A 144179-nucleotide genomic window follows, 5' to 3' on the forward strand; every position below is an offset into this window, starting at 1 on the left:
GGAGGTGCTGATTCTCATCCCGAACACTTCACTCTCAGCTTCAAACCAAAAGATCACAACTTGATGAAATCAACAGAACCACATCATCTGCAAAAACAGATGTAATACGGAGGCCACCAAAACGTGCACTCTCAACGCTTTTGCTGCGCCTATAAATTCTGTCCATAAAAATTATGTCACGGTCGAACATCTTCTACAAGTCCACAAAGCACATTTAGACTGATTGGGCAAACACCAATTTACCCTCAACGACACCTGCCGAGGTTGTAGAGCTGTTCCACTGTTCCATGGCCCGGATGAAAACCTCAATGCCCGTCCTGAATCTTGAGATTTAACTTTCCGATGGCCTCCCTCTCCAGCACTCCTGAATAAACCTCACCATGGAGGCTGAGGAGTGTGAACACCCTGTGACCTTTCTTAAAAAAGGAGACCCTGTTCTGCCAATCCAAAGACACTTTCCCAGATGTCCATGCGATTTTGTAGAGGCGTGTTAACACCACAACGTTTGGAGCCTTTCGGATCTCATTTACCCCCGGGCCTGTCACTGCGGAGCTTTTTAAACACCTTGGTGACTTCTGCCTCAGAGATAGCAGAGCCAGCCTGAGAGAGCCCAGACAGATTTAAAAACATTGTATTTATCATTTAATGTTTCTTACATATGACATGTTAGCAGTACGTGCCTACTGCTAAAATTGCAATAGAGTATTGTCGCTCATGGTCATCCTGTCACGGTTTACTCATTTCATACTGTGTTTTTATCCTTTCTCTTAAATTCCACTTCCATTCACATACACACATTTTTCACTTTCTGCTCTCTTTCCATTTCGGCGTAGATGCTACATGACATACTGATGTCTTACTGCAGCTATTTTGTTCAATGACAGTACAATTTAAGATAATCTAATGCGCCTGTCATACGTCAATTTGAACACCAGATAGAAGTACTCTGTGTTTCAATGAGGCCTCCAGGTGCGAACCTTTTATCAAAGCAATGGGCTGGAGAGCCTCGATGATTCGAGTGTCCAAGACATGATGCCACAAGTCCAATGGATTGACCACAAAATCGATCACTGAACTGCGGACTAGGATGTGCTGGTTCCAAGTGCAAAAGTGGACACCATTATGTGTGAGCATGTTGTTCATTAAGGACAATCCATGATGAGAAACAGGAGATTTTTATTTATGTACAGCACTTTGTTTCAGCTGCTTTCCTTTTAAAGTGCTCGATGAATAAACCGGAGTTGAGCTGATGCAAATTTTGGACAATCGTTGGATCCAATTTGGTGTTTCAAAATTGTTGCCAAAATGTTTGGAAGACTCAGCATTTGTTATTGATGAAAGACAAATTATAAAAATATTGACTTTTTAAATATTGCTTTTTTACCGAAAAATGTGCAGTTGTCAATCCAACAAAAATGACAGAATACATAAAATGTTCTCAATAGCGTCAGGTGGTCACAAGCTAAGTGATGGAGAGCAATGTACAACGCGTTCCTCCTACCCTGTGCACTCCGTCTTTTGGAACATCTCTACCAGGCTTTGGAAGGTGGGGATGAGACAGTTATAGTCTCCAGTAACCAGCAAGTGCTTGTTGTAGTTCCATAAGTAAATGGCGGAATTTGCCACAACCCAGGGTTCCCTGATCTGTGTGCCAAGCTCCGCTGCTCGCAGGAAAGTGGACGTGGCATAGGCAGACAGATCCTGGATCCAGTCTCTGGTTGGAATTAGATAAAGGCAAATAACAACAGATATGTTTAATAACGTGCTCTCTAGTTACAAATAAATATCTTGTTGTAAATCATTACATTTCAAGGAATAGATATGCCGCTGTTTTACAATTAAATGAGATAGATCATGTTTAGTGTGGTCAATAACTGACAGATGGCATTAACCAGTGTCAGCTTGTCAATAGAGGGCGCTAGAGTGCAACCTGGTCACCTTGAATACGTAATTTCTAAGACCGCCACAAAAACATTTAAATGTATGCCATACAATATCCGCCAAATAGACTTTGTTTCAGAACAGTAACACTTCAAGCTTATTCATTAAATTATTAACATCTTTGTCATAATTGCAAGTTAAGTTTGTTTAAACATCACATTTAAATACAGCTATGTGACACAAAAGCTAACATGTAATGCCTAAAAGTACCATTTTTGGCAATACAATGCCATAGATTAAGAACTAGTTAAGTGATTTTGGTTAAGAAAACCTTTGAAAAATGTCTCAATCAGTTATTAAAGTGGATGGGACACGATTTTTACAAAATGTAATGTGTTGTATTAAACAATAAAATATCCATGTTGCAATGAACGATTTCTTCAATTTATACACATTGACCGAGTATTTCAATGATTTAGCATTACGCTTTGAAAAGCTTCCAGGCGGGCCAAAATTGTGAAGGCGGATATGACGTCATCGAGCCACGTCTCAGGCTATTAACCCATTAAAGACTAAAGCGCCTGTCTCAACAGCTCCCCAAAACCTAAGGTCGCCTTTGGAATTGAAAACCGGAAGATTTCCCATAAATCCAATACTTATAAAATTATTAATATATCAGCCCCTGTAGCAGACAGAAACATAATTCCAAAAGAATTAAATATCTTAGACATGTGCCTTTCACACAGGCAGAATTTATTATTATTTACTGTTTCAATCGATGATGTAAAAATAATGTGTCAGTGCAGGAGAAGTACCATTTTAACTAAAAAAAATAAAAAAAATCGAGTGGTAAATACCATCCTCTATTCTGTTACAAAGACGTCTATATCGTCATTGTCCACAAACCAAATCATATCACGTTCGACTGGTTGCACTGGTCGTGCGCGTCGTCTATATATGACTGCCGTTACTTATCGGGGCTCCGGGCGATCGACGGCGTCCGCCATTAGCCTACCTACGGCTCGAAAAAATTCCACGACATCCTCCGCGGTCTCGCGCCACCCTCAGGGTGTATATTCTGATGCATTAAATTGGCTAGGAGATGGAGAATTGGATTAAAAAAAGATACCGACGTATCCGCGCTCCCGGCTTTAAAGGTAGAATGACGCAACAGCGCTCCCGCCTCTAGTGGTAGAAATGCGGTTATGCGCTCCAGACCTTAATGGGTTAAGTAGTTCTGATTCATTTCGTGTCTACTTTAATTGAACAATAGAAATGAGCGACCAATACTTACAGCTTGTCATTGCCATTTTCAGAGCCTGAAGACGACGGCGCTGGGCCAGTGATGTCACGCACGCACTGGGTCAAACGACTAGTGGGCGGACCCAGCTCACAAAAATATTGAGTTTTCTGCATATTTTTTTAGGCCTTTTCATTATGTTTTATCTTTTATCGTGTCCCTTAAACTTTAAACTCTTATGAGCTGTTCTGCTTGTCATTAACATACTGGTCCAAGCAAATGTAACTTTAGTTGTGCTCGGCATTTACAATTAACAGAAAAATGAAAAAACAAGGGTCATGGTCTCATTTTTTTGGTCTCATTTTTTTTCCCATGGCTGTATATTGGATACCATGTGTTTTCACAATTTTGACCAAATAGGTGTTTACCTGTAAATAATCCAATGTGGATCTTCTTCAGACACACCTAGATCCTGTGGGAGGACTGCAGGGCTATTGAGCTGCACGCCTTGCATTTGTAGCTTTTGGGCAGTAGCCTGATTAGGAAAGACAATTGCACCTTAAAACAATAAACAGTAGTCCCTCGTTTATCATGAGGGTTACTTTCCAGAACCCCCCTCGATAGACAAAAAGCTGTACACCATTTATTTAAGTTAGCTTGTATGTAATCAGGTGGCATGGTGGTCGACTGGTTAGCACGTCCGCCTCACAGTTCAGAGGTCGTGGGTTCGATCCTGGCTCCAGCCTCCCTGTGTGGAGTTTGCATGTTCTCCCCGTGCCTGCGTGGGTTTTCTCCGGGGACTCCGGTTTCCTCCCACATTCAAAAAACATGCATGATAAGTTGATTGGACTCTCTTAATTGCCCCTAGGTGTGATTGTGAGTGCGGATGTTTGTCTATGTGGGCCCTGAGATTGGCTAGCAACCAATTCAGGGTGTCCCCCGCCTACTGCCCGAAGACAGCTGCGATAGGCTCCAGCATGCCCCGTGACCCTTGTGAGGATAAGCGGTATCGATAATGGACGGATGGATGTAATCAGGGTTGCTACAGTTTAAGGCACGTTTAATTCAAGACTTTTTGAGACGTTATATATTTAATATTACATTTAAGAGCAACTTCACTTACAATAGTCCCCACCAAAACCGCATGAGCTTTTTGGTTTTGCTGTGGTGATGGCGTGGTTACCACGAGTCAGTTACTTTGTTTGTTGTTACTTAATTTTGTGATTTGACACTATTTGTAGTCATGAAATCCTACATACTATGTGTTACCTTTTTTAAGACTTTCGAAAGATTGATTGAAGACATATTAATGCAAATTTAGGCCTTGATCTTAGATTCACTGATTCAATGCTGATTCAACTGATTCAAATTTAAAACTTTTCAAAGATCCGTGATTACCTTGTATTTTAAAGTGGTATCCGGTGGTCGACTCTGACATCCACCTCACAGTTCACAGCTTGCCTATGTGGGTTTTGTCTGGGTACTCCAGTTTACTCCCACAGTCCGTAGGTATGAATGGGAGTGTGATTGGTTGTTTGTCTATTTGTGCCCTGTAATTGGCTAGTGCCCAGTTCAGGCTGTAGCCTGCCTCTATCCCACTGTTGGGTGGGACAGGCTCCAGCACACCCACACACCAGTGAGGATAAGCAGTACAGAGAATGGACGGCTATATTTAAAAGTTTCATGCATAATTCAAATACAAAATATGCATGTGAAATACAGGTTTTTTTGTTCATTTGGGCTCGCCATAATTACGTTCTACACTGAAGTACCTGTGAATTTGAATGTTTGTGGCTTTAACAGGTGGGGTCTGGCCTGCCATGGATATCAATGAATGAACATGTTGACTTGGCGATTGTTGGCTAAAGATAGCGGCTGGCTGCTAACCCTTAGCTTGTCTGTTGACTGCCTCTGGTCGAGCGTCAGGTGTGGCAGTGCAGCTAGTATATGCTAATATGGAAATAGTTTATGATACATGTTTATTTTTGTTATTGTTTGCTCAACAAAAGCATGCATCTAACCTTGACCACCTGTGGAGGGAATACAACTCATTCTAAATAGCCGTGGTAAGCTAACAAAGTTGACGTTACTGGGAACGTGCAGTTGTGTAAGGAAGTTCTGCTTTGCAGTAGACACATTCCACGTTATCTTCTTTTTTCAGTGTGAACAAATCTCAAACTTTGGAAATTCTCTTGTCTTTCATGCAGTATTTCATCCCGCTCACGCTTATTGGTATGTACTCTAAGTCTGCATTAACATTAGTCTGTGTTGAAAAATGATCACCCCACATCCTGCATTACACATGGTACAATATAAAATTAGATGTATACCATTAAAAAATCTGCAATCCAATGAGACCGGAAAGAGTGAACCACAATATAGTGAGGGACGACTGCACAGAATGTAGAATACAAAACAGAAAAACTGAATGACCAAATTCCCTCAATCGGAAGTTCCATTTAAATGCATCTGTCCAAAATACACACATATGCCCTATGAGAAAGATAAACGTGTAGGGTTTATATCCAAACAGTTTCACACACCAATCAGTTAAGGTTATTAAAAATGATGCTCCCAATATAATTTTTAGGAAAGACTTGCATACCTCAGCGGTGATAAAGCATATTTCGGCTAAAAGGCGCAACTTCTTCGCACAGGGTTGATTTTCTTCATAGCTGCTCAGGTTTTCGGCAGGACTCTCTTCCTCTGAGCATTTTGATTCTGTATAAAAATTGGGCAGGATTTCCTGTTCAGCACATCATACTATTAACAAGGCGTTTATCGAGGCATTAGTATGTAAACTCATACTGACTCCATTCACCCAAAAAAATTATAAATGGCAATAAATATTTTTGATTCACTTTTTCCCCAAATTAATTAGACATATATCTAGATAACACATCACCCCTTTTAATCTATTAAGGTTCTTGATAACACAGATAAAACAAAACCCAAAATTATGGGATTTCATGGAGATACGGTGCAGTATTATGGTTTCATCACGGTTACCTGATTTGACATAACGACTTCTGACCCTGTATACACATGGCAAATGCTTGCAATAAAATGATACATTTAACTCCATGTTTAGTCATTACTGGTTGTCACCAAAATATTATTAATCAGGCAGAGTTATGAAAATCTATCAACGTGTGGAAGTAGCCCATAAACAGACAACCCAAGGCAGGTAAAAACATAATTGCCTTGGTAGAGGAAGCTAATGGAAGCAATAAATGAGTAGCTGAAGTGTGTACATCTTATTGAAATGGAAAATATATTAGCATTAAAATATATGTTTGATAGTTTTGTTCCTCGGTTAACAAATTAAATATGTGTGTTTTGTCTTCTGGCCATTTTAAAGCAGCACTGGGCAAGAATTCGACCTTAATGAAATTTTTTCACAGCTCTTTTGATGAAACATTGTCTTAAAAGTAGTTGACTGGGACTTTTGTCATGCCCGTCTGTATCGTTTTTACTGGCACTAGGCAACTTTGAGGAGGATGGGAGCAACCCTGGCACACAAAAAAAATCCAAATGTCCTGAATTTCTTTACGGCATACTCACTTCTTCCTTTCGCTATAAGAACGGAAGTCGATTCGAATGTCTGCGCGCTATTACTTGGCAGAAGCCCCCCAAAAAACAAAAGTATTGTTTAAACAAAAATAGATTCATTACCTCATCGCTATTCATCTTTCACACAGCCACCGGAAATAGAAATGTAATTCAGTCCAACTTGCAGGCCAGCAAGAACTCAGGATTTCACGACACTACGCGCTGGCACGCATGGGAAATGTGGTTGAATTTTGTCAAAACACTACCGCTTTTTTCCACAAGGCGCCACCATAATCAATAAATACTGAAATATCACATTGTTGCTTTAAAATGCCTTTTCTGAACTTTGATGATCTTTTAATTGAGCATCTTACTGTGACATTTGGACATCTTCGATCTTGCTTCGTCATAGAGCAAACAGAATCGACCAGCCACTCTGCACACATCCCAGACTTCCTGTTTTCTTGCAGTCTTTGCAAGTGTAGCCCAAAGCCTCAATCTAAACAAGAGAAGATATACTGTACACATGACATGTGAACATGATTGAATTTGGCTATTTGAAGTACAAAATCAATCACGTTTTCTCAAGTTGCAATGGTACTCAGATTTGCAATTAAACATAAGAAAATGGCAGAACCAATTCACACACAAAACACCTCTCTGTGTTGTCAGTGTTTTCTCCTTGTCGATCCAGGTATCCATCCAACTTCTGCACAGCTGCATAGTAATTATGGGCCTCAGCAGAGAGCTGAGCTATTGGTCCACACCCAACATTGGCTTTGGTAACTAGACAAAAAAACTCAATGAATCATGTTGCCAAGTTGTATTTTCATTAATCATTAGGAAAGTATTGTATGTAGAGGTTGTGAAAGCACAAAATATTCAATTTGTTTTGGTTGCAGTTTTTTAGACTTCAGTGACTGCCTATCACTTATTTAAAATGGATTAAATATGCAAAGTAAAAATGTACACAGCAGGAGAAAGCAATGTGTGAAACTCAATGCTCATTTCAGTCATGTCAGTGGCTACACAGCAAGACGATTAGAACACAACTCAAAAGAGAGCTTCTTGTTTAGATGTTATTCAGACATGCAATCGTCTCAGCAGCATTGGGGGTATTTGGTGTAGTCATTGGATTAAGGGAGGTTGGTGAGTGCAGTGGTTCAAAAGGCTACAGTGTGTAAATTATACAGTATGTGTGTGATATTGCTAATCCTTCACTCTATTTGCTATCTTTGATCGTTTTTTAATTAAAAGTAATATCCTATGGTGGAACGTCCTTTTGAATACAGCGATACCACAGTAAATGAGAAACAATGTTATTGTATGATTAAATCTATTTCTCCTAGCCTATAATGCTCTACAAACAGGCAATTGATGTCGCACATAAAGGAGAAATGTGATGCTCAGATGATAGTGCGACAAAGTGCATGCAAACTAGTGGAAGCAAATATGTTTGTGAGGTTTTTCAACTTCTGAAAAAAAAAGATGGAGCATTAGATGTGTTTAAAGAATTTCAATTCACAACTATGCGAAAACTGAATGTGAAGAAGAATTTGTACTTTTGGAAATGTTGTCCGCATTCAGCAGCATCTGGAAATCAGCGGGTGCCAATAGTTGACCCACAGTCAGCAGTAAGGGACGGCAATCTGTATTCTGTTGGGGCTGCCTGTCCTTGACCTGAAAGAAAAAGAGACAGAAATATTAACCATGTGACCACTGCATATTGTAAAGTTAATGTCAACAAATTTCCCGCCCCGTACAAAATATATGATCTGATTAAAATTCATTAAAAAAATTCTTCAACAATATAGTCAAATTTTTGGTGCACTTTATAATGAAAATATATATATTCAATGTTTCTTTATTAAAAATTGGGTAAAAATTGAGGTGGTCAACATTTGCCTCTGTGAGATTTTGTGCTTTCACAACACATCAACTTGTTTTGGTACCACACATAAGCAGTCAATTCGGTTTGAAGCCAGACCTGATCAACTACCACTGAATTATATTTAGGTGAATCCAAGAAGCAGGATTAGCATGACCTAACTATTTGAGCCAAAGTTGGTCCAAAAAGAAGCGATATTGCAAAGCCAAAAAGCTGTTGCGTCATCCTCATCATCACCAAGTTATGGTATGTCATACGATGAGGAAAAATAAACTAAATAAATATTATTGAAATTATGGTATTGTTGTTTTTGCAACTTTTGGCTTGTCTCATCGGGGGTTGCCACAATAGGGTCACTGGCATGCTTTGTTTGGCACATTTTTTAAGATAGATGTGTTTTCTTACACAACCCAGGCATTTTTTTTTTAATCCGGGTTTTGTGCCATCAGTGGCAGGGTATTGGGGCACTGGCCGGGAATCAAACCCAAGTCTCTTGCACGAAAGGAAGCAGCATGTACCATGACACTACCAATTGCTGTCTTTGATTTTATAAAGCGGACAAATAATTTTGAACTTAACTGTAGCTATCATCGAAATGCAGCTAAACGGCTTACACTCTTCTGAAAAAGCACTCTTTAAAAAAAAAAACAGTTAAACTGTTTTATTAAAGTTGGAGATTTATGTGTTAGGGAATGTATAGATTTTATTGGATCCTCCTCCATCTCCTCTTATTACAATAAATGCCACTAGTACCCTTTCCCTCCAAAATTCTACCTTGTGCAGCTTCCTGAATTGTTCAGATGTGTGACACAACCTGTTCAGATGTGTGACACAAAAGTGCTGCAAACCTGCTGCATAAGCATCGCGGCTTTATCCTCGGTACGAGAGGGCGTTTGATAAAGGTTTCTTCTGAGCTGTAGGAGATGGAAAGCTGACGACAATCTTTCTTTTTGTGTGCCATTATCCAGCAGCATGGCTTTCTGGAGGTGAGTCATTGAAGCCTCAAGGAGTCCGTCTTCCTCTTCAGTCACTGCAAGCTCGGCGTGGACCTGACATCGAACTGGGAACAGCATGCTGGAAAAATGAAATACTAACTGTTAGAATAGAAACTAATACCAACGTTCTGGACTAACAAACAAGTTAAAGTATACTTTTATTGTATTATGATTGAACCATGTTATGGTTAGCTGGTTGGTAGGTAGGTAGAGTAGGTAGGTAAGATGTAGCATATACCACTAGTGTATTCAATTCGAGTGCTGTTATCTACCAGGACCTCTGTGTATACCCCTATTGCAATTAATCTACTTAAAGAGGAAGCCAATCCAAACATATTTTTTTCCAAGAATATGTTCTATGGAAGCCCACTAGTGGAAACAAGGCATTATGATAAATATTGCGCGTTTTTTTTCCATCTCCGGGGGCATCCATTTTGTCACTTCTGTCGACTGAAAATGACATCACAACTGCTCAGGGCTCAGGCCAATAACGGCTGACCTGTTTTCTGAAGATGAGCCTTGATTAGTCGTTACCCGAGCAGTTGTGATGTCATTTTCAGTCGACAGAAGTGACAAAATGGCCACCCCCTGAGATGGCTAAAAAGGGGTGGATTTTGCTCATATTCCACAAATGCAATATTACTCAGAATGCCGTGTTTCAACAAGTGGGCCTGCTGGGAACATACATTATTCTTGAAAAAAAGGTTTGGGTTGATTTCCACTTTAATCTCTATTTTCATCCCTATTGCAATTCACTTAATTTAAGGCTGACAGTGGCCACAGAACAAGTCACTGTTGCAAAGTGCAGACTGAGTTATAGACCTGGAACGGAAAGGCTAAGCTAATGTTAGCATGTGTGTTTATCTTAAGCCCCGTCAGCCGATTTGCACGGACTCGTCCCCTGAAATGCGCAATAGATTTTTGCAGTTTTTCGTTAGCATGGTTGCTGCAGCTGAGGCTCTTGTTTCGAACACCACATTTGGCCCCTCTGTCCATGTTCATTTCATGTTCAGTTCATTGACATTTTTGGAGGATGTGGTTTGCCATATTTAGCCATCTGGCTCCCCTTATGACACCGTTCCTCCTCACCTCTTCAAGAATATGTTCTATGCAGGCCCACTAGTTGAAACAGGTCATTCTGATTAATATTACTTTTGTGGAATATGAGTTAATCAGCAAAATCCACACCTTTTTAGCCATCTCAGGGGGCGGCCATTTTGTCACATCTGTCGACTGAAAATGACATCACAAATGCTCAGGGCTCAAGTAACGACCAAGGCTCAGCTTCAGAAAACAGGTGAGCCGTGATTGGTCGTTACTTGAGCCCTGAGCAATATGCTCATAATGTATACACTGTAAAAATGGATGGCGGTATATGGCAAGCATCTTGGTCTTGGCAGCTTGGGGATTCCTCCACTCATTAATGAACAATGTGTTGGTTGGTTGGTTGTGCATTCGGGGGAGGGGAAGGTGGTAGGGAGAGGTGCTCACTTCCATTTTACACAATTTCTTCATGTAACGGATATAAACATAAAAAATAAATTACAGTGGTGGGGATATAGATAGTTAGCCTCTCATCTTGCTGCTATTAGCACCAAATAAACAAAACAAAAAAGAAAACAAAAAAACGGTTATACTAAATCAACTAAAGAATGAAGCCCTAAAAGATGCACATGTTATAGTAACTATAGATAAAATCAATGAAACTGGTTACCATTGCATGTCCTCTAGTGCTTGGGCCACCCGCGACAGAGGTGTCTTTACGTGTCTGCGGAGATTATGCTGCAACAGTGGAAGACAAAAGCTCCACTGGGTCGCACACACTGCCTGCACAGCTTGAGGGTCCCCCTCTCTGACCGCAGCCTGCAAACACTGATTTAGCTTTCCTATCGTTTTTAGCCGGGCCTAGGGGGAAAACAAAATCTTCTGAAGCAATTACAAGAGACAACCCTTCTATCACTGAGAGTGCTATTCTCAAAAAATGGGGATATGATGTCATTAGAATTCCAGTGCTATGTGATTATAGCGTGTCAGCATATGCAGTAATGAAGATTGTTAACAACAAACTTAACTCAATTTGAACAGAAATTTCAGCATTTACTTAAAGTACAGCCATCAATTAAACTATTAATTTTGAACTGCTTATCAAACTTCAAGAAATTACTGCTTGATTAATATAATATGTTCTGAGATGTGTCTGATGATGGAGCACCTCCACACTGGATTTGGAATAGTCATTCGTCTTTGTCTCTTTCTTTCGGAGGTTTATTTCACAGTTGACACACTCCATTATTATTTGTTCACCGATACTCTAAAAGGAGAGGACAATTGAAGAGTCAGTGTTTGATGTAAAAGAATAAAATAAAAAAAAGATTTGCTTTATTCTAAATCCAAGTAGCTATTTATACATGCAATATGGATATTTATGGCATCTTTCACTTTTCTTGTCATCACCTTCCCTTCAAAAATACACCATTAATATTTTGCTAAGAATAGTTTAAAAAATGATTATACTGTTTGTATGGATGTGTATCTTTTCAATGCAGGGCTGTTATGTATAGCATGGAGTCTTGCTTCTGCTTCAAGATTTTAGGACAATATTGGGCACTCACAATTTCCCCGGCTGACTTTAGCTTTTTTAAGCATTTGGCAGCGACTTTGTGACTCTTCCCTTGCAAAGCCAGCAGAGCCAGCTCCAGGAGGAAGGACACTCTGAAATCCAAGACAAAATATAATATGCAGTATGCAATTCAAATAACAACAAAACAGTCATTTGTAAAAAGTGACCATGATATTATATATCCATGCGACAAGAAACAGTCGGGTACTGCGAATAAAATTTACAGGCGGAAGCTCCGCCAAATTCTGGGCCACCTCCACCCATAGAAGCTCTGACATAATGGAAACCATGATCAAACCATTGTCTATTACAATTGTGGTATTAAGCTGTGCCAACAGGGTGGTCCTGAAAAAGATGGAAGTCACCCCTAAAACCGTCTAAGAAAATAGCAGCAAAGACACCTTTTCACCATGACTGTTGTACCATGCCAAGGCAGGGGTTCTTGCCCCTCCTGCTTACTGCTGAGTCAGGCTTCCGCCTCAGCCAGCACAGGTGGAGAGGATTCCAATCAGCCCAGCTGCAGTCACCTTCAATCAAGGCGGCTGCTTTCAAAAGCTGCTGAGGACAAGCAACTCGTGCTTGAACGTTGACCATTGTGGTTAGTCTAAAGCTGTCTCGTGCTTGAATGTTTATGCTACTCAACTTCTTTATTTCTGCAGACCTTGTTACTACTTGATCAACAGTCAACCGCTTCCTATCCTCTCCATCTCTAGACTCCCTACGTGCAACAAACCAATGTCTCCGGCATCATTATCGCGCCTTCTTCTCTGCTCTTCATTGGAACCAGGCCTTGGTCCTTCTCTAGACTCGAACCTCCTCCTCTGGACTCACGACACTCATGAACTCAGATTATTGTACAAATTCAGGTTCTAATTAAAAATCCTGTTGTGGACTCCTGGTCTGTGTCTCTGCTTCTGGGGTGCCGGGCACATTTGGCTATTCTTAATCGCTAGGGGTTAACAATGACGTCACACATACTTCTGGTGGGCAATACAATGAGGAATGATAAACATTCAATTTCATAGAGTACATTTTACTCTTAAAAGACTATATTTGGTCCCAGTAAAACAGAGTAAATTTATGTTGAATATTTTATTCTCAAATTTTAAAAAATCGAGTAAAATATTAAAATTTCAGAGTAAATTCTCAAATTTTGCTGTTTATTGGTCGCCCTCCAAAACCATTTTTAAAATTAATTGTATGTAGCTTTTTAAAATTAATTAATTGAGAGTGGTTCGAAATTAATACCTGCATTACATTTGAATACCTTTTGGGGCACCAAGTCACTTTTGGGTTACTTTAATAGGTCAAAATAGGTGGAAAAAAATTATTTGAATCAGTCTTACATGGACATGAAGGAGCCACACTAATAATAACAATTTGGAGTTTTGACTTTCCAGCTGACTGCACTTTAGTGGACTTGGCACAAGTACACACAACCACACACAGTCAATTCATGCTGGGCTTCTGTATAGGAAACACTTTATTTTCTATTCTACTGAAATAATATAGATTACACACAAGATCATATACTACTGTAAACTTAATGAAAAGAAGGCACACAAAGGTACTATACAATAAATAAGGTAAACATGGAAAATGTAAAGAATAATGAAGATGAATGAGGAATGGGTGTATGAATGGTGAATGGGTAGGCGCGTGATGCATACAAACGCCAGATTATACTTTCAAATGTAAATAAATATGCACCATCTTTAAGTCGAGTATATTGCAAGGGTGCACTTACTATGGTAGAAGGTTGGTCACGCTTGGCGATGATGAAGAGCCGTGATGAGGAGCGAATTGAAGATGAGGAAAAAGTAACAGTAGGGGGAAAAAAAAAACAGCAACGTTGCGACCTGTGGCCTTCCGTGCTCAAAGTGGCAGTAGCCGCTGGAGATCACGTCAGGTTGCCCATACCACAGCAGGTCTTGAAAGATAGCTACGGAGCACTTACAAGCCATTTTCTTTAGGAGAACAAAGTCTTTGACCTGGCTGAGAACTTTTCTGTGGGACCAATTAATTGATTACCAGCATGTGTTCTGGCGAAAGGTGAACAGTTCCATGCACTAAATTGAGGAGGATGTCCTGTCCTTATGATTTCCCTGGGGCGTTGAGCGCCATACTCCGAGTGGAAGAGTGGGACCTTTCAAATCCTGGGTCCTTCTGTAGCTTGTTTTGAAGCGAGGTGGAGGAGAAAGAAGGACTTGCATGCAGGTTGTGGAGTCATATTTGCTGCAAGTAGTATCACAAATTTCACTATTATCTGCATACTAACTTTAATAGTTTGGGATTTGTTATATTCAGACAATTTTCTTGTGATAAATTCTCTAAACAGTTTTGGCTGTCAACACGGGTAAACCAATACCATCTGAAGCAATTACAAGGACAAGCCTTCTATCAATGAGTGCGTAGTCTTAGGCACATTCTGCAGATGTATCGGTACCTGATGGTACCCACGCACCAGGTCCACCTTGGTAAAGATGATGGCACTTGGAAAGTGGGCAGAGAAGTTTGTATTAGAGGTTGAAATTTTGGGGGGGAATTCCATGAGTCACATGAATCAATCATGGGATTGGGATGGAACGGGACAAAAAATTCACGGGAGCAAATGGGAGTCCACGAGGAAGAGACTTTTTTTTCCAAAAGGGAAGCGGTATGGCGGTGGGGGCAGGACAGGATGGCAGTCGTTTTCACCAATAGGACAGGACAGGATCTGTTTGGTTTTTTTCTCTGGTAGTGCGATGGGAAAGGAATGAAAATCCAGTGCCATGTCACCCTGTAGTCTGTATGTGCGGGGAGGTATTTTGGTTGGGGGTCGAGGCATTATTAAGGCGGCCATCCATTATTAGCAATGGTCATCATGTGTGTGGGGGAGGTCCATGTGCTGTTGGAGCAGCGGTTGAAGCCAAGGCAATAGCAAACTTGACCTTGCCAAGGTCCTGATCATGAGCATAGGCCGGCAGGCCTGTAATGGTGACGTGGTGCTCCACACCGTGCTTTGCCCCAGCTGCCAAGAGCTTGGGTGTGGTGAGGTCAGGGAACTCGGCGAGCAGCTTTTAATACAGATCTCTGCCAGAGAAGCATGTGCTTGACAGGCAGAAAGCTCCAGCCCCTCCAAGGATGCAGTGGTACGTAATAAAAGAAACCAAGGCAGTTCGTAACACACACAAGCGGGCTAAAGGCACAGAGCAAGTCCACACTCAGCAGTGGTATAGATACAGTGACAATAACAGAGCCCCAGACGAAATACCGTCTACCAAAACACACCTCGGCATACCTGGTAATGTAAATACGTATGGGCGTGCCATTTGCTGCATCCATCCATGGACCGTGTTCGCATGTCGCGGTGTCTACCGGCTGTGATGACAAGATGATGCTTTGAGCGCAGAGTCTAACAGCAGAGAATTGGCCGGAAATGGAGTCGGTAATAATCGAAATCGTACACCCTTGGCCAGCACACATAGCCGCTAATGTGCGCTGGCCCCGGCATTTCCCTGGCCCCTTGAAGCTGCAGGGCTTGCAAAACTGCTTGGCCTTGGCACCAAATCTGGCGTGGTAGGAATGCAACCCGTTGTCATGTTGGCGGCGGGCCGTCACCGTGGCTGCGGTGTCTGTAGTGTCCACCGGGGATGGCGGCGGGGTCCAGGTGTCCTTGTTGGGAATCAGCCCATGGACGAACTGTTGCCAAATGGCGAGGAAAACCCTGTCCACCTCCTCAGCAAGTGCACGGCTTTGATGGCATCGTACGGTTGCTGATAGCTGGTTGGTGGAACCTCCAGCAACGCCATGGCTCTGGCTGTCTTCGAGGCATCCAACGCTGCCACCACATGGAAGTATTTCATAACATCCTGCATTAATCCTCTCAGATGGAACTGGGCCTTGATGTGCTGAAACCATGGCCATGGGTTGCGTTGCCAAAATAAGGACAACTCGACCGTTGCGGCGTTAATGCTTGCATTGGCCTGTGACATTACTGTTCACATCGGGGTCACCAATTGTGTAGACGTGGTGAATGACAAGACGAGGGGATGAAGGCGAGTAATGTCATTTTACCCTCCACAAAAAAAATGGCTGTATACAGCAAGCAGCAATCTACTCCCTTTCAACGCATTCATGTCTATTATCGCTTTGAAACCAGAAACATGTCATACTCCCTCGCCTCCCAGAAAGATACATGTCCGTGGTGAAATCTCTCCCTTGTAGGTCACCACATGTGTACAATTTTTAGGTACTCTAAACACCTCTGTCAATGGGCCAGACCAGGAGGAACTGGACAACAAGGACTGCATTGCAAATTTTTTTTAAATGAAAAACAGAAGGCTGAAATGGTTAGCATCTGGCTGTTAAATGGTTAACTGAAATGTGTTCAAATATTTTAACAGTGTCATTTAACTGTACACACAATGCACTGTTGTTATTATTTGTTCTTTAATCTCTAACAGGATATATAGAGGATTTCCAAACAAACTACTATATTTCATTTTTGAAGGGTGAACAGGCTAAAAAACTCTTTGGACGGATGCCATTGTTGCACAGAGAAAATGTCCAGTCACGCTGTGCGTCTAGAATCTGTTTATTCCTTCCAATAACATAAATTCCAAATTCAGTACTTCATGTCATGTCATGTCATCTCCCACACCGCTTATCCTTGTACAGGGTCGCAGGGAGTTGCTGGAGCCTATCCCAGCTGACTATGGGCAAAAGTAGGGGTGGGAACGATAATAATTTTATCGATGCATCATTTGGCGTATCAAAAATATTCTGAATCGATTCATCGGTATTAATAATCGATATGTAAAGTTTGACAAAAAAAACTAAAAGCATGTACAAGCGATTACATGCGTTTGTATGTCAGACGTCTGTGCTAGGCTAAGCTAATACGTGACAAGTTGGCGGAACAAGCAAAACCTCATACGAGCGGAGCAAAGTCAAAGTGTGAAATATACATCTTTGTTCTTCCTTGAGTTTTGTGTTTTAAAAAAGGTACCATTGTTTTACATACACTATAAAATGTAAGCCAATGTAGTGATGCATTGGAATCGCAATCGAATCGAATCATAGGCCTCTGAATCGTAATTAAATCGAATTGTGGGCCCCTGAATCGGAATCGGATCGAATCTTGAGGTACCCATATATTCCCACCCTTAGGCAAAAGGCAGACTACATCCTGAACTGGGCGCCAGCCAGTCGCAGGTCACACACAGACACCGTCGCTAGGCGGGAACCGATCCCACAGTGCCGGCACACAACTCAGGCGAGTGTACAAATACAGCATCAGCGACTTTCAGTACTTCAATGTAAATCAATTCAATGCACTCTTTTGCAGAAAGAGTGCATTGATCTTTTCCAAATCAAAACGATATAAATTAACATGAATACGGTCAAAAAACATATGCCTCTGTCAATTACCATACCTGACACTCACACACAGTACTTTGAGCTTCCTATTTAACCCTTTTGGGGCATATGCACCATGATGTGTGAGAACCAAGAAATGACAGTTCAAAAGAGAAAAACTAAGAATATTGTAATATGCCTCCAACAAGATATGTGATTTTTTTAGGCATGATCTATGAATATGAAATAGACAACGTTAAATATTGAAATACATATATATAAATCATAGAAAAAGTGTTTGTTTGAGCCAGTAGGGGACGCACCATACATACACGTGTTAAGACAGAATAGTGCCACCTTTTCCTCAATTTTTTCATGAAAGTTCACATTATAAATGGGATTTTATCTGGGCACTTAAGGTTACATACCTGTTAGCTGGCGGGATAGGTGCCCGAAGAGAAGGTTTTGTGGATTCCCCCAGGAGACTGAAAATCTCCTCAAGCTCATTCAAATCCTTTTTTGCAAGTTCATCCTCATTTATTTCTGATAACCACCTAAAAACAGAGGGAGAGTCCTTGTGTAAATAAATCTAGTATGTGTAAACTTCATTTGTGTGTTAAGAAATAAAAACTGTTGAGTCAAATTGCTTATGGTGATAGGCTGCAAAAAACATAATACTGAAATACATCAGGATCATGATTGGTTAATATTGTAAACGTAGATCTCATGTCATCAGTCTAAAAAACATAACTTTAATTGACACCACAATGTAAATGAAAATATGAAGTCACTATTTTGAGTGCCACAATTCAGTCACCAAAACACATGCAGAGAGAAAGCAAATAAGAAATGCATTCCAAATACTGGCACCTGTTATAAGGTTTATCAAAGTTCCTTACCTTTTAAATTGCAGCATTTTGTAAATGACTGTTAAGGTAGTAGACTGACGACTTTTTTTAAGGAGGATTTCCCTTTTTGACAGGTTATGCCACACCTATGGCAAGAGGGCTGAGGTTAAAATTCATAATGTCTTCTAGGATATGCTATAAATTACAATGAAATGCAAGAAGTCGCTTCATTCATATTTGATATGGCCTGTGTGCGTGTGCACGTGTATGTGAGTTCCCTTACAGAATCAATGTACTTGTGGCTTACTATACTGTACTATATACTTCCACAAACATGGGCCATTGATTGCAAACGTGATTTTCACACATTTTGTTTATGTTGCAATGCTGCAAAATTGAATACTGTATACACCAATGGACGTCGAGCATAGCTAAATCTTGGATGGAAAAAAATCTGAATTCAACCACAGGTTAATATGGGCCAATCTACTGTATTGTGATACAGACATGGACAAAATTACTAGTACTGCTTTGTTGAGGAATTAAACATAATAATAATAATAATAATAATAATAATAATAATAATAATAATAATAATAATGAGGAACCACAATTCCAAAGCAATATCTGTTTTTCTTTGCGTCATTTTCATAAAATGTTTATTAATACTTAAAATATATTTTTTTCCTTTCATTAACAGAGGGGTACCAGCAATTTTGCACAAGTGTGTATGTACATACGACAAAAAGAAAAACATGTTTTGAATTGTATACTTCCATAGTTTGCGATGCTTAGATTTACGATTGAGTAAAAAAACACAGTTTTAAGGCCACTGAACATATTTTGACTTAAATAGTTAATCAAGTTAAATAATGTTTGTCTTACAGTGGCTTACAAAACTGATTTTTTTTCTTCAGTATAGTTAATATTTTTACATTTTTCTTGCGAAGATATTTCATTGCATACCTGTAAACGGAAGACATTTGAATAAAGATGTTGGCAGTGTTTTCTGATGAATTCCTCTGTAAGTCTGGCATAACTTGCAGCATCATCAGTTTTCCCAGCATCCAAAAGAGAGTCAATTAGGTGCCTGAACAGGAGCAGGCAGTGATGGACATTATTAAAAAAAGTGTTTGCACATTGTTTTGAAGTCCAAAACAGTCAGTTGTCAGTTTTCTGTTCAAGGTGCAGTTGTATTTTTCTGCATTTTCATTTAAGATGAACATGAAATCCAGCCATAAAGTATAACTGACTGTGGACTGAGATACAAAAATGTTACCTACACTGCTTATCCTGTCATGAACTGTGAATCCAATTAAAACTCACTCACACCGCACCACACTGTTCACACATTGTACATTGTGTCCGGTGACCAAAAACAAAATTAGCATTTGAACCTGAGGTGTTTTCATGAACATGAGACAGCTTACATCAGCACACTTTCCCCCTCTATTAGATGAGAAGCTAGCCAATTAATTGGAGAGCCACAAAGCTGTTGCAGCACATGAAATGCTGCTTAATTAGCTCCGCATACCATTGCCATGAATGCAGAATGAGCATAAGAGTGCAATGGGGTACCACTTGCATCATGAGTTCAGCCCTCCAGCTGTGGTCCTTGTCTGCCACGAAATCCAGACTTTTGACCACCTGCCTGAGGGAGGCTATGAGGTGGCAGCACCGCCCTGGCTGTAGGAGAGGACGCACCGTCTGGAGATACAGTACTGAGGCATTGAACACAAGGTAGTGTGATCTGCCAGAAACAAAACACAAGCACAACAAAGAAAAACAACATTAAGTTTTATAGAGCCCATATACTGTAAGTATATATAAATATTATAATGTGTAAGCAATATATTATCTTGGTACACCTCTATTCAGAATTTGAATTGAGTCTGAAAGCCAAAGTATTGTGAAATGCAGTGAATTTCAACTATTTGTTTAATGAGCCACAGTAGAGAAATAATGCGATGTGTAAAAAGTAAATGTATGTTAATTTTAAATAGACTACTTTCGTGCTACTAATTTATCCACCAGAGAGCTGTTGTGTACTTGGGCTGGGTTTAACATACATATTCCCGTATGTATTAATTGGGGGTTTGCTCATTTGACCCTTTCCTTGACACATTTTGCATTTCTTATCCAAGAGGCACTGTTGACGTCCAAACATATTTTACAGAGAAACACCGGGGAATGAATAGACTTACAGTATATATCAAAGACCCACACAAAGTCATTTGAAATAAACCAACACTGTGCAGATGTGAATAAGAGGTCATGGTAAGTAGATATCATCTAATTATTCATTGTTTGCCATTCAAACATTCATGTTATGGAAATTAGACTAATGACACACACTAATTGTACACTTTCTACAGATGGTGTATTTATTCTGTATGCCTACTATGTCTGACTGTTCATGCATTTGGGTTCACCAGTATAAGGCAACTATCAATTGTCTTGAACGATTACTTACCTTTTCTCACGCTTTGAAATGTCAATTGCTTTAAGAAAATATTGCACATTCTCTTTAAAGTCTCCCTAAAACACACACACACACACACAAAAAAAACAGCACAACGGGGTAGTGAGAAGTCATCACCTCAAACATACTCAATGATTCAACTGAAATAGAAGCTGAAGCTAGACAACCACTTGCATTTCACCATGAATACAGTAACAAACACCGTGCTGAGTGCATACCTAATGTAAGTAACCAAAGGAACGCCACCCAAAAGCTGTGCCTAATGCACTGGACTCACCATGTTCCCTGTTGGTGGCGGAACTTTCAGTTGGCTCTGACAGAGGTAGGCTCGACACAGATATTGATCAGCTGGTGGACTGCCATCAAAGAACCTCTTCAGACAGGCTGCAGTTATTTCTAAACAACCCAGCTAAAACACAATTCAAACAGAATGATCATTTCTACAAGTTTATCAGTTTGTCATTTGAATCACACAAAATTGTTACATACATGCCTTGGGCACTTATACAGGTACACTTGCATAATCTAATAAACATATAAGGATTTCAATTGAGCTCCTGTGTTGCAGGTCTATTATTAGCACACAATTAAAGCTAAGATTTGCATTGTTATTATTTCAATCGTTGTTATACATGCAGAGGTGTCAAATCCAGCTCCAGAAAGTAAAAACCTCAGATGCTTCTCAACAGGTAATGTATAATGTGTGTACAGTTTGGTGTGGTGTGAGCAGGTAAACAGCTCCGTGCTAGCTGAAGCCAAACTGTGGCAGTGTTTTGAACCTGGATTTGACACCTCTCTATACAGGACACAGCCCTTGTCTCCTACCTCCAGAGCTACTTCTGCACAGGAGATGTACATATGTTGGTCAAAGCTGAGTGTTCCTCCTGAGTCAGCTTCTGTCATCTCTTCCAATTCATTGAAGGCTGACTGCAAAGCTCCGGAGTCTGAATACAAAGCAAAACTGTGCAATACAACTTCCATAAAGTATTTTAACAGTAAGTGAGCCTCAAACCTTGTTTCTTCCTGGCCTTAGCCAAATACTGGAGGACATCCAGGTCCATTTGTGCGTCTATTTGCAGAGCATGCAGTGTATAAACAGCAGAAATAGTCCGATTCTCAAACTCGCGAGTATTTTCTCTGATCACTCAAAAACTACAAAAACAATGTATGTTAAGCTATTGAATTTGAAATGACGTCCTATATCGTTTTTTTCCAGGTTAGTTTAATGACTTGAAACCAGCACGCGTCAGTTCTTAACCTGTTCATGCTAGATCAACTCAACTTATTCTTTAGTTGTATATATACGTTTCAAATATAGCACATTTCGATTATAGTGAATGCTATTTTAAAAAGCCATGCTGGCGCTCGCTAATTAAAACGTAAATCTTACGTCTAACTATACATCAAACTTGAAATATTTAATACATGTGTGGTAGAGTTTAAGTAGGAAAATGTATTTCCTTTCAATCTTATGCTAGGAGTTTTCCACCAATTTTGCGTCGATCGATGTTTACTAACTAGTTTGGTTGTGTTGCTTAGCAACAGAGCCGTCTGTCTGCCCTACGGTAAGCAAAGAAAGACAAAAGTGTCGCACATTTTTCAATCGCTTTGATTCTAATACCCAATTCCTGTCTGTCTGTCTGTCTGTCTGTCTGTCTGTCTGTCTGTCTGTCTATCTATCTATCTATCTATCTATCTATCTATCTATCTATCTATCTATCTATCTATCTATCTATCTATCTATCTATCTATCTATCTATCTATCTATCTATCTAGCTATCTATCTATCTGTCTATCTATATTACACGACTTGCAAAGAAAATATATCAAATTCCCACTCATTTTCAATATATTATAGGACAGTGACCTGGAGACTCATTAATAAGCCTCCTTGTGAGATATGTAGAGACGATTCAGTTTTTGGAAAAGGTTTTAAAAACATGATATGTGAAATAGTTATCCTCCTCTACAGGGTCGTAGCCAGAAAATGTTCAGGGGGGTGGCCAGGGTGACACAACACCTTACTGAGGACTGCATGCAGCATGTACACATCATTTGCATTGTTGTAGCCCCCTCTGTAACAGAGAAGTCATTGTTTATCATACCATCCACATTCAGGGTTTCATGAAATAAAATGCATACATATCCAGAACAATGCTTATCACACGCTTATCATATCACAAGCAACCACAGATGGTTAAAAACGGGTGGATTAATTTTTATTCCACAAACATAATATTTATCAGAATGCCTTGTTTCAACTGTGGGCTTGCGTAGAACATCCATCCGTCCATCCATTACCCTAACCGCTTATCCTTACAAGGATATTCTTGAAAAAAATATGTTTGGCATGTTTGACATTTTCCCTTTAATATAAATAACTTCTCAGTATACTGCATCCGTGTCAAAATGACTGAAAAATCTCAGATATAAAAATTTTCCCGTAGGTGTAGGGGTGGCCAAGCACATGGTGAGAGAGTGACAAATAGTTGCCCTGACCACCAAATAGCTCCACCCCTGTTTCTTTTCAGCTACCTTGATTTACTTTACAATGATTGCTGGATGAGTTCTTTCGAACACTATGGTATGGACCAGTTTTTCCCAACCAGGGTTACGCTCACACCTAGGGGTACATGAGCACATTGCATGGGGTATATGGAAATATTTAATCATTTATTTACAAGATGGGGCACGGCCGAACTGAAATCACAACAGCGGCGTGTGAGCTCAAATGTCAAATCTCAGATGACTGATGAAAAGAAAGTAAAACTGCTTTAGTGTGTCTGAATAATTGATTAGTGTTATGTTTCTGATATCTAAAGTTTAAATGCCTCTTTAATGTGGACTTATTCAAAGGTGCTTTAGTTTGTGGTGAATATTATGAGTTACACATAGCAAAGGCAGGTCTTTTTTCTTTATTTTAAATCGTATTACCTTATTTATTTTCAAGGCAACATATTCATTTTCATGAAAAGGCATGGATAGTTAAGGTACTCTGCTAGAAGTAAGAGTTTATTCTCCAATGCACTTCAAATTTCAAAGAGTCTTCACTATTTATTTCTATGTTTCATTTGAGTGAAGAAAAACAATGCCTCATAACTAGCTATTCAATCTACGGAAACAAAATAAAAGATTACACTTTAAAGAATGAGCAACCTGTATGGGTGAGAGTGTACTCATGGTATGACAAAATGTTTCAGGGGTACACAAGCATAAAGGTTATGTTACCGAGAAGTGTTTTCTTGGATATGCTGGAAAATAGAGGATTTGATGTGCCAAGATGAAAAAGTAGAAGGTAAGTCAGTGGGTGTTTTAGAAAAAAAAATAGTCTAGTGTACACATTGAATCAAGCTCATTTTTGTTTGAAGATGATGGAATTATTATATCAGTGAATCAGACCATATGAGCTCATCTGTCACAAAGCTGTACATATAACAATTTCCTCCTCAGTGTCTTTTAATTGGCATTATTAATACTGCATAGTTCATTTTCTTTGGCAGCTAGTCAATGCTCCTGAGTCTGAAATTAGTGTATGCTGTCAATATTGGTGGATTTTAATCGTCTCAGTAATATCAATTATGGCCAGAGCTGGTTGTAGCTTAAGAAAAACAGTTAGCTGCTCAGTCCACCCCACACAGATGGTCCTAAATCATGATGATTAGGTTTTAAAAATGAAAATGGCATATTCCTATCGCTCATTATGTCACACGCATACACCTGTTCTGCAACATAATTGATCAATATCTACATTACGAAGAAGCTAAAATGGCTTCAGTGGAGCGACACAGTGGCACCTCACTGACAAGTGAGAGATATTTTCTTAGTATTAAATGGTTCATGGGCGGCACGGTGGTCGACTGGTTAGCACGTCCGCCTCACAGTTCAGAGGTCGTGGGTTCGATCCCGGCTCCGGCCTCCCTGTGTGGAGTTTGCATGTTCTCCCCGTGCCTGCGTGGGTTTTCTCCGGGCACTCCGGTTTCCTCCCACATTCCAAAAACATGCATGGTAAGTTGATTGGATACTCTAAATTGCCCCTAGGTGTGATTGTGAGTGCGGATGTTTGTCTCTGTGTGCCCTGCGATTGGCTGGCAACCAGTTCAGGGTGTCCCCCGCCTACTGCCCAAAGACAGCTGGGATAGGCTCCAGCACGCCCCGCGACCCTTGTGAGGAGAAGCGGTACAGATAATGGATGGATAAATGGTTCATTGAAATGGCTCAAGCACCTGCAGAACGTTTGTAAAAGATTGCACGCTGAAAACAACCGTAACATTTTGTCACATTCAAATCCATGAGTCTTCATTACATGTGCTTATGAAGATTAAGGACCACCTGCACTGTCACTCGTGGCAGTAGCGTGCGAAGCACACTGATGCCATCAAAAAGCAACATATCTGGCAAAACAAACACACGACACCAAGATAGAAAACACATACAAATAATGCACCATTTTGTAGGTTACTAATACTCATTAATAATTACTTCCCAGATATAAACTGAAGCAAACCTCCATCAAGCTGTCACTGCTGTGTTTGTCACTGCCGGGGTTCTCATTGTTTTTATGCATTTAAATTAGCAGAGCTAATCTGTAATTCATACCACTCTGAAGCAATTACAGTAGCAATTAATGCAGAAATGTAGCAATGAATCCATTATGTAGAAAAAACAAAAATTAAAATAAGCATGCTTGTATGATATGAGCTTTGCTTACAGAATGACTTTATAAAGTATGGAATTCTACAGTGTTTTTCCACAGTGTGTCTGCATGTAATTTATTGGACCTGGAATTTATTGGTTTCTAAAAGAAAAAAAAAATGTTTTTATAAGTATTGTCTGAAATGAACTACATATGTACAATGTGTAAAACAGTCTTGATGCTACTGGACCTAAGCGCCGCTTTTGATACAGTAGATCACCAAATTTTATTAAACAGACTTAAAAACCTGGTGGGCATCTCCGGTACTGCTTTTAACTGGTTTTATTCCTATCTCACAGACAGAAGTTTCTTCGTAAGCATGGATACTTGATCCTCCAAAACCCATGAAATTAAATGTGAGGTTCCCCTAGGTTCAATTTTTGGTCCAATACTTTTTAATCTTTGTATTCTTCCCCTTGGGGACGTCATGAGAAGACACGGCATCATCTTCCACACTTACGCTGATGACACACAACTGTACATTAGCGTGTCTCCTGATGACACAGGACCTATTGATACCCTTTTAAATTGTATTTTAGATATTGAGTCATGGATGAAAGAGAATTTCCTACAGCTCAATCAGAACAAAACCAAAGTTTTAGTTATCGGCCCTGAAGGTCAGAGAGAGAAACTTTTACCAAAATTACTAGATTTTAAACCCTCACAATGTGTAAAGGACATGGGCGTCATTTTTGACTCTGTGCTCGGTTTTATTCCTCACATTAAAAATGTAAGCAAGACCGTTTTTTTTATCATTTTAAGAATATTTCCAGAGTCCGCCCGTTTCTCTCTCAGGCTAACACGGAGGTGCTGATGCATGCTTTTATATCATGTCGTTTAGATTATTGTAACGCCCTGCTCTCTGGTCTCCCCAAAAAGAGTATTTATTCCCTACAACTACTGCAGAACTCAGCCGCTCAGGTGCTGACGAGAACCAGAGGGCGGGAGCACATTACACCAGTTTTAAAATCGCTGCATTGGCTCCCCGTGTATTTCAGGATCGATTTTAAGGTACTTTTATTAGTTTAGAAATGTCTTAATGGTCTTGGCCCATCTTATCTATCTGACTTGATTTTGTCATACCAACCTTCGCGGATCCTGAGGTCCTCTGGCACCGGCCTTTTAATTATTCCTAGGGTGAGGACCATGCATTTCGAGGCAGCATTCAGCCATTTTGGTCCTCAACTTTGGAATAGCCTGCCAGAGGACGTCAGGTCCGCAGAGACTGTTGATATATTTTAAGGGGAAGCTCAAGACATACCTTTTAGTTTGGCTTTTAAATAATCATTCTTAGTCTCTTACTATTTTTATCCAATCTCATTGTTTTATAGTTCTTAGCTTCTTTTATTGCTTCGTCTTTTTAGCTTCATTGTCATTGTCTTTTAGCTTCATCCAGTTTTTACCTCCAGTGTTTCCTCAAGTCGGGCTTCCACGCTGGGAGTTATGACTGGCCTCCATGCGCTATGTTTAGGGTCTGCCCCGGGGCTCTCTTTGGTGGTGGTGCTACCCGTGGCCATGGGCTATCATTCCTCTCAGCGTGGACAAGCTCCCCTTGGGAACTCTTTCCTCATATGGTTTCTCTGTGCCTTGCTATGTCGCTTTTTAGGGTTATATGTGTGTGTGTGTGTGTGTGTGGGTGGGTGTGTGAGGGCAGGTGTGCTTGTGGATCTGTGGTCTGTCTTTGCGTATATTGCGAGGGAGGCAGGGAAGGCGGGAGCGGGTTCTCTTTTTATGTTGTATTTTGATGTTTTTAATGTACAGCACTTTGAGTTGCATCCTATGTGTGAAAAGTGCTATATAAAGAAAAAATTGATTGGTTGGTTTGAATGTGCATACCTCATCCATTATGTAGCAATGTCAAGTGAAAAGTCAGTCAAATGACCACTTTTTGCATTATGACCCCTTTGGTGGGTTCACTTCCACGATCACTTAAATGTCTAACTGTATTATATTCCATTTTCCTAAGGTGGTGAATCAGCGGGATCAGCCACTGTAAATCATTGATTACCTGCCAAGCCTTCATTAATAATTGAATGGGTTGTACACATGCAAGAATGGAATCAGCCAAACAGTAATTACATTGCATCTTCTCTTTCTATCTTATATAGAACATAAATTGAGTGCTTGTCTTCATACATGCAAGACATACTCTGTGTCTCTACTTCAGGGGTCACCAACCTTTTTGAAAGTGAGAGCTGCTTCTTGCGTACTGATTACAGTGAAGGGTTACCAATTTGATACATGTCTGAACTAACATATTTACTCAAATTACCATTAATAATATTAGTATGTGTTATATTTTCTGACACTGACCATGTTAATGATGTCTTCCAATAATTAAGAAACATTATACATACATACACTGCGATTGGCTGGCAACCAATTCAGGGTGTCCCCCGCCTACTGCCCAAAGACAGCTGGGATAGGCTCCAGCACGCCCGCGACCCTTGTGAGGATAAGCGGTATGGATAATGAATGAATGAATGAATATACATACATACATACATATGCATTACATACGTAATTATATATGCAACACTTTTTTCCCCTCATAAATCTCTGCCATTTTTTGCCATTTTAAATGATCATTCCTCCAACATTCCTAAACAATCACAATGTCCTATCAATGACTTTCTACTTAAAGAATAACAATATGCTCTGCTCTCCGAGCCTAAGCCGAAGCAATGTCTATCGTCACTTCCTCATTAACTCATTGAAAGCAAAAAAATGGTTTAAAAGTAATACTTAAAACAACTTTCAAAGAGAAAGTAGCTTTCGTAATTGTGCTTTAGTAATTGGGTTTCCTTCCCTCAATATTTGTGAAAAATGTATTATATTCAATCATCCATCCATTTTCTTCCACTTATCCAGGGTAGTGTTGTGGGGGCAGCTGTTTTAGCAGGGTAGCCCCGAGGTCCCCTTTCTCCAAACACTTCATCCATCTCTTCCGGGGGGACCCCAAGGAATTCACAGGCCAGCCAGGAGATAATGGGTCTATTTTCGTTTCGGACGCAAGTATAGCGCAAAGCTGAGTCTAACCGTGCCATGGTCGAGTTTTCTTTCTTTTGGTATTTTGCTAGACTTTGCGCCAGTAGAATCTAGTGTAACATGACGCTTGCGCCATTGTGGGATGAAACGTAGTGTTTTCCCGGCCAATCCTCGCTGCCGTCCTAATTTGCATCATTCGTCCTTCTATTTTCCCTCCTGGGGGTACTGTAAATCTGATTTTCACAAAGGACCAGCTGGGGTAACCATAGGTTTTTAGGACCTCCCTCATGTGATAATGCTGCTTCTCTTTGGGCTGGTGGTTGGTTGGTACATTATTAGCTCTCTGTTGTAGGGTTCTGATAATATCCAGTTTGTGCTCCAGTGGGTGGTGTGAGTCAAAGAGTAAGAATTGGTTAGACTGTGTGGTTTTTCTGTATACTCCCATGTGGAGGCCCCTGTTATCTCCGATGTGGACATCACAATTCCAAAAAGGTATATTATTGGACCCCATTTTTGGAGGCAGGCTCAGCGTAAAAGCGGGGGCATCTTCATTTTGGTTCTGGGGCAAGTCAAGTCTACTATGGTTGAGACCGCGATACCCCTCACTGGGAGTTCCGGCGCACAAAGATCCTACGCATACGATGCACCCAATAATTCGATCACAGAAAGAAGACTGCGCTCGGTGTAAAAACGGCAGCATTTCCATTTTCGTGCCGAGGTAAATCTAGTTTAGTGTGTTTGTGCATTTGGTAGACCACATGGCGCGTTTCTAGGTGTTCTGGCAGATCAAAGGCATTTACATTCCCCTGGTGCACCATTTAATGTGAAAAAGTAGACTCATTTTTAGATCTAAAAGCAGGTCTTTATGGTGGCGCAGGTGGTGTAATGTGATTTGGGGGTATTTGATCAAGGTGCAGACAGATTCGGCGTTCCGCGGACGTGTGTCTCAATCATTGTCGAAATGAATTCATTTCACGAATAGTTGTCATCTTAAAAAAAAAAATCATAGTACGCCCCTGACTATGCTATTGGGGTGGTGTCACACACGTATGCATGGTTAAGGGTGCAATAGCCCACGTCACGCGCGTGGGCGACTTCATCCGCAAGGTGTGATCTTACAGTTCATCTGTATAAAAATACTTTGCGTGTGCCAGTGACATACACAAACCCAGGCAAGTCTATTTGTGCTTCCGCAATGTCAAGCACTGCATGCGCTTCGACCACTCTAAATATAATGCATTTGAGGGATTGGCCAGGAGTCGACGACGTTCCATTTTACAATGGCACAAGCACCATGTTAGGCCCATTTCTACCAGTGCAAATTCTAGGAAAATACCAAGAGAAAGAGAACTCCACCCAACTATTCGACTACACTTTGCGCTAGACTTGCACTAGGCCCAAAAATCGGGCCCATTGTTTTGACATCTTCATGTGTGAACTTGATGTTGTTGTCCACGGAGCTAATGTGCTTGGTGAAGGCTTGCACTTTGTGGCTTTTGGCTTAAAATATGCCATGTGTCATCTATGTAGCATTGGCATGAAGTTGTTCTCTTAAAAGAGCTCAGAGCCTGGTGGATGGGCGGAGCCTCCAGTGCACACCTGTTTGGCATGACAATCAGCTGGGTATATAGGTGCTGGAGAAGTGGAAGCTAGTCGTCGGAATATTGTTGCTGTTGGTCTGTTCTCCCTTTGTCGATCGTGTGCTTATTTCCACACCCACACAATACGTTGTTTAGCTTTGTCACACGTAAGTAATTCCAGTTTTGATAATTCTAGATTAGGTTTGTTTTCTTTTGTTTCCAAACCTATCTAGTTTAGCTTCTGTCTTTCCTTTTGATTTGTTTATTGCACTCATTTGTCTTTCTCCCAATTGGGCTGAGTTCCTTTGTTAATCTTTTGCTGCACTTCTGTTACATACATTTCCGTTTAGTGTTGTTTGTTCTTCCGGCGTCTAGCTTTCACTGTGCTCCGCCCATCCACTGGCTTTTCGTGTAGTCGCGTCAGCCTTATGCTGATGTTGTCCTCTGTTTGAATTTATTTCTCCTTGCTCATGTTTGCGTGCTCCCTTGGTTTAATAAAGCTTTGTATTTGTTCATAAGTTTTGTTTGGCTCTGCTTTGGGGTTTTGGATTTCTGGGCACGTGATCGTGACACCTGAGTCTGGTTTGGAAAGATGTTTGAAGCAAGTAGTCTTGCAGGTGAGCATGGGGAAGGCAGCAGGCTGGGAACAAGGAACAAAATACAAAAGTCTACGAGTCAGGATTGGCATTCAAAAATGTCTCAATCAAAAAATATACAGAGTGACTTGATGTATGAAGTCATCATAGAATACTGGCAATCTGGTGCCATGGTGGGGTCTGGGGCTGGTTTAAGAATGGTAGCTGATTGTGGTGGGGAATATAGCTGCTAAGTGATTCCACAACAACACACCTAAAAAGACCCACAATCACTTACACACACACACACACACACACATATGGCTACAGGCGTTGACTGGACGGTGCTGAGACAACTGATCTAACAGTTATACTGTACATACTTCCTAAATGAAATGTTATGAAACCTCTTAAATTAAAAGTTTATACTTCATACTTATACTACTTCATACTTATACATACTATACTTATTTACTGTTTTATTCAAAATCCATTGTGATTTTTGTAGAAAGGCAGAATCATAAAAACTCAGTCGCTGTCCAAAGATTTGGACTTGTGTCTAAGTGAACATGAGTGAACATCGATCACTTGGATGATCGATGTGCACAAATACACTGTCAAGCAGCAGAAGATGGGAGACAAGGATTCAACCAGCGGGTGTCTGTTAAGTGGCTTATTGATGGCTGCCAGCAGGGCAACCATAGTGTGGCTAATCATAACTGATTTGCGGCCCTTCTGATGCTGAGAAAATAATTTTGGCATGGGGGTATTGGAATGTCTCAACACTGTCAATCAATAGAAATGACGGTCCAAGCAATCTTAATGGAAACTTGACAATTAGCGAGCGGGAGCCTTCTGGGTCTGTATAATGTACCACACAATAATGCAGTGTAATTTAACATTAATTATCTTCTCTCCATACAATTGTTTTATTTGTGGTGACTAATTACCAGTAGGTAATGTGATTAAAAATAACTTACCATGACAACAAATCGTCAACAGAAGATATTTTTTAGATTCAATTGGATCAAATGCATGTTTTTTGCCATGTGGAAGTCAATTTATTTGCGAAAATGTTTTGAAACTGTTTGTGAGATGACAGTTCAACCGAGTCACCATGTGCACCATTGCACAGTGAGATACTATAGTACTTCTATTTGTTTGGTGCTTATAGGGATAGCATTCTGACAGCTGAAAGCATTGATGCCTCAAGGACTTAAGAAATTCATACATCTATTTTCTCCACGGCCTGCCGTATCACGGATAACTGGAGTCTATCCCAGCTGACTTTGGGGGTTAGGCTGAGTATATCCTGAACCGATCACCAGTCAATTACAGGCCATACGTAGATCAATTACTATTCAAATTCACTTTCCCACCTATGGACAATTTAGACACAGTATTCAATTAGCCTAAGAAGCATGTTTTTATAATGTGGGAACAAGCCATTAGTTCACAGAGAGGATCCACAGAAGTCCTAAGCAAGAACAACCAAAATCTACACAAGAGATACTGGAACTGAGACCTCAGGTCTTCTGACTGTGAGTCAAACGTGCTAACCACTGTGCTAATCCTTTGAAAAATATAATTCTAGTTTTATTTCAGTACAGTTTATGCATTACATTCAATATATCAAGTTATTTCATTCTGTTTAAAGTGCTAATCTGAAGGGATTTGGAATCATGTCAGTTAGTGCTTCCAGGGAGTCATCAAATCCAATACCCATGCCCATTGGCAAACCAGGGGCATCCCTCAGCTCCAATGACAGCTTAATCAATGAGGCTCAATAGACGTTTTACAGATGTACGCGGACTTTGTTTTAATCTTTATCTGCTGCTGCTGATTCTTTACCCCATACTGTTGCAACACACGAATTTCCCTTCTAAGCATCAACAAAGGATTATTTTATAAAACTGTCTATATGCTAGTAATGTTTTAGTTGCAAACGATCTGGTTCGTAGGGTCGGCTTTTTGATGTGAAGAACGAGAGCCTTGTTGGATTTTTTTTTTTCCTGTCGAAGGTCAAGTTGTGTTCCGGAATTTGTGTGTCCACATGAAGCAGAAGGGAGGGGAAGGGCGTTAAAAGCACTGGCGTGCGGACAGAATTTTTCCCAACTCGATGCCCCTCAATAACAGATGGATGTGCCTTAAGCATGCCCGTAAATACACTATCTGTGATGGCCATGCCCCTGAAACTTTCTTTGCAATGGGGGGAGGGTTCTGTCTGTGGATGCCCCCCCTCTGCGGGGATGTCCGGGGCCCCCACCCTCCCTTTGCATGCCCCTGTATACAAGAGAGCGGACTAAACTAAGGTGGAAAATGTGAGTACGAGTAAGTAAATTTTGGACATACTGTATTTTAAACACATAGTTCAAGCGCATAGTGCATGCAAACTTTATAAACTTAAAATCTCATGTAAGGCAGGCACCACAAACAACCTGCATTAGGCATATGAAATGCCAGATTAATCAGTTTCTTATATGGTTTAAAAGCCTGGATAGAAAAATCGTTACAGACCTCTGCACACAACAGAGGTACAACACAATTTTCAAGAACACAATCTGCACATGATTTATTGGGCATAAATACACCCCAGTAATATCTAAGCTCGGAAATGGCTGTGCACTCTAAATAATGTGTGCAAATACTGAAGCACTGAAAGGAAAATATTCTGCAGGAGGAACTGACAACTCACATCTACAAACTACTGTACGTGTAATTAAAAAAGCATAACTTCACATTACTGAATGAGTTTATTGATTGAAACTATTTTTACTGGGAATTTGCATTAGGTAGGATATATATTTGATCTTCAGGCTCAATATCAGATCAGTGCGCTGTTAGTAGTCTGTAAAGAGGAGTGTCATTCATGTGAAAGTAATTATACCCATTTCTATGCAGTCTTTTCCTTGCTGCCAGTACCTGTTTAAAATTCAATTCAAGTTACATATTATGCATGTGTAGATAGTTATGCTAATATGGTTTGGATACATCAGTACCTCATTTTGCAACTATAAGTTTACAGTTCAATTACATGTACAGTATATATGTACGCAAGGTGTGCAACAATATTTGTATCTGTATGTCAAATCATTGAAGTGGTCATGGTTCAGTGCGCACTGTATCGAACAATACACTTATTTTTTCTTTGATCAATGTCGCTGCCTATTTCAACAGCTTCAGTCTGTAACACTGATTGTTCCAGACATTTAAAAAAGACAAATCAGTCAAATTGCTCAAATGGTTTTAAAAGGAGTACAGATGGTTGCTGAATAGTTGCAATACTGAATCTGTTTGGCAACACGCTAGTTGCAGATATGGGGTAGTTGTGCACAGATTTCTCTCACAATTAATTCATGTTCATTGAGTTGTTCTGCTAGTTCAGATTTTCCTCTGCTTTGAAATGTAAATTGCTTCAATTCAGCTTTGAGTGGGGAATCTGGAGGAGCCACGCAGCCCAGCCCAGGTCCCTCATAATAAATTGGGGAGCACTAGCTCCGAATCTGGGGGAGCAGAGCTTAGCATCGAATTGAAGCATGGTATGAGATAGCTTGTTCATCAGTGCGTGCATCAATGCACGAGCCGCTAACCCGACTTTAGGGTGCTGGTGACGTCGACCAAGGACCAAGCAAAACAGTGCCAAACCCCTATGTACCGTCACAGCCCCAGCCAAGCATCCCTTGTGCAAATCTCCACTTTATATATATATATATAAACCTTGTTTAAAAGATATATATATATATATATATATATATATATATATATATATATATACGCAACAGCTTTGGGACAGTGGCAGTTTAAATGATGTACAATTGATAGCTTTCTGGAAGTCTCTAACTATATCAGTAATATGTGTGGCGTACATTGTAACTGCATCCAAACTTCAAGTGCAAGTTGATGTTTCATCTTCCCGGTGCGCTTGACTAACTACAGCCTCTGAAGCACACAGGATGAAAAGTACTTAAATTGCTGGCCCCTCTTATGCCCACAGCACAGTATGGCCCTAAACGTAGACAACTAGTTGAAAATGTAGAACAGGAAGTCCCAGAATGCAGACAGTGGAAAAAATTTGAATTTGGCGGGAATTACTCAATGTGAAACTACTCATCCATTGCACCTGGATCCCTTTAATTTAGGTTTGTGCCCGTAGTGTTTGGCTTCACCTGCCATTTTAGCATTTCATATAATTTCTTCAAATGAGCCTGTCTTAGCAGGCTTTTAGCGGAAGATTGAGAGCCAATCCATCACAGCATAAATGTAGGTAGGTAGACAATCATTCACATCCGTGACATTGAGTTCTCATCCTGTTGCTGAAAGGGAAAAATACAGAAGTGCTATTTTAGACACCAGACACCATACACCAAAACCTCTGTAAACTGTAATGTGCACCAGCCCAAATGCTCCCTGGAGTTGACACTGTAATTTTAATGATGTGTGCAATTTAAAATGCTGAATATGCCAACGTCAAACACTGCACTCAATACAAAAGACAACTGAGCAGATCATTACTTTTGTTCACTAATTTGAAAATTGCAAACACTTAAACTGAGAGTAGATTGTAGGTAGTAGAAAAAAACAGGGGCTCATAGCAAGGTGTTTTGTATCGACAATGAATGAATGTTGACAATTTTTTGTATATTCCCATGTAACATTGTGTTTGAAATGTCATGTCATGTCATCTTCCAAACCGCTTATCCTATATAGGGTGGCGGGGAGTTGCTGGAGCCTATCCCAGCCGTTTTCTCTGGGTTCTCCGGTTTCCTCCCACATTCCAAAAACATGCATGGTAAGTTGATTGGATACTCTAAATTGCCCCTAGGTGTGATTGTGAGTGCGGATGTTTGTCTTTGTGTGCCCTGCGATTGGCTGGCAACCAATTCAGGGTGTCCCCCGCCTACTGCCCAAAGACAGCTGTAATAGGCTCCAGCACGCCCCGCGACCCTTGTGAGCATAAGCGGTAAAGATAATGGATGGATGGATAGATGAAATTGATATACAGATGTTTGCCTTCTTATCACATTCTGGTACAGCTATGCCTACATTCTCCATCCACCCGATAATCTGAGCTATTTCTGGGTATGTGTGGGCGTACATGGGTAAAAAGAGGGAAGACAACAAAAGAATGAACGGAAAAGATTGAAATCCATGGTTGAATGAGCCAAAGATTGGAAGAAAACATGTTTACGGTAAGGCATGAAATGAACAGAGCAAAACACGAGAATATATGAAAGAATTTGATGGTGTGTTGCTTTTTTAAATTGTGTGGACTGCAGTCTTTAAGTAATGATCGTCTATCTATCCATCCATCCATCCATCCATCCATCCATCCATCCATCCATCTATCTATTTCTAGTATCTTTCTATTTATCTATTTGTTCATTCATGTGTGTCTGTTTTGTAACAACCGCACACATCCGTCTCGAATGTGCACAGGGTTGCTTCAGCCATCACTGTGCTGGTTTCGGCAAACACTCAACACAGTTTAATATGAGCATGTCACAAAAAGAATAGAGGAAACATCAGGCAGAATGACAACAGAGTCTGGCTTTCTGTGACATCAGTTCCAGATAGCAAGGATGCTACAAATAATTTACAGCTGATAGTGTGGCCCCTCCAGGAAAAGCACAGTGGATGCTGTGACACCATTGGTGCTTTGAAAGTATGACATTTGATGAGGCCATTTAAATCTTGATGCCAAATGTATCTTTTTAGAGCAGCTGGTATCATTCTTTTTAGGTTTCAAGCTGATCTGTTGCAAGCTGACCAAACCAGCACACTTGGAGGCCCTTGATATTTGGTTTTGCCTGGTGCTTCTTCTTTCCATTATTTTCTCACTTAACCATGCACACAAAGGTAATAGTGTACATAAGAGACTTTCTATTCATTTTCAACCAACCCATGTATTATCCGGGTTCTCTTCATGTGTGTTTTGTTTTGCTCTTTCTGGGGTGAGCATTTTGTGGGTGGAGCCTCCTACGTCGCACCTTCGTTATAGTTATTTAGTTTATAGTTTCTTTTCCCACAATATTCTTTTAGTGTACTTTCCTCATTATCTGATAACTGCTGTATTTTATGCTCTTTGTGTTGTCATTAATAAATTGCATTTTTGTTCACTCGTGATCTTGGCTGCATTAGGATCCTTCAACTATCACCCTGACATATTATTTACATTGTATGATTTTACTGTGGTTTGGTGAAGTTGAACTTAATTCATGTTCTTATTTTAGTTAAAATTAAACAGAGATCACTTGTTTTCTGGGTTTGAGGTTAATGTCAACAGCAAAGGGTGGTAAAATTTCAAAATGCCAGCCCCTGGGATGGATGAAAATGGGTGTATTAATCTGGTCAAATTTTAATCTACCAGCAATAATCAGAATACTGATTAAGACTAATGGGGGCACGTGGAACATTACTGCAAAGACATTTTTTTTTTACTTTAGTTCCACTTTACAGACAGGATTCTCAGTTCACTGTAGTTCTTTATGTATTTTTTGTTCTGTTTCAATGTACAAAATAATTAGTTTTAAATGCCAACATTGTAATGATGCTGATACACATGTGTATCTTGATCAACTCGTACCTTCCTCAAGGGTACTCCTATTCATGCGGTTGGTTTTTTTTCACATTAAACTGTGTTTGCAACTTGTACACTCTCATGCAAAAAAATTGCACATAAGTGATTTATGAAGCTCTGCACAGAAATCCATCATGGATGGAAGGCAAGGTTACCCTTCAAATAAATTGAACCTTTTCTAAACAGGTGCAATTGTCTTACCATAACCATTGCAGCAGATGAAATGTTGCATAATGCATGACCATTTCAATATGGTATCAAGCCCCTCTTGCTCGGTAGTCACATGGTATATAACTGGAGAGGACAATGGCACTTTTCAATGCTTGGGTGATGATTTGACCTTTGCCACTCATCGCAAAGATGCTTGGGGAAGAAAAAGGTAATCATCTCATCATATTCAGCAGATTGCAAATCATCACGCATGAAGAACATTTCACACAATTGATTCGCGGAGAACACAAAACATCACTGGAAAAAAGGGCAAATGGGTTTGATTTCAGTATGCACCTTTAACACAAACGTAAATGATGGCACGCAGTACACATAAAGCATGAATAAAATATGCACATCCTGCTATGACCTGAGGTAAAAAGCTGCAGATGAATGAGGGCTCAGGTGTATGTGGTGACGTTCCTCAGCAGAATTATAATGGCAGGAAATGGAAGGGTGCATTCATCATAAGTGGGCTTGCTGATAGAAGAAGAAGTTGAGAGCTGGATGGCCTTCAAGTGGTCAATGGTCCCAGACTGTCATGCATAAACAAGTAGAAGGGACACTTTTGGAACTTCAAGGATGCTCAGAAGAGCCATACATTTTCGATACAGGATTTGGAGCCTTTCCCACTTGACTTTGGGGTGAAAGGCTGACACCGTGGACTGGTCACCAGCCAATTAGAGTGCACACGTGAATTGAAAGCATAGCTTAGGTGTGACTATGCCAAAAAACATAAAACAAAAACAGAATGTGATTCTCCACAAATAACAGAACAAAATGCAACAGTTTTTCTCTTGAGACTTAAGCTCAGTGAGCATCTAAAACTTTAACTGCTCAAGTGCACTCTGTGTTTACCTTGTCTGTGCATGTGGGCATGTTTTTCTTTTCCCACAGCACAAGAAAAGAATACCCATGATGGCAAAAAGGAAAACTATGATAAAGAACATAGTACTGTAATTTGGTTACGTAAAGAGACTTCTTTGTCCATGCAGCTTCAATGCAGTTGCTAATAATAGAAGAATGGAATGAACACCAGAAAGTGAGTTGCATTAAATAAAGATGACCCATTTTTGACCATCAAAATAAAATCAATAGTATAAGAGTATGCCATTATGTGTTCTCTTCATCCTTTTTACATATATGAACAAACAGTTTTTGTCATGGAACACATACGCAGAAAATGTTTTTGCGATAAAATGAGAAACCACATCAGCTCTGCTCAGCAGATACTTTTTCACATATCGTCTCTGTCCTGTGAAAAACACTTGTGTCCATTTTTTCTTTCAGGTTAATGGGGTACATCCCATGAACATGAAACTTAAAAAATGACAGAATTGGACATGCGTGTTTTTCACAGGACAGCGACGATATACAGTCGGCCTAAAACGCATGAAGGGCAACATTTCACAGAGGTTATGTTTCATATCCTCAAACTCTTAAATTAATGGCCGAAGTCACATTTTGACAAAAAAAAAAAAAAAAAGCCTTAAATATCTCCTCAGGCCACCTCTGCTCAAATTGGCTACATCCTTTTTAAACAGATCAGGGAAGTGGCATGAGCCATGCCTATAGCAACCGTCACGTTGGCAGTAATTCAGGGCTTATTCCTTGAACAAGAAGACTTCCACTTAAAAAAAATAATTAAAATATCCATAATCCTCCACTTGCTGCATTCTGACAAACTAGTTCAGTGGCTGGCTAAGGATGAACAAGACCATTTTCTTCAAGCTCACTGTCAGAAATTTGATTCTTATTCTGAAAAGGCTTCCTCTTCTTCATCTTCAAAAACTTATTCCATCCATTATCCATAACGCTTAGCCTCACAAGGGTCGCGGGGCGTGCTGGAGCCTATCCCAGCAGTCTTCAGGCAGTAGGTGGGGACACCCTGAATCAGTTGCCAGCCAATCGCAGGGCACACAGTGACAAACAAACATCCGCACTCACAACCACACCTAGGGGCAATTTAGAGTGTCCAATTAACCTACCATGCATGTTTTTGGTATGTGGGAGGAAACCGGAGTACCCGGAGAAAACCCACGCAGGCACGGGGAGAACATGCAGACTCCACACAGAGAGGCCGGGGCCAGGATCGAATCCACGACCTCTGAACTGTGAGGCGGACGTGCTAACCAGTCAATCACCGTGCCGCCCCAAAAACTTATTTTCAAAGATATTTTCTTCAAACAGTAAACCATTTCACCATTTTTGATCAACTGTGATATTGTTAACCCCAAGTGATTAAGAATAGCCAAATGTGCCAGGCACCCCAGAAGCAGAGACACAGACCAAGAGTCTCAAGGTTCGAGCCTAAAAAAAAGTCCAAGGGGTGGTTCCAATGGAGAGCAGACAAGGAGCAATGATGAGGCCGGAGGCACTGGTTGTAGCACGGAGGGAGTTTAGAGGTGGAGAGGATAGGAAGTGGTTAATAGGTGATCAAGTAGTTCGAGGTCTGCAGAAATAAAGAAGTTGAGTAGCATAAACATTCAAGCACAAGACAGCTTTAGACTAACCACAATGGTCAACGTTCAAGCACTAGTTGCTTGTCCTCAGCAGCTTTTGAAGGCAGCCGCCTTGATTGAAGGTGACTGCAGCTGGGCTGATTGGAATCCTCTCCACCTGTGCTGGCTGAGGTAGAAGCCTGGCTCTGCAATGAGGAGGAGGGGAAGGAACCCTTGCCTCGGCATGGCACAACAGATATGGAACTACATAGCTATTTCTTTGTTATGTTCCACCCAAATTTGCGGTAGGATATACATAATACGAGAAAATATAGAATTGTCTCCTTAGGCAAAATGTACACGAATGTGAGAGCAGACTGGTGTGGATGCTTTATACAGTATATGTTGCATAGTTCTCAATTTTTACAGGAATGGTAAAAAAGAAAAATACAAAGCTCTTGTGTCCTCAATTTCGGTATCTATCGTTGTTTTTGCAGCATTCTTGAACTTGTGCGGATGTTGTTCTATTACTTGTCTGCGCTCACTCATTAACAGATTGGTAACAACATCTCACCCATGCTCAAATGTATCCTTTGCTTGGCGCGGCTAAAACAAATGAACCTTTTTCCCTCTCCGCCAATTTTTGTCATTTGCCTATTTCTCCGAGTGGGTTGAGATGAACTTTGGCCGCCTCGCGACCACGTCACACGCATGATGGACAATTAGTGGGACGGACTAAAATCCACCTCCGCCCTTGCTAAGTCCGTCCCTTTTTTAAAACTTGTCATCCCCTGTCCTCCTTCCCAAAAATGGGCGTCCGGCCCCTTGTCGGAATGCCCAGCTGTGCCCACAAGTCTATTTTCTTTTTTCAATTTCAGGTATCATCTGGACAGATGTGAAGTCATTAGCATTTGACATCTTAAGCTTTGTAGGTTTTGTAAGCATACCATTCACTACCATCCCCATCCCGCTCGCCAATTGACATTGTGTCAGTGTTGCAAAATTGCCCAAATGTTTTTCTGTCGCCGACTGCAGCTCAGCGCCAGATTCGAAAAGCTTTATGGCTGCCACACTGCTCTAACAACTAATAAAATTTATGTGACCGGTGGCAATTTCGTCAAAACAGGGTCTGTTTTGGATATACCACGCAGCAGAAAGCCTGCAACCACTGATGAAACCACTAAACTCCTCGAGCAGGCTTTATGCAAAGCCGAAGGTTTCAATTGGCTTTAAGTATCAGATCATGATCCACAGCAATCTGAAGTCGATACAGGTAAAGATAAGTAATTCCCTCTCTGAAGCATCTGCTGCTCTAGTGGTTTGGTGTTTTCACCAGTTTTGGTAGTAGCAGGCCTACTGCTAAGAACAGATCCTGTCTTGTGAAACTTGGCATGGATAACATAACTGTACTAGGCGCTGAGGCAGTGTAATGGTCATAAAGCTGGTGCTGAACTACTGTGTGGGACAAAAAACTTTATGGCATGTCGCAATTTTGTCAATGTCAATTAGCAAGCCATGGGCAACGGAATCATATGCTCGTAAAAACTGCAAATTCTAATGTGACTGATGTTGATAGCCTCATATCTGCACATGTCCAAGTGATACCAAAAATAAAATAGAATAAAACAAATATTGTCCTAATATTGGTGTTTTATTTCTTCTTACAGTTCAAACAAAATTGTTATGATTTGTTGAATGATTTAAAGTAGCAAGTTGATGTTCACTTTTGATGGTGCTGTTTTCAGTTTTTTTGTTTTCTTTTCTTTTCCTGTTGCTGTTTTCTGATGACCTATGAAGGCTACTGACTCCTCACTGTGAAATAGATGTTAAGTAACTATTTGGCATTATTAAAATGTCATGTCTTAATGTTATGAACAAAGGCTAAGGTCAAGAAAATAACATAAAATATCATTCTTCCAGAAAAAAAGGCTTCTTAATGCCTTTTGGCGTCTGAGCATGTAACATGTTTTAGTTTAACTTTTTAAAGTTAAGTTGAATTTAGGTGGAAGTTTATTATGAATAAACCAGAAGAAACATTATTGGTAAGAGTGATGATGATCTGCGACCAAATTCAAAGTAAAAATGTTACATTTACATGTCGCGTGCGGTCAGTGTGCACACATTTGACCTTTTACAAGTTGGTGTACCTCAAGGCAACTTTAATGCAAATGAGTGAAGAGGTGCAGATGGATAAAATAAACTTAATCACAACTACACGAACACAGCATTCCTTTTCAAACCAACTTCAACTGCTCCTTGTTAAGATCTTTGATTCACAGCCAAATGTAGTAGGCCTACATACAGCACAGCTTACGCAATCTTCTCTTTCCCCCTTTTCCCATTTCCACCACGGGTCAGAGGTCAGCTACGGAGCAGCTTCCCTGTTGGTGGAAGCATATTCAACATTCTGCTCGTGAGCATGGTTTAATTCAAAGGCTGTTGGCCAACAAAGGAGCAAGCAACCTCTCTTCCTTATGAATGGTGGCACTGTGGCACTCTTGCTGCCTTATCAACTGAGCTTCAACAGTTCAAGCACACGAGTTAATATTGGAACAGTATAGCTGCATTGTGACCTCCCACCCCCTTGGGACATGTTGGTGTGTTCTAGGTGCATCTTACACACAAGAAAACAAGTGAGGTTACAGGGAAATATTTAACCTCGTCCTGAGTCTTATTTTGCTGATTTTTTTTTTCTTAAAGCAGACTGTTCTCAATGCAGCCGATTAGAAAGCATAATAGCCTGCAGGTGCTGCTTCCAAGCGTTAAATTTGTGCTGACAGGATTATTGTCACTTGATTTCTTCAAAGAACCAAAATAGATGACACAGCGTGCATGTTGGGTGCCGAAACCCATTTCATTCAGGCTACAATTATAGTTCATTTAGCTGACGGGAATCGTTGTGAGTGCACGGAACTAATATTGTGTCTTATTTTTGTCACTCCATACATGTCATTTGATTGGGACAACGAGGTGTATACTGGAAATGTCCCTGAGTTATTTATCTATTTTTGAATCCACAGAGAACAATTACAACGTATGTGGTCGTCATGATGGCAGATTTTAGATTCCATCTTTTGGAGATTCTGCTCACATGCCCTCGGCGTGCGTCATTGCGCAGAAGCACGTCCAGCCCATAAGTGATATGGGAATCTGCTGACTGAGCACAATCGGTTATTCTGTCGCTCTTACGTGAGCTCGGATCAGCAGGTGCTGAATTTAATAGAACTGTCTCCCCTGCACGGACACAGACAAGAAGGAGATCTCTTCCATTGCGGATGGCACAAGTCAGTAATCAAGGATACGATAAAATGTGACATCGCAGCCATCGGCAGGTACAGTTCAATTATCGTCTATATCTTATTATATGTTAACTTGACATTAGTACCACTTTTGTAATGTGATTTTCCCTTCTCCGTTTTGAAGATGTTTTTTTACCTGTCAAATTCATGTCGGAGCTGTCTATTTTCGCTTGCTCTTTTCTCCTGCGAGCCGACGCGTAGAGCGTGCAGGCATTTGAAGTCTGAACTTTCAAGGATGGGAGCAATTTTTAAAACTTCCTTTATTCTGAAATAGTCCTGCGTAATCACTCACCGGCTTTTGCCGTTCTTACACATTTGTCGCCCTGTGTTAGAGTGCGCTGTTTGTTAATGTATATGTCTCATCCTTGACTGTCTTTAATTATTTCTCTTAGTGCACTGGTGCATTGTTTTTGCATCGTATTTGTTGGTGTGAACGGGTTTTTGTCTTAACCAAGCGTGCTTCTTGATCGTTCAGTGATTTCTAAGGCATGGGAGAACTCAGTTTCCATTTGGAGGAAAAATAAAATGTTCAATCTAGGTTATACACTTAGAAAGCTTGAGCAACCCTTAATTGTTACACAAAGGCGAAGGTCACGGCTGAATTGAAGTGAGAGCCTCAAAGTGCTCAGTGCTGTTAATCTCACCCATATTACTCTTAAATAAAACCGTAATATAATCAAATGTATTTGTCATATCTCTGGTTATTGGATATGTCAGTATGTAGGCTCGATGACACAAATATTTCTGAGATGATAGAATAACTCATAGTAATTCTGCTGGAATTCCACAATGCAAAGCCATGCTGAAAATCACCCTGTTATCCTAATAAAGTATTATGTTGCATTTCTCTAAGGCATCCTCTAATTTCACAAAGTATTTGTATGCTAACACTTGTATTGCCTTTTATCTTTGGAACAAATCCAGATTGCAAGGCATACTTAATTGGTACAGCTTTTGTTCACTCATTGGTTCTAAACTGCCAGCTGCCAGCTTTCAGATATCACAATGCAGGCCAACCATCACAAACCGGGACTGGAGGGTAGAGGAATGTGATTTACATAAATAGAGTTGTGTGGCAAATGGAAGCGTTATCGTCAGTACTCCAGAGCTCCAAGTGCTATTGTGCTTCCTTCTTTTAGATAGAGGGCATATTAACAAATTAAACACAATGGTGGCAGCAATTATTATTATTATTTTTTGGGGTGAATTGATTTTATTAGGGTCATCACTAGCAGTGTTGTGCTCAACACACGCAATCCGAGACCAAGACTTGATTGAGACCAGAACTCAAAAGAGCCCAAGACAAGACCCACACTTTCCGGAGTTGAGACGGTCCGAGACCAAGACAAGACCAAGACTGAGACAAGCTCAGACGGCGTCAAGACCAAGACAGTAAAAAAAAAAAAAAAAACAGAAAAACAAAAACACAGTGTCTGCAACTCTTTCAAAGCAGGTGTAAAAATCTCTCTATTAAAAACTGTAACAAAATTCCTACCCCCCAAAAAAAATCCTTGTATGTACCGGTATTTAAAAATGAAGATTTAAAATATTTAGGTCGCTGATGGTGTAATGGTACATTTGCTTGACGTGTGTGGGGCCAGCGTTGAATCGGTTCCTGCTCAGTGATGGTGTACTGGTGTTTTCGTCTCTGTATGTACCCTGCGACTGGCTGGCGATCAGTTCAGGGTGTAGTCTGCCTTTTGTCTGAATTCAGCTGGGATAGGCTCTTTTACAGCATAAGCGGTGTAGAAAGTGACATGACAGTGATTTAAAATAAAGTTTGGTTGTAGAGTATTTGTGTTTTGCAGCTTTTTCTGACCAAATGTAAACAGTGGACGTTATTATGAGACTCCACCATGCTAAGAGGGAAAAAATGGCCAATTTAGTTGATTCTGCATAAGGTCAGCCAAGTACATGTCTGTTAAATGAAGCACACTACTGATATGCGCTTGTAAACAAATTTGACACACTTTATGGAGCAACCACATTGTAACTCTCTCGTTACTCTCCTGGCTCATTATCAGGAGCGCGTGTGCACCAATGAACTCCGAGGACTCCTTAGAACTCCTAGGATGTGTTTAAAGATCAGTAAATAAACATATCAATTTGCTGGTCACTAAATTAGGAACAGCTCCTCAATTGCTATCATGTGTGGGAGGAAATAATATGAGACTGCCTATCAGCAACATATAAAAATAGGACTCTATATTCGTAGCTTTGGTCGACCATAAAAACTGGTGCATCTTGATTTTTGTGCCAGTGCAAACCTCATTTAGCATGCTTGGCCATTTGGCAGACGGCTCAGCACCATTCTGGCGGACGGAGAGCGTTTGATTTTACACACACCCTGGCACACCTGACAATTTAGTGGCTGAAAGTAAACGAAACTTTACGCCTCCTGGAGCCAGCAATATGTCATGACACAGATGGTGTCATGCAATTTTGGTAAATTTGATCCAGGTTGAAGGTGGACACTTACTGAGCTGCGCAGATATGCATGTTGGATGTCATTGTATTTCATTCATGAATACGACAACAGTGTGCATGTTTTTTTTGAAACACAAAATTATTTAGAGGGGCTTAAAATTATCTTAGGGTGGCTGAAGACCCCCTAAAATCGGCCTAATGAAGACACTGCATTTTATTCATAGGCAGTCACAGTAAAGTTTGCTCATAAGTCACACAGTCGAAATATTTAGAATTTCATCTTAGGCCCTTATTTTCATGGTCTACTGGTGTTTTGCTTGTATTTTTCTGGGAACTGCGATTTTCTCCGACATTCTAAAAACATGCATGGTATGTTAATTGAAATCTCATAATTGTCATTAGGTGTCGTGTCACAGTGAGTGTGACCAACCAAGATGTATCCCACCTCTCACTTTAGGCTCCATCTTATTCGTGACTCTAAAGAGGGCAAGCGTTGCAAAAAATGGATGAATGGATGGATGGATCTCATCCATCTACAAACGTAAATTATGCCCTAACCTGCTTGTTTTCTTTACCTACATTTAGATGAATGTGAGCATTAGCCTACTCAGTGTTAGATGAATGCGGAGCTCAGAATTACACCAAGCACATAAATGATGTCAGGCGGAGGCCATATACACTTCACTTTCTGGCACTTACATGCAGTAAAATCATCATACAGGGCACCACAGGTTTGTTTGAAGTAGAGCTGTGTCACAACGGCACGAATCCTTCTGGTATTTTAAGTCTAAAATGTCAAAGTGTCCAGATTCTTCTTCAGAAAAAAAGGTCTCCCCCAGGCTTTCGTTTTCAAGGATTACGTGTCAAAGAAATGTGGCTAAGGCATATATATGGGGATGCTGAGGATCTTAAAAAAAAAAGTCCCTTTTGATTAAGGGTGAGAGCAATGCATCATCCTTTGCCAGTGGTTCTAAGCCTTGGACATCCAAATCTCCTTTTACATGAAAACAAAAACACTATCATTATCAATTTATGCATGAATACCACCAAATTAAAATAACATTTTGTGAATGATATGCTACTGTATGGTACTGCTGTAGTGCTGCTTCATCGACAACAGTTACTTTATTTAGAGCATGGGCACAGATAGTGTTTTTTGTATGTGGAGTCTGATTGGAATAGAAAATGGTGTAAGTAAACAGTAGAGATGGAAAATTCTGACTTTAAGCAATATTTTTAATGCAGTGAAAATGCAAAAATAATAATGTATTAACTTGTGTGTCATTTTAGTGAGGGCTGTGAAAGCTAACACTAATCAACTCAGTAGATTTATAGCATAAGCGCCACTAGCAACATAGCAGCTACCAACAACCACAACAACAACAAATACACAGGCGGTTCTAGACAGTTTTACCTGGGGGTGGCAGAAGGTTCAGCTGGGAGGGCGGAGGTTTATTTTTTTGGGAGGGGGGGGCGGAGGGGTAGGGGTTAGTTTAGCCTCCTCAAATGTCCTCAAATGTCCATAAAGATCCAAAAAGGTCCTAAACGGAGACGCATTTAGTCCGGCCGCGCCCAGCAGTGGGGTGCTAGTGGTAGTTTGTCGAAGTCGGTAGTCGGAAACGCTAGCCCGTTTAAAATAATAGGCGATTATATTTGGTCCGGCCCGATAGACGGACGGCAGAAGGGTACCCCGGCTGTAGGCGGAAGGCAATAAACGGTCCGTGAAATTTTAGTAAAATGCCCATGCAGCTCTGCAATACAGTATACAGTATATAAATGAACTGGGTCATGGGTGTTTTATTGTTATGTGTTGTCGTGGGGTGAAGTGATTGTGACAAACATGTCATGTTCTGTTACTTTGAGTACTTCTCTGCATAGGGTTGCCAACTTTCTCACTCCTAAATAAGGGACAGGTGCACGGTGCCAAGGTGGTGTGAGCATGATGTATGAATATGGGATTTTTTTCTAATTTTCACGTTAATGCGGAAATCACATTCACATAAAAATAAGAACAAAAACAAAAAAATTCACAGTGTTTTTCACAGGACAGCGATGATATGTCATGTCATATGAAATCTTATATGAAACCACAATTTGGCTCTTTTCATCAAAAAACCGGTGTAAGAAATCTGAAATGTAAAAGAGCAGTGTGACTCACCAAATGTATTTTTCCATGGATACTTTTGGCTGCTTTTGACTGACTCAAGCAGTCTTCTGTCCTTTTGCGCAGCCAGAGAGAAGTCCTTACATGACAGGTGGAGTGATTGACGCTTGTTCTGAGATTGACGCTTTATCTGATCTAGGATCTGTCATGTGTAGTACCGAGAGTATCCATTTATGAGCGCTGTAATGTGCTATCACTGTTTAAGAACCAGCAATGTATGTTCGAGCAAGTATACAAGTAAAATACATTGAGCTGACAACCTGTGTGTGTCCGTCGTTATTGACAATCGATTGCCATCCAAAGCTTTACTAAAAAGCATCTTATTATTACAGGATCGGTAGATTGCAGTTTTCTGTATTTGCAAGAGTTGATAGTCAATATACGGGACATTTAAAGCGGAAGTCAACCCGAGCATATTTTTTTCAAGAATATGTTCCCAGCAGGCCCAGTAGTTGAAACACAGCATTCTGATTAATTTTGTGTTTGTGGAATATAAATTAAGTCGCAAAATGCACTTGTTTTTAGCCATCTCTGGGGGTGGCCATTTTGTCTTCTGTCGACTGAAAATGACATCACAACTGCTTACAACGACCAATCACAGCTGACCTGTTCTCTGAATCTGAGCCCTGATTTATAACCCCTCAATATCAAAAAATACTAGCAGCAGTATGACTGCTACTTCACATAATTTGTCACAATTGACTGACCATTTGAACATATTAAACATAGACTAGAGCAACCATAACTATATTATAGCTTACCTGACTTGTCTGTGGTCCACCTGGAATGTTCAAGTTAAAATGCACTTGACGTTTTTCCTTAATTGGTGGACGCAGCCATTTCTTCTTGAAAGAAGGGGAGTCTAAGTGGAATAAATTCTAAACGCACGTATACACACCATGGAGACAATATAAGGAACATTTACTTCACAAAGGCACTTGAATTATGACAGGATTCTTGTCATGTTGAGGAATTACACACATTTCCAGTTTCTTCTGCATTTATACATTTCAAGAATGTTTCTGAAATGTTGGCATTGCCAGTGGAATTCGTGACGCCTTAATACATTAAAAAAAATAATGTGGACTGAGCTCGACCTCTTGCTGAATCTTATTTATCCTTGGAAAGACTAGGCACGACATTGCATTGGGTTAGGTTTGTGAATCCAACAGGCAATTGTATTAGACTGTTTAGGATAATCAGAAATAATTAACTGAGTCATCTAAGAGTGTGTTGTAGTCTCATGCTAAAGTCAACCATTTATTCATTTTCCTCATCCAGTGAGGAAAAGAACCATTTGCAGCTAATTCAGTCTTTTTGGGAATGACGTTACACACTTCACAGAGATCGAGACATTTGCTCCCATTCCTTTTCTTCACATCACCTCCAACTTTGTTAAGTAGGGGAATTGAAGTGGACGGATATGTAGAAGTCTCCTCATATGTCCAATAAGGTTTTACTCAGGGCTGTTTGGCTCCTCCGCTCCTTCCGCCACCAAGCCTCTGGTATAAATCAAGTGGTGATGTCTGGTTTCCTTTGCATGAAATTGTGTTTTTATTAGACCAGCTAATCTTGTTTGTCACTGTCTGTGTATTTGGTTGCTTCTTGTCAACTATTTCGGCTGTTAATGCATTTGACATTGTGAACTGCCTTGCTTGAAGATAAAATTGTTAAACGGATCAGTTATTTCATCAAATGTATTCAATGGTGATTTTCTTGAACCTGCTATTGGAAGTGAACCCCCCAAAATTATTAAAAAGAATATGTTTTATGCTGGCCCGCTAGTCAAAACATGGCATTCTGATTAATATTGCGTTGGAATATGAGTTAAGCAGGAAAATCCATCTCAGGGGGCGGCTTTTTTGCCACTTGTTGTCGACTGAAAATGACATCATAGTTGCTCAGGGCTCAGATAACGACCAATCGTGGCTCAACTTCATAAAAGAGGTGAGCCGTAATTGGTCGTTATCTGAGCCTTGAGCAACTTTTATTTTCAGTGGACCGATGTGGGGCGGGGGTGGGAGTTTAGCCTCCTCAAATGTCCCGAGCAGGGTCCTTGAGGGTGCATGGAAGTTCACCCAACAAGTCTATATGTGTTTTGTGAACTGGGAGAATTTCGTTCGACCGTGTCCCTCGGGGAGTTCTTTGGGGGGTGCTTCGGGAGTATGGGGTACCAGGCCCCCTGATAAGGGCTGTTCGGTCCCTGTACCACCGATGTCAGAGTTTGGTCGGCATTTTCGGCAGTAAGTCGGATTTGTTTCCGGTGAGGGTTGGACTGGGTTAGACTGCCCTATGTCACCGATTATGTTCATAACTTTTATGGACAGAATTTCAAGGGGCAGCCGAGGTGTTGAGGGGGTCCGGTTTGGTGGCCTCAGTATTGCATCTCTGCTTTTTGCAGGTGATATGGTGCTGTTGGCTTCTTCAAGTCGCGACCTCCAACTCTCACTGGAGAGGTTCGCAGCCGATTGTGAAGCTGTTGGAATGAAAATCAGCACCTCCAAATCTGAGACCATGGTCCTCAGTCGGAAAAGAGTGGAGTGCCCCCTCCAGGTCGGGGATGAGATTCTGCCCCAAGTGGAGGAGTTAAAGTATCTTAGGGTGTTGTTCGCGAGTGAGGGTAGGATGGAACGGGAGACCTACAGGCAGATCGGTGCAGCATAAGGCGTGATACGGACCCTGTATCGGTCTGTCGTGGTGAAGAAGGAGCTGAGGCGAAAGGCGAAGCTCTCGATTTACTGGTCGATCTACGTACCTACCCTCACCTATGGTCATGAGCTGTGGGTCATAACCGAAAGAACAAGATCTCGAATACAAGCGGCCAAAATGGTTTTCTTCCGCAGGGTGGTTGAGCTCTCCCTTAGAGATAGGGTGAGAAGTTCGGCCATCCGGGAGGGATTGAGTTGACAATGCTGCTCCTCCACGTCCAGGGGAGCCAGCTGAGGTGGCTTGGGCATCTGTTTAGGATGCCTCCTGGCCGCCTCCCCGGTGAGGTGTCCCACCGGTAGGAGGCCCTGAGGGCGACCCAGGACACGCTGGAGAGACTATGTCTCCCAGCTTGCCTGGAAACGCCTTGGGATCCCTCTGGAAGACTGGGCTTCCCTGCTGAAGCTGCTGCCTCCGCGACCCGACCTCGGATAAGCGGCAGATAATGGATGGATGGATGGATGGATAGATGGATCGATGTGACAAAAGCCAATGAGATGGCTAAAAATGGGTGGACTTTGCTCATATTAACTCATATTCCACAAAACAATATTAATTAGCATAGCTGGGCATTTTACTACAAATTGAGCATCGACAATTATTCGTCATCTATCTGCAGCGTGGGTACCCTTCCGTCATTCGTCATTTTTTCTGGGGGTAAAAAAATAGTATATACTATAGGTCGGTCTGCCTCTAATTTCGATTCCGACTAAACTTTCACTAGACCACCCCCCAAATAAAAAAAAAAGTTTCAAAGGATTTTATCTCAGGTTGTCTTATCGACATGTCAGGATATCGTTTGGTAATTTTCTGGCATTGGGATAAAACTTGCAAAATGCCGATTATCAAGATAAATCTGTATTTTATGAATTGTTTGAAGAATGCTATAATACATTCTGTATTCTGGCAGCACGTTGGTCGAGGGGTTAGCATGTCTGCACCACAGTTCCAAGGTTTAGGCTTCGTATATCTGATCTGTCCTTTCTGCGCAAAAATGCACGTTCTACCTATTCTTGCTTGGGTTTTACCTGGGTACTCTGGATTCCTTCCACATTTCAAAAGCTTGCATGTTTTGTTAGTTGAAGACTTAAAGTTGTCCATAGGGGTAAATGTGAAAGGTTATTTGTCTGTATGTGCCCTGCTATTTGCTGGCAACCAGTGAAGGGTGTGCCTTGTCTCTCGCCTCGTTAATAAGAAATAAAGATAATGTTCGAATGAATCATTACAGTCAGCCGCTTGTTGTTATTTTCCATCATCTTTACTATCAATTATAGCTTTTTATGGACTCCATTGTATGTGTAGCTGTCTTTTATCACACATGATGCACTCTGGTGTAAAAATAGAACAAATGCAGATTTGTATAGTCCTTATCCTTGAGTCAAGGTGGAGGATAATTAATTATGTATTGGTCTATTACACAAATATTGATTTCAAACTATGTGTCAAGCTTCGTAAAGGTTTCTCCAAAGCTAATGTCACTCTCTCCTGCATTGTTTGACTATGTACAGTGTGCAGTATTGAGCTGCCTCCACCATATTGATTTTTGCAGCCTTTGCGATATAACTCTGGGGAAGCTCACTCGGTTGGGCACGTACCTCAGTTCGAGCTGAAATACAAGAATAAGAGTTGCAACCAGGGACGCACTGGGACCAAGATTCAGCCCGGGAATATTCTTTGCCGGCCAGGGATGGGACGGCGGCCGTCATGTGCCTATACATAATAGATGTCGGGGAGGTGGAGGTGGGAGGTGTGTGTATGGGGTGGGGAGGGAGGTTGGGGTTCGTACCGCGGACGTCACACAACGAAAGTTAATCGAAAACGAGGGTCGTGGGGCGGCCGTCAGATGGTTCAAACAGCCCGGAAATAGACACTGAACACATTTTCCCGAAATTCCCGATGACCAGCACACCCCTGGCTGCAACTAAATGTTATTTTCATAATCGATTAAACTTTACACTATTTTGTCGACTAATCAATGAATCAGCTTTAAAAACGTTTCTATCCCAAAACATTGATCATTGCTTACCAAACTAAAAGCAAATATTTTATTTTCATCCAACACAAAGATAATCACTTGACATTCATGGAAGACTGCAGAAATTGGATCATATGTATTATTGAGAAGCGGAAATTCCGAGCATTTGGACAATTATACCTTAAAAAAAGTATCTAAATGATTCAAACACTAATAAAATAAATAAAAATTAAAAATAACCTTCGCAGTTCAGCATACAGTATTGTTCTTCATTAAATAGGCTGACATCATGTGTTTGAAGGGCAGTTTAAACCGGGGGCATGTTTTTCTCAAATAAGTTAATTAGTTAATAATTAATTAAATAGTTAGTTAATTAATTAACCTCAGGCACAAGCATTTCAATACGATACAATACAATACAATTTTATTTGTATAGCCCATTTCACAAAAGATAGAGCTGTAACAAAGCACTTTACATAAAAAGAACAAAATACAGTGGTACCTCTACTGACAAAATTAATTGGTTCTGGAAGAAATTTCTTAAATAGAAAATTTTGTAAGTAGAGATGCGTTTTCATTTGTAAATGCCCTAATCCATTCCAAGCCCCCCAATATTGAAACATAAATGTTTTATAATGCATTTTTATGCATCAAAACATGTAACAATTAGATTATTGCACAATAAATGAGCGTTGTATATAATGTAAAAAAACAAAGTATAGAGTAAAGAATAAAAATGATGGTTGTTTACCTTTTAATTAATTGCTGTCCTAATCGCTTTTTGCCCTCTTTGGTTCATGTTCTCTCTCAGAAGTGGTTTTTGCCTGGCGTTTTGTAAAGAACTGATTTAATAACGTGGCGACTGTCGATATATTACGGTCATATTCTTTGGCGAGATCAACCAAACGCATCCCCCTTTCATACTTTTCTATTTTCTCTTGCTTTGTTTGTATGGACAGATTTTCTCCTTTTTTTCTTTTCCTCGTGTCTAATTCACGTAAAACTATCGGAACACCTCATGGCCCGAGGGGCGAATGACGAAGACGCTGCATAGAAATATCTATCTATCTATCTCTCTATCTCTCTATCTATCTATCTATCTATCTATCTATCTATCTATCTATCTATCTATCTATCTATCTATCTATCTATCTATCTATCTATCTATCTATCTATCTGCACGCATAGACACATACGGTAGAGGTCCCTCTTAGCCAATGGGATGCCAGGAAGATGCTAGGTCAGCCAATGGCAGAGAAGCTATAAGTATGTTGCATTCAGGAAACTCCGGAGCTGCGAGCAGCCCATACTGTATTTTTACCTTTCGTATCTTGAAATTTCTTTCGTAACAAGAGTCAATATTTTCCTGTTGAGGCGTATCGTAACTTGAAAATTTTGTATGAAGAGATGTTCATACAAAATGAACATGAAAAGAGTACCACTGTAGCCATAATACAACAAGTGGAATCAATAAATCAACAAACACTATACACAATAGACACCGGAAAAGAGCCAACCTTTCAGGTCTTAGGTCGGATCAAAAGCCAGAGAATAGAAACGTGTCTTCAACTGGGTTTTAAAAGTGGACAGAGAGGGGGCTTGCCTAAAATCCAATGGGAGGTCATTCCGAAGGGAAGGACCGGCATCCGAAAGGCGCGATCCCCTTTTGAGTCTCGAGCAGCGCCTGGTCCGCAGACCTGAGGCTGCTAGATGGTGCCTAGGAGTGGAGGAGCTCAGAGAGGTACGCCTGGGCCAGGCCATTTAATGATTTATAGACAAATAGGAGAATCTTAAATCGAACCCTGAAATGTACTGGGAGCCAGTGAAGGGAGGCCAGAATCGGTGTAATGTGGTCCATCTTCCGAGCTCCAGTTAGTAGGCGGGCAGCAGCATTTTGGACCAACTGGAGACGTTTGAGAGAGGACTGGCTGACTCCAAAATAAAGTGCATTACAGTAATCTAGCCGAGATGTAACAAAGGCATGGATGACTGTTTCTAAGTGCTGATGAGAAAGGAGGGGTTTTACCTTAGCCAGCTGTCTAAGGTGAAAGAAGCGCGACTTTACAACAGCGCTGATTTGCTGGTCCAATTTAAGATCACTGTCCATTTTAAAACCCAAGTTTAAGACTGTTGGCTTTACTGTAGATATGAAGCCAGGGGGCCCAGGTCAAAGTGGTGGGATGTAGATGAGCCACTGCGACCAAACACCATAACTTCTGTTTTCTTTTCATTGAAATTTAAGAAATTCAGTGACATTCAGTCTTTGAGGTTGGACAAAAGTGGTCTTATGGAGAATGCGTCTTTTTTTGCTCAGCGGGATATAGATTTGACAGTCGTCTGCACAGCAGTGGAAGAAAATATCATGTTTTTGAAGGATGGAACCAAGGGGCAGCAAATACAAAGCGAACTACAATGGCCCCAAAAAGGAACCCTGTGGAACACCATACGATAGAGGGGCAGAGCGGGACTCAGAGGAACCTAGGCTAACAGAAAAAGTCCAGACAAATAGGATCCAAACCACTGTATTTCACTGTAATACAGAGACACTAATGGGAAATGGAAGCAGTGAAATCTTGCTAAAGTCGTTCATTTTAATATATGGTTTGTCCAAATTTCGGGTAAACAAATTTAACAATGGCGGGATACACACAGGGATTTTCAAGCCCAGTGCAAGTCTATTGCAAAGTGCAATCTAACTGTGCGCACAGGTGGAGTTTTCTTTCTTTTGGTTTCTTTTGGTTTCTTTTGGTATTTTCCAACACTTTGCACAGGTAGAATTGGGCGTAACTTGGCATTTACGTCATTGTGCGCTGTTGTGAGATGGCATGCAGCTGACTCCTGGCCAACCAAAGAGACTCCCTTCATTACCATTAATATAGGTGCTGGAAGCGCACAAATGCTTGACATTGTGGAAGAAGAAATTGACTCACTGTAGCCCGAGAGATTAGATTGGCGTGCGCAAAGAATGTTTATACAGTTAAGATGCAAGTTCGGATGATGTAGTCGACCACGTGTGTGACGTGGGCAATTGGGGACCGCCTTGCACCTGTGACTGTATGTGATACGTCCCCCTCAGTCACAAGAGGACTCATTTGTCGGAAAACGTTTTGGAATTGGACCATTTTAGTCAATTTAACTCACAATTCTTGCACGGATTGTTAATTGAAGACTCTACATTTTTGGGGAGTGTAAATGTGGGTGTAAATGGTTGTTTGTCTACTTACATGTAATCTGTAGTTGTGATATATGTACATTCAACAACATTACGTAACATCTGTCAATATTACCTTTCCTGAATTTGCCTTCCGCAGGAGTCAGTCCAAGTGGTGAGCCTGCAAGTCTCAGAAGGTTTTCGGATTACTTTCATCTTCGACTTCTGAGAGATGACAGAAACAAAGACACCCACTTGGCGGAAATTGCACAGCTCCTTTTTGCTTTTTAACCAAGTCGTGGCTGTGGCTTTGAGCCACGCAGTCTTCACAGGGAGAAGTCATTAACAAGATGTCATTATGCTTTAAAGGGAATATCCCAAAGGCATGCCCCCCATAGTATCTCACTGCTGTATAAGCTGCAGCCATAAAGATAGAGGGTCTTTTGAGGTCATCAGACAGCCAGGGGCCATTGCCTTCTTTCATATGAGCTAAAATACTGTATATTTGACGATAGTTTGAGCAATCGGCAAGACTATCCGTGATGCCTGGCATCTGAATTTGTTTTGGAATAGCTGTGGGGTTTTTAAGTCTGTTGTTAGGCACAAACACTTTCTTGCATCATTTTTTAGCTGCAGAAAACGGTATTAATTTAAAAGGCAACACAATCTATCAAGTCTTGCATCATACTAACTTGCATGGTATTATCTGCTTTTTCTTATTCCAGATCCCAGACACTACTCAGCCTCTTCACATCCTCTGCAGCCATGGGTCTATTTGTATCTGCAGGGACTCTGTTCTCCGTGCTCCTCATTAGCAGGTAAGATTGCTTACAAAAGAAGAAATAACATCGCTGGATTTTACAAACACAAACTTATGTTTGTGTTTATTATGTTTCAGGCAAGAACCATAATGGGATATTTTTTTGTAGCCAGCACACGTGCACTAGGGTGTTAAAACTGCAGCATCTTGATTTTCATGTCGGTTGAAGCCTAGTTTAGTGCATTTGGGAATTTTCCAAATGGCACGGCGCCATCCTAGGAGTTCCCATGGACCGAGGGTGTTTTCTCTGACTGTTGGTTGCTGAAAGTAGACTAAACTTTGGAACAACTGAAAGCAGGTCTTAAGTTGTGGCGCAGGTGGTGTTACATCATTTTGGTGAATTTGATCGAGGTGCAGGCAGACAGGGTCTGATCTCGTGGCCACAGCATAACTTCCGTGCGCACTGCTCAATGTGACGGAAATGAAAATTCTATCAACCTTGCTGTTTTCCACTTTTTGTATTGGGAATGCCTGTTGCACACTATTTTGCGAAGCCTCTGCCACTTACAAGCTTCGGCTGGATAGCTAATGTAGCTAAATATGATGTGAAGGCAAAACGTTTCTTTGTATCCGGTGTCTACATAGCATAAGTCACTAATCAGCACATCACCTGTTTTCTGAACCCGAGTCGTGATTGGTCATTATCTGAGCCCTGAGCAACTGTGATCTCATTTTCAATCAATAGCAAGTAGGAAAATATCCCCCTGGAGATGGACAAAAACAGATGGATTTTACCTATTATATTCTACAAATGCAATATTAATCAGAATCAGCCGTGTTTCAACTAGTGGGGCTGCATAAAACATATTCTTGCAAAGTAAATTTTGGGGTTGACGTCCACTTTAAAATATAACAACTTTTATTATTCCCACAATGGATGGAGAAATTAGTTTTTTTTTTCATCAGAAATAATAAATGTATGAAATTGAAAAATAGCATGCCAGAGAATACATTTGTAAAAGAAGTACATTGCACAAAACAGAAACCTAAAATACTCTGTGTTAACTATCCAAACCAATCAACCGGCAGCATTATTTGTTATTTTAAGTGCTGGTTGTTCATTTGGATGTTTGACATTTGATTGATCACTTTGAAAATACTTGCTTTCTTTACAACAGTTGAAAACAGAATCAGTAAAGGCTAATTAATCTATGGGCTCAGTAATTTGAAAGAGATAGAGAAAACTAAAAGAAAGTTTTCTTTTAAATTATCAGCCTCGTTGTTTTTTTTCTTTGCACTATTTTGCACTAGGGAGGGATAACATTTATTTCTGACTAGAGATTGCACAATGTCATCCTTACCATCCATCCATTATCGATACCGCTTATCCTCACAAGGGTCGCGGGCGTGCTGTAGCCTATCCCAGCTGACACCCTGAATTGGTTGCCAGCCAATCGCAGGGCACACAGAGACAAACAAGCATCCGCACTCACAATCACACCTAGGTGCAATTTAGAGAGTCCAATCAACTAACCATGCATGTTTTTGGAATGTGGGAGGAAACCGGAGAAAACCCACGCAGGCACGGGGAGAACATGCAAACTCCACACAGGGAGGCCAGGGCCGGGATCGAACCCACGACCTCTGAACTGTGAGGTGGACGTGCTAACCAGTCGACCACCGTGTCGTCCGTCATCCATACCGATATTTATTTAATGAAGTTTTTATTAACCTAGTCAGAAATGATTCATTCATTAAATTATTATTAAATATATTTTACCCTTAATTTTGTCATGATACAGGATATACTGTTATCATGAAGGGATGCAATTGATACCATGATATGAATTTTTGGCCATATTGCCCAGCCCTAGTGGGAAGTGGCTGTATCATTTCTGTGTGAACAATCAAGGCTCACTCCACACTGACAATCAACTCCAGTTTTCAGAGCGTGAACATTAAAATTCCATTAATACATTCATGATGCTGTTGAGCACATCTGATTAGGCATGCGCAGATCGGATACACAGACACACCAGCACAGGTCTCATGGGGATGATGGGATATTTTGCGTCACATTTGTGACGACATTTGTGGCGACATTTGTACACACCTCTTTCTCACTGTGTCTGAGCTCCATATACCATTGGTGAGCTTTCACTTTCAACTTTCACAGTTCATCCAAGAAATAAAAACACACACTACCAAAGATTAAAAAATCTGTTTTTCCTGTCAGGTCTGTGATAGGAGGTTTTTTTCCCAACCCGCTTTTATTAATTTTGACTTCTCGAACCAGCATATTTTAAATGACTTTTTTTTAGACAGTACCTTATTACAATTATATGCATTGTTTCGTATAAAGACCCCGGAAAACTAATCTGCAGGATGACAGAGTCCATAAGCAAACACACAATGGTGCTCGGATCCGCGGCTGGACAGCTTTAATGCAATCATGAATGATAAGTTTCCCTCGAGCAGTGGAATACAAATGGACTACAACTCATTTTATAAACACACATGGCGACGACCTATGTGACCTTGACAGTATGAGAAATACCCCAAGCCCCTTGTTGCCTTTTTACAAAAATTCATGTGACATAAATGGTCATGGAAGTCATCCATTCATCTACTACAACACACTCACTGAGGCACGAATGGACTATTTGAATGATCTTACTTCATTGTGAAGATGAAGACAAGAAATTCTAAATAGACACAAAGGCAAGTGCTATCATCCTTTTGTTTAATTTTCTCCTCATCCGTACTGTTCCATATTCTATGATTGCCCTAATGGCATCTGAGCATTGTTATTCCCTGAGTTCCCTGAGTATATTGTATGTTGTCACTTTAATGCTGCATGAGTTAAAATAATGCAAATTCTGTACATGTGGGGGTTGAGATAGGCTTCGTTGTCTGGCACAGCATTCAGATACTTTTGAGAGTGTTTTCCAGAGCATCTTGCTGTTAGCTTTCTTGCCTTGAGTAATTTCATCAATTTGAGTTCATAAAAAAATCTTTCGGGCTGTTGTACTACCTAAACAAACAGATGAAGGACGATATATATATATATATATATATATAATTATTAACTTTTGAATCTCTTAACAACAGAACATGCCATGCATTAAAATTCATATGATTTGATTTGAAGAGTTTATCATTTTACAAGACAGTATACCACTTCACTACTGATATTCCATTCTGCATGTGAAGTTAACGCTTAATTCATAATAGCCAATAGATAGAAGTGCTAGTCAAAAAGACAAGTACAATAGTGTTAAGTGGTAAGTGGTATAGGAGATGGATGGATGGATGGATGGATGTATGGATGGATGGATGGTGTACTTAACTCAAAAGTAACATTCCAGCTAAAGCTAAACATTTATATATGCAATCTAAAGATAAAATAAAGATTTTAAATTGATTCATTTTTCCAGTGACCCTCAGGGCCAAAGTACTTTCTTAATGGGTTTTGTTTCTCTTTTACTGCAAAAGTAGAAGTAAATTGCCTCATCTTAATTTAAACTAATCTGTGGTTTAACTTTTCCATTCATTGCTGATTCAATGCTGACCGAACCCCCTTTTCCATATTCATCAGCCTTAATTGCAGATCCCCTATCTGGAACAATATCTTTCCGCTGTTGGGATTATCTGCCATTGTAATCTTCCAAAGCGATTAGGCATGGTTTCATTGAGATTAATATTTTCTCGCTATTCCTTTATATTGAAAGCTTCAAACAACAGGGTTCATTGTGTACTCACTGACTGAATGCAACTTGTCATCACCTCAAAACACTGCATGGGGGCACAATACAAATAATAACATGACCTCAGAACGGAGAGCACATTGTATAAAGTGAGATTATACAACGCTGCTGCCACCACCATTATAAAGATCAGAGGCTTTTTCAATCCCCTTTAGACTTTGGTAGATCTACACTAATGGAGACTTCAACTACAACAATTAACATACTGTATGATCCAATTAACAAGTTGCTGACAGTGTGAGTTAAAATTGAACTTTATTATCTTGGTAGAAGTGGACTATTTTATATATCTTTTATGTTAATATCATTATATTGCACGCATGATTACAGATTTGTGGCTGGTCGGTGTAGATTAAAAACAAATAATTTTACGATATTAATAGTTCAACAACTTGTAAATGCCGCGAACTCATTTATATCATTACTCATTACGTTTCATTTATACGGAGCATGCAAACATTTGGTGTATGAGAGTAAGTATTGGTCTGGAAGCGGTTTTAGCCTTGAATAAGTATTTTTCTTCATGGCAGAGAAGCCTGAAAGACTGCAAATAAAATAAAAATTGTCACTATATAAATGAAGGAGCAGCATGGTATAACATAATCTATTTGTAGGCCTGCAGTGCTTCTGTTTCCTTATTAAAGTACATTTTCCACATGATCTCGCTACTAAAAGATAAATAAGATCGTTGGCTCGTATTATTTAATTAAAACAACACTACAAAGTATTTTCATGGAATTGATTATCTTGGCCAAAGCACCAGCGATTTAGACTTGCACGATTAATTGCACCCTGGAGCTCAATGAATCTGTGCATGCAAGCTTAGTTTGTGCTAAATAAATAATTAATGGAATTGCTCCAAGAGACAGCTTTGCTAAAGATGTAGCATACTGCATCCAGTATTCGTTAGTTTCAGTTGTTACAGTATAGCCAGAATTTCCGCAGATCCTTAAAATAAGACATTTAATTTTGAAGAAATAATGTCTTGATTGCCCTTAAAAATGACACCGAATGCCTAAATCCACCGTTTACAGGCTGTGAAAATTAGATCTACACGTGATCAACAACATTTGGATATTTTTCAGCTGCAGTCAGTGATGCAAAAAACATCTATTGTACATGTTTTGGTTCGGTCAGCCACACCTGCGAGTGAGAGTCTGAACTTTCATTTTTTTTTAAGCATTGGTCATCTTATTCACATTTGGCCAGCTGTAGGAACCTTTAATATCGTCGCTGTCCTGTGAAAAACTTTTATGTCCATTTTTTTTTTCATTTTTACAAATACAAATATTGCAAGCTCCAAGTTTGCTGGTAAAAGAAAAGTATACGGTGAAAATCTGCAATCCAAGGAAGAGTGGACCGAAAAGTTGGCATTCATTCATTCATTCGAGCAGCACAAGACTGATGCGTTTACTATGTCAGGAGACTAAACAAGAACAAGAAAAAAAAAACTTGTCAGAATGCATGTCTGAAATGTTACACAATGTTTGAGGGAAAACTAAAAGAGGAAATGACATCTAAAACTAAGATAATACCTATCTCATATTTTACAGCAGCCAGACACTTTTAAGTCCTACCTTGTGATAGGTCAATTTCTGGCTTCAGTTACTCCTCATAATAAGCTTGACGTGTGCCATAGCTGACGAGGATGAAGAAGCGATGTTTAGAGCAGTGCTGAATTTCACTCATCAAAACATGACCTGATTATTACTTTGACAGAAATATGTGGCTGTCGATTTTCCTTAGTCAAGGTGCATTTAAGCGAAATGGCACTCTATTTTTCTGTCCACACACAGAAAAATGCACTTTCACACTCCACAATATTAAAGCGTTGACGCAGAAAAACATGACTTTTTAAAGCCGTCCTTGGATTCACATTAGCAAGACAATAATCACTTACATACTGTATCAAGATTGCAGGAACATTGTTAAAATGTTTGTTGTTTTATTTGTAGACTGGATGTATGATCACCCTTGTGTGACTGATTGGGTGTGTCTACAAAGTGCTATATCAAGGTGATATTGCATAGCAGCAAGCCTGTGAGTTAATTATGCTGGGATGAGAGAATGATTAGCACAATTTATTCTGCTTCTACGACGACCAGCAGATCACTAATCTACTAAATGTGGTATAAATGAAACATTATTAAGACATGAAGAATAAATAAATCTTCACGGAACACAGGAAGGCATGCTAATGTTTTTTTTTTCAATTAAAAAAATACAAATGTTTTTTGTAATTATGTCATTTCTAGTGTTATGAGCAGTGCACGATTAACTAATTTGTGCAGTAGTATAAAAATATGTCGTCATGCAGCACAAAATGGCACGTTCAGTTACCGACACGCTTTTTTCTTTGATTATTTTTTGTTCTATTACTTCAATTGTGACTTTACTACTTCATTAGCATAGACAGCACAAACTGGAGGGTTCAGAAACACAAATTCTGGTTATATCGACACACATCCTTAGATATCACTAAGATAGATAGCCATCCATCCATCCATCATTTTTCTACTATTTATCCTAATGAAAGTCATGGCTGGGCAGGAGCATATCCCAGCTGACTGGTCAAAAGGCGGGGTCCACACAAGTCAGTGTTGAAGATTATTCTCACTATGCGCATTACTATATTACAGCCAGAAAAAAAAGCACATTGTTTTGTTGATAATCTCTCGGGCACCAATTAAAACTGAGATGATTGATCAATGTAAAGGTTGCATTTTTTGCACACGTCTCAGGCTAGATTTCATTTGATCAGGGGTGTCAAGGTTTCTTTCATCTTAGTCTGCATCACCCCATAATGACTGCCCTCAGAGAGTAAGTTGTAAACAGTGAAGTATTGCATAAATAAGACATCATCATAGTACTACATAATTACCTCTGCAATTATCTTTGAATGATTTTAACAAAAAAGAAAAATGACTCACTGTAATGGTTTACTCACCTGGCATCTGCACAGATAGGTGTGGTCCATTTCCAGTCAGTTCAGTGACCGTGTGAATATGAGTGTGGATGGTTGTCTGTCTCTATATGTGTCAGTGGCAATGATGGGTGGCCATTCCATGGTTTAGTCTGCCTTTCACCTGAAGTCAGCTGTAATGGGTTCCAATTAAGCAGTATAGAAAATAGAGGGATCGGTAAATGGAAAATGCATTTTTAAAGGGTTATTTTTTTTATTGTTATTATACTTAAAAGTCAAATTACTGGGTGGGTCCCATGGGGTGCAGTTGTTTTGATATTTCAAATTTCAGGGATTATTGCCGTATATAGGGAATGGGCGGTTTATATGATGGAAGGGGCCCAATTTTTCATCAGTGCCACTGGTGGACCACATGAGGCCACGCACTGCCCAACTAGGTGTGTGACAAAAACGCCATTTTAAATAAGGACCAGATACGTGTATATTTATACATTTTTATATATTTTTTTATTGAACCAAAGGACAGAGGAGTATCTTAACACAGGATAATACTCAAATCTTTATACAAAAGATCCATCCCTCTATTGCACACATCCAGTGATCTAGCCCACCCACCCAATCAATATTTAATATGAATTGCATATTGAAAATATAATTTCATATTTTGATATTTTTAAAAATTAATGAAAGGCTGCCCATCTGGACCAGCCTGAAATAATGATGGAAGGATGACTGACGTACTGTCGAGCCTACCTTTGCAAAATTGACAGCAAAAATGTACCAAACCATGGCCCAAAAACAGAGGTCCGGACCATACCATGGGTTACCTGTACTGTCACACCTTTTGTAGAAGTATCGCCATGTTTGCTGAATTTCATGGCAATATAAGGCTTCAGGAGCATTAGAGGTTCCACAATATCTCAATGAATTCAGTACAAAGGAGTATTGTGGCCTCCGGTTTTATTGTATTGTCAGCAGTATTTAATTTGTTGGAATTGTTCCCAATGGGGTGTATTAAAACTTTGTAAACTATACCCGGTGCTCCTTTTAAAACTGGTAAGACTTTTTATGTTGTTTGGTTTTCAAAATATCTATCCATTCATTATCTGAGAGGCTTATGCTCATGAGTGTCGCGGGTGTGCCGGAGCCTATCACAGCTGTCTTCGGCAGCAGGCGGGGTACACCCTGAACTGGTTGCCAGCTAATCGCAGGGCACAAACATACACACTCACATTCACACTTATGGACAATTCCGAGTGTTCAATTAACCTACCAAGCATGTTTTTGGAATGTGAGAGGTAACCCCAGAGAAAACCCGCGCAGGCACGGGGAGAACAAGCAAACTCAATAGAGCAAGGCTGGAGCTCGGATTCAAACCCACAACCTCTGCACTGTGAGGTGCAAAATATAACAAAATAGAACTATTTAAAATGACTGTATACATAGCATTTAAGACAATCATTTCTGCGCACAGTGAGTACTTTTGTGCTCGCTGATTTGCAACTGTCTATTGTCATAATCACATTTTTCATGATATTCATACATCAGTGGGCTAATAGATGTCTTTTTCTACTGTCCCACATGAAAGGTTTTGTGCCCTACCAAGGACTGCATAAAATGAATAAACATTAGCTTTTATCCACCAAGCTAGGTACATGAACTGAGGATGACTTGCCATGCCTGTCTTTGCATCTTACGAGCCTGTGAGGCTGAGAGGTCTGAGGAAGACTCGAAAGACACCTACTGTAATGCATGAGCAGATAATCTTTGTACATGAGAGCGGCAGCATCTCAAGTCCAATCTTGTGTTCAAGTGGAAATAAAAAAAATCTTCTTGACAAAAGAAGACAATTGGGGCATCCAATATGCATTTTCAAGAACAAGCTCAAGGGAGAACAAATGGAGAATGTTTAACCTGCTCTACCTAAGGAAGAGCAAAATTATCATTAAAAGAGTGATACGGCCCGAACACAACTGAAGTGTTGCACAGTATGCGGGGCTCTACATGTAGTTTGCATGAGTAGCCAATTATCAGCCACATACAGTCATGAGCAGAGCTGGGCATTTTACAAAAATTTCCCAGTCCATTTATCGCCTTCTGTCTGCAGCCGGGGTACCCTTCCGCCGTCCATCTATCCATCTTTTTTTCAGGCCACACCAAATAGTAATTGCCTTCCGTCTGCCAACTTCGAACAACATCCCCCCCACCCCTATCCCCTTCGACGCTGAGCCATATTTTAAAGACTCACCATGGCATGAAAGCCTCACCGCGGCCGGACTAAATGCGTCTCCCTTTTGGAACCAGGAGCTGTCAAAAAGCCTCGCCGTGGCCAACGGGAAACGGAAACCTCGCCACGGTCATTGAAGCCTTACCACGAAATTAGATGATAAACGATTACATAGATGGAAAAAAATGGGCTACCAACTATACTTAGTCCATTTATCTTTTTAAATTTCCCATCTTTTGTTTATCGCCAACAAAATGGGCGGATAGATGGACAGGTCCGTCACATCGGCGGAATGCCCAGCTCTGGCAATCAGCAAAACTCCGGCTGATTAATTATTATATTGAAAACGCCTAATATTGGTTGTTATAATCAGCTGGCCGATTAATAGGTCGAGCCCTCCTTTAAATTAAAATTTTCTGTAAACCTCTGGCTCATTAGCCAAGTGGACGAAAACCACATTGCTCCTCCTGAATTCGAGATTCGACCTCCTGACGGAATGTCCTCTCCAGCACCCCTGAATAGGTATCTTACCAGGGAGGCTGAGGAGTGTGATTCCTCTGGATAGAACCTGTTGTCAAGATGCATGAGTGCAGTCAATAAAGGGTGTAATAATTTTCCCCAATGCCTATCAAATAGTCACACTCTTTCCTTAATTTCTCAAGCTAACATTTCTTAACTCTTAACATCTCTGCCGCAAGGCTGTGAGATGGCAACTTTAATTTTTGTCACAATTGTCCAGTTCAGTTTTGTTCAGCCACATCGCTTGGTGTGTGATGACTGCTGGGCCTAAAAATTTAATAAAATTATCAGAACTGGGCCTCGCCTAAACGCCACGAGTCCCCGTCTGCATATTTAAACGATCCACATGGTCCCAGTCGGTCCGAGTCAGTCCAACAGCATCAAGAACGGATTTAACCTGTACAACGCCACGCACAGGTGCCGCACACCTGAAACGTGGCTGAATAAGGAAAAACTAAAATAATAAAACAGTATTGTGTACCTTGTACATACGCAATGCCCCATATTGTTTTTATTTCACCGATCACTTGGGTGTGTATGTGTGTGTGAGTGTGTGTGTGTGTCAGTTGTTTTTGTTTTATATTTTTTCTTTGTTTGGCGGCGTTTTCTGCTTGTGTGGCACCTGCTTGTGACGTGAAGATTACGTTCACGACGCCGATTGGCTGACGCCGACTGGCTGACGCCGACGATTAATGGACTGGGACCACATGGGTGGTTTACATATGCAGACGGGAACTCTGTGACGGTTATGCGATGCCCAGCTCTAGTCATTTCATTAAATTTTTAGGCCCGTCAGTTATCACATCATTGTCATTTCTATACCTTTTGTCAGAAAAATACAATTCAAAGGCTTGATCTGGAGCCAAAATAATTTTAAACATGTGCTATCATTCTAATTTAATTGGTCTTGAATGTGAAATGAATAAATTTTCTATCAATAACTCATTTAAACAGTGTTTTTAATTTGTTTGTTAATATGGAAGAAAAATGCATATATTATGGTAATATGACTTGCAGGTTGCATGAATCAAGAGTAAAATTATCTCATGAAAATGTATTACTGAATCCCTTGTGAGTCAGAGTTTAAGGAGTAACAACAAACTTTGCCGGAACTGTATCCCTGCCAGCAGTGGAATGATTCAGAATGCTTAAAATAAATAAATAAATGTAATTGCTCCCTGTGCATATGCTAAAAACACATGGGATTTCTGTACAACAAAAGGCATGGTTTGGATGCTGGAGTGAGATAATGACATGAATCAATGAAAGATGTGTGGGAAGCCGGTGCGACTTGTGCATATTGCTGAGTGGGAGGAAGCATGGAGGGAAAGACAGGGAGACGGAAGTCCATGGAGAGCATTACTCAGCTCACTGCAGGGAGGGTATGTTCATCTAAATTAATCTGTTATGAAATGCGCAAGAGCCGCCTGAACTGATGCTTCGTTTGAGTTGAATGAAGATTGGGTAGAAGAGTTTGTGGGGGTTGGGAGGTCTATGGAGAGGTTATGTCATGAAACCTTATCTGAAAAGGCAAATTCTGCCACAGGGTGTGAGACCTTCATTCTAAGGCACCTCTGTATAACTACAGAATGTCTGAACTGATTCATCCAACCAAGCATCCAACATGAAGCCACCACACATTAGTATAGCCTTTAGGCCACTGAATGTATAGAGAGATGAAGGCCATCCAGTGGTCACAAGTTACAACAGCTTCAAATGTCACAAACTGCACTTTGTAGTAGAGGTCGAGGACCTTCAAGTAGAAAATAGATTCATTCTTAAAGTGATTTAGAATATCACAGTACTTAATTTGTATTGCGGTCTTTTTTTAGCTAATCTATCAATCCTATTTAGCATATAGCAATCAAAACAAATATTAATGTGTTGATTAGTTGTTGTTCAGAAACAAGTGATGAGCAGCTCATTAATGTGCCTTTAGCTTTTCTGTCCATGTGTATGTTTCTTTCTCATTGATTGGTAGCTACTTGATTCACAGTGCTGCCATTATTTGTGTTTCCTTCTCATTGATCTGCACCGACAAGTCACACTGAAAAGAATCTATCCATTTTCTTTATCATTTGTCCTGTACACAGTCACAAGGGCTCTGGTGCTGGAGGGTATCCTAACTTAGCAAAGGTTGGCAGTAATTGTTCCTTGCACTACTCCCAACAATGATCTGAAGAATTTAGGAGATCAACAAAATACAGTTTCCATGCAATATGTTAGGTACAATGATGATGACATAGCAGCGCTGTTCAATAGTTTGGACGTGTTTAGCACCATCTGTTTTCACAGCTATTGATTTGTTTTTGTTTTTTTTGTCAAGATGGCGGAAAGTGCGACTGTGTCTTTGGCGACCCTCTTGACAATTCGGCTCATTTTACTGTTTTGGCTGATTGCTGCTTCATTCACAAACGCTCTGCTTGTATATCGCCAAACTTTATTGGACTTGCGATACGCCGTAGGAAGTTCGGGTGCGTTTGAGCACAAATGGAAAGAGACGTTGCCTGCTGACATCGCGGCAGACCTCTTCCATCTCCCAGCACTACCACCGTGGCGAAAACGGCACCGAGGCTAACGTGGTGGCAAGCTAGCGAGGCTGAAAAGGTAGCAGGTGCACGCTTCGTCCCCTGCTCGCTCCCGGACGCACGGATGTACTCCACCGATGTGCCTTGCTCGGGACCCCGCTGTTGGCTGCCTGATACCCGTCGTCAGCTGCGCCGAGGAATCCCGGCTTTGCCGCCACCTACCATGCGCCATTGGACGCGGTGTGAATCGCCAACTTCCCAAGGAGCTTCCCAGGGTGCACCAATTGGAGGTGACACGCGCACTTGCGGATGCTGATGCTTCCACAAGGATAGCGTTGTTGAACGCCCATTCGTTGACAAACAAATCGTTTATCCTGAGGGAGCTATTTCATTCCAACAACTTGGATTTCGTGTCACTGATGGTGTAGTGGTACACACGCCTAAGTTGTATGCGGGCAGGGAGGGATTGGTTCCCGCTCAGTGACGGTGTCTATGTGTGTGCCCTGCGACTGGCTGGCGTCCAGTTCGGGGTGTAGTCTGCCTTTCAACCATTGTAGGCTGGGATAGGCTCCAGCACCTCCCCGCGACCCTGTACACTTGTACAGGATAAGCGGCTTGGAAGATGACATGACATGACATGACAACTTGGATTTCCTCTGCCTGACGGAGACTTGGACTGGCGCCGGTGAGTGCAGTGCGATGCTTGAACTATTACCGCCTGCATGCTCTTATTTGGACGTGCTGAGAACTTCAGGCCTCGGTGGAGGAACGGTGACTGTTTTTAAAAGAAAATTTAGATGTAAACAGTGTTTATTCGCCACAGCGTACAGCAGCTTTGAGGGCACTTTCTTTGAAGTTGCCAGTGCCGTCCCTATGCTCTGCGCTGTCATATACCATCCTCCCAAATACAACATGGAGTTTCTGAATGACTTTTCAAATCTTCTCGCCGAAATCATGTTGCGATATGATCACATCCTGTTCATGGGGGACTTTAATATTCACGTGTGCTGTCCTGAGAAACCACTGGCAACGGACTTTCTAAGACTAATTGACTCTTTCAATTTGGTGCAGTGCGTGGCTGGCTCCACTCACAAAATAGGACATACTTTAGACCTTGTCCTTTATGGTCTTTCGGTCTCAAATTTGAAAATTTTGGACAATGTGCTCTCTGATCATATGACTGTGCTCTTTGATGTGATGTTTTCCAGTGCTGTCAGAGCTAATGCTAGCGAGCACAAGGCCCGGGTTTTTAACCACCTCACTGCTAGTCAGTTCTCTGATGCCTTTGATCAGCTCTGTGTTCCCTCTTCAAGCTCAGCACTTGGTTCCGTTCATGTTGCCGTAATATTTTGGACTTCGTTAAAAATGATGCTGCAAAAAATTAGACCGGAGCCATGGTTTAATGAGAGCACTTGCACAGCTAAACAGGAATGCCGCAGAGCTGAACGCAGATGGAAAAAAGACTGCAGGTCTCTTACCAAATTTTAAAGGACTGCTGGCGTCGTTACTAGAAAAAGGTGAAAGAGTCCAAGAGAGACCACTTGTCGAGTCTGATTCAGGTAAATCGCCAAAATCCACGCGCACTATTTAAAACAATTGACTCTGTACTCAAGCCCCGTCAACCGACGGAATCGTCCCCTGAAATGTGCGATAGATTCATGCAGTTTTTCATTGACAAGGTTGCTACAGCTAGGGCTCTTGTTTCGAACACCACATTTGTCCCCTCTGTCCAAGTTCCTTGTTCGGCAGTGTTCCATTCCTTTGAGCCGGTTTCATTGACATTTTTGGAGGAAGTGTTTTGCCATATGAAACCATCGGGCACCCCTTATGACTCCTTTCCTTCACACTTCTTTAAGGAGATTGTCCCGACAATTGGAAAATCGGTTTTGGCCATTATCAACAGCAGCCTGTCTTCTGGTGTGGTCCCACAACATTTTAAGCATGCTGTAGTGCAACCGCTGCTTAAAAAAACTGGCCTTGGTCAAGCTGTGCTATCAAATTTAGATCCATTTCCAAGCTGCCTTTTATGTCTAAAATTCTGGAAAAAGTGGTGCACTCACAGCTAAGATCTTACTTGGATAAACGCAATGTCATTGAAGTTTTCCAGTCAGGCTTCAAGAAGATGCATAGCACAGAGTCAGCCCTGCTATGTGTTTTCAATGACATCCTCCTGGCAAATGATACTGGAGACCACGTATGTCTCGTTCTGTTGGATTTGACTGCAGCTTTCGATACGGTAGACCGCAATATTCTTTTGACTTGCTTGCAACACCAAGTGGGCATTGCGCTCTACGCGCTCTAGAGTGGTTTAGATCCTATTTAGCTGGCATGACTTTTTCTGTTAGCTTAGGTTCCTCTGAGTCCCGCTCTGCCCCTCTATCATATGGTGTTCCACAGGGTTCTATTCTGGGGCCATTGCTGTTCTCATTGTATTTGCTGCTCCTAGGTTCCATCCTTAGAAAACACGGAATCTACTTCCACTGCTACGTGAATGACTGTCGAATCTATATCCCGCTAAGCAAAAAAGAGGCTTTCTCCTTGAGACCACTTTTGTCCTGCCTAAAGGACACCCAAGACTTAATGTCACTAAATTTCCTAAATTTCAACGAAAAGAAAACAGAAGTTATGGTGTTCGGTCCCAGTGGCTCGTCTCCATCCCACCCTGTTGACCTGGGCCCCCTGTTTTCACATCTAAAGCCAACAGTCTCAAAATTGTTTTTTAAAATGGGCAGTGATCTTAAATTGGACCAGTAAATCAGCGCTGTTGCAAAGTCGAGCTTCTTTCACCTTAGACAGCTGGCTAAGGTAAAGCCCCTCCTTTCCCATCAGCACTTAGAAACAGTCATCCATGCCTTTGTTACATCTCGGCTAGATTACTGCAATGCACTTTATTTTGGAGTCAGCCAGTCCTCCCTCAAACGTCTCCAGTTGGTCCAAAATGCTGCTGCCCGTCTACTAACTGGAGCTCGGAAGATCGAGCACATAACACCGATTCTGGCCTCCCTTCACTGGCTCCCAGTGCATTTCAGGGTTCAATTTAAGATTCTCCTATTTGTCTTTAAATCATTAAATGGCCTCGCCCCAGCGTACCTCTCCGAGCTCCTCCACTCCTACGCCCCTTCCCGCAGCCTCAGGTCTGCGAACCAGGCGCTACTCGAGGTGCCGAGGACCAAGCGGAGCCTCAGACGGGGTCGAGCCTTTTCTGTCGCTGGTCCTTCGCTCTGGAATGACCTTCCATTGGTTGTTAGGCAAGCCCCCTCTCTGTCCATTTTTAAACTCCAGTTGAAGACACATTTCTTTTGTCTGGCTTTTGATCAGACGTGAATTTTTCGGCTCTTTTCCGGTGTCAATTGTATATAGTGTTTTATGTCAATTTATTGGCTTTATTTATATATATGTTATATATTATTTATGTCTATATTTATTAATACATGTACCACAGCCTTTTATTGTTTTTGTTTTATTTATTGTATTGTAAAGTGCTTTGTTACAGCCCTAGCTGTTATGAAATGCGCTATATAAGTAAAATTGTATTGTATCGTATTGTATATTGTACAGCATGTGTAGTCCCCATACACATAATGTCTTAATCCCATAATAATGTATCTCTGTGATGAACTGCTATTTTAGATGCATATACTACACAAAGTGTAGTAAAGTGACATGTTACTTCAGTGTTTATAAGTATAATGATATTAGAGCTAAGCAGTGGTAGCTGAAGGCAGTTTTACCTAGGGTAGCGAAGGGGTGGCAGGAGGTTCAGTTGGGAGGTTGGAGGTTACAACCCCCCACCCATACACAAACACACACACACACACACACACACACACACGTGTAAACGCATGTAGGAATATTGTCCGTCTAATATCTTGAAGCCTTGAAAAACAAAAGACAATTTAGAGTTGAGAAGTATGCTGCTGTATGTTTTGATTTTCAACATTAGATCTTAAGTAAAGCTTCCCACCTGCATGGCCCGAGCTCAGTTGTGAGCACTCAGTGTGTCATCTTATTATTCTTGAGAGGCAGCCCAGTGGGCAGGTGTGTCAGGTCTGTCAGATTGCCCCCTGGGAATGTGTGCCCTCTGAAGACTTTGCTTTCAAATGGGCGGAGAAAGTTACTGCAGTTCAAAAATAGAAATGATGCGTGTGTGTACATAAGCAGTGTTGTTACTTTATAATGTGCTGATTAAACCATAGCACAGGTAACAAAATGTGTACTTTTCCTCCTGTCTTGAAAGAAGAGGTCTTATTGATTACAAAAATAACCTTAACTTAAAGTGAAGTCACTGTTGTAGAATAAAAGTTTTGTATTTAAATGTAGCACAGCTATTAGATGACATGTGTAAAAAAAAAAAATCATACATACTCTGTGGACTGGGTAGACCTTTGCCAAGGCTGAACATGTGTTTTTTGTTGGTGGTTTCCATATTTTTTTTACAATTAGATTAATATGCATAAATGAACTCCAATATTTGGTGGAAATGATCAATTAGTTAAAAAATATTTTGAAGATTGTTCTCTAATATTACGTTTGTATATACAGTATATCAAATGCATAATATTATTATTTTACTGAAAGGTCTGTATTTAATTGTGTCTAAGATAAGTTGCACATAATGGTTTAGTCTGCTTCTCAAAGGAGCACCAGACGTTGCTGCTTGTAGCTCATTTTTTTCCCAGCCCATCGACCTCAATGGATGAACGTAAAAGACAAAGGGCCCTTTTATCCTACCCTGGGCAAGTCTAGCGCAAAGCACAGTCCAACTGTGAACATGGGTGGAGTTTCCTTTCTTTTGTATTTTCGTGGACATGCGCAGGTAGAAATGGGCATTTGCGCCATCGCGGGAGTGAACACAGCTGTCTTCTTTCCTGACCAATGGTCTACATGGCAGAAGCATAAAATGACTCGCTGGAATCCACCTAGGAGATCACCTCGAGCAAATTACCTTTAACTGCAAGAAAGTCTCCACTTGCGGATGATGCAAAGTTGGCCGCCATGAAGTGGGCGCTTGGAGACCGCCTTCCAACAAGATCAGGTGTCTTGTATGACAGCATGGTCAAGGGGGTGCTTTAGAAATATATTAAAGATGATAATAAAAATAATTCATACAAATAATTGATTTCTACAATGATTCAGAATGAAATACAGTGACATCCACTACACACATCCGCGGAGCTCAGAACTGCCCACCAAAATCCAATCCAGATCCACCAAAATCGCATTACACCACCTGGGCCACAACTTAGACCTGCTTTTATCTGGTCTAATGTCTAGTCTACTTTGTGTCACTAAATTGCCAGGTGCGTAATGCCCTCAGTCCGCCGGCACACACATAAAGGCGCAGCGTGGTCTGCCAAATTCCCTAAAACAGTAAACTAGACTTGTCCTGGCACAAAACCAAAGATGTGCCAGTTTTCACGCCTAACGCACATGTGTGTTTCTATGAAAATAGAGGCTTTAAAATGTGGGACAATGCGATCAGCTGATTTGGTGGAGTTATGTAGGGCAGCAATCCCCAAACTTTTTTGCACCATGGTTCAGTTCCACTTAAAGACATATTTTAACCACTCATGCACCATGCCGCAGACATATTTTTAGTTAGTTGAAAATAACAAAACATTGCCATTATATGAAGTGCCATTTCTGCCTAATGTAAGCAGATGTTATTTTTTAAACTAACATTTTATTGTCAGACAATAATAAATTATACTTGATCATCAACTATAAAGTGCTCCGTCATTCGTATGAAGTGGTAATCATTATAAGATTGACAGTAACATCTGGAATCTATTATTCAGCACAGACTTTAAGTCATAATTGATGATATACAGTATTTCTCTTCATGTGATATTTGTTGTCCTTATTCTCATTTTATTTCTCGAGCCAATGTTATCTACTACATCGTAGCAAAAACAACAGCAGTTTGGTTAAATAAAAAAAATTAAAAAAAGAAAGGGAAAGAATCCACTCATGCATTTTGCAAGCGTAATTGTGAATGTAACCGCACAGGGTGAGCTAGAATGATAATGCAGTGGGCCAGAGGCAGAGCGCTGTCACCGCCGTCACTAACATGACTTTAGCATCCAAGACTGTTGCCTGCTGAAACAACAGGCTGCAAGCCATGTGAGTGAGACTTCATGCAGCATAGCAACAGGGTGCTAGGAGCGACTTACCAGCTGTCTTCACTTATTTGTGACACAGTCAGGTGGTCTGGAAGCTGAACTTCACTTTCATATGTGAGGAAGCTTGTCAGCTCCAGCAGTTCCACCTGGCGGCCACATGGGGCTTTCACAAGTAGGACAAGCAAGAGATGGAATTTCTCAAGATTTTTTGTAGTTATTTGTTGCATCTTTTATATTACTTTCCAAATCAAACATATGCGAATTGCTTTTACCGAGAATCAAGAGGCAGTGCATTGTTAAAACACATTTGATGTTAATTAACAATTTATCCAAAGCTTTGATATGCTGTATTGCATAGAGTCCTATTAACAGTAGCATTCTGACTCACTCCGCCAGGTCTGTGCAGCAAGGCTCAACATATTGTTATATTACTGCTCACAGTAGACTCATGAAACATCATTAGCATGGTGCCACGGATGTAACATGGACTCGGTCCAGAAAAAAAGAGATATTCTTTGCTCTCTATTTCATTTAATTTCCAGTTACTGCATTTATAACTACACTAACATACCCATCTTCTTTATATCCAGTATATGTAGTTTGTTGCATTTAACCAATGCTTCTCAATTATTTTCTGTCACGCATCACTAGAAAGGAGGAAGTATTTTGTCCCCCCCAACTCTCTGCCGCGACTATGCAGTAAATAGTATCTTTATCTATAAAACTGTAAGTACACCTCTGCGTAGCACTGCTTACCTTATTAACAATAAAGAAATAAAAAAAGAACAAAGTATAGATCAACTTACAACAAAGAATAACTGTCTTTGACATTGTTTTTATTCTCTCAATTTGTAATTACATTTTATTCTAGTATGGAAAAAAGAACGTTCTTAGGGGTCATACGCACACCAACTGGCATTGCACCATGCACCCCAGCGGGGCCTGCCCCACTATTTGAGGAGGACTGTATGAAACAAAGCTCATGTGGGACCCCCATATAATATGTTAATATCTTGACGGGAACTAATGTGCGGCTTTCATTACCTTTACCCTGGTGCCATCATATTTTTGCTGTGACAAATTTTGCCATTATAGAATGGTAAGCAATGTCAATCTAATGAAGACCTAAATTGCAGAATGAGCTGCACACAGCTTACTATCTCTTCCTCCAAGTTCCCTCTTACATCATGGCATGTGCATGTGCCAAAAGGATCTGATTGTCCACAAGAAAATGTTCTGCATTTCTCGCTTCCCAATTTGGACACAAACACACGGAATACCTTAAGATGGGGTAGGGGGGGATCACTGCATATGGCAATTACAAGCCATATAATTGCCTTCCCACACTCCAATGCGTCTTTATGGATAGCACTCATAGCAAAAAAAGAAGATACATTTCTTGAAAGCCACCAATTAAAATGCAAGCGCACAGGAGAAGAGTGGTTACCATGAAATATAATAAGTGATTCAAAACAAGTCAACAAGCCTTTCATGTGTGCTTCATGTTTTTTGGAGGGGAAAATCCCATTTATCGCCATTTCATGCCATGTCCTCCCTCAGCAAGTGTTTGTAAGATTTGCTTGGTTACAGCAAATTTACCTAGTAAATGTGCAAGTGTGGCACAATGAAAAATGTGGATTTTCTCACTATTTTGCCTTTTTTCTTTCCTCCTCAGGTTGCTTGAGAGCTCCATGCTCAATGCAGAAATGAAAGAAGGAGAAATTCTGCCTCCAACCATTCAAAAGCTGATGAAAGGATATAACAAGTACCTGAGGCCTTTCTTTGATAGTAAGGAAACTGCATCCACATCTACAAAATGATCTTATGACAGCGGGATGATCATACTGTACAGTATACCGATTCTGTGCAAGGGTGTGTGGACAGTCAAAGCATTGCATTGGCATACAAAATGTTTAAGTTTGCTAAATTAAAGAAGTACAATAATTAGGGCGCAATAATAATTAATAGTTGATGTCCAGTGTGCCCTGCGACTGGCTGGCGACCAGTTCGGGGTGTAGTCTGCCTTCGCCCATTGACGGCTGGGATAGGCTCCAGCAACTCCCCGCGACCCTATATAGGATAAGCGGTTTGGAAGATGACATGACATGACAGTTGATGTCCAGTATTTATTTCAATGTCATTTCAGTAAAGGAATTAAATAAAGCTTTCAAGTACACGGTATCAGTGCAAAACCTTGAAATGAGGTTATTTCAAGTGCTTCAATGTAATTGTGGTAAGGTAAAAAAAAAATTAACAAAAAAAAAAAACAAGTAGGCAACCAAAGCATCTGTTTTTCTCTTATTGTCCTCAAGGGCACAGTGGGCGAAAGTATTCCTAAATTGCGGAGATATGGAATAAATAACCCTCCGTTGTGAAGATGGACGAAAACTGTAAAAATGTACAGTATGCCCCAGTTTGCAAGCGGAAACGATTGGAATATTTGCCACAATGTTTTCACCATCAGCATAGCAATGATATTTGCTACTAATCCGCATTTGTACAAAATATTTTTGATGGTGCTTTAGATTCTGACCTTTGTGTAATCGGCTTCTGTTAATTTTACTGTGAGAGGCTTAGTAAGTGCTCTTATAGAAGTTTCTGAGAAAAATGAAATAAAAGAATTACAACTAAGTTCAAAGTTGGTTTTGATGGTGATACAGGGAAAACAACTCACATTTAACTATTAACAAACCATAGTTGATTGTGCCATTTAATTATAAGGGCTTGTTTTTTTTAATTTATTTTTTTATTGAATGTGTCTTGATTGGCACTTCATTATTCAACACAATGCATTACAAACCTCCTGATGACTGCTTTAACGTGAACTAGAATCCTACAATCCTCCAGGGTATTGTATATATTGTTTGATTCTTCTATTTTTCTAGATGGTCCCGTGACTGTTGGTATGAGCTTGGACATTGCTAGTATTGACACAATTTCAGAGATCAATATGGTAAGACAGTTTTTTTGTGTGTGATTGTATTTTTGTGTGTTTTTTGTGGAGAACTGGTCTCCACAATAAGAAGGAGAAACTCAGCACATTTGATTGCTCCCATTTTTCATGACTTGAATTCAAATATGCAACAACCAAACAATATTTCTCTTTTCAAAAGTTCTTTTGGTGTTGCTTTTGGTCACATCTGTATATTGGGACGGCATGGTTCAGTGATAGACTGGTCATCTCCAGGTTGTGGATTCAATCCCCGGCCCTTGTGACCTCATCAAAGTTCTTAGTTTAGGAACAAGTTTGAAAACAGATTTTATGAAAAAACAAAAACAAACACAACAGGTATTTTGTTATATTTTTAGTGATGAAGTACAACAAACTTTAATTGTGACTACCGGTAATTGCTTTATGGATATATGTTGATTTTGCAGTTTAGCCCTGGAGTCGTTCAAGAAAAGGCCATTTCAAATGTGATTTTTTTGTTTGTTTGTTTGTTTGTTTGTTTGTTTATTTGTTTGTTTGTTTGTTTGTTTGGTGTTTGTGCAACACAGTGCCACAGAAACAAAAACTTCAAAATAACATATTTGTTGTAAGAACTGCACAGATGTCCACCAAGGACAAAAGGTAACTGTTACTCTAACTCCTGTTTTCTACAAGTCCTTCAAACATGCATTCTGTGAATTTGGCCGTACATCCAACAAATGTCACAAACACAGACCATGCCAGTCCACGACTTGGCAAATCCTCCAAGATCAGCCACCCACACATCTGATGAAACAGATGTTTTGGTCTCAGAAGAATTTGACAGTTCTTACATCGCCTGAATAGTACACACCACTGAGCAAGTTTGGGATGCTTTATGATTCAATTTCTGCCTATGTTCAGTAACTTTGAATAGCCAATATTGGCAAAAAACAGTACTTCAAGGCCACAATCAACAACATGATCAAATCTGTATACAACATATGTCACCCTGTATACTTCAGTGGAAGATTAACTTTTGATTTTTGAGCAATCTTTTATTGTGACCACTCACACATCAGACACATAGAAAAATTAAGATGAATAGATTATATTTTTTACAATTTAACAAATTAGGAGAGCCCGTGAGATACAAATACAAGGCACTGACCTATTCAAATGCAGTGAAGCAAATACTTATCTGAAAAACACTTCCAGGCCATAAATATAAAATAATAAAATAAAAAAAAAACAATAAGACAGTACTTGAGCGTGTCTTCTTATGCCATGTGACAACGTATTGTTACATTTGTGTTTCTTTTAGAACTTTATTATATGTGATATTGTTACATTCACAACCTCAAAATGTCAATACCATCATAAACAGAGAATTCACCTGCTTTCTGTTTTATATCAACTAATTTCCAATTGAAAACAGGTTGAAATCATATATCCATATATATAATATACATCCAGATATATAATCATACATCCATGCTTTTACTTTTAACTTTTGTTTCCATAAGCACCAATGTTCTTTTTTTTTTCCAAAATAATTATCCAATGGGAAAATATCAATAGTCTAATGCATCATGAGTTTCCAGATGTAATTTATGTTGGTAATGCTGTGTTGTGTAATTGTTGCCACTTTGTGGGTCTGACCTTTACAATTTAAACTGACTCATCATAACCTCCAAATAATAAAGTGAAAGCGACAATCTGTCACACCCCGTCTAATTTGCTGCCCTGCCACTGTCAAGCCCTTCAGAAGCCATGCAAATGATCACGTTTCACCAATGTATGTAAAACAATTACCTGAACATTTGCTATTCCTTACTCACATTAGCAGCATGCCTTTGATGGGCAATGAACAAACACAGTGGGAAGCTCAAAGATCATTAACACCTAGCGAAAGAGCAAACTTGCAGTACTGATAAACACTCAACCACACATGATACCTGGACCCTGCTGTGTTCTCTCAAATGTAAAAGCTAAGTTGCTGACTTGATGCAATGCGCTGCATTTCAATTGCTTAAGGCATAGAACAGCTCAGGGACCTGATGCCACCAATATCAAAAAGTGAGAGAAAAACAAAAACCTGACTACACAGGAATGTCACAGTTAGCGAAAACATTGCTTGTCTGTCAGCATATTTTGGACATCCCTAGTAAAGTAGTCCATTAGTTTTGTTCTAACCTTTGGACCTCAATCTTGTAGGACTACACAGCCACGATATTCCTCCGGCAGCGCTGGACGGACGAGCGTTTGGTGTTTGAAGGCAACAAGAGCCTGAGCCTTGACGGGCGGCTTGTGGAGCTCCTCTGGGTCCCTGACACCTTCATTGTGGACTCCAAGAAATCTTTTCTTCATGACATCACTGTGGAGAACAGACTGATCCGCATCTTTCCAAATGGGACTGTCCTTTATGCGCTGAGGTCAGAAAATGAATGTAACTCCCCGTTTATTGGTTGCTGGCTCCGTTCTCTGCTTTACTAACCAAAGAAAAGGCATCAGGGCAATGGCGAAGAAATTAGCTAAGGCCCACAAAGTAACATGGCTTGGATTGGATATTGGTTTGAAATGATAAATGTCACGGTCCAGTGAGATAAAATTGATAAAGGGTTTTGACATATGTATGCGGTATACTTTAACCTACCTTGATGTACTGTATCAATAGATTTCACAAGAGAAACTATATAGATCTGAATTATATTGACTCAACATGTATTCTAGGGGCTTGACCTAAAACAGTAGAAAAAGAACTTTTTATTTCCATGGCTACAGTAAAGTATAGTAAAATAGGGAAAATATCACACGGGAGACATCTCCACTGTTGTTAATGGCAGCTTTGCAACTAACGGAGGGGGAATAAATTAACACGAACATCTTGCTGTGGTAAAATTGCGTTGAGTATTCCCACTCAATTCAGTCTCTCTTTATGGATGACATGCCACTGTGAGGAGAGTCCGTTGTGTTGCCAACGTGTGCAATTTAATTATTTATTTATTTATATTTTTTTATTTATTTTGCAATGTGTGCTCTAAATGTCCTTGGGCTTCACCGAGACAGGGATGTTAAATGGGAGATAGAGGGTTGGGCTAGGAGTTGTGAAAGTCAGAAGGGGAATGGCTACCTATAGGGAATTGGGGCTGAGAAAAGAGACAGTATGAGGTGAGGAATATGAGGTGTTAGCGCTTTGGTAAATGTTTCAGTACTTTGCCTTAGGGAATACATGAGAAAGCACTGAGATGTACATACAGTGAATTGGTTTAGAGGAGAGATTTAATGGAGCAATGTCAGGGGGATTCATTCACAATAAAGGGTCAGTATTAAAATCGCAAAATAAGGCTTGAATAACGATTATGGTTATAGTTGATTTGGGAAAGCGGTCCTGCTATGAATTTAGAGCTGCATGAAATATTATCAAAATGTGGTTCCACCACCTCAGGCCATACCTGCCTAACCTGCGTGCTCAAAGCATTACATACAGTGGATATTTTTATCTTTAAATGCCAGATTTTAGTGATGTGAAAAAATGGAACTAAGCTGAATCATTTAAAAAGTGAACTGTACAACAACCCAAAAAAAAACATATTTTTGAGATTTTAAGTAAAAGTAATAATTGAGAAAAAAAATTTCACAAGTGTCCATATCCTGTTTTTGCTAGGATGTGGCTGTGTTCAGAATTAACCAATCACAGCCAAACACGTTAAATGTATCATGGTTGGAAGGTTCGTCATGGTGGTGTGTAGACACAAAACACAGGAATCCAAAAAGCAATAACACAGATCAAATTTTGAATCTCAAAGAAGTATGTATTACGGACAACAGCAAACAAAGTGGCCGTGCTACAAATCTCATCTTCAATAAATCATTGTTACATGCTCGAGGCACCGCTGGTAGTTTGCTGCACAAATTGCCTATCTGTTGATTTCAGTGAAACAGCCGTGTTGTTACCTTAACACGTGATTGCTGATTAATCAACCTGAAGCTATGACTGCCATTGCAGAGTGCTAAAGTTTGACGCTTTGACTAAATTGGTTCAATTCCTAGTTTGCGCCAACGATAACTTTTGTTCATGGTCGAAATGTGTAACCTTGGTTTCATCAGACCATAACACAGTTTCCCATATAAAGTACGATTTCTTGTATGATTTTCTTTATACAGTATGAGATGGTTGTCCCAGGTACTACGCAGCCAATAATAGTTAGGAATCCAGCACATCTAGCGTAAAAACTGTGCTAAACATGATGTCCATCCATCCATCCATTATCTATACCGCTTATCCTCACAAGGGTCGCGGGGCGTGCTGGAGCCAATGCCAGCAGTCTTTGGGCAGTAGGCGGGGGACACCCTGAATTGGTTGCCAGCCAATCGCAGGGCACACAAAGACAAACGTCCGCACTCACAATCACACCTAGGGGCAATTTAGAGAGTCCAATCAACTTACCATGCATGTTTTTGGAATGTGGGAGGAAACCGGAGTACCAAACATGATGTATCATGCGATTAAGTCGCTGTGGAAGCCCCTGCCTAAAAAAGGGACTAAACTGAAAGTCAAACAACTTGCCAAAAAGTTTGCAGTTCATTTTACACTATGTTTAATGCAGCCTCCCTTCAAAGTACATGATTTCCCTGTTGTGCCTGTTTTTCTCTACTAGAGGATTTTCGTCACTGTGTTTCATATGACTACAAACATTTCAATAGGAACCTACTTTAATACTGTTCATCATTCAGTGTTAATCAGAGCCATGTTAAATGATGGCAGGTGTGTGATGAGTCCCATCTAACATGAGTTTGAATGTGATTGGTTAATTCTGAACACAGACACATCCCCAGTTATAGGAGTGCCAGAGCCACAGTGGTGTTCTGTTATTGGTTTTCTGTGCTCATCATAGATGTTCATAATGTGTGTACTTCGCACCAGGACACTCCAGGCCGCAATTCAATGATCGACTTTGTGGTCGTGTCATCATACCTGCAGTCACACGTCTTGGACACTTGGATGAAGAGAAGGACGGAGTTGTCAAGTGGTCACCACAAGGTGGTGTGTTGACTTTGATGGTGGGGGAATATGCCGGTGTTGTGAGGGTCTGCTGGGAACATCTTACCTTCCACCTCCTACAGAACTTCGCCCACGTCCCGGGTTAGAGTGGCCCATGTGGCTCCATTGTAGGTGGTCAGTGCCTGTCGTGGAGACAACCCCGTAACCTGTTGATGGACACCAGCAGTTGAAGGATGCCGTCAAGCCGAAGATGAAATCCTATAGGGCCTTTTCGACATGTGGGACTCCAGAGGCAGCTGATGGGTACCGGCTGGCCAAGCGGAACACAGCTTTGTGGTGCACAGGTGTTTTGTGGACTTAGAGAAGGCGTTAAACCGTGTAATCCAAGGGATCTTGGGTTGTAGGAGGTACCGGACGTCCTAGTACGGACTATTCAGTCCCTGTACGATCGATGTCAGGTCCGCATTGCCAGCGGTAAGTTGGATCCGCAGCCGAATTGCAATGAGAATCAGCCCCTTCAAATCTGAGACCATGGTACTCAATCAGAAAAGGGTGGACTGCCCTCTCCAGGGTGGAAATGGTAATCCTGCCCCAAGTGGGGGAGTTCAAGTATCTTGGTGTGTTGTTCACGAGTGAGGTAAGAATAAAGTGGGAGATTGAAAAGGCAGATCGGTGCAGTGTCGGCATTGATGTGGACTTTGTATCCTTCTGTTGTGGAGAAAAAGGAACTGAGCCAAAAGGCGAAACTTTCAATTTACCAGTCGATCTACTTTCCTACCTTCACCTATGGTCATGAGCTGTGGTTCGTGATCAAAATAACGATCCCAGATCCCAGATGCAAGTGGGTGAAATGAATTTCCTGCATAGGCTGTCCAGGCTCTCCCTTAGCGATAAGATGAGAAACTCGCTCATCCTGGAGGGGCTCAGAGTTGAGAGGAGCCAGATAAAGTGGCTCAGGCATCTCATTAAATTGAATCATGATTGCCTCCCTTATGAGGTGTTCCAAGCACATCACAGTGGGAGGAGGACCCGGGGGCAACCCAGGACATGCCGGAAGGACTATGTCTCCCAGCTGACTAGGGAACGCCTCAGAATCCCCCAGGAGGAGCTGGACGAAGTGGCTGGTGAGAGGAAAGTCCGGGCTTCCCTGCTCAAGCTGCTGCCCTCGCGACCGGACCTCAGATAAAATGCAGAGAATGGATGGATGGACTGATGGATGATTGAACATTAGTCAAAATCAACCTCGTGTCACCACTCTATCTTTGCTTTGCTATCGTTGCTCGTGATGAATGTCTCAACTCCAAATTAATGAATGCATCAACTCCTGGGTACTGAGTCCTGATGCTGAGAATTGAAGGCTTTGAGGCAGTTGGAGGCACACAAGAGGCTGCAGGCTTGGCTTCAGTTCAGCATCAGCACCGTAAAACAAAGATAACATTTTTGTCCCTTGGAGTGGAACCATCGTTTATCTTGAATTGGGGATGCCCAGAGTTGGCATACAATGACACCAACTGCACAGTGTTGTGGGTGTGGATGTGCTTGTGGCACAAGCACAAAAAAAGATGAAAACTTTACTAAGCCCAATGGCGGAGGTTGGTAGTTACAACAGATGTGAAGGTGACAGCAAAAGCAGGCACAATGGCACACACATTACAACAAACAAGCATTTAAAAGGTCTCAACTCCTTCTGTTCTTCAAGTGAGATTGTTGCCATGGCAATCAGTCTTTTGGGTGTGCTGATAAGGGTCATGCCCTCATGTTGCACATTAATGGTGGAAAAACGTTTTGAAAGGTTTTATCTTTGTGTCATCATATCACAAAAACTTGGCAGTTGAACAGGGGTATGGAGACGTTTTAAAATTTACTCTACCAGTGTGTACCAGCTCAGACTTGCTACCTCCTTGCAACAGACTAATTCTTGCTATATTCTATACAGTGTGTATGCATTAATATAAAAATAATTATACCAATGCACTTAAAAAAATACTATATCTTGCATCACTTTTTCGTCACATTTTCATGTCATAAGTGTTTGGCATCAGCTTGCTATTGTTGTGTTTGCAAAACCACAAATTGTGGCACGGTGGCCAAAGCAGAAAAACACACATGCGTAATTTAATGACATCATCAAACACAGGAGACTCCGCCCACTAACACTCTCCAAGGAGACGGCAAACAAAAAGGGAAAAAAAGCAGAGCAGGACAGATCCAAAAGACTATTATGACAGCCCTCAATAACTGTCTCCACAAAGTCTAGAATCATGTCTTTCTTTTTAAATGTCTAGATTTATTGAAAAGCCAATCAAAGTTGACGTCTGGAGTTTTTTAATTAACTGCTACATTCATGTCCCACAGAATTACCACCACTGTGGCCTGTAACATGGATTTGACCAAGTACCCAATGGACAAGCAGACCTGCACACTACAACTGGAAAGCTGTAAGAACCTTCTCTTTCTCTCTGTGCCAAGATCAATTATTTATCCTGCAGCAGAGCCCCTGAAATATACTAACACGGCACCGCCATATTTGGGCTATAAAGAGAGCATGCACCGTGGATAATAACCAGGTGCGGTTGGCTCCAGTGCCCCACACACATTAGAGCCGATGGCGCCCGAGGGCCAAAATTATCAAACATTTTTGATACTTGGTGCGAGCGCGGATGGCGATAAGCGCCGATGGCGCCTCGTGTGCACCAGGTTTTAAGTCATAGCGACTCTTAATGATTGTACATTATTTGTGCTATTTTAAACTCAACCAGCTCCTATAATTTCATAGTGTTTAATTTGATAAATAATGGATTAAAAAAGTCATAGAATTTCATAGTGTTTAATTTTAATTTGATAAATAATGGATTTGTTGGTTCGGTATATTTTGATCGATTAATAATTCTAATTTCTTTTGTAGTTTGAAAACAGGCAGAGTATTGGTTTTATAGGCGTTTCCCCATATTTCCACACAAGAGGTCAGGCATGGTACTAATAATGAACAATATAATGTGCATAATGACTTCTTATTCAGGACATCACTGGTTTTGCACAGGATCCCGATGATTGTTTTATATTTTATTTTTGACGTTATCTATGTGTGACTTCCAACATAATTTTGCATCAATTATTACTCCAAGGAATTTATTTTCAAACACTCTTTCTATTTCAGTTGAAATTGCCCTAATTGTGACTCGCAACGAACTGTCCCTGCTGCGGTTTCTGCCACCCTCGGTGATCTGCTGTCATTGCTAATCTGCTTGCTTCATTTCATGCTTTTAAATGACAGTCATCCATGCAGGCTTAGCCCATTCTGGTCCCTGTCAAAAGCCAACCAAACCATCAGTGTGAAAATGAAAAGAAAATGGGGGGGGGGAAATGAAAGTGAAGGAGCTACAATCCCCCTTAACAGACACATAGACATCTGGAGGTTGATCGGATGATGGCTCACTCCTCCGCTGTCTCAATAATTCCCAGCTAAAAATCTGCACCTTTCGCCACTTTCTTTTGCTTTTTCATAAAGTTTCTCTTTGATCTTCTGGCTCTTTTACTTTCTGTTCGCCCTCATTCTCCTCTATGGCTTGCATATCTCCCAGTGTGAAGATGGAGTCAAAGATTAATTTATTCTAAAATTATGCACAAAAAAAAAGTCAGTAGACAGCAGAGTATGGTGTCAGTATGAGTGGGTGCTGATCATTAATTTGGGCTGTGGTAAAATATTTAGTGGTTTCTGGCAGGAAAGTATGAAGAGATATGTCAGCTGTGATATGCCATAATTTACACTGGGTAAACATTCGATCCTGAGTTGTGCAGCATTTCAGTTATGAAGAACCTCGGCACAGATATTTTACAGCAATTATTCATAGCTATTTAGTAATGTCAGGGCTTTAACTTGGCAAAACAAATACAAGTTGAACTATTGCCCTGATGTGGGGCTTCTCTGGTTAATTATTTAGGGACTCAATAATACAACAGATAATAAATGGAGAGATGACAAGTAATTAAAGTGAAGTAAAAAATATTACTGCAATGGTTCTTTTTTTCATCTCCTGCACCCTCTGGTGAAAAATGTGGGAAGCACACCAATGAGCTTTAACATTTGTTCCTTCGAGATGAGCACAATGAGCCACATCAACAAATAAACAAATAAGTAAAGTCTTAGGATGACATAATGCAGTTTTACACCCCGAAAACCAACATATATATATATAAATATATATATATATATATATATATATATATATATATATATATATATATATATATATATATATATATATATATATATATATATATATATATATATATATATATATATATATATATATATATATATATACACACACACACACACATTATTATGCAGTGTTTGGGAATGTAGGCATTTGCTACAGTTGATATTATAGAACAAATACATTTTACATGTTTTTTTTTTCATCTGGGTTAGCAAGATTCTCTGGGGTCCAGTGCAGCATGCATGATTAGTGTGGTTTGTATGAGGCAAGAGTTTTACATGACGAATGTATTTCTGTTAACAATTCATATCTGACTTTTTTTTTTTTTTTTTTTTAGTCGAACTGTGTTAGCTTTATTACAGTGAGAATATTCTGTTTCCACTGCGGCTAGAATGCATTAAACACTTAGAATGTTTTCAAAGCTTGGTTGAGATTCTTACAGTTTGTCCATTTCAGGTGTTGTGATGTAAGCAGGATTATTTGAATGTTGCATTCCCCACAAGGGGAATACATCCTCTTTAAACTATCTTAAAGTTTTAAATTTGTGGTGCTTTTGTGTCCTATAAGTGGGACTTTACGCCAACTCTATCTTGTAATCCTATAATAACCTAACCGTGGGTGGAGCACAGTTAATTCACTTTCCAAGGTGTCCTCAGCAGTGCTGCATTTTAGTTTGGTGACATTCTCCTTCACCCAGTCTACACTATCTTGTAGTATTAATAGCAGCTTTTCTGTGTCACACGAGGACAAAAGCTGAATGCAGATTCTGCAGTTCCACTTGACCAAGAGTGCATTGCACTTTGTTAAATAAAAGGATGGTTATGCTACAATGTGATTATATCCTAGTGTGCTTATTTGATGGAATTCTGTTGAAGGAAAGTGATTAATTACTACTGTCATACCTCTTGTAAAATTCATTTTGTGCAATGTTCCTGCAAAAAAAAAAAATCACATTCATCGGTCTCTTGTTCCATAGGGGGTTACAACATCAATGATGTCATGTTCTACTGGACCAGAGGAAATGAGTCTGTCAGTGGCCTCGACACTCTTCAACTTGCTCAGTACACAGTTGAGGACCACTACACCTCTGTGTCAGAGGCTATCTATGAAACTGGTAATTGTAATGGCAACACTTTAATGATCCTAACTGTATTGTTATTATTATTTTATGCCCTATATATCTCTTTTACGTTTATTTTTTTATGTAAGGCACTTAATGTTGTCCTGTTGAATCCAATATACATGACGTATGGGTGAGAAAGTCCAAAATGGAATCCTCTTGGTCTCTGAATGTACTGACTACTATTGTCATCAGTATTCCCAAACAGGGGCAGCAGCTCAAAAGCTACAGTCATGGACAAAGTGAATGGTACACAATGGTCACCGAATTAACTTAAAAAACGAGAAAAATACAAATGCAAATTTACTGAGAATTAACTAATGAAAAGCATGCGTGGCTTTATTTTGACAAGAAACAAGTTTGGGCTCTTTTTGCATGGCCACAAGTGCTGCTCGTCCAGAGGCACTCAATGCTCAAACAAGCAAATGGTTAGTTAACAGCCAGCCACTTTAATTTGCTAACTCCCATGTCACTCCACAGGCCAGGCCCAGCATATTTAAAGCCGCACACATTCAAAGTCGCAGATATGACAGTGTAGAATGCAGAGATGGGCACTTTACCCTTTTTTGCCATCCATCCTTCGTCCTCCATCTGCGACCTGGGCACCCTCCCAGTGGATCGCATTGTTTACAACTGCTTAACCAAGATAGTATTTAGCTGCCAACACCAGACCGATGATGATGATGATGACAATGCGGACCGGAGCAAGCCAGCGGACATCACAAGAATATTCAATATTGTGTAATAACGCAATACTATTGCGTTTTATTGCAAAACTTTTGCATTTTAATTTATTGCGTTATTTCACAGTAAAAATAAGTATTGCAAAATAACGCAATGTTATTTTAGGAGAAGAGCGAACGTCTTCCACTTCCAGGTCATAGCTTTCAGTGTACAGCGGCTCTAACATGACCCGTCAGGTTTGGATAGATTTTTACACTCTCGAGAGGTCCCAGACAAGGATATACTTTGCCTGCAAAGGGATACGGTTTGTACTCAATGTTAACATTTGGTTAACAAAACAAAATTGCTATCCATCTTTTTCCTCGTCAGTGAACACTAGAGGGCAGACTGTATGGAGGGAACATACATGAAAAAGAGCACTGAATTTTGTGCAGGCTGTAGTCATGGCTGCGCCGTGGTATTGCTGAAGAGAACAGTGGTCTTTCTTTTTAAAAGAACCCAACACAACATGTCAGCCGGTTCTTGATCCGGTTAGGGACGAATAGAGGGATGGATGAAAACCCACTTCTGCCCTTGCTTAGTCACGTCCTTTTTAAAAGACTTCTTATCCTCCGTCCGCCCCTCCACAAAATGGGCCGGACTGTCACTGGGACAGAATGCCCACCTCTGATAGAAGGTGAGAATGGCCACCCCAAGTGGACAAAGTAATAGTTGCACCTCATCATATTCTGTATGAAGAATAAAATTAATTCATGGCCGCTACTTCATGGATTTTCATCTATCACAAGAGGGTCTGGAACATAACCCCCACAATAAACTAATGTAGTGTTCTTTTGTTTAATACATCTATTTGGCATACAACAACTTGGAGCTTATCTGACTTGCCAAAAACATAGTTTGGTCTCATCTGCACAAAGGGCATTCTCCTAGAAGCTTTGTGGCTTGTCAGTGTTTATTTTGGGAAATGAATTTTTGTGACATTACTGTCTTTCTTTAACCAAATTATAGCAACAATTTCGTCTTTGCGGTGCATATAAATAAAAGAACACTGTGCCAACTGTAAAGCATGGAGGAGGCTCAGTTATCTTCGGAGATTGCTTTGTTGCACGCAGCACAGGGTGTCTTATTCTATTGTGTGCTGTCTTTATTTTGTAAAATAAAATGTTGTAAATGTATTTGTTAAGGAGATTTACATGCTCGCCGCCTTTTGTCTGAAAGGTCATTACCCCAAGCTGGTATTCCACTTTGAGTTGAAGAGGAGCATCCTGTACTTCATTCTGGAGACATATGTCCCATCAAGCCTGTTAGTGGTCCTCTCTTGGGTCTCCTTCTGGATTTCCTTGTCATCTGTTCCAGCACGAATTTGTATAGGTATGTACCAGTCAGAAGTAATGAAGCGTTCAGTGTATAAAAACATGAGTTGCTGTGCATATATTATATTATGCATAACAATGGAAAACCAGGAAAGTACACCGTTTTTCAATTATAAACATAGAAGCATGTAACCATGTCTTAGAATTATGTACAGTGTCACATGAACAACACATTGGATTTTACAAAATGCAAACAAACATTTAGCAATTACATAAAACTAAGAGCCCTGTTTTCATTCCCCGCGCAAATCGAGCACAAAGCACGGTCTTACTGTGTGCATGGGTGGACTTTTCATTCTTTTGGTATTTTGCTAGACTTTGCACAGGGAGAACTGGGCGCAATGGGGCGTTGGCACAATTGTGGGATTGAACAAGCCTTTTCTCGGCCAATCGGGGCGGCATCCATCATTTGCATTAAAATCAGGGCGGTCGGAGTGCAGTACACCCGAGTACGCTGTGCTTGACATAGTAGAGACAAATAGACTCACCGGGGTTCATGCGTGACATTGGAAGGTAAACTGCAAGATCTCCCTTTCATGGATGATGTAGTCAGCCGTGGCTTGTGTCGTGGGCAATTAGAGACCGCCTTGCAACCCTGATCGTATGTCCATATGTTACCCCCATCTACACTCCAATTTGTCTGCCTGCACTTTGATCAAATATACCAAAATCACGTTACCCCACCTGCGCTGAACAATAGACCTCCTTTTAGCGAGTCTAAAATCTAGTCTACCTTTTGTAAGCAAATTTGTGTATACACCAGGGGTGCGGCAGGAACTCCCAGTGAGGCTTAGGGTTTGGGTTAGCAAATTGATAAACACACTGAACTAGACCACTGCCCTGGTGCAATAATGAGGATGTGCTCATTTTTAAGGCCTAGATAGACCAATAGGTCTATGATAAAAATTATCGTCCTCCAACACTGTTCGTCCTCATCCTTTTAAAGCGCTTCCGTCTGTCTGTCCGTCTGGCCAACTGTGACCGACGTTTACCCCCTGTGGCGTCGGACCAGCTGTCGGCACGTCACGCTGGAGAAATACACCGCAACGACAGACAGCGACGCTGACCATTAGAGTAACTTCTGCGCATGCATGAGATGTAATACTCCTCCATACCATCGGCGGCGGTAACCACTATTCCTGATGGTTAGAAAAAGACAACCGGAAAGCTGTTGGCCGGGGTTGGAGTATAAAAACATAAACAATGCATTCAGCTATATTTTGCGCTCACGATGAATCCCCACGCGAAGTAAACGCTCACGTTCTTGACACAGTATCGTTAAATACTTACATTGTCAACCCTCGCTCTTGTAATTGTACGAAGATTAAGGCAGCAAATGCGTGCTCACTGTTTATCCGCATTTGTCACTTCCCGTTCATGGTCCGTGCGCTGATTGGCTAGCTAACAGCCAATCAGAGTGACCAAATGTCACGACTCACGACGCCGATTCCACATCCTGAAACGCCCACCAGACGCTTCCTGACGGGCTCCGACGCTACGATGGTAGTCACTACACCAGTCAGACGGCGCGACCCGACGCCCCGACGCTTCCTGACCTCCGATGTCGGATTGGTCTATCTAGGTCTTTACACCAAGCGCAGACTACTTTCTATTACCAAATTAGATGAGTCAGGGGGCAACTCCCTGTGCCAGATCGCCCAGAGAGGCGCAACATAGTCCCAAAGACGCTAGATTAGACTTGCGCTGGCACAAAAATGAAATTAAGTCCGTAACGGGCACGTGCGTCAGTCTACCATAATAGGGCCCTTATACTGCAGTTTCCATAGGAATTAAGAGGTTAAATTGTAGTGTGGTGGTGCACTGGATTAATTGGTTATCAGGAGGTTTGCAAACATTATTTTTTCTGTAATTAATTATTCAGCAAATAATGTTTTATTCCTTACAATTGCTCAAAATTACAAAATTTAGGCTTGATTTGAGTAAATGCAAATGGTTTCAGTTTGATTCTCAAAAGAGCTTTTAACATGCTTTTTTTTTACTGTAGATGGACCATCCAAACACACATCTGTTCTTTGATATTTGATCCTGCACTTCTCCAGGGCCCATGATTTTTGCACTTTGTGTCAGTGAATGTTTTTGAATGTGAGTTACCAGTGTACTCGCTGTCACTGTTGCTGGCACAGCAAGTTTATTTTAAATTATTTATGTTAGGATCAGGGACATCATCATGGCTGAGTGTTTGTAATTGACTCTACCGAGTTAGCTTTAATGCTCACTTTCCATGGGAAATCTTCTTCAAATCTTTGGTAATACTCTGCCAAAGCAAGAACTCTATTTTATTTTATTTTTTATTATGTCTGCCACAATAAGACAGAAGGGAATCTGAGGTCAAATGTCAGATGATTGTTGCATGTTCAGTGTGTTTTTGTGAGAACATGAGTATGATAAGGTATTTGTCAAAGTACACTCTAAAAACAGTTGGGTTAAATATAACACAATTTGGGGTCAAAAATGGACCGATACACAAATTGGGTCAATTAGACCCACTTTCTTGCATTGTTTTGTACAAAACAGACCATTTTTTTGGGGTTGTTTTCTACGTAAACTACCCATTTTGCGGCTTGTTTTCTGCAAAAACAACCAATAAAGTTGGGTCAAATTGACCCAAGTTGTGAATCAGTCCAATTTTTTACCCAAAATTGTGTTATTTTTACCTCAACTGTTTTTAGAGTGTATGATTCATTGTACAGGTGTGGTGCTTATCCTGCGGGGCAACTATGCCTGATGCGCCTCCTACAGCGCCTCGGGGCCAGCTGCAGGGTCATCAGCCGGGGACCACCGCTCATTGGAGTTTCGCTCACTTTAACCCCCTTTGTTGGGAGCATAGGCGGTTTTAGAGGGTGGCAAGGGGTGGCAGCTGCCATCTTCACCCAGTTGCCACCCCTGTTGGCAATGAATCCATCAATACTAAATTCAAAATGTTATTATAAAGATTCTTTATATCGTCTCCGTTATGTGTATAAAAAGCAGTGGCGGGCCGTGACTTTCAGACTTAGGCATTCACTAAGAAAAAAAAAAGTAGAGTGCATTTTAATTTGACCATCCCAAACGGACCACAGACAGTCGAGCGAGCTCTAATGTGTTTGTGGTTTCTACGGTCTGTTTAATGTGGTCAAATGGTCTGTTATGAAATGCGCTGTATAAATAAAATTGTATTGAATTGTATTGTATTGTCAAGTGTGACAGTGGGGGTTAATTGAGGTGCCACGGCAGCGCTATCTAGTTTACAGTACATCGAGGCTTTGTGCCTGGCTATACTATAAGACATTTTGAAAGCTATAGAATATAGCTTATCTTATATAGAATATCTTCTAAGGTTCATGGGAGACGATTGAGAGTAAACTCAAGTTTATTTACAACAAAGCACAGCTACTGTATGGCAAAATGACATGATGAAACACAGCTCTCTCTTTCTCTCTCTCTCTCTCTCTCTCTCTCTCTCTCTCTCACTCTCTCTCTCCCTCTCTCGCTAACACTGTGTTGCCTTCACCAACTCGTAAATATAAGTACTAACAGAACATGACATGTTTGGCACAGCCCCTCCACCCACACATATCAATAAAACATCCATAACCCACTTCATTACAATAAACTTTATTACGTTACAATGCTAAAAAAAACAACTGAAAAACAAAAAATCCTTCCAATTTTTAGGCTTTTTTTTTCATTTGAATTTGTTGATCAATGTAATGCTTTTACATTATATATGATTTCATGTTTTTAAATTATACATACTATTAAGCAAAGCAAAACATTTTGGATAAATAAAGGTTACATAAAAACATTAAATAATAACTTATACAATAAAAGTGTTTCTTTTAATTTTCTTCACCACTTCAGCTACTCCATTCACTGTCTTATACATTAAAGAATGTTTGATAACTGAGAAGAGTGAAATACATTTACAAGTATTTCCTTTTTTATTTCTTGATACTTTCATAGTATTCATTGTATTACAGCTAAAAATGTAAAGGCCACAGTATCACCTTCAGTTGAAGTTGCACCATCATTTATAAACATGTCAAGTTATGCAACACCAGCTGCTTGCTGCTTGCTGGTCTTGCATAAGTCGACTAATTGCAGGCAAAGATAATGTGGGTAAAAGGCAAAAATGTACAATAAAGAGACAGGGAGACAATCTGGTCTCTTTTTAAGTATAAAAGATCCTGCGGGCTCCAGTAATCCACCTCCATTGTATTGATCGACCGCCATGGCGTTTGGAAAAACCTGATCTCAAACCAGCGGGAATTTAGGATTCTGCTCAGGACGTTGCACAAATGGTTGGAATTGGGCGCTAGTATTTCCACCACGTTTCTAGCTGACCTTGTTTATCAAACAGTGTGCACTGTGTATGTGTTCCATCCCAGGAGTGACCACAGTACTGACGATGACTACTCTGATGATGGGAGCTCGCACGTCGCTACCTAATGCCAACTGTTTCATCAAGGCGATTGACGTGTACTTAGGAATCTGCTTCAGCTTCATCTTTGGAGCTCTCATAGAGTATGCCGTGGCTCATTTCTGCACCCTCACTTACAGCGACTCACACATGCTGGTGGTGAGGCACTCCTGTTATTATTCTGTCTTGCTGTTGCCATTGTTACGGTCGTTGCTCTGTGCTCACTGATTGTAAAGGGTTTATAAATACTGCACACGGCTGTAACTTTTTTTTGTATATTTATTCATACACCAAACATTAAAGCAGAAGTCAAGTCACAATTATTGTTTACAATAATATGTTCTCTGTGCCTCCACTAGTCTAAACACATTATTCTCATTAATATTGCATTTGTGGAATATGAATTAAGGTGCAAAATCCACCTGTTTTAATTCATCTGAGGAGGTGGCCATTTCCCCACTTGCTGTCGACTGAAAATGACATTACAGTGCTCAAGGGCACAGGTAACGACAGTCACTACTCACTTGTTTTCTGGGTTTGACCATGTGCTGTTAGAAAGCTAAGCCCTTCGGCACTGTGATGTCTTCTCAGTCAATAGCAAATGACAAAATGGGCCGCATAAAAACGGCTCGATTTTTCTGCTTAATTCATATTTTACAAACACAATATTAATCAGAATACCGTGTTTGGATTATAGTGGGGGCGCAACATATTGAAAAGAGTAATTTTGACTTCACCTTTAAAAAAAAGCTTACGGGACCACAAGTTAGTGATTGTTCATTATTTATTGTGTTAGTATCTTACTTAGTTATTTAGGACAAGTTAGTACCACTACTAATACAAATTCTATTTAACCAATTTCTTGGAAACTTTGTTGGTGTGGTGCATGTGCCAAGTAACAAAACCATAAAAGCAAAGACCAATTAGAGTAGACCACTCGTTAGTTAGTCAGTCAAAGAGTCTGTCAGCTCGTCAATCAATTCGAAAGATAGTTGTGTTGTTGTTGTTTCCGTTTGCAGCTAACCTTCTCATTTACTCTGCAACAGTATGGCCACCAACTGCATAACTTTGATGATGAAATGAACGGCATCGTCACCACCATCTCCAGCCACTCTGAAAGGGCCAAGAGACGCAAGGAAGCTGACGCAGGTCCCGCCGCTGCTCCCGCCTCCACCGAATTGGCAGTCGACCCATCCAGCCCGACAGGCAGCGAGCCCAAGCCTGAAGCTTCCCCTCCAGAACCCACCAACTGGTGTCTCATTGTTCTGGCTACCCTTCGCAAACTTCTCGGTTTCATAAGCTGCTGTCACATAAAAAATCCACACCACATAGACAACTACTCAAGAATCTCTTTCCCCTTGTCATTTGTCCTTGTTAATCTTCTTTATTGGACGTATTATTTGTATTTTTAGCATTTATCCCAATATTTAGACAGGGTGTTTATTTCACTGTACGTACAATAAGTGTGACTTAGGTGTGGTTCTGAGGTGAGTTTTTACTATTTCTAAGCAGCAACATAATGATAATGATAGAAGATTGTTTTTAAGGAGGAAAAAAGTCTACTATTTTAAGTCAACGCCGCTGTTTTAACATTCTTAATGCTGACTGATGAGGTCTGTTACAGAAAAAAACTTGACATTAAAAGGAAAAATTACTTCCAAAGATGAAAACCATTCAGTTTGCATATTTTCCACAGTAGCACATTTATTCTAATTATGTCCCCGCCCAGTTTGTTAGTGGCTAAGACAGAGAAGATAGTGCTGTAATTTATGACTTGATGGCCGAAATGTCCAGCCCTGCTGTGAAAGGGCGAATTGACATTCCTATTTTTATCTGACTTTTCACCGAGTGATATTTTATTTATTGTCCTTTTCTGCCCGAGGGTCCGGTGCTTGAGTAAAATTGAGTAAAATGGATGGTCAGTGGCAGAAATAAAAAGAAACAGCAGTTGCAAAAAAACAACTTATGATGGGAGAGTGTTTTAAAAACTCTCACAGAACAGAGAAGATTCGGATCCAGGAAATAGCACAAACTGTGTTTATTCAATTGTATTTAGTACACAAAAGACTCAATACTACCTGATATACTGCAGATAAATACATAATTTGATTAGTTTGCTATTAATATTTTTTAACATTGTTTGAGCAAAAAGGGTTTTGTTATACAAGAGAGAAAACAGTTGTACCTTCCTTAGACAGCAGATGTATGCTTCGTACTCAGCTAACAAACTATGCACTCTAAAAACAGTTGGGTGAAAAATAACTACTTTTGGGTTAAATTTGACCCAATTGTTGTGTTAAAAAAGGGCCGGCCCAGACTTGGGTCAATTTGAACCGAAAAATTGGGTTATTCAGTTTTGACCCAACTTTAAGGGTTACATGCACACAACAAATTGGGTCAGACCAATGCAAATAATTGGGTTATTCCATTATTTTTCCATTTATTTATTTATTTATTCATTTTATTTATAATGCTAAGGATACTGCCCCTTCCCCAAAAATGTATTAATAACAACAAGTGAAAGTTTTAAAAAATGGGTATTTATCTTCAATGTCACACCTGACACTGATATAATTTCAGGAACAATAAAGTAGTGGAGGTGATGTACCAACAATTGGGTTAATTTATAAGAAATAACCCAGAAATTTGACCCGACACAAACAATCCAAAAATTGGGTGAACGAAATAACCCAACTGTTTTTAGAGTGCTGGTTATCTTACTGTAATATTTTCTTTGAAATACGGTACTGTGATATCAATTGTTGGTGTCGGTTAGGACTGAAATGTTGTGTTCGCCAGATATGTATTTGTTTAATGTTTTAGCTATTTTGAGTTCAGTCCAAAATGTCACTGCAATCATTTCCATGTACCCGGTATTTATTTATTTTTTAAACGTTGTCATTACTTGTAAAGCTATTTAACAGCTCCAAAAATATGGAATTTTCCAGATTATTTCATCAGGCATTACATTGAAGTGTAGAAATATCCCACATGACATCATTTATTTTTCTAACTAATTCCTGCATACTCCAACAAGTCTGGAAATAGAAAGCTAGAGGTGCAGAAAAGCAGAAAGAAAGAATACAAAAAGAACAGATGCAATATAGCAATGTTTTCATAAGAAGGATAAGCAAACTGCTATTCAGTTCAAACTTAGTGTAGATGCATTTGACATGTTTCAGTGTTTGTATGACACATATAGCACAATCTTGACATACTGTACAATAAGTTATACATTCTGTTTGCTGTCTTCAGATGGGGAAGCGTAATTTTTTTCGATGTGTTGGCTAATGGCTGATTATGTGAACCAAAGATTCTAATCAGTTTTAAAAGTGCTTTCTCAAATGTTGATACCATAGCGGAATGCTGTCAGTCTACAGAGGAACGTGGCATCTCATATGTCAGACAACAGGGCAAAGCTGCATGTTAATTTGTTGTTGTGTTCTGTACTGCCGTAACATGCTCTCACTTATACTGGGATGAGTTAATTTACTCAGATTGCAAGTTTATTCCATGATGTGCATTGAAATGAATGAAGTCAGCATATAACTTCATGCATTGCCTTTAGAAACTATTTCAACTGCATTGTTTCACGGTTTTAAATAGACGGCCCTCCTCTGATGATAACTGTAACAAATAATTTCATCTATAACTTTTGTTCACCCTGCATGGTTATTCGAGTATAACTTTTATTCGCTCTACTCTGCCTGCTTTACTTGGTTTAAATATGGAGAAAAATCAAACCGATGCTTTGATTGTCAATGCTTTCTCATGAAAGGTCAGGTTCCTCTTGGTTCTGTTCTCATTTTCAACCACAGAGCTCTTACAATATTGGACTGAGATGTGTTCTGTGGAAGCAGGCAAGCAGTGAGAGATTGCAACAAATCACATAAATGATTTAACACTGTCAGGTTTTATACATATATATATATATATATATATATATATATATATATATATATATATATATATATATATATACATACACAGCAGCACCTTTCTCTTACAATGGACAGTTATCTTGTGAAACAGAATGGAAATGAATGCCTATATATCGAGTCAAAGTGACAGAAGAGAAACGACTGAGGATTGTTAACGCTTTGTCATAATAAGGATGGCATAAGGTTTGAGATAAGTGTTTTTTTTAAGCATGGCTCTATAGCTACAACTCAATCATGGACACCGCTTTGTTACAAGGACCGAACAGAGATAAAAATGTCAGGAGATGACTGTGGAGCACAGCTCAAAATGGACACATTTCTCAGAGATGGACTATCTTTTCCTTCCATGTTATAGAACTTGTCAAATAATACCTCATGGTTAAGTTGACAACCAATCTGGGATGTCTTCATGTAAATTGTATTTCTAATGTAGCGCTTTATTTATCTAGATGTTGTTCTGCTTAATTAAAAATTTGTAAATAAATTCCATCAATGTGCATGTTCACTGTAAAGAAATAGATGAGAGCAATAAAATGGTTTGTGTGTATGATAGAAATGTAGTTATTTTAAGGACTAATACTGCTCTGTTTTAAAGATTTGGTCTTTTGTATTGTAAACTGATGTTTATAGCTGCAGCAGTGTCACATTGTGGATGACAAAATGTCTTAATATTAATTCCCTTTGCCTACGGTGACTTTGAGTCAACATATAGATATTGAACAGTGATAAAGTACTGTGGGAAAAAAAATGCTGGACTCATGTCATGAAAATATTTTTTTTGCTGAGTAAATAAATATCCCAAATCCAGGAATTAGAGATACAGACATTAGAGGACAGTATCTCAACCAGTGGCGGCTTGTGGAGTTTTGTTGGGGGGTGCTCAGCACCCCGAAACCTCTGACCCTGGAATCTAAAAGCATCCTCAAATGAAATATTTAAAAGTACTTTTATTGTAATGCGGTTTGCATTATTTAATTTCTGTACCTTTCAATGTGACTCAGCTGGTCTGGCTAGTGGCACCCTAGCGCCCTCTATTGACAAGCCACCACTCATGTCAAATGCAACAAACGGCTGCAATAATTAATGTAACAAAGTTCATGCTACACAAGCCACTGGTTGAGGTCGTGGGTTCAATCCCAGCTCCGGCCTCCCTGTGTGGTGTTTGCATGTTTTCCCCATGCCTGCGTGGGTTTTCTCCGGGTACTCCGATTTCCTCCCACATTCCAAAAACATGCTCTCTCTAAACTCTCTAAATTTCCCCTAGGTGTGATTGTGAGTGTGGATGTTTGTTTGTCTCTGTGTGTCCTGCGATTGGCTGGCAACCGATTCAGGGTGTCCCCCGCCTATATATCTGTCATTATGTACTTGACATCATTTAAAAAACAAAAACACAAAGGGACCATAGACATTGACTCATCAAGTTACATGCTTGCATGGTAAATTCTCTCAACTCGTTCATCCATTGAACTACTGTAAGTCTGTGGATATTTTCTTCTGCTAGCTCATATGAGGATGCAAGAATTGCCTCCCATGGTTGCTGTTTGGAGGTACACTGCTATCCACTCTCATAGTTCTTCCACTTCAGGATGTTACCCAGGCTCTCAAGTGTGGTTGAGGTCAAATTAATTTTTCTTCCATGATAATTTACAGCGGACCATCCAAAGTATCACAGCATTTGAGGAATATAACTGTTTGAAAAGTCACCTTTTTGTATATATGAGTCCATGGCAAATCTTTCTCCATGTGACATTTTTTAGGGGTAGCCGAAATACAGATGTAAGCATGACTGCAAACCTTTGGAGGATCCTGCATGGAAAATTTCTTGGGACTCTAGAGACACTAGAAGCTTCACATCTTGCTTCTCATCATTGGCTGCGCTCTCAGTACAATACATTTGCCTGACAGAAACGTTCTTTAGTACGCCTGCATACAGTAAATCCTTTATTTCATAATTATGCATAAAAACTATCCATCCATCCATTATCTACACCGCTGATCCTCACAAGGGTCGCGGGGAGTTCTGGAGCCTATCCCAGCCGTCTTAGGCAGTAGTGCATAAAACTATGACTTTCTAAACAAGTGTGGAACAGCCTTCTTAAATAATGTTTCTTTAAATAGGCTCAGCTGGGGGGAAAAGGTGAAATCTGTTCAAGATTGATATGATCTCAACTGAAAAAAACTTCCCCTCTCTGTGGTGGATGCCGTGGCCTTTGCCCTATATGGAATAAAAACACTTGTTCTGCCATTTGGGATGTATTCTATGGGGTTTGGCAGGCACATGAGCATGTCCGGTGCTGTTTCTGTCACTTTGCACACAAAAAAATGTGCCTTTGCCTTGAGGCCATGAGGCTGAACTATTATGTTGAATATTCTTTGTCCAAATTCAGTTACAACATTTTCATATTGAACATACTCGTGCTCTGCTTAACTGCTTTTACTGTGGTAATGAAGCTTCCCTCTTAGCACCTACAGAGAAAAAAATCATGGTTTTGTGCCTGATGAATCAGTAAACCATCTAATAATGTGGCAGCAGAGCGGGGGACGTCTGACACCACCAAGCAGACGTTTGTGTGATGCTCGAGGCGACCACAAGATGACGACATGGAATAACGTTTCGCAAATGCTCAAACCTGCCGCAGTGCATCTGCAGAATGCAATTACACATCCTCCACAGCTGGGGAGGTACAAGCATATTCATTGACAGCACAGCAGTCTTGTTTTAAAATGATGTGCTTAGTGGGCTTGTATGATTTTATTTTGTTGTTGTTATGCTGTGCAGTATAGTCTTTAAGTGATCATGTGCAACACTGTTCAGTATTAGGCTCAGAGCTTGGCGGGGGGCATTAGGTCAGCATGGGGAGGAGGGTCGCTTGTGTGTGTGTGGGGGGGTCGCATGTGTGTGTTTGGGGGGACATAATGCCACATAAAATGTTTGATGATATTAGGTTTATGATCCTATAATAGAAATGCACCAAAATATGAGCACTGACAGAAAACGCAGTCTCTCTCTCTCTCTCTCTCTCTCTCTCTCTCTCTCTCTCTCTCTCTATCTCTCTTTCTCTCTCTCTCTCTCTCTCTCTCTCTCTCTCTCTCCCTCTCTCTCTCTCTCTCTTTCTCTCTGTAATGTAATGTAAAAATGTACAAGCATTGCAGGTAGGAAATTATTATGTTTTTGTCTCGACTCAACATTAATATTAATGAGGATGCTACCACTCTGATTGTCGGAACCCCGGGCTAATGTTTTTGTTATTAAAAAAATAATAATAATAAAGGGAAAAAAAAGACAAAAAATCGAACTAGGATAATGAAATCACCAGCCACCATGTACAATTCTTAATATCCATGTCAAAGCTAAAAGCTGTTGATTTTGAACTGACACAAGACCAGGGGTATGTTAGTCAGTCATGTTAAGTTTATTTATTTATTTATTTTTTGGAGAAGTCTCAACTTTAATCAGTGATTGTTTGGTGAGGATGATAAGCCAAATAAAAACACAATCCAGAAGCATGTTCCCTTGTTTTACATCAAGGCGTTTAACAGTTTTTGCCACCTTGTAACTGTGGTCTTAACGGTCCCAAGTCAAGAAAATGCTTTTTTTCAACTCAGGAAAAATGGCAGAGCAACAATGTGGCTTGTGCAAAGCTAAAATTTAGCACCACCTGCAAACCTCAGAGGAATTGAGGAATGGATGGCTTCAATTTACTTTGGGAGAAATTCCTAATCATTTCGGAACGACAATTGTGCTGTGTTTGGGCACATTTCGTGGAGGATGACTTTGTAAATACCACACATGGTACCCCACCAGATGTGTATACTCGTATTCTGAAAGTAATATTTAATTAGCTCACATCACCAGCACATTTGAAAACACTAGCAAGAATGGTCAATGTAGAATTTGTACCAAGAAATAACTATATGTGTCCGGTCAGATTTCTACATGCAGTGAGTACATATCTTGGCAGCTTTCTTAAAACCCAGCTCACATTCTCTATTAGTGGGCAAACAATCTGACACTTGGTGAAATTCTGCTTCACAATGTTACTAAGAGCTAACATCGAAAGATCAGCGTGACGTCTTTATGAATGCTTGGCTGCCACAAAATGCCAAGGTATAGCATACTACCAATCACAGCAAAGCTGCATTCCAAATTCACTTTAACAGTGATCCAATCAGAGCACATCTTATTCACATAGTCAATATTCATGAGTAATCCAGCCATCTCATCTGGCAGGTGTTTTTGACCAACTACAATAGCTTGAAAAAGGGCACACTGGAAATGTCCAAAGATTAGATCAAAGATTATTAAAAATGTTAATAATAATAATAATAGGCCTGTGTTGTGCGTATTTGAGCCATTATGCGTTCAAGCAAGAAATAACGCCTTTAGCTAAAGCTTTACAAAATGACTAATGAATAATGGATGGTGCTGTGACAGCTTCATAATTTGGTGTTAAATGACTTGACACATTTAGCTCTCTCTTTGTGAACTTTAATTGGCTGTGGCGTCTTAAAGCAATTTTATACATTTCCATGACACATGAGCTGGAATATTCCATGTGTGCGTGTGTTAATGGTAGATTCAACAACATCCTGTTGAAAAAAAGAAAAAAGAAAAAAAACTGTGTGGGACAAATGAAAAATTAGGGTGCTATTTTGGGAATGTTAACCCTTAGTCACTCATTGAAGCACTTGGAAATGTAAAAATGCAACCCCAATTATTTCAGTATATCAAACATTTCAGATACGTAACTTTTTAAAAGAGTGATTCATCTATTCATATTCTCAAACACTTGTCCTCATTAGGGTCACAGCATCCCAAAAAGCTGCATGTTAGGATAATGTACTTAAAATTTAACTTACATGTTGCATTAGATTACATCGCTTACATGTCTTTTGGTAACTAGTGTCTATTAATGGTGAAGCCAACATTTGAAACACTCAATTGAATTGAGTTGGTTTATCACTTTAAAATGCTGCATTCCGGAGTTAGAGCTACTCCAAATGTGGGTCCACTTATACATATCCAGAAGTGAAAAGTTGGTCACGAAAGATCCACTGAGTTCCAGTCAACCAACACGTGCAACAATGCTCCATACTTGCTCTCCAACAGTTTACAATTTATATACGCCACTTTGGAGTGACCTTTCACTTACATGAATGACACCCAACTCAGCACACACCCAACCACTCAACCCTTCCACTGGCTCGTTTTCAATTTCTGATGTCTTGCACCTTTGCTCCAGCAAGCTGTACAACTTACACCATTAAACGCAATGATGCCGAGAAAGTATAAATGAATCTAACAATCTACAAAACAAAAACAGCAATCTAACAAAGGGTTGCTGATGGATCAATGTGCATTGCAAACAGTCCCAGTAACTAAATTTGTTGCACATAAACTGAATAAGAGGTCTCATATACTCCGCTGTAGTTGTCACGTTGGCTTCTCTTGCTCAGCTTTACACAATGAGCCACAACACTCTTATCAGATATGGTACAAACTCTTATCCAGCTTGCCTTTCACCCATACACAAAGTCATGCATAACTTTTCCATATCTGCCTTCCACTGCGCCTGTCTGTGCGATCACATTTGATTGGCACTGTTTAGCCTTCTGCGCAGGGAGTGCTGAGTGATCCCTGATCTACCTTGAGATCTGTGCTTATCACCCATGACAACAATATAATTGGTCTCGAATTGCATGCATGATCCAAATCAGTTTATTTAAAAACACATATTGAGTGATAACACTGTGCTGCAGACATCATAAAATCTGCTAAACTGCGCAAGAGCTCCAGACAGAGAGGCAACATTGTATTGCAGACTGAAAAACCTATGACTACTTGGACAAACCAGAATTTGTACACAATTGTCCTCATATTTTTGCACATATCTTGCAGGAGTCGCTGCAAGATCCATATACATATTTCCGGATTTGTACCTTCCCTCACACATTAAGAAAAAAAAAAAATGTTCTGAATCAGTGAGCTGTTCTGTCAGAGGTTATTTTAGTTCAATGGGTATAACCTGGCAGATTCTGCTCGGTACATCTCCCTGCCATTCTGCCTGCCTGCACTCTTTTGTGTCTGACCTCAGAGATCTCACTGAGCATCCATGATGAGTCATAGCTCAGTCTGAAGCCTCTGCATCACAGTAGGGAGTCAGGAATACTAAGCAGCTCCCACAATTTACCAGCACACACACATGCAGAAAGTTAGAAAAACAAACAGAAGAGAAAAAGAGCACATCAGCGTGAATGCATGAGAGCAAACAATACGGTGACAGAAATACAGACATTGAACAGCAGCATACTCACCTGTCCAAAGGTATTGGAACAGTCAGGTTTTTTTTTGGGAGACTGGAAACATCTTCTGGTATATCATCTGCACTTTTATTCACAATCCTGACCGTCACTTGTACCCTCTAAACTCTAGAGTTTGTTGCTAATGTCACTAACAGTTGTTTTGGATAGTCCTTTCTACTATTTTTATATAAAAATAAATATTTCTGTCATCAACTGCTTCAATTGGTTATGGCCAATGTTTATGCAATGGCTCTGATTGATTTTCCATTATGTCTCTCTTCAATTCCCATTGGCTTGCCGCAGACACCCAGCACCCGCCGCCTCCATAGACAGCTCTCAGGTTTTCATGTTGGTTACTTTTCTTACTTGTAATAGTCTACAGAGGAAAAACACAAATCTAAAACTAAGTGTAGATATTTAGAGCTACTTATTGTTTGATTAATCGATGTAAGAGGATTCACCCGGGCAACACATTTACATGTTGCAATACTTTTGTTCACATGAAAAATGGGCAGATTCAAACAAAAAAAAAAAAGTATTTTTTTCCTGCTGTGCCCTACTGCACCAGTACATTTGGAGGGGTGTGTATTTCATATCTTGTAACAAATGGAGTATTAATAATGTTAACAAGCTGTGAACACCCTCTGAAGTCATACCTTCCATTTATCCAAGAGAATAGTCATGGACACACACAGACATATACTCAGTCATTTACATGCATTGTTATGCATAATAATGGCTCATCAAAGCAGCAGATTATCTCATTGTCAAACCTAATCCTGTACTATGGTGCAGTGTGACGTCCGTGTGATCACGTCACCCTTGTTTTTGCTAGAATCACCGAGAGCCTCTCTGCATCTCTGATTAATTTTACTCTGATTGAAATTCATGCAGCGACTAAAACCCCTGACTGCATTGGGAAGGTTTCATCTGCATTCTTAATTGCCATGTCTCGTCACATATGTAGTTGGAGTGCAAACTCTCAGTGACTAAAGAACGACCTCTTAGGACCTCCAGAGACAGCGGTGAGATCTCTAAAGCGAAGCCTGCTGTGATGTATATTTCAGTTTGTCACTCACTCTCCTCCTTGCTGTGCAGCAGTGATGAGTGGATACATTTGACACCCACCCAGGAAAAGTGTTCATCTTTGAAACTTCTGTGTTGGTGCTTTAACACAAACATGCAGCCCCGATCAGTTAAAGGGTTACAGTAAAGATGCGTGGCTTAGCAAATTCAAATGAAATACGTTGGCCTCAAGGTCCTCCTGGTTAGTGTAAATACATTTAGTCTCCACTGTAGGAATTTATAAAAGATGTGTCATGAATACATTCTGCCTTTTGACACAGCGTTACCTGATTCACACATACGTGGTCAATTACTGTATGTATAAGCTCCAGGCTCATGAATGCACTCATGATGCAGTTGGGTCGCACAGTTCAAAGGTATTGTGGATCAGAATTGCGGGGACATGAACAGAAACATCCAGCCTAATATTTAGCTTGTACAATTTAAGCACATGTAGGAAAATATGCACAACTCCACCATTTTATCCCTGCAGCACCACATCAAGTACTGCCTTCAATATGAACAACTACAATAACTGATTTTTAACACAAGCTGGCTGGGGGAAGCCAAAATCAGATATTCACTTGCCAACTTTCAACTATACCATTTAACCCAAGGGTCATCAACCTTTTTCAAACTGTGAGCTACTTCACGTGTACTGATTATGCCAGGATCTGTTTTTCGCCGTTTAGATTATACAGGATTTGTTTTTGTTTCAATGTTGTGTCACAGGTTGATGTCTTCTTTTGCTTTTTTTTTTGTTTTTTTTGTGGCAACTAATCAACTGTCCTATCTTGTTCAGGTGTGCTTAGTTGTCTTGTAGTCAGTTGATTGGTTTCTTTCAGTCTGTGCCTGTTCATTGTTGTGTTGTCCCAAGTTTTGTCACTTAATATTTTGTTCCCAGCTGTCATGAGCCTATCCTGCATTTTTTGGCTTTGCTAATTTAGCATTTTGATTATTCCACACAACTTGTTTGGCTTTTGCTTTTTTAAATTATTTCTTTTAATTCCTCCTGCTTTACCTCCTTACTTCCCTACATTTGCGTCCTCCACTTTTTGCTGCAACTCTAAACAAATCCGTCTAGCAGCCACTTGTGACTGATTAATATGAAGGGCTGCCAATTGGATACACAGCTCTGAAATAATAAATCTGCTCAAATTACTTTGAATTACTGTCTATAGTATGTTATTATAATGCTTGTTTTCATATATGTTCATTTTTTTTCACAATTATCAAAAATGCTTTAACAAGGTAGGGATCAGATGACTATCAATATATATGACACTTTGACATACCTACCAAATTAGTTCCATGTTAAAGCCTGAGACCTATTGATTTGACAGACTTGGGTGGCTTGACGACTTAATGTGGAGTCATGGCGGTGGCTGCTGGTCAACAGAGGGCGCAAGGGCACCGCCCCACCACTCAGCTGAGTCACCTTGAATAAGACCCAAATGAAATAGCTCATATGGCCCCTTTAATACACAGAACGTTACTAATACATTCATTTTGGTGGTTGCAGAGGTGGAGTATTTTTCTCTCTAAATAAAATCTATATTTGTGAAATCAGTGACATCATATGTGAGCATAAGTCATGGAGGATGTTTTTTTTTTTTTATGACATCCCCATGTAGAGTCAGACACTACTGTAGCTAAGCACAAGTGACAGCAGCGGTTTGGGATTAGGGTCAGTAACTCGGAGTTGAAAGAGAATGGAAAGGGATGCAGCAATGTGTGTGCGTGCAAATGGATCTGGACTCGCCGGTGCAAGGATTTCCCGAAGTTGTGGTTTAACCATAAACTTTCCATTTTTCAGTCATTGTTCTTGCATTGGGCGGCACGGTGGTCGACTGGTTAGCACGTCCGCCTCACAGTTCAGAGGTCGTGGGTTCGATCCCGGCTCCGGCCTCCCTGTGTGGAGTTTGCATGTTCTCCCCGTGCCTGCGTGGGTTTTCTCCGGGCACTCCGGTTTCCTCCCACATTCCAAAAACATGCATGGTAAGTTGATTGGACTGTCTAAATTGCCCCTAGGTGTGATTGTGAGTGTGGATGTTTGTCTCTGTGTGCCCTGCGATTGGCTGGCAACCAGTTCAGGGTGTCCCCCGCCTACTGCCCAAAAACAGCTGGGATAGGCTCCAGCATGCCCCGCGACCCTTGTGAGGAGAAGCGGTACAGATAATGGATGGATGGATGGATGTTCTTGCATTGTTCCCAACTTGCATGATGAAGGCCCTAATTGGCTAACAGGTCAAAAAAGACTTTCCACTTAATGTGAGACTTTAACTCTGAACTCATCCTGAACTCATGCTCATTAATTGGGTGCTGCAATCAAATTCTAATACTAATCTGAGGTTTGGGTTAATTTGCAGTCTATAATCAGGGCTTTAGTGAAATGCAGCCATGCATGCTTAAGATCTTTGGAAAAATTCATGATGGGTCAAAACCCTTGAGCAGTTTATTTTGGAATGCGAAACACAAATTCAAGCAAAGAATACCCTGCTGAGATTAGAGCCCTATTAAGTGTGCTTTTGACGCTACACTCTTTAATACACAAGTACACATGTACAAAGCATCAGTATTTTCTGCAAAGATGACAGCAAAGCATCCAGACAAGATGAAATGAAGAAGCTGAAGAAAGAGACATGCATTATACTCATAGGGAGGGCAATTGAAATAGATACCGATGCATCACACAAATGAGCACCTTAATTTTGCAGTACATTCACTCCACACTTGACAAGACACTAAACTCACGTCATTAAATACTGCTGTCAGATAAAGGTTTGATTCTCAAAATAACATAACTGATTAAACAACCAAACAAAAAAGTAAATAAAAAGAAGCTGTCTTAATCCATGTTTTTGTTGACTTCTGCATTATTTTTATTGGGTTCAGTTTTGTTTCCTGGTATGTCTTATTTTCATGTGAGTCTTGTTTATGTCCTACCAGTCTGCTCGGAATGTGTTATTTTCCACCTGTTCTCGTCAGCCCTGCTCTTTTGTCTACTTATCAGCTCCCTCCAGACATATGGTAGGTACAGGTGCGCCTTGTTGCCTCCTTACTCTATTTATTTATGTATTTAATTCCCTGTTTGTCATTGTCTTACGTTACATGCCCTTTGTTATGTTATGTTGGCCATTGTCTGTGGTGGTGGTGGTGAGTGGTTCTGTTGTATTTCTTTATGTTTATTTTGCTTTTTGATTTATTTAGTATTTTTGATCCTTCTATAACGTATCTTTGTGAAAATGTATACTTATTTTTGAGATTATCCCTGCTCCTCTGCTTGGCCTCACTGTTTCCCTTTTATAGGGTCCATCTGACTTTATCTGCACTCCACAACCATGAACCCCCCCAATCGTGACAGAACGGGCTGAGCATAGCCAGATGTAGCAGAAAGAACACCACCGGCCTGCTCCCATTTGCTCTGCACACCATTACCCAACCAAGCCACTCCTCAAACAGTAAGGCCCCTTGTTTTTCCCTCTCTGTCTCTCTCAACAGTGTACCATAGTGTTTTTGATTTCTGTTCGTTCTTCAGCCTTACCTTTTCCTCATCCATCTCAATAGATTCAGAATTTTCAGATTTTTAAGTTTGCAGCTCCAGACTCTCATTACCACTTTCCTGAAATACGGAGTCCATTCATTATCTTCACCGCTTTATCCTCACGAGGGTCGCAGGGGTGGTGGAGGCTATCCCAGCTGTCTTCGAGCAGTAGGTGGGGGACACCCTGAACTGGTTGCCAGCCAATCGCAAGGCACACAGGGACAAACAAACATGCACACTCACAATCACACCTAAGGGCAATTTAGAGTGTTCAATTAACCTACCATGCATGTTTTTGGAATGTGGGAGGAAACCGGAGTACCCGGAGAAAACCCACGCAGGCACGGGAAAAACACGCAAATTCCACACAGGAAGGCCAGAACCGAAATTGAGCCCACAACCTCCGAACTGTGAGGCGGACATGCTAACCAGTCGATCATCATTTAAAAAAAAAAAAAAGCCTTTAATAGATCATCAAAGTCAATTTTTGAGTTAGCGAGATATTACATACTATTAAAATAATAATAATAATCATTTAATTCCACTAGTATACAATTGCATTGTCACCATAACATCTTTAAAATGGGCAGGTCAAATTATTTTTAATTTCATATTGTAGTTTTAAAAAGTAATACTAGGCTGTTGTGGCTTAATAACTTTAAATACATTCTGAATGCAGAACTTGAACCAGCCAGTGTGGTTTCAAATGACTGACGGCTCAAACACTCTTTATTCCCGTGGATGAAAGTGGTGTCAATCTCCTCTCCAATTGATTATACTACTGGAGAGACACTCAGACATTTCAAGAGAACCAGTGCCATCATCCAGTTGGTTCTCCACTGTAAAAGGGTCACTCAGCTAAGGTTTTTCTCCACTGAGGATTCACATGATCAGGCTTTGACTTTGTCATTTCACATTTCAGTGTAGTTTGTAAGAAAGCTGAACATGTCTAAACTTAAATAATACATATTATGTAGCACTGCACAACAACAAATGTTATCATTTGGTTGACAAGTGGATGATATAGCCTATTCTTGACTTCAGAGGCTTTGTTGGATGATTGGTTGTGAAATGTACAATATTATGTGCTACTTGATATTTGCATGAAAGATTAACAAAAAATGTAAAGCAGTGAGACAGCTGCAAATAAGGTAATGTTTAAAACATGAAAGGAGACAATTGTCTTAAAGAAAGAAAAGTGACTACGGACTCCTACCAATGTTTAGTGTGCTTGCATGCGCACGCATGCACACGATGCCGATAGTGAGGTGGGGTCGCCAGCTCTGAGTCCAACCCTCATCCAAGTGGTACCACAGTGATACGGACCGCACCGCAGTCAGAATCGGCTAAGACTAAGTATACAGTACAAATGAAATGAAATATGTTTAATGCCCACATCGAGCACAAGCTTTTCTTTTTTTTGCACACTTGGCTTGCCCATTAATGGGTTTTAGGTAGCATGCTATAAGATGCATTATTGTATTGTAATTTCTTGAGGTTCTCCAAAATAAAGCTCTCTTGTGGATAATTCAGGCCTAGACATCGGACGTCGGTAAGCGTCGGTAAGCGTCGGATTTCGCCGTCCGATTGATGTAGCGAACACTGTCATGAGTCATGACATTTGTCCTCTCTGATTGGCTGTTAGCTAGCGAATCAGCGCACAGGGCAATAACAGGAAGTGACTAATGTAGCAAACACCATCGTAACATCGGACCCCATCAGGAAACATCTGGTGGGCATTTCAGCATGTTGAATTGGCGTCGTGAGTCATGACATTTGGTCACTCTGATTGGCTGTTAGCTAGCGAATCAGCGCACGGGCAATAACAGAAAGTGACAAATGCTGATAAACAGTGAGCACGCCTTTGCTGCCTTAATCTTACAAATACAAGAGCGAGAGTTGACAATGTAAGTATTTCACGATACTCTGTGAGGAGCGTGAGGGTTTGCTTCATGTGGGAGTTCATCTTGAGCGAAAAATATAGCTCACTGCATTGTTTACGTTTTTATAATCCACCCCCGGCCAATAGCTTTCTGGTTGGCTTTTTCTAAACATGAGGAACTACCGCCGTCAATGGTATGGATGGGTATTACATCTCACGCATGCGCAGAGCTACATTAATGGTCAGCGTCGCTGTCTGTTGTTGCGATGGATTTTTCCAGCGCGATGTGCCAACAGTAGGCCCAACGCTACAGGGGGTAAGTGTCGGTCCAACGTCGGATTGGTCTAGCTAGGCCTGAAGCTCATAGGTTTGATATTAATATATTTGTAAAAACAAAAATCCATTGAGATAATCAAAAGAAAATTCATAAACAGTAGAAAAGTTAATGAAACAAATATTTTTACAATGAGTGTTTCTGTACAAAATACAGTAATTGTATTCACGATATACTGCTTGCAAGACCTGGCAATGTATAAACATTTGACAATAAACAGCTGCTGTTTGCACATTTATCAATAAAAATTCAACTAATATTGATAGTTCCGTATCCAGTCTGTCCAATTCTGCGCCCATAATGCATGCCACCTTTTTCCTCAATTCATGCAAACAAGAAACCCCCTTTTCGTGCCGCTGGCTCACAGCACACAACTGCGTACATGAGGGCGGTCGCCACCATAGACTGATCAAACATCTGCTGCATCTTTTTCCAGATGGTGTTGGTGGTGTTTAGACGCTGACGGTTAGATTCACACTACGTGACAAAATCCTTATGCCTGTATTCCACTGAGCGGCAAAATTTTGTAAACATAGTGAATGTTAATTGTTTGTCAGGGTTCATTCAAAGTCGAAAACAGTCCCAAAGACGTTCACCAGATGTTCACCGACAGTTTTACTTGTTGCAACCAATTTTTCTTATCGTCCCTCAAATCACTTTTTACACAACCCACACTATAAGATCCTCTTTCAATGTAAACTTTCAGAGACACTCAATAATCACTTATAGACTTATGATGACTTTCACTGCAAGAGCATATGAGGCGGTCAAACATACTCAAATTCAGCCCAATTACCAGTACCATGCTTAATTTTGGCTTTCATCAGGAACAAAAGCTCCAGTAATTTCTAAATTGGACAGAGAAACAGTGTCTGGTGTAAATACAATTTGCCTTACATAGTGTGAGATAACTTTTTCAAGAAGAGTGCACCTGGCATGAAGTGTGAAAAAATGAAGGCAAGTAGTTCAGAATGCAGGATGGAAGCTAAGAGTGAAAACCAGGTAACTTAACACTTTATTCACAAAACTACCTAACTTGACATATTAAATTTCGACAAAGCAAAGGAAGGCTTTGATTGGAGGAACCACTGAGAGCAAAGCCAAAAGGTGAGACGCCTAATTATGCAGGTGAATAGTAATGACACAAGAAAACTGGTTGGTTGACTAAACACAAGAAGGCAAGACAGGGAAAGGTCAGACATACAGTGTCCAGCATAATGCAACATAGAAAAACAGGACCCGAGGATCTTATTCCCGTACCTACGAAGAAATTATTTACCATCAATAGCACTCGCCCGACTTCAAACTGTCGTTCATCGGTAATGCCTCACCACCATGAACTTGCAAATGAAATTGTCATTCAAAATAACTTCTCACAACCTCAATGCCATACATTCCATCACATCTGTCCAATACTGAATGAACTGCCTGTAAAGTGAACACATTGGAGCAACTCATAATGAAAGGTGAGAATGTGTATGCTCAATTCAGTTATGCCAATGTATGATAAAAGTCTCTGACTCCTTATGCAATAATTCTGACTCTTAACTGTGTCAACAGTGAACTGCCAAATCTGTGAAACAGGATTGGACGCTTATGGTGATGAAGTGAACATTCAGTACATGGGAAACAGCTCTTGTGGACATTCTTGCAGTTTGCCTGCCGACTTCATGCTTTATTGTGGCATCGTTTACATTGTTTCTATGACAGTACAGTACAATAAGCAGTATTGTCATAATGCAGACATTGACTAAAAGTTATTTCAGTTTGTATTCATGTAGCTATGATTCTCTTCAGCTGTAGTCTGGGTGTGGGGCAACATAGAACATATTCCTGTCAAGAAAATTTTGGGGATGACGCCCACTTTAATTTTTTGGGAAATAACAAATGTAACTTCTGACCAAAGGCATTTAGGGCCCATAAACACATTATTTTTCGTGAGTTGTGATTTTTCAGATATTTAATTGAAACGTTTTATCAAGTATTCCAAAAATATACCGTATTTCGCTGGTTATTCAAGTAACTGGTCAGGACAACAGCTCCTCTGCCCTGTGACACATCTCCACCCACATACATTTCTATTTCATGTATACTAAGGCTAAGGGAAATTATTTTACTGGAGGAATGACTCTTCTCTAACCTCCACAGCAGACTAATAAAGTTTCCATTTAATAGTTTGACAATATAGTGTATATAATGCAGTACTACTTTGTGGTGATTCCTAACAATCTGACACTGAACAAATGTGAAAAACCCACAAGGTCAGAGATACGTAGTACAAATACATATTCAAAGCATTTAGTCCAACCCTCTCTAGATTCATTTGTCACTGAAATTGAGGGTCACTGTCCTTGAGGGTTGTCTAAGGCTGGCCCTCAAGATGCTCTTTGTTATTCCGTGGATTATTATCTGTTCACTTTAAGATCAAGGGCCACCTTAGACTTTTAAAATAGAGGGTTTAAAAGTGAACGTATGTGTAAAATATGTGAAATAGTAATTTAATTTTAAAGATAAACTAATCACAAAAATTCTTAATTGTATCAACGATCATTATTTGATCACCCAATTATTTAATATAATTAAAGCAGAAGTCAACCCCAAAATTATCTTTCCAAGAATATGTTCTATGCGCCTCCAATGGTCTAAACACGACATTTTGGTTAATATTGCTGTTGTATGAGTTAAGCAGCAAAATCCACTCATTTTTAGCCATCTCAGGGGGGTGGCCATTTTGCCACTTTCTGCCAACTGAAAATGACATCAAAGTTGGTCAGGGCTCATGTAATGACCAATCATGACTCAGCATTAGAAAACAGGTGAGCCGTGATTGGTTGTTACCTCAGCCCTGAGCAACTATGATGTCATTTTCAGTCGACAGAAAGTGGCAAAATGGCTGCCCCCTGAGATGGCTAAAAATGGGGGAATCTTACTGCTTAAGTCATACTCCGCAAACGTAATATTAATCAGAAGGCCATGTTTAGGCTAATGGGTCTGCTTAGAATATATTTTGTAAAGAAAATGTTGGAGTTGACTTCCCATTTTATGTCACATGTACGTTAAACGTTTTGTTATGAATGTTTTGTTATTATTTGAAATGAGCCAATTAAATAATGTAATTAGATAAATGCATGCATAATACAAATTACATTTTATTAACAATTTTTTTTGGGGGGGGGTGGGCTGATGCAAGAATTAATGTAACATGTATTACAGGACTTGGATCGTTATGTGGCCGACATGCTTTTGCCCACACCTTGAGACTAAACCACCAAATGAAGATGCACATTGAACATACACATTTAGCATGTTCTGCGATTGGCTGGAAACCAGTTCAGGGAGTACTCCGCCTACTGCCTGAAGACTGCTGGCATAGGCTCCAGCACGCCCGCGACCTTTGTGAGGATAAGTGGTATAGATAACAGATGGATGGATTTAGCATGTTACACACACAAAAAAAAGAAAAAAGTACAAAAAAGTTAAATCGCAAAGCTTTAATTTGAAAGGAGTGATATTTCAAGTGGAATCTTATGCAATGTGATGTTTCTTCTCCTGCATGGATGCAAAAATGTAAACATTTAGTTACAACATTAAATAACAGATTCATGCTACCTTTGAGATAACCGTCAAGTTGGAAATGCTGATCTTGATTTGTATTTCAAGACGGTGTTCTGAAAATTATTTATGTCCTCAGTAACAGATCAGCACACACATTCAGCCAGCCCTGTGTGCCGCTACTTAAATCAAATTTAGATGGTTCGAATTCTGGTTTTGACTAATTACTACTGGTTGACTCTGGACAGCTGGAGGTTGTCTGTTGCTGCTGTGGTGCCATGAGCAGATGTCCTGCAGAAGCAGCTCCATGAGGGAACCCAGGTCAACATTTTGCTTGGCTTTCTTCCAGTGTCAGTGAACTAAAAGGGAGTGGAAGAGACGGGAATGGGGTGAAACTAGAACAGGAACAAGAGATAATATTCTTCCCTCTGCAGTGTGTCAGATGTGTGTGGACCTGTTTTATTCTGCAGAGGGGGCTTTAGACCAAGGGTTCTCTTAATTTTACAACATCTACGTACAGTTTACGGCAAATATTGGTCTGAAAAATAAAAACAAATCCTTTTTATATTTTTTTCTGAAAATCCTTAATGTTTTTTGAATATTAGATTGTCAGAGGCATTATATTTTGTGTGTGTAAGCATGTAACCTACTATGTGTGTTATGTGTTCACTATGCTGGGACTGTTGATTCAGCTGGAGTCTCTTGAATACTTGACAGCCAACTGACGTCCTCTGTCACTGTGTGCCTGTGTGCAATCATGACTCAGTAAGCCCCACATCTCAGAGGAGAGCAAATGAGGGGAAAAAAACACCCATCAGGGACAAGCGGAGCGGAGAGCTAGAGGAGCAGAGGTTAGCCAGCCCTCGAGGTTTTGAGAGTTGTGGCACACAGAGTCAAGTTACATCCATCTTGTTCCAAGACCTCCCTAGAGAGTAGAGCATGTGTGAACACGAGGAAGCCTACATTACATTACTCTCCAAGGGAACCTTAAAGTCTTAAATGATCGAAATTAACATCTAAATTAGTCTTAAATGCCTTAAACCACTTGTTCTTCACAATGATAAACTTAAAATATTACCTTCCCATTGCAGTGTGACCATCGTGTGAACACAGAATGAAATAAAATTGCAAAGTCAATCAGAAAATAACATGTTCCACCTTGCTGACATGCATGCGATTTACTATAAATATTATCATACTTTAAATAAAATAATAATAAAAATAATAAGAAGAAAAGAAACCTTTTGAATGCCCAGTTCAATTAAAATGATTCAAACCAATGTCTAGAACATCAGCAGACAAACCATAATTTAATCCCATATTAGTCCCAAATAATTTTATCATCACCAACTTTACCTTAGTGTCAGGGCCGCCGCTACCATAACTAGGGGTGGGCGATACTGGGAATTTTGGTATCGATCCGATACCAAGTAAATACAGGTTGGTATTGGCCGATACCGATACGATACCGATACTTTTTGCTTGGAAATGTTATGATCCCCCATAAAAAGCAGCAATGGAACGAAAATGCAAATAACAATGTCAACATGACAACTAAAATACTTCTAATTCCAAAATGTTTTGAAAATAAAGTCAGTCGTTCAAATAGTGTAATCAATACAATGTAAAAACATTTAACACTATAAAAAATAAAATATTTCTACTACAACAACTATTGTTGATTTGTTTGGCTGAAAAGCCTCTGCCAGAGTATGTTGTCTCTGTGTCCGCGGGGTTGTTCTGGCTTGGGGATCTTTGCACTGTGATTGACTAAGGCTGGGTACACACATAAAGGCAATCGGGCTGTGTCAGTCTGTCTATTGTCATGTCATGTCATCTTCCAAACCGCTTATCCTATATAGGGTCGCGGGGAGTTGCTGGAGCCTATCCCAGCCGTCAATGGGCGAAGGCAGACTTCACCCCGAACTGGTCGCCAGCCAGTCGCAGGGCACACATAGACACTGTCACTGAGCGGGAATCGATCCCACGCTGCCCGCACACAACTCAGGCGTGTGTACCACTACACTATCAGCGGACCTGTCTATTGTTTTAAACATTTTAATCTTCCGTTAAATTCTGTCTACCGTCTTACCCTGAACCTCCACACCCCCCCCCCAACCCAACTGTATAATTTTGAGCAGTTCTCAAAATGAATATTATGTTATCTAATGACAACACAAAATGATTCAAACCTGGACTAAAATACATCACCAGAGATGTTGATTATTTATAGATCATAAAATTCATTCAGCTTTCTTTGCATCTCAAAGCCTCTTGGCTTGTTGTAAGGCTAATACATGCTGTTTATGGAAGTATTGAATAAAATTATTTTCCTGGATGAAACTAGGCAGCCAGCTTCAGTGTTGGCCAACCTCTCCTCATGATGTCTAGTTTTTCTCTAATAGTTCACCTTGAAAATGATTTTTTTCAGAATGTCTGACACTCAAGTCATTTTTTCCCCTCCCCCCATCAGCCATTTTGAGTGTTACTATATTCAAATCACAAAAAACTCTTCAGCTCAACACATAGAAGATGAAATCTGATTTGACACACATACAAAAAAAACAACATAAACACGACTGGTGGCTGGGCAGTCAGGAGATCAGAACAGCTATTAAATGAGGAAAATAGACTGCTGATAATAAATTAATGCATTTAATTTACGTTGTAAATACAGGTCTGTGTCTCTAAACAGAGACGGTCTTGCTGGTCCTTACTGCAAACCACTGACAAAAACTATACCTACAGTATATGTCTCTCTGTGCATCCAGAATAAGGATCTAAAACAACATAGCAAATTTCATTTAGTGTTGATCCAGATAGCCAATTTGTTTGCATTGCATTTTAAACAGAAAATTCCAATTGTGCTCACATATCTGCAGTTTTACTTCATTTTGGAATTTGGAATGCACCAAGAATGACCTTCAATTTGCTTTTCTTTCTTTAACGACCGATGTTTCAACAACCCTTGTGCCCACAGCCTACTGAAACAGTCAGTCACCATCTTTACTGTGGCAAAGCGGTAGCAGAACTTTATGTGGTGAGGCTGCACCACACGTGTGGTTTTCACCAATTAGAGAGTGCTCTTGTTTCCCTTTTGATGGCAGTTTAAGGGGTGAACGCATCTTATTGGATGGTAGAGTCCGATAAAGGCAGGTTGAAAGATCACCACCTCATCTGTGACCGTGAAATGTCAGAGAAAATGTTTTCATTTAAAAACTCGGACAACCTTGGTCCTTATGCTCGGAATGGGAGTGGTTAAACTGGAGGTTTCTGTGGTGAGCGACATGTGCTTTCCTTATTTCCTCCAAGTTTTCTCCTTTCATGCGGGCAACAGAAAAGAGACGTTTCTCCGTGAAGGCCAAGATGCGGATGAGTGGGTATGAATTAGGGGTAGTTTAAAATAGGAACTTCTTAACTGGACTGTTTGGGAGAATGATAGACTCAAGCTGAAGTGTGCCACCAAGCTCTTGAGGCAACTCTGAGTAAGAGATCTACAGAATCAACCAAAGTTGGCCTTTTTTAATAGAGAAGTAGTAGATTGAGAGAGCCGCACCAACAAGCATGAAATATCTGTCATGGGAGCGCATCAGCTCTGACTCTAAGATGACCTTCGCTGAGAACAAGTAGCAATTATTCAACCGAAATGGGCATCATTTGACCAGGGAAGTGACTCCTGACTGTTCGCCCTTCTTATTCTAGTTTACAATCATTAGGGTCAGAGTTCACATGCAAGCTATCGCTATGAGCTGTTTTCATTCAACCTTTATTTACAATGCATCTTTGTGTCACATGATCTAATCTAAAATAGAAACAAGCAAGACAACATACTCATTTTAAACATTTTTGCTCGTTTCGTTTTCCTGCTCATTGTTTGTACTGTAAAGAGTGGAGGGAGCCAGTTAATAAAAAAATGTTTTCCCATCCACTTTTGATACTACAGTCTCTCACATTTCCCCAGCAGAGCTTGGTGCTGTCACTTAATTCCCATATCCATGATTGAATCTCACTGAAACAGTTTTGTACATGCTTTCTCTAGTAGCTGTGTGTATTCAAGCATATTAAACATATTCTACCCTTTTCCTAACTTTGTGAAATTTATATATATATATATATATATATATATATATATATATATATATATATATATATATATATATATGTATATATATATATATATGGATAGATATAGGTACAGATCCAGGTTTTATTTTGTGCAACCTCTTGACCACTTAAAATTGAGTAAATTCAACCATAATCTTTTCAGTGTACTGTTTTCAACAGTTTCTTTTCACCTTGCCACAGACATTTTAACACATTGACAAGTATGAACATAATTACACATTACCATAGTTTAGCATACAGTATTCAATCATTATTACTACATGTGTCATTGTGGCACTGACACTGCCACAATTTTGCAAACTGTACATGTCTCAATATTACTGCATTTATCTGTGCAGCATTGTCACGTTGCCGTAATATTTTCTCACCCCTGTTCAGTATCACTGCATTTATTATTTTAGCATTAAGAGTTTCCATACTTTTGCATGTTGTTGAGTGGTATTACAGTACAAGTCACCAGCTGACATTCTGTTTGTATATTTGTTTATTTACCCTTGATGCATATTTTAAGGTAGGTAGGTTCTACCCGTTTTTCACCATCCTACAAAAGTGACACCATCTACTGACTCCAAATTCCTAGTGTGTTAATATATATGGGTGGATAAAAAGGATTCTGATTTTATCTTTTTAATAATGTTTTCTTTCATGTCATTTATATTTTATTTGGTAAATCACATGGTTCAACTAACTTATAGTGAGGCATGTATTGAATATTTTGAATTAGCTTTTAATGTATAAATAATATGGTTCTGTTCCCTAAAAAGAGCTCTGACATTAAATATGATGTAATGGATCGGCAAAATAAATATTTTGAGTTTGTCTGTGGCGGCACGGTGGTCGACTGGTTAGCACGTCCGCCTCACAGTTCAGAGGTCGTGGGTTCGATCCCGGCTCCGGCCTCCCTGTGTGGAGTTTGCATGTTCTCCCCGTGCCTGCGTGGGCTTTCTCCGGGCACTCCGGTTTCCTCCCACATTCCAAAAACATGCATGGTAAGTTGATTGGATACTCTAAATTGGCCCTAGGTGTGATTGTGAGTGCGGATGTTTGTCTCTGTGTGCCCTGCGATTGGCTGGCAACCAGTTCAGGGTGTCCCCCGCCTACTGCCCAAAGACAGCTGGGATAGGCTCCAGCACGCCCCGCGACCCTTGTGAGGAGAAGCGGTACAGATAATGGATGGATGGATGGAGTTTGTCTGTGCCCTTTCACTTCCATTCTGGCATGAAATGCTCCCCTGATACGTCATCTCTTCTTTTGATCCCTTCTCACAAAAGCTACTGGAAATTGTTATGAGGCCAAAATGACTACTACACAAGTGACAACACAGCACTGCTGTTTCTTGACAATATTAAATATCGACCAAAAAAAAAAGAAAACACACAAACATGAAAAACAAATAACCCACAGACAGTACTTCCTAATATTCCAGCCTTCAAAAGTGTAAAACATATTGCTGGAGTCTTCAGGTAGAGCACAACACTATAGTAGAACACAACACTATAATAATGATAACAATCCAGGGATGCAAAAGCAGAGAAGGGGTTGAGAAATATAACAGTGATTACAAATAAATATACTGGACTTGGTGTCTGCAGCCTTCCTTGAAAAAAGTACCATGGAAATAAATATTGTTATGCGTTCAGTTTGTAAACGATGAGTTGAAACTATTTGCGATGCAGTATGTGTCATCTTAGATCAGGGTAAGAAGCATGGGCAATAACACATGTGTCTTTTACGGGTGGAGGGGTGGGGGAGGGACATAAATTCAGTATTTCATCATCCATGCTTCAAACTTAACTGAAGAACCAAATGTGTTTGGTACATTTTATCATGATGGAAAATTCATCTCAGGTATAATTGATCACAATTAAAAATGTGTTGGCGACAAGAAAAACTGTTTGCGACCTTGAACGAACCCTGAGGAAAAATCAACATTCACTATGTTTACAAACATTAGCAACCGTCGCTGCTCAGTGGGATACGGGCTTTAGTTAAGGAAAAAGATCAAACGTGCCGGATTGATAGATTGGTGAGGCATTCCCAGTTGTGTAATCACAGTGATCCACATTCCCACCCTTATCTTTGGTCATAGCTTTGAGTAATGACTGAAAGGGCCAGATTTTAGATAATAACGTCTGAAATAAGTTTGCTCCACAAGGTGATAAGCCTGGTCTTGTGTGAGAGGTCCTGAAAAAAGCCCCTGCTCCTCCACATCAAGAGGTGTCAGTTGATGTGGCACTTTCAGCTGCCCAAACAGGAAGAGGCCTCGGGGTGGATCTAGGTTATAGCTATATCTATAGTGTTCATCCTGTCTTCTTTTATGGTAGTAAAATCTAGTTCATAATATCAACCAAGTTTATTCTGGTGGGAATATGTTTTACAGCTGGCATGGAAATTGCTTTAGGTTCATATGGTGGAGCTGGAGGATGTCACCAAAGACAGGGAAGACTGGGCTTCTCTTCTTATTATAAAAATAGTATTTGGAGGGATGGTTACAATGTTGGTTCATTTGACATACTGTAAATAGCTTATACTGTAACAGTATGACAATAAATGGTTGATTGTACAGCCATCTATTGTTTTTCACTTATCCGGGGTCAGGCCCCTGAAACCCAGACGTCCCTCTTCCCAGCCACTTCGTCCAGCTCTTTTGGTGGGATCCTGGGGCATTACCAGGCCAGCAGGGCAACTAATGCCGCTTTTCCATTAGCCCCATACAGACCCACACCACTCCGTTTGGCCAGGCTCCACACCACACCGCCTCCTTTGGTTTTCCATTACAGCAGGCGCCGGACAGGATTGGGGCGGGATCAACTAAACTGTGAAAGCCTCTCACAGTGAGTGGAGTTCTGCCATAACATTTTACGAGTGATCAGTCTTGGCCACTTTTTTTGTGGCGATTCAAAACTTGAATTGCCGTTGCATGATGCAGGGACGTCGCAAAGTAATGTGCAGCTGGGTTTAAGCCAGGGACATGTCACACGCCCACCAACAAGACAAAAATACAGTGTACACAGTCACATGTTTAGTGTTTTACATCAACATTGTGCCATATTTACAATTTCATATATACCATTAGGGGTGGGCGATCTGGCAAAAATATCAGATCCCGATTTTTAAAAAATAAAGTCACAATCACAATTTTATCACGATTCTTTTTTTACATCGTTTTTTTTACTAATTTGCATATTTCTGACCATTTTCCTCATGTGAAACAAAATAAAACATATTTTAAATGTGTATGAAACTCTAAAAAAAAAAATACATTTTAAGTCAGCTAAGCTTTCAGAACAGGTTTTAATTTGAATAGTCACAATTTTTATCAAGATGTGCAGTGAATGCAAACATAAAAGGTAACATAATGTAAACACACAGCTCGTAACGCAGGTCTAATACTTTGAGGAGTCTTTTAAAGCTCTCGTTTTCCACTGTTTTAATCTGAATCATGTAAGGTAATAAGTCACTGCCTCAGTTACTTCTTTACATTGCTTGCTTGTTTTTTCATACGGAGTGCTCTTGTTAAATGGCTGTGTTACCGTGGGTTGCGTTAGCCCAATGGTCTGATCTCCGTTTGCTTTGGCTGTCGGTGCTGACGTCCGAACCGACACTCTGCAAACTTTGCAAACACCTGGTTTGTGCTTTCTCCTCTGAGGAAAAGCCAAACCAAATCAACACTGTGGATGTGGAGTTTCTTTTCGGGACCAACTCTGCTTTGTGGTGACTTTTCGCTATAGCTCCCCGCTGTATAGTGTACACAAACAAACAGGGAGGCGGGGAGTGTCACGTACGGTGCACTGTGCGTGCTGTGATTGGTTGGTCGGGTATATATGTCACCAGCTTTGCGCCGCCATCGAGCTAAACTGTATAGAATGTGCCATGTAGACGATCAAACGATCTTCCGGCTTTTTTAGATCGTGAACACGTTGAATCGCTTAACGATCTAATATCGTCATATCACCCACCCCTATATACAATGGATGAAATACAGTGAACGTGATTTCATGAGTGGCACGCAAAGCTCACCACCACCTCCGGTGTTCGAAGTGGCGAGGCTCTCGGCTGCGGTTCGAGATGGAGATCTCTTATTCAATTGAATGGGACCTGGCGAGCTGTTCGTGCGTTCGTGATTTTTTTTTACCCAAGCATCATCCATTATTACATATAGTCGTCGTCCTGTAAAAAACGTCCATCCATCAATCCATTATCTATACTGCCTATCCTCACATGGGTCGCGGGACTGCTTGAGCCTATCCCAGCTGTCAACGGGTAGTAGGCGGGGGACACCCTGAATTGGTTGCCAGCCAATCACAGGGCACACAGAGACAAACAAACATTCGCACTCACAATCACACCTAGGGGCAATTTAGAGTATCCAATTAACCTCGGAAACCGGAGTACCCGGAGAAAACCCACACAGGTACGGGGAAAACATGCAATCCCCACACAGGGAGGCCGAAGCCGGGATCAAACCCACAACCTCTGAACTCTGAGGCGGACGTCCTAACCAGTCGACCACCGTGTCGAGTTATGAAAAATGTTTATGTCCAATTATGGAAAAATGTTTAATTTTCATTAATATTCATATTGTCAAAATGGTTCAGCGTTGTTGTAAAACACTTTTATGTTTATTGTATACGCTGTATTTTTATGACTGGCGATGGCTGTCGGGCTGTTCTGTATGGCTTTGTAGGTCAAACTTACAAACAAAAAATGAAAATATCTCAAAAACCTGATGAAAAAAAGTAAAGATGTTTTTTCAAAATCAGCGTCAAAAAAACATTTGACTCAATACATGAAGCCATCTCTAATTAAAATGAGCTATTAACCAGCATAATTAATTATCAGCATTGAAACGAGAAAGTCGCGATATCTGGAATTGGAGGTGTCTCTCTCAGCCCCTTCATGCCTCCCTAATGAGGTGTTCAAGACAGGTCCAACCAGGTGGAGACGACAAGGCAAACCGAGGACATGCAGGAACATCCTTTACCAGAGATGAGAAATTGTGGTCCAGAAAGTAAAAACCCTGCCGCAGTTTGTCCTGAGCCACAGGTGCTTCTAATCAACTTGGCTTTACCTGCCAGTTGAGTCGAAGCACCTGTGACCTGTGAGCAACTGTGGCAGGATTTTTACTGTCTGGACCTGGATTTCCCATCTCTGTCCTTTACCACTGGTCTTTGTATCCAACTACTGGAGCGGCTAGGGCCAGAGAGGTCTGGGCATCCCAACCTGGAGTTGATGATTTTTTTGCTTATTGAATATTTTATCTAATGCATTGTATTTACACATAAACAAACACATTCAAACAGAAAAGTTGATTACATATTTACACACAGATGACAACCCTGGAAACATTTTGTCTTCGTTTGGTAATTTCCTTTCAGAAGAGCATTGTATCACCATTTAAAATTTTTACATCATTGTTAATGTTTGCTGGGACCACCTGTCTGATTTGCTGAAAGCTAAACCTGTCATTCTCGGTGGCACAATCTCTGCAACACAGTGTACAAACACAAACCATTCTCAGTTGAAATTAAGACAGTTTTTTCTCCCGAAAAGTCACATAGTAAAAAAAAAAATAAATAAATAAAAAGACAAACAGAAGGGGGAAAGCTGACATCCTGATTGTGGCCTCATCAAGTGGAACAGGTAAATATTTAGTGAGAACGGTGATTGCTGCTGGCCTTAGTCTATTCATCCCTTTCAGTGAGTAATAATGAACAGACGTGAACATTAATGAGTGTGAAGGAAAACATGGTCTGCAGAGAAAAACTTCCTGCAGTAGAACAGACTATCCCACCACTGTACCCATATAAGGGTTGAAAATGATTTTCATTATATTCTGTTTTTTTATTTACATTTTACACAACATACCTACTTCATTGGAATTAAGGTTTATAGAAAATATGTCTCGTATGTATGTATGTCTTATGTATAGCGATGGGCATTCCACCTACAGTATTTTACGGACTATACGTCGCTCCGGAGTACCAGCCATAAAATGCATAATAAAGGAGAAAAAAACATATATAAGTCGCACTGGAGTATAAGTCGCCCCAAAGTCGCGGCAAATTTTCTGTAACAATAGTATTGTTAGATTGAGTTGTTGTTGCTTGGGGGACAGATTTGAGTGAGGGAACAGGAGAGAGCAAGTGATGTTTTCTCTATTTTACGAGACTGAGACGGCGCGTCTCCTTTAAATGCGGCGAGGCTTCTGAGGTCCTTAAAGGTACATAAAGCTCCAAAAGAGGTCCTGGAATGTGCTAAAGGGAGACACAGTGAAGAGGCAGTCTCTCGTTTGAAATATCACCTTGGGGAGGGTTTGGGGGTGTGCGAGTGGTAGTTTATGAAGTTGGTAGTCGGAAACACTAACAGAAGCCCGTTTAAAATCCTAGGCAGACCGGCCTATAGTTGATTATTATTTTTTCCAGCCGGACAAAAAGGCGGATAGACGGATGGGGGAAAGGTACCCAGGCTTAGGCGGTAGACGATAAACGGACGACAAATGTTTATTAAAATGCCCAGCTCTGCTTATGTACAGTATGTACAGGATAGCTGTGTTTGTTGTCTGTCTTCTATCTGAGGTGAGTTGAGTTATTTGTTTTTCTTGAATATGCCCTCGGCAGAGCATTCCATGTTACCATGGGTCTACAGTATATATTACATACTTCTGAGGTAAATTGATTTCACCTTAGGTAAAATAACTCTGCCTTTAGTACCAGTCCGGTGTTGTATTTGTGTTCATTAGAACTGAAAGACAAATCTTTATATAATACCCTGGGCAACTTAGTCATTAATGTTTTCAATATAAAACGTAACAATGAGGCAGTAAATCTGTTCTCTGCTTTCAACCGTCCTAGGCAGTCATAAGTTGAACTAACATTTGTTCTTATGGACAACAAAGTGAACATAGTGCTCTCATGTTCTGAGTAATTTGCAGTTTCTTTATACTGTATAACATGGCAGTGCTTGATAAAACCTCTGATCAATAGTTTAAATGTGTTAAAGTAAGACTTAAAATTATGTTTCCCCGACATTTAAAGATACCAATTTAGAGCAGCTCTTTATAATGAAAAGATTTTTACCCATTTTGTGTATTACTTTATCCATGTGTTCAGCCCATGATAATTTACTATCGGGCGGCACAGTGGCCAACTGGTTAGCACATCCACCGCACAGTGAAGAGGTCGTGAAACCGGACTCTGGCCTTCCTGTGTAGAGTTTTCATGTTCTCCGTGTGCCTGAATGGGTTTCCTCCTGGTATTCCGGTTTCCTCATACATTCCAAGAACATGCATGGCAGCTTAATTGAAGACTCCAACTTGTCCATAGCTGCAAATGTGAGTGTGAATGATTGTTTGTCTATTTGTGACTTGTGATTGGTTGGTGACCACTTCAGGGTGTACGTCGCCTCTTGTCCAAAGTCAGCTGGAATAGGCTCCAGCATGCCCACGACCCTCATGAGGATAAGCGGTTTGGACAATGAATGAATGAATAACTTACTATTTATTAGCTATTATCCCCTGTAATTTGGTTTCTTGAACTTGTTCTACTGCACATCATTTACAAGTATATTCAGTTTTGGCTCATTCATTAAGATTTTTTTCATCCAAAATACAGAGACGTTACGGTCTAATTTGTGGTTGGTTATCCATTTCATTCCACTATTGTCTGCTGTTCCTCATTTATCACACTTCTGTATTGTTAATTCTGCTATAAAAGTTGTTGAATCTTCTCCATTCATCCATATTTGATCTATCTTTAGGTTAGTGGTACTTCATTAATACATATTGAGAGTAGCAAAGGACTTAGAAAACTTCTCTATGGGCAGCTCACATTCAATTAATTTTATCTCTGACTAAATAGAATAAGACTGTATATTTTCTGTTTGCCAGATAGCGCTGTATTTTCAGCCATTTGAGTGAAAACTGTAGCAGTGGTATTCTGTACAAAACATATGGCAAAGTGGTAATGAGGTTCCTTGAATTCTTTCTTTAGGTAATCTAACTGAAATCATGAATCACGTTTAGCCATCCAAAAGGGCTTGTCAGATTTGAAGCTGTTTTCCGTAATGACTATTAAAATAACTCAGTGAACAGCTGTGGATCACCACCAAGGAAAGGCTCCCCGATGGATCACCAAAAACTGTGATTCCAGACACACCAGGTGACTTTACTATTGGGAAATCCTCAACTACATCTGTGAAAACATGCGTGAGTGGCAGTCGTGGGAGACGTCGGGCGAGCACAATGAGGAGGGAACCAGGCTCCCATGTGTGGATAAACACAAGGGACAGGATGTGTTGGTCCCTGTGTAGCCTACCCACGTCAGGAGAATAGAGTGCGTTTTTGCCAGTCAGACAGATGAATTGAGAACACACACTGCTTTTGCCAGGCCAGTGGGAGTGGCCTCAACTTATCTTTTGTTCTCTGATCAGAGCCATGTAGATAATGAGGGAGGAATTCTCACACATAAGATGTGTTTAAGCATCTTACCGTGGAGGACACAACTATCAGATTTTGTCCCAAGGGAGAGGCACGGTCCTAGTTATACTGTTTAAACTCTGCATCGTCTTATAAAATTTAAACTCAATACATGCAAAAAACTAATTGATATTAAACTATGGCAATCTTTTGTGTACGGAACAATCGATGTAAGATCAATGATTTGTGTTGAGTCAGTATATATCTACGCAAGCTGTATCGACGGTAATCTGTAATCACGCTGCGAGAATAGGTCAACTCACGTTTGGTATGACTGCAGTATATCTCGTATCTTCATTTAACAAAGGTTTTGTGTGTCAACGACGCACCCATTTCCGTGTTAGTTCTAACAATGCGCCTGCCTGCTAGTTGCATCTGTGATTGGCCCTTCAAACCGAGAAGCCTATGCCTGGCAATGAATGTTCACATTTCCATTAGACTTTTTCGAAGCAGAGCAGTCCATTGTCACCGCTTTTCAGAACCACCTCGGTTGTACACCAAAAACAGTGCATCTCCACTGTCACTGTCACTACCTGGGAGTCCCTCCTCATCTCCCTAGTGACGTCATACAGTGATCATACCTAACATGCACTGCACACACGGACAAAAGGAATGGAACACCTTTTTGTTGGATTTGTAAAGACCTGGTGCCAGGTATGAGAAAAATAATATTTATTCATAATCTCTTCCCTCAGTTTAATACTGTATGTACCTTCAGTTTAGTAATCTTTACCCTCAATTTAGTAATCCATACCCACCAAAACTCTACCGTTACTTTAGTAATTTACTAATCGGTATCCTTACTTTACTCATCTGTACCCTTAATTTGCACATTTTTACCTGTATTTGAATGTACTTATTATTAAATTGAGTTTACAGATGATCATTTATTTTCCCCATACCTTGGCACAAGAGTGGCACCGTAGATTTAGAACATCAATTGTCTATATTCCCACAAATGTCTGATCTCAGTAAAACTTTATTTGAGTTGTTCAATTGAAAAAGTGAAACTCATATGCTATAGCTACAGTAGATTTACTAGTGAAGTACAGAAAAATCATGTGAATGTGAACTGTGGAATCCTCGATTTTTGTATGAAAGGGGCATGAAATCATTGAAAAGTTATCTGGCCTTCACAAAATTACAGTTTTCCAAATAATGTCACACAATTATATGTTCCATGCTTTTATTGACCACTAAAGGTTAACATCTCAATGCATGGTGGGAAAAGTATTTGAACCTATGGATTAAATAACTACCAATAGTTAACCCTCATTTGGCAGCAATAACCGCAACCAAATATCTCTTTTCGTTGCACATCTGATCTACACAACAAACGCATGTCATTATTCTTCAATACAAGACTGTTTCAACAGTCTTGGGGTATGAGAGCTGTGCGAGTGGCTCTCTTGAGGTGAGAATAAAAAGTTTCACTTCACTATTGTTGTTTCTTATTGTGTTCAATGTTTGGGTGAAAGTGTTAACACGAATGTAAAAGGCACATTCAGTCCGTCATGTATTAACGACAGATGACGTGTCATGTGACTGAAAGGTTCAGAATTCACGCGGAAGCCCAGCAGGCTTGCTGGGAGGGACTTTGTGGACACCGAAAGCAACAAGTCCAAGGCTGGCGGCTGGTAGCGGCTCTGACAAAACTTTTTGGTGGATAATTAGAGCGGCTTTGCTGACTTTAAATGTGTCATTAAACTGTGACGGTAATCCTACGGCAAAGTTTGTCTTGACTTTTGGAGCGCGTCTTTCAGACATTCCGCATGGCGCAGCACATTAGAAGTTGTAGATGGGTAGAATGGAGCGCAAGTGACCCATTGGCCACGCTACTGATTTACGCTTGAAAAAAGTAGCGCCAGTAATTTGCTGCTTGTGGACATGACGGCGTGAGAGCTGGACCGCGGCTTCACAGGCTGGACTTGAAACTGAGCCCATGTGAAATGCTTTCGAACTGGACTACAAGCTGGGAGGACATCACTTGACAGATGAGCGTGAGAACAAGCACAGCCCATCATGAGGATTTTGACTTTACTGTGCGCGATGGTCGAGCTGTGGGGGTCCAACTTGGCCAACAGAAACTGTCCGGACCTGATCGTGGACAGTTGTCTGTGTTCGGCCGAGAGGTCCAAAGACCTGAGCAGGCAGCACGTCCGTGTCAAAGTTGTGTGTGATGATGTGGACTTGATGGAAACACTGCACCCCAGCTTTTTACCCAACAGAACCTTTTCACTGTAAGTAATGCGAAACCTATGCAACCCAGCAGTAGTGAGTGAGGGATGCAATGTTAGTCACGGTGGGTTAATTTATGGAAACTTAAAATAAAGGAGTTAAAAGTGGTAAATCTATAGTTCATAAACAATACATTTGATACAAATCTACAGTGGTGAACAGGTGCAATGATACACTTTTTTTTAGAGAAATAATCCGATTACATAAATTGGTTTTTACTGAGTTTGTTTACATTTTTATTATAAACGTGTCATTTTATTTCTCTCTACACGCTACTACACGGTTGATAGCAGTTTCCAAATTTATTTTTGGATTTGGTAATACAGTCGACCATGAAATCAACAAATCAAATGACAGACACCCATACACCAGCAAACTCCAGTGGACTTTGCAAATTGTCTTTCACAAAACTAGACCGCATTAGCTGCAACATTCGGAAAGTTATTCAAATTTGGATGTTGCACTTTGATTGCAATTCTGCGAACCCTTCCTTAAAATTCCTGTGTGCTCTCCTGTTGATGAAATAGCACTTCATACACTTCAGGTGGGAGGGGGTGGGGGGCATTGATAATCTTCCTTGCGTCTCTGCAGGTGCACTGACTCACTGCTCCACTACTGACTGACTGCTCCACAGTTATAGTTTTATTTCTTGGATACTTGAGGAGTGCCTGGCCCTTCAGAGTGTGAAAGTACATATGAAATGTAAAGTGTATTGACAAATTACAGCCAATCACTCATTCTACACTGCAAGCTCAGTTGATTAATGGTAGCACTTTGCTTACTGTAATTTATTTCGTTTGGAGTTTTCTTTTGTGCAGGCAAAGGGGCTTTTCTTCCTCTAAGTGGGGAATGGTTAAGGGCTGTGTTCTGTATTTAGCATTTGTCAATGTGGTACTTTTTGCTGCTCTCAGGTACTGATGAAACTGGATTTTTAAAGTGGTGTATGTTGTTAAATAAGGGAAAACAAATAATGTTGGAATATATTTGGATATTTGGAAGTGACATGTTTTGCAGATTGACAGATTTTGCATAGCATTAAATGTTTTAATAGCAGGGTTCCTACGCTAGTATGGAAAGTAGACGTTACATAGATCTTATTGGCAGGTTTGACTCGGCAGATAGTTTGCATTCTATTTGAAATCTGTGATTGTAATCAGTGATTGTAATGTCATAATTTGCTGGTGGATCAATGATGTCATTGATTGGTTCTGCAATACAGTATACGATTTTACAGATTTTACAAATAGTCTTGTTCTAGGTACGTTCTGTGCTGCCATTGTTAAGAATTCAAGGTTTCTCAGCATAAACTGACAGATTTTTTCCCCAATATAATATTTGCAATATTTGTCATAATACTGTGACTGCAATTATGTAACTTCTGTCATAAAATTAAGATTGTTCTGCCTATTACTATATGTGGTTGGCACAGATAAATGAAGACTTTTTTTTAATTAATAGTAAAATAAATCATTTATATCCAAATAAATGAGATTGGGAAATTTCTCACAACACACCTGATGATCTCTCATAGCACACTAATGTGCCACGGAACAGTGGCTGTGTCACTGCATTAGAAAATGTACACGCACTACACCAAACATGATGTGGGTATGCCTTTTTTGACACCAATTATAGGAAAACAAAAGCTATTGCCCGGTAAAACTTTTATATATTTTAGCTAACGTGTTGGGATTGTATTTCAGGAAAGTTTAACTCAAGGTTGTGCGGAGGTTCAAGGTTCATGGCCAAAGTAAAGGTTATAAGATTAAGTGACCTCAACATACCCAAATCCTAAAACAATTGGTATATTTAGAATCTCTGTTGAATTCCCTTTCCAAAAATGCCTTTCTTTTGAAAATCCTGTAATTTTTTACCAAACCCGTTTTTGCCGAAGTCTGAAACATTCGGTGGGACATATCTACCAAACCGCTGGTGTGGTGTCCGTAAAATGTTGGTTTTGGTGTTGTAAGATCATCATGAACAACTGCACTAACTAAGACATTCGGGATAACTTCATCAGGTGGACAGTAACAACAGGAGTAACAATAACCCTATGCGGCCCTGTGGACACCCCGGGTTTAAATGGCGATGCTAACCAGTTATTTTTGGAGGAACTCATCTGAACTTGTCAGAACACATTTTTTCAATTAACTTGTCACATTTTAATTAAATTCATCTTAACTTTAACTTTAGTATACATTTCTCGTAGGATTATTTTTAACCAGTATTAATATCAAATGTATGAACTTTACTTTATTTAAGTTATTACTTTTGTACTTTCAGTAGAGCTTTATTTTTTCAAAACTCAGAAATAAATTCACACATGATTGTAAATAAGTATACACTGCGCTCGGATTGATTGTCTAACCTGCTGTGTGGCCAGACAAAAGCAGAGCAATCTGGTAACCTAGTTTAGATTAGCAGCAGGTACAGTGTGTGTTCGACACATCGTGTGTCTCTGCAGACAAGAATTCACGCTAGCCTGGTATCAAAAATACTGTACATGTGCTGATGTTAGCTGGTTATTTGTATTTGAGTTGATCCACCGTTTAGTTGTTAGAAGCATCAGTGTTGGCAATAAACATTTGATTGTTTAGCTCACCTGATTATGACACTGAAGTTCAGTGCGTTGAAGGCTGAGGCTTGGAGTGGGAGGGAGCACCAAGCTCGTTAGATGTGACAATCCGTTAATTTGTACACGTCATGCCACCTCCTTTGCACTACATAATTTTGTCTTACACTAAGGTGACACTTCAACAAAGTGAAGCCACACTTGTGATTGGCGCTGGGTGCACTTCACCTTCGTTGGCCTCAGCAAGTTCATCTTCGTGTCGGTGAGACATCTCAGATATAAAATGCAAATGATTCCGGGAGAATCGGAATGTTGGTCTCAGTTCCAATTGATAATTGAGACTTGATGCAGAGGCAACTGTCCTCCACAGATTGTTTGAATGCTTTACAGAGTCTGAAAATTCTGTAAGTCTGGAAATTAGGGTCTGGAAAAAGTAGGAATTTTGCAATGTCATTTGTATAGGAACACTGTAATAGAGTTGCGTCATGATTAAGCCTTATTATTGGTGAGCTTCTCTGGCTGGCCAGGAAACAGTTTTCCTGCGCTAGGAAATGTGACCTTTGTCAGGCTGAAGTGGCCTCCCCGCTCACTCTTTTGTTTAGATGTGCTGTGCAAATAAACACATATATCCAGGGAAGTGTGCACATACCAATGTCAACTGTAAGCAGCCCCACAAATCTAACAAATGTTTCCCCAAATGTTCTCTTGTCATATTCCCCTGGTCTTACAACCAACATGGACAATGGACTGCTTGTCAAACCATTTCCTCAGCGACCATTCAAATGTAACATCACGTTCAAGTGTGGAAACCACTGCCACTTTTGTTTATACTTTCTTTTTCTTATTTTCTCTAGAAATAATAGTGAGGAGACAGTCTTGCAATGTTGCAGTGCTTTGAAAATGCCACAGAGAATACAACCACCAGCTACAGCTTTAAGCACGTATCTCACAAGGGATGGCGAGTGATTTCGCACGTCCGAATGTTTATTTTTCGTCTGGGTTCATTCAAGGTCTTAAAGGGTCACAAAGATGTTCGCCAGACGTGCACAAACAGTTTTACAGGTCGCAAACAGCTTTTCTTGCCGCCAGGAAATTTTGAATGTTAAAAATGTTGTTACCGCAAGAAAAAACGGATTGTGACCATTAAAACTGTTGGCGACCTTGAACGAACCCTGACGAAAAAAACTAAATTCTGTGTGCACACACACTCGCAAACCTGCGCCACTCAGTGAGATACAGGCTTTAGGTGTAATGCGTGGCAGCAAGGGATGTAAAAAAGCAGAGATGGGCAGTTTACACTGTTTTGCCAGTCCATCCTCCGTCCGTGATCTGGGCACCCTTCCGTCATCTTCCCCCCCATCCATGTTTAAAAAAAATAATTGTCCTCCGACCTAGTCCATCCTCATCCTTTTAAAGCGCGACAGTCCTTACATTCCGTCAGCCTGGCAACCACCCCCAGCGTCCATGTATGACGTTGTGGGAGGGATGCTAACGGCAGAGGTTTCATAATTCATAAACTTTATTTAAAGCTCATTAGCTGGCTAATTTCTTATTCCCATCCATTTACCAGCTGGGAGTGTCGTGAGTGGATTAAATTGTTTACAACTGTTTAAGTGTCACCCAAGGTAGAATTTAGTCAGGGGATATCACAAGAATATTTAAGATTGCGTTATAACGGAATACGATTGTGTTTTATTCCAAAACCTTTGTGTTATAATGCAATATGTTTTCAGTTTTTATTGCGTTATTTAAGTAGAAAATTAATATTGCAAAATAATGCAATGAAGAGAACGAAAGACTTCCACTTCCGGGTTGTAGCTTTAAGTGTTCCCCGGTGCTTGCATGGGCATGAATGACGGTTTTGGAGAGATTTTTATGCTGTAGAGATGTCGCAGACAAATTGTCCCAAATTTATTAAAGACCGTGTTGCACAAATAAGTAGACTCAGAGGAAAAGACACAACTTGTTCATTCCAGGCCTAGCAGACATGTTGCTGTCCATAAAAGCCATGGAGGTCATACAAAATACTAGATATAGTCATTTTTGTTGTGGGTTGTATTAATTTTTTGCATTCATTAAATGTATTAAACTTAAGATTTTTTAATTTATACATTATATTGTCAACCTTATTTTCATGTTAGGAGTGGAGCACATACTGTACAAAAATATTTTGTCAACATTTTGGAAATTGTTCTTATGTTCATTAAGATATTGAATAAAATCTTTACATTTTTCAAGGGGGGTGTACTTATATATGCTGTGCACTATATATACTTATTTATCTCTCTCTCTCTCTCTCTCTCTCTCTCTCTATATATATATATATATATATATATATATATATATATATATATAGGGCGGCACGGTGCTCGACTGGTTAGCACGTCCGCCTCACAGTTCGGAGGTCGTGGGTTCGATCCCAGCCCCTGCCTCCCTGTGCGGGGTTTGCATGTTCTCCCCGTGCCTGCGTGGGTTTTCTCCGGGTCCTCCGGTTTCCTCCCACATTCCAAAAACATGCATGGTAAGTTCATTGGACTCTCTAAATTGCCCCTAGGTGTGATTGTGAGCGCGGATGTTTGTCTCTGTGTGCCCTGCAATTGGCTGGCAACCAATTCAGGGTGTCCCCCGCCTACTGCCCGAAGACAGCTGGGATAGGCTCCAGCACGCCCCGCGACCCTTGTGAGGAGAAGCGGTATAGATAATGGATGGATATATATATATATATATATATATATATATATATATATATATATATATATATATATATATATATATATACTCCTTTTTGCACAATTTGCACAAAACCACGCTCTTATCTAGGGTTACGTCAAGTAGTTGAAATAAAATCTGCCTCCCATTAAGCCTAGTAACACAGTTTTATCTGAATCCTCTGATTTGGTATCCGCTCGTCACGGATAGCCGTGGTTAGCCGTGGTTAGCCAAACGCTAATGCTGTGCGTTAGTGTAATTGGTGTACAGGGAAATCTTGCTCTGACAAAGGTTCCACATTGTTTGGAACGCAAACTATGGCTAAAATGCATTAACATTTTCATGTGTTAATTCTTTAACATCTTTTAACGTGTTCAAGTCTCACCCCCAATCTATCTATCTATCTATCTATCTATCTATCTATCTATCTATCTATCTATCTATCTATCTATCTATCTATCTATCTATCTATCTATCTACATTAAAAGTCTTTTATTGAGAAGAATATATTTTAATATACAATATATCATAAACATTTTTTGTGGTCAGTGAATGGAACGCTCGAGAATGAACAGATGGTAACGAAAGGCTCCAATGGTTAGAGCAGAGAATTGCCTCACAGCTCAAGTTTTGTTTCATCTCTGCTTATGTTGTTGGTGCTGACAGCTTGCCTTGTGGCTCTAATGGGAGGGAACACAGCTTGTCCACAGGAAGAAGAACAACAGGTTTTGCAAGAGATTGTAGGATTGAGTGAAGATGGAAGGGTGGAAAAGGAGCAGCAGACAGAGTCATTGGAGACATAAATCAAGTGGCTAATAGAATGCTGGTACACTCAGGCCAGAAATTGTCGGGGAAAATGTTACAATAGTTGAGCCTGAGGCCCATTTAAGATCGTATGGCTTCTGAAAATGTATTGTTTGGATTGTTACTCACGTGTAACTCATTGTATCTCACTTCCTTGATGACAACTGTTGGCTAAGAGGTGCATACTGACAAATATCATGGAAACTGAGCTCTACATGATTGCTCTATGATTTTGCAGTCTAATTTTCCCCATTTGAATCTTACTCTCTTTTTTTATTTGTGTAATTAATAACAAGTTATTGTTGGTGGTGACAGCTTTGAGAAATGTCACACTGGCATCATCTCCCTCCTGTGTATTTAACTCTCCATTAGTCACACTAGGTGTACACCTATTTAATGAACTCTTATACAAGAGTCATAAGTGTGTGTTCTCATAACATTTAAGTATTCAGTAGTATGACTGAGTAAGTATGTATATTTGGCAGACTAAATTAAATGGGCTTCAGGATGAAAAAAAAAATAATAATAATTTATCAAAATTCCAATCACATAGCCAAACAAATGTAGATTCAAACTGATTTCAAAGACACTAATTTAAATTTGCCTTAATTTTAGCCAGATAGAATAACAAAAGTGCAAAAGGGGTAGCTCATGTACTGTCTTGCGTTAAAAAAAAACCCCAAAATGATGCGTAAAACGTCACTAATTTAGTTTCTACACATCGAAATACAATTTGAGAATATTGGCACGACTATTGTCTCTTTTTAGTCTACTATACTCCAAATGTATGTCCATTTTTTGGAATACCCTGAATATGTATCAAAGACATTGTCAGAGTGTAGAACTGCACTGCATAGTATCATGCTAATACGCCACCCACTGTTAATTATCAAGACACTCAAGTCAAGAATGTAAATTGTTAAAATGAATTTTTCTAAACGTGGTCTAAAAGTGACAAATATGCATAGTATGCTGGGGCTGCAGTGTAATTTGTACCTGGAGCTTTGTTTTATGTGTGAAGCCAGTTTCTTCACACAATGTGTTTTACTCTTATGATTATTGTTTTCCTCACATTTTTCTGCTAGTGAACACTCCTTGTTGTACCCGGTCATTCTTTGAAACAAGTGTCTCGAAGAAAAGCAGAAAAACACATTGAAAATTCAAAAGATTCAAGCAAGGTTAGTTATTTGCTACTCTCTAAATGAAGTTTGATGTATTTTAAGGGGCATGCAGCACTGTATTCATTGCTCTTGCGTCCGCCGTAGCAACTTGCCTGCCAAGTTGCGAAGCTCCAACTATCAGATGAGCAACAGAGGACCTGACCCTCTCACCCTTGAGTCTCAACAATGTAGATTAACGTGCACTTGCACATCAAGCTCTCTACACAAACAAATCACAAGTGAAAAACAAGGATAAGGAAAGATGCTTACAAATGTTATTACTCTGAGTGTCCCTCATGCATGCATCTCCTCATGCAGCTTTGAGAAGGGTGGTTTTATTTTCGGCTGCTCTCTCAAGTGCAGTAACTAAAAGCTACAGAAATACATAGCCTGCGGAAACCTGTTTGTAAACATGTTCACCATGTCAGTTGAGTTGTCAGTCCTTCTCGGCTATGAAATTGTTTTTTGAAATTACAATTGCTTCACTTAATTATGCCACTATTTTATAGTGAGAGTACATTTCTCACTTTGAATGCTTGGTCCAGCAGAAGAATTTGTCATCTGTGTGCATGTTTAATTGACGTAGAGCATCTCACCTGGCTATTAGAGTAATTGAAAAAGAAAAAAAAAAGTCTCATCTATTGTATTTCTCTGCTATATCACCATTAAGACTTGGCGGCCCCTTGCTGATTTCTAATTGGAACAGAACACATCTATTTTTATCCAGACATTCCTTCCTATATCAAAACATCAAATGCTTCCCATGTATTGTTTCTACTGAATTTTATTCTTCAGAAATGCTCTAAACTTGCTATGCAGTACAGGGAGGGGGGCGGGGGCTTGTTCCAACGAGCACAGAAATCCATCTGCTGCCGGATCAGCAATCTTGGCTCATGCTAAAAAAAGTATTTACTGTAATTTCCCATAATTAATCCACATTTTTGCAAAAAAAACCCCAAAAAACCCCAAACCCACAATTGTTTCCCCATATCGTACAAAGGTTGAGCAAAATTGGAAATTATTTCACTTTAAAGAGACATTGACCAGTGCCTGGAGGTTGTAAAAATAGATATTTACCAGTATCTGGTGGTTGTAAAATAAATTAAAAAATAGATAGAAAATGTGTACTTGCATTCCAACAAGATATTTAATGTCTAATGTTACAAATTGTCATGTTTTGCTCTAGGCAAGCTCTCTCTCTCTCTCTCTCTCTCTCTCTCTCTCTCTCTCTCTCTCTCTCTGTTAGTTGCAGCTCAGCTGGACTGGGAGGCGTTCCCTTCAGATGCGCACCTGTGGCGTATCATAATCAGCTAGGTTTAAAAGGACACTGTTCACCACCACATCTTGTCGGATTATTGACCTTGCTCGCTTCACAGCTCAAGCTCCGTTTTCTAGACGTCACGATCTTGTATCTTGTTCTCGATTTTTCCGGTAAGATTTTCTTATATAAAGTTTTTGTTCCTCGTCACTTTGACTGAGCGCTTTGTGTTTCCTGTTATTGGAGTTTTTTGCAATCTCGTTTTGTTTTTCGGTTGTCAATATCTCCTTGCCTTGTGCGAGCGTTTTGTGTTCCCTATTTGATGTTCCCTAGCCTTCTTTTCGCCAGCGTCCTTTGTTCATACTTTGTCGGTCATTTATGGATTTTGTAATTAAAGATTTTTCTGTTCGACGTTTTTGTCTCATTCTGCGTTTTTGGGATCCTCATTTGTTCCTGTCCGCTTTTGTCGGACTTGACACAAATGTATCAAATTTTAAATTTATATATAATATTATACATTGTCTGGCATCATTGTGGACATTTAATTTACTATCTTCAGTCCATTCGCAGCAGTACAGCTAAATACTTTAGCCTTATTACGCCGTGTTACTTACGTCATTGATGTTCTTCTCAGCACTTGTTTCATGACGAAAATGACATGCTCTGTGCTCGTACGCTGCAGTTAGTCCGTATGGTAGTGCCTCAATTAGACACTTTAATCCACCACCATTGGCCACAAGCATTTCTCTGCACATATGAGCGCATAAAGGCATGTCGTTGGTTATTTGCATAGCCAACTGTAGAGTCAACAAACGTAACAATTGTTGCTCCTTGCAAAGTGACTCTGTGAGCATGCAGAATTTGTTTTGTTTATGTAATTATTTTTTAACGGCCACTAGATGTGTCACTACTAGTGATGTCACGATATCCAAATGTCACGATACGATAATATCACGATATGAACCTCACCATATAATTATCATGATATTGTGGGGAGGTTGGCGATAGACATATAAAAAGCTCACGATACTGTATAAAAGCTCATGATATTGTAAAAAAAAAAAAAAATTAAAATAAAAAATAGCCCATATAAAAGGAGAAAACGGCATAATCAGTTTTTGTTCATAACAACAACATTCACAAAGGAATAGGCTTGGCCTGTAATGGGCTGCTACTGGCGATTAGCGTGGGTGTTAAACATCGGCGTTATCAAATTAAACTGCACTAATAAACGAATCACCAGACGGTGCTGGAACTGCAGAAATGGAAAACAACTTGGACTTTTAAACATATTTGCTGCTATTAATTTTGTGACATGATGACGACGATATATTGTGGCAATTTTAATATCGCAATATCACGATATTGCCCATATTGTGACATCCCCCGTCACTACACTCTTTTCTTGAGATCCTACTTGTGAATGCCAGTATTGCAGCATATCTTTAGTCAAGGTAGTCAGCAGGACTTCAGACAATATTTTTTACTAAGAGCACCGTGGGTCATAACGAGATTTTTTTATGGGGGGCACACACTGTGAGTTGACATACGAAGTGAATATTCATTCATTTCATTTTATTTTAATTATATTACTGATAAATGACCTGAAGTGTGGAGCAGAAGCTTGTCAGCTACAACAAAAATATTAGAGAATAGTGATTATTAAATATAACAATCTGCAAATTTACTGGTTGCACTGGCATGAGTAGATAAATTGTAGTTTTACTGTCTCAAATGTTCATTTAGGGGCAGTCTGGAGCCCTGGGCATCTTTATTTATATATGTTCCACATTTCATACACAAGGTAACTCAATGTGCCTCACAAAATTAAACGCACAATATTTAAAAACAGTAATTGCAAACAAAAGAGTTAACCCATTACGGCCTGAAGCGCCTGGCTCAACAGCTTCCCAAAACCTAAGGTCGTCTTTGGAATTACCTTAGAAAACCTGAAATTTTGCCAGAAATTCAACACCTACAAAATAAGTTGCTGTATTATTCACAAAAATTAGGGTAATGTCTACCGATGCATACATTTGCATAATGTTAAGAATAGATATTTTTAAGAAGACTTGTTTTTTTTCTGTGTGTGTCAATTTATTCTCTATTATGGAAAAGTTATTACATCTTACTAGGTTGTAGTGAAACATCTGAACAATGGGTGAACATTCATCAAGAACAATTACCATTTATTGTATTCAACTCAGTAGACGGTACTGCAGGAAAATTCAATGTACTGGTGAACTGCACTTTATGTGCTAGTGAAAGTGATTTTCATCTGGATTTGCATATCTTCTTTGACGTAACCACACTAAGCTCTTCCAAAGCCTGCTTCAGTACTGTTTGAGAGGGAGAAGAAATCTTTTGATCCTGATCTTTGGGTTTAGCATTAAGTCGTCTGCTGTGTGGTTCCTTGTCGTCAGTGCGGGGCATTGCTGTAGCTTTTGGTGAAGCACAAGAAGAACGTAATGCTTAAGGCCCGATCGACAGCATTACAAACGAGGGCTGTAAAACATGTTGTGGATTTTAAAGGGGACATAATATAGAAAATGGACTGTTTATACTAATATGGTCTGTGGAATGCCTGTCCACCGATCATGTGTGAAATTAAGCAACCAAGTACAGTAATATCTTGAAAAAACAAGTTTACAGTAATTTGTTTCATGGTCCAACTTGTAGCTCATCATATCCCATATCAAGTATTTTTCCCCAGTACAATTAATTGAAATGCCATTAATCCTTTTCCAGCAATAAAAAAAAACACACCATGTTTTGTTGTGTTTTTATTGAAGAAAATTTGCACTGTATTGTATGAAAACAAAAAAAAACGAATACAAGAGAATATAAAGAAATAAACTGGTTTCATAACGTTTAACTGTATCTACTGTAGTATCTGGATGTGTGCCTTTAAAGGGGCATGGCTTAGTGGGTGACATATGGAGCTGGAGCTGAGTTGGTGGGTTTGTTCAGTGTGAGCACCTGGTCTTGAATTGTGGCCTACAGCAACTCCTTGAGAGTATTCTAATTTTGTATTTATGTGTTTGACTGTGGCGGCACGTGGTCGACTGGTTAGCACGTCCGCCTCACAGTTCAGAGGTCGTGGGTTCGATCCCGGCTCCGGCCTCCCTGTGTGGAGTTTGCATGTTCTCCCCGTGCCTGCGTGGGTTTTCTCCGGGCACTCCGGTGTCCTCCCACATTCCAAAAACATGCATGGTAAGTTGATTGGACACTCTAAATTGCCCCTAGGTGTGATTGTGAGTGCGGATGTTTGTCTCTGTGTGCCCTGCGATTGGCTGGCAACCAGTTCAGGGTGTCCCCCGCCTACTGCCCAAAGACAGCTGGGATAGGCTCCAGCACGCCCCGCGACCCTTGTGAGGATAAGCGGTACAGATAATGGATGGATGTGTTTGACTGTCCCTTTAATGATCACCTGTGAGTGCATATGCGACTGCAGCTCTCCTTGCCCAAATGTGACACACATTACCTAAATTTATCTATTTATTTTTTTTACTTCACTCAAAAATCGACCAAGCCACAGCTTGTTACTTGAAAAAAAAGTTGGGGTACTCTTAAGTCAGTGTACCATTGTAAACTCTTTATTTGCCTATTCCTAAAAATGCATTTGTGAGTAAGCTGTTCTGCCTAACAGTGTGTCCAAATTACTGTACATAATAACCACACTCACGCAGACTTCCTCCAACAATGACAGTGTCGTTAGCTTCTGAAAAGTGAACTTGATTGAAGTTGATGCGGTGGATGTGCGGGTTGAGTTTTTAATGGGGTGGGGAGCAATGTGACAAATTGTCAATGCACCACATAGTTTTTTTTACACACTCTGGGTTCAGCCTCCACAAGAAGAAGCAAACAGCTGACTGCAGCTGGCTGTGGCTGACGGCAGCACACACTTGCCACCGAGAAAAGTGGGAGAGGAGCCAAACACCGGCCAAAACACACGGGCTGGCGAGATCCTACCCACTGGTTGTCAGTGGAACAAAAGTTGGATTCACCATTGGCCCAGCAGTATAGCAGGCAGGATGAGAAAATCCTCGCTCACTTGCAGAAGAAATGTGACAAGATTTTCCAAAAATGACAGTCTGTCAGAATGCTGAGTCTGGTTGAAATGGCCACTTCAACCTGACTACAGTGTACCAAGAATTTAGAAAATCAGATGATGGGTTCTGTAGCAATTGAGTTTTTGTGTCAGAAAAAAATTGCCTTTTTAGGGAACACTTTTGTAAGAAATCACCTATAGAAACTCTGGTCGAAATTATATTTTGAACTTATTTCTTACAAATACCGCTACGTTCATTTCAAGGACCTCATTTGCATAATACATGCAAAAAAATGGTTCGCTGTCAAAATCTCATCTTTTTTTAAAGGGATGATTGGTATTTTTGGGGGTTGACATGGAAACAGGATTTTTTTCACATTAATATACAATTGCACTATTTCTCTGTAACTACTGGATCAATTTAGCTGAAACTTGGTATACACCTACTGTAATTTTTCAACTCCAAAAAAAAGCTGCAACAGCTAAAACTAGTCATAAAAACACATATACATAATAATATTGGCTGCTTTGCTCTATTAGCTTTTATTTGCTGCGTATTAGTCTCCATATTATAACATGGGATATTTACAAAGAAAGAGGTTACAGAGCTGGATTTGGATGGGAAAAAAATCTTAAATACCGGTAAGCGCTTTTTTCCCAAACAACGCTAAACACGGCTAGTGAAAGAGTAGCGTCCTAGAAAAGTCATTGATCGTTATCTTCCTCCTCCTGCGCACTAAACCCACCAAAGCCCTCTGCTTTACTTTTGGAAAGCAACAGCCCCCAAACTCCTTCATACACAAGTTTTGAGTCTCTTTTCATTGTCATCATCAATGTCACTGCACATCACAAAGCAAATTCGCCCATGAGGTCTATCATCATGCAGCAGTGCACCCTTTTGAAACCTGCTGTTAATTGTGGATTTTGTTACATTGGTCCACGCTGTCAGGACGACAATCTCAACAATAGTTGCTCTTGTAAGCATCACTTTCATGCTTCACTGTTCGCATGCGGCCAGTTTTGATAAAATATTCCTAAACCTCCTACTGAACTGAACATTGGTCAGATGTGACGAGATTATGGACAAATCTATTGGTGGCATGAAGCTCATCAGTAAAATTTCATAAATAAACCGTGTCACATCTAAAGCTGCAGGGTTCCAAGCGTGGGAAAAAAATGAGCGGCTTATAGTCCGGAAAGTACGGCGCTTATAAAGCTTTTAGTCTCTAGTTTCAGACGATGTGTGCGGAAATGCTACAGTATCTTGATTTTCATGCAGGTGCAAGCCTCGCTGCACCTGCTTGGGAATTTGGGAGCCCGTTCTGCGCCAAGGTGGGCATTCTGGCATAGCGAGGGTGTGTCCTTTGACATACGCTGGCGCATCTTATAATTTGAGGGGAGAAATGCACTGCTGAGAGACCGTATCGGACCAAGTTGGACCTGGTCTAAGGCGATTTTGATCGAAGCACAGGCCCTTTGAATTACTGTAGAAATTCATTCATAATATCATCATCATTAAATATTTCAAATCATCTCACTGGCCGGCATGCAGCTATAGGGCAAAGTCGGGAAGAATCGGTGATGGGGATGTATGCATGCTGCAATTTGCCACCGGTTATCACAAACTGGTTGAATGAGGGTATCTGCTTACGTTGTCTGTTGTCACACTATTAATGCTTAGTGACGTGCTTTGATCATGCAAGGATTGCTGCGTCCTTTACAGCAGAGAGATGTCTCTATGCAAGACGTGAGTTTGCTACATTTCAAGGGAATGAGAGGAGCACAGGCAGACTGTGTGGATCATTTATGATACGGTCTCTACCATAATAAATAATTGTGGGATTTCTCTTAACAAAGGATTGCAAAAGCATTTTTAATGATTGTGTTACCTTAAATAGCTTTCTGCTTTCTCTCATCTTGTTGCATTCTGCAAATATAGTTTTGCATATTCTCTCCC

General features: G+C 40.2%; 3 protein-coding genes across 8 annotated transcripts in view; 2 read left to right on the forward strand and 1 right to left on the reverse strand.

Moving 5' to 3' along the window:
• cfap46 (cilia and flagella associated protein 46) overlaps positions 1-22349 on the reverse strand; it is a 61819-nt gene extending 39470 nt beyond the window's left edge. For all 3 annotated transcript variants that reach the window (XM_086045806.1, XM_086045807.1, XM_086045805.1), the window contains exons 1-18: positions 21859-22349; positions 21672-21790; positions 21124-21255; positions 20838-20902; positions 19950-20114; positions 19331-19454; positions 18416-18510; positions 17945-18070; positions 12169-12268; positions 11769-11867; positions 11271-11461; positions 9410-9635; positions 8236-8353; positions 7330-7459; positions 7048-7172; positions 5727-5842; positions 3550-3656; positions 1502-1714 (exon numbers count right to left, since the gene is read on the reverse strand). In XM_086045806.1, coding sequence (XP_085901932.1) covers positions 1502-1714; positions 3550-3656; positions 5727-5842; positions 7048-7172; positions 7330-7459; positions 8236-8353; positions 9410-9635; positions 11271-11461; positions 11769-11867; positions 12169-12268; positions 17945-18070; positions 18416-18510; positions 19331-19454; positions 19950-20114; positions 20838-20902; positions 21124-21255; positions 21672-21790; positions 21859-21907 — 2300 coding nt within the window. In that variant the 5' untranslated portion in view covers positions 21908-22349. The remainder of the gene's footprint in view (positions 1-1501; positions 1715-3549; positions 3657-5726; positions 5843-7047; positions 7173-7329; positions 7460-8235; positions 8354-9409; positions 9636-11270; positions 11462-11768; positions 11868-12168; positions 12269-17944; positions 18071-18415; positions 18511-19330; positions 19455-19949; positions 20115-20837; positions 20903-21123; positions 21256-21671; positions 21791-21858) is intronic.
• Positions 22350-42931: 20582 nt separating this feature from the next.
• Positions 42932-98809, forward strand: LOC147139568 (gamma-aminobutyric acid receptor subunit pi). Of its 3 annotated transcripts, XM_086045782.1 has the most exons (10): positions 42932-43242; positions 56358-56450; positions 76154-76266; positions 77364-77431; positions 79604-79821; positions 84747-84829; positions 87588-87725; positions 89634-89786; positions 94177-94367; positions 95255-98809. In XM_086045782.1, exons 2-10 carry the CDS (start codon positions 56398-56400, stop codon positions 95618-95620), a joined length of 1383 nt encoding a protein of 460 aa, XP_085901908.1. In that variant the 5' UTR covers positions 42932-43242; positions 56358-56397; the 3' UTR covers positions 95621-98809. The 3 variants fall into 3 exon arrangements, with proteins under 3 accessions (XP_085901908.1, XP_085901909.1, XP_085901910.1); XM_086045783.1 differs by lacking the exons at positions 42932-43242; positions 56358-56450 and adding an exon at positions 68948-69041; XM_086045784.1 differs by lacking the exons at positions 42932-43242; positions 56358-56450 and adding an exon at positions 69665-69915.
• A 30220-nt stretch (positions 98810-129029) lies between these two features.
• The window catches only part of adgra1b (adhesion G protein-coupled receptor A1b), a 206699-nt gene continuing 191549 nt past the window's right edge, over positions 129030-144179 (forward strand). Inside the window, exon 1 of one of the 2 annotated variants that reach the window (XM_086045684.1) lies at positions 129030-129670. In XM_086045684.1, the coding sequence (XP_085901810.1) occupies positions 129453-129670 (218 nt within the window). In that variant the 5' untranslated portion in view covers positions 129030-129452. Of the gene's footprint in view, positions 129671-138199; positions 138345-144179 lie in introns of those variants that run through there. The other variant, XM_086045686.1, reaches the window with a different exon arrangement.

This window comes from Filicampus tigris, chromosome 11, assembly GCF_054856515.1.
Source record: "Filicampus tigris isolate MCC_2025a chromosome 11, RoL_Ftig_1.0, whole genome shotgun sequence".
NCBI lineage: Eukaryota > Metazoa > Chordata > Actinopteri > Syngnathiformes > Syngnathidae > Filicampus > Filicampus tigris.

Excerpts from the sequence above, each read along its gene's own strand:
- LOC147139568 (XM_086045782.1), top strand. The coding sequence starts at position 56,398 with ATGGGTCTATTTGTATCTGCAGGGACTCTGTTCTCCGTGCTCCTCATT. Across the intron at positions 77,432-79,603 it reads CAATTTCAGAGATCAATATG|GACTACACAGCCACGATATT; the intron begins GTAAGACAGTTT and ends TCAATCTTGTAG. Across the intron at positions 87,726-89,633 it reads AGAGGCTATCTATGAAACTG|GTCATTACCCCAAGCTGGTA; the intron begins GTAATTGTAATG and ends TTTGTCTGAAAG.